The sequence below is a fragment of the Panthera pardus genome, unplaced genomic scaffold, assembly GCF_024362965.1.
Source record: "Panthera pardus isolate Hobbes unplaced genomic scaffold, ASM2436296v1 HiC_scaffold_21, whole genome shotgun sequence".
Lineage (NCBI taxonomy): Eukaryota > Metazoa > Chordata > Mammalia > Carnivora > Felidae > Panthera > Panthera pardus.
The window spans coordinates 2744523-2878478 of NW_026526777.1; the positions used below are offsets into that span (position 1 = coordinate 2744523).

The window sequence follows — 133956 nt, forward strand, 5'->3', positions numbered from 1 at the left end:
GCCAAACTAGGGGGTCAGTTACCGACGGGCCCGCGCTGGGTGTGCAGGGCTGCTGGGTGATGGGGCGCCAGGACCTGGTCTGAAGGAGAGACAGGAATAACACGGGCCGACCGCACCCGGGCTGTAACATCCGTGGTCTGGTCCAGCCTCGCCCACTATGTGCCCCCGTGGCCTGCAGGGACAGCGAGGCGGGAAGGCCAAGGCCATGCTAGATCCCGCCCAGCACGGGGTACCGAGACCGGGTCCAGATCCTGCATAGACAGCAGCCCCACTAAGCAGACACCCTGCCCTGCTTCTGCGTGGGAGGTCTACTCCCCACTCAACAGCCTGCTCCTTGCCCTGCCCTCATGGCACCTGCCCGCTGAGCTGGCCGTCTCCCAGCATGCACTTGGGAGTATACCTTCAACTGGGTAGATTTCAGCAACATTTGGAGGAAACCCACAGAAACACACTAATTTTTCTTGGATATTGATGATTGAAGCCTGATTCATATTCCTTCACCCACTGAAAATAGTTTATACCAAACATTCAGATAAACCACCTGCAGAGCAAATAAATGCCTAAAAAAAAAAAACAAAACCCATAAGCTTTCTAAATACCTGTCTGTTTCCTAATACTTTGTAAAAGACATTCCATTTAATTTTATATTTAAATTATCTGTTAATTAATCACCTATTTTAAAGAAGGTACTTAAGGGGCACCTGGGTGGCTCAGTCAGTTAAATGTCCGACTTCGGCTCAGGTCATGATCTCACGGTTTGTGAGTTCGAGCCCATGTCAGGCTCTGTGCTGACAGCTCGGAGCCGGGAGCCTGCCTTGGATCTTGTGTCTCCCTCTCTCTCTGCCCCTCCCCTGCGCCTGCTCTGTCTCTCTCTCAAGAATAAATAAACATTAAAAAAAAATTGATGATAAAAAGAAGCTACTTAAAAGTATCATCTTCCCCAGACACATGATCAGTGGGTGTTGGGATGGGCTACAGATTTGTATTTTTAATAATCCCGTGATCAGGGGTTGGCAGAATATAGCCATTGGTCAGATCTAGCACCTGTCTGCTTTTATAAATAAAGTTTTATTGGAACACAGCCACATCGCTTCATTTACGTGTTGTACTTGGCTGCTTTCTCCCCATAGTGGCCAAGATGTGCAGTTGGGACAGCGACCATATGGTGAGTGACTCCTAACAGATTTACTGTGAGTTTGCCTGCCCTTTCCCGGATGACCCTGCAGACACTGTGGATCCAGGTAACTGTGTGGGTTACTATGGGGATTAAAGAGGCTAATGGAAAGCCCTTGGAGCTGTGCCTGCAAACGTATACCTGGTCGATAAATAAATGCTATTTTTTTTTCTTTTCATCGGCTCAGGGAGTAAATTACACTGATAAGTTTCCTAATTATTCTATCCTTGTATTCCTATAATAAATTCATGATCGTGATCGATGGTGTGATTTTATTTGCTAATATTTAATTTAGGAATCTTAAGTTCTCTGTGTATAACCGACTTTAATCCATGGATTAACGTGTGTTTGTCTTGGTTTGGTTTTTGGATTCTCCTTGTCTCATATCAGCATTAGAGCTGAGCTATACTTCTGTGACCTGGAACCTCTCTGCCTGTTTCTAAGCTGGAACGCTGTATATAGCACGGGATTTTTAACGGGCTTTTTATTTTCTTTGGCCATTTGCTAGTGTGCGCCCCTGCAACCGTGTGCCCTTCACGCCTTTTATGAGGACGGATCTTGGCAACCTTTCTAATCTCTTCTAAGTCGGTGGGTATAACCAGGTTTCCTCCTTCGTCTTAACAGAATTTTGACCAGTTCACTTGCCTAGAAAGGCATTATGTCACTTACATTTAAAATCTTTTAATGTGTAGTCACATATCGTGTTTCCTCATAAATTTTAATGTTTCTTGTCTGTATTTATGCCTTGATCTTCATTCCTAATGACAGTTAGGTATAACTTCAACTTTGTGGTCAGACATCAGTATTCTGCTTTGGGTTGGTCTTTTAAGAAAATCAACTTTTGATTTTGCTCATTAAATCTCCTTCGCTATTGTCTTCTGTGCTAGGACTCAGTCTGCCCACAGCTAGCATACAACTTGGCCTTCGAAGACTTAAGCAGGTGCGGGTTATTTTCTCCTGTAACAGGAAGTCAGGCGATGGCAGGTGCTGGTGTCGGGCCAGCTGCTCAGCACGTCCCCGGGCACCCAGGCTCGCCCATCTTTCTGCTTCCCCATCCTTGGCGCGGGGGCTTTGTCCTCCGGCTTGTTGACTCACGGTCCCAGACAGCTGTTGCTGCAGACACAGCGCCACGGGGAATGTGGCAAACCAGAAGGATGAAGGCCACAGTCTCTTTTGTCCTGAGTTCTGCCCTTCCAGGAATAAAGACCTTCCTCCTACCCGGCCGCTCCCCCTGCTTTCACGGTCAGCACCAAGGCAGCTGTTAGAAGGTCCGGGAAGCTCTCTGGGTTGTGCAGCTGGTGAGCGAGGACAGTGAGGGCCCTGTGGCTGCGTGTGGAGGGAGACACTACCCCCCCCGCCCCCCTGCCCCAGGCCGGCCAGTGGCCGTCAGTGTCCGTGGTGCCCTTTGCTCTGCTCTTCCTGCCGTGTCACCAGAGCGAAAGAATCCACTGCGGTGAGAGTATGCTTGCTGATTCACGCTTGGATCTCCCAGGGTGTTGTGGTTTGGATTTTTTGTTTAGCCTGAGAACATTCTCACATTTCCGGGCCCTGCTGTTGGGCGCACAGGAATTTAAAGAATCTCTGGTCGGCTTGCTTAATGCTTTTCCATCTTACAGATCGTTTGGTCTGCAGTGACCCCTGTGACACCTGTGTTGATTTTGTTGACGTTTCCCTTCTGTACGGTTTTCCATTTCTTTCTTTTCAATCCTCCTGTGTCATTAGGCAATACGAGGAGCCTCACCTGGCTGCATGTTCGGAATCGGGGTCTTGGGTTTTTACGAGGGGGTGTCATGCACCCCGACTTCTTCCATGAATGGACCTACTCCCGGCAGTTAACGTTCTTTATTGACCACCCTCTGGATTTTTTTCTTGCCTTTTGTTGGATTGAGAGAGTTTCCTTTGGTCCAAAGATCTCTAGTATTTGGAATTTGTACCACCTCGTATTTGTTTTTTTTTTCTGAATGGACACGAAACGGACGTTTTTACTTCAACATTTAAGGTTAACCGGTATTTCTTTTTCTGAACAGAACTTTAACGTGTTTCCCTCCGTATTCTCGACTCCTGCGGTGTTTCTCGTATACGTGAGGATAGATATAATTATTCTCTTATGTATCATCGTCATGTGTAGATGTAATTATAGAATTACCATACACATCAGGATTACTGAAATAACCAGACAAAACTGAGCTCGGAAGGGCCTCGGCCACGTGCGCCTGGGCTGGGAGTCAGAGCCCCTTGGCCCTGGTGGTAGGATCCTTCTCCAGGCCTGTAGTTGGGAACCTCCCGCGGCTGCCTCACTTGGTGATGGTGTTGATGACCTTGTGTGTCCTCCAGTGCTGAATCGCAGCTTCTCCTTGGTCCCCTCCTACCCCAGAGCCCATCCCCCAAACCCAGATTGTCATCCACTCATTATCCAGCCGGGCAGGCTGGTGCGACGTCAGCCTGGAGTGAGGGACTCCAATGGCCACAGAGAACGGGACAGACGGGACAGGGATCTGGTTGAGCCAGGGTCTCCTCGGGGAGCTGAGCAGAGAGGGCTCTGGGGCCAGCCTGCAGTTCCGGGAATCTAAGCCTGAGCCTGCTTCTGAGCCAGCTGACGGGCCACGACGTCACCTGTAGTGTCAGCAACCCCGTCAACGAGGAGGATGCACCTGACCCTGCCTAGCATCTGTCCGTGGAGGGGTGAGGGGGTCCGGGGTCCTCCGGGAAGGGCCGGCAGAGAGGGGACGTGCATGCCTGCGGGGGACTCGGGGAATGTTCGAGGCAGAGGAGCAGTGTTAAGGTGCTCTCTGGGGAGCGATCCAGAGGCACGTGCGTGTCCACACCCTCGTTCCTGTCTGCACACCCGCCGGTCCAGAACCTGGACGGCACCTGGAGACCGCCGTGACCTCCAGGACCTGCCCGTGGGGCTGGCACGTGGGCGCCCCCTTCCCAGCATCCGGGAGCCTGGGAGGCTGACCTATCGGCAGAATCCAGGCAGGGGAGGGGAGAACTTGAGGAGGAAAGACTGAGGACCCTGGGGGCACCCCGCCCCAGCCCTGGAAATGCCGGTCCCCGGAACCAGGATGGTGTGGATAGTCACAGCCCGTTCACTCTGATAAATGTCCATTTGTTTTGCCCCGTGTGCTAGACGTGACCTTCCTGAGGATGGTTACCACATCTGAAGTCGTAAACCACAGTTCAACCCTCCTCTGAGCCGCGTGAGCACCTGTGGTCACTGCAGGCAGTTACCCCGTTTTCCCTTCAGCTTCAGGTGTCCCCTTGGCTCTGTAGAAAGGGACTGTGTATGCAGTGCAGGGTAGGTAAGGGGGGAGGCTTACAAAAGAGCCCAGGTCCTGATCTCATGAAATACCAAATCCCCTACTTCACCTATACCCCCCCGAGCTAGTACAAGGGTGTAAAGAAGGAGGTTAATAATCAGTGTGTCTGTCCTGCCCCAGAGGTGTCCTCCCGAGCTCTGCCTGCTCCCTGGGGCTCTCCTCCGAGCCGTCTCCTCCTTGCCCTTTCCCGGCTCAGCCACCCAGCCTTCGGCCCCTACACACGCACTGAGCGCTCCCTGTGCCCCGTGGGGAGGGAGGCCTCGCCTCCCTCCCCTGTCCAGGGACCGCCCAGGACAGTGGGGGGCATCACCACAGCCTGGCTGTGAGACTCTGGGCAGAGTGACTTAATTTCCGGGGCCTTCTCTGCGTGTAATTACGTCCACTTCCTCGGGTCGTCTCTAAGGTGTCCGCAGAGCACGGGGCACACACGTCCTAGGGGGCACGTCCCCAGGCGAGGAGGGGAACGTCCCTAAACATAGAGCTGCACGCCCGCTGCTGAAGTTCAGGCAAATACAAAGTGCCCGGTTCAAGTACGAAGGAGAGACAGATCTGAGCGGTCGACGCGGGACCCGGGGAGGCGTCCCAGAGACGGGGACACTTGAGTTGGGCCTTGGAGCATGAGCGGGTTTGTTGTGCCAGGAAGGGAACGAGGCCCCGCACAGCGAGCCCAGGGCCCTGAAGCCAGCCGGCCCCGCGCCCTCCCCCCTCTCCCTCCCAGCCGGTGTCGCCCTGAAGTCTGACGGCAGGAAAGAGGGGCGAGATGAGCGGCAGGAGCCTGTCAGGGCTGCGGCAAGGATGTGCACTTGGGATACCTTCTCCACCCGACCCCAGCCTGGGACCCCGGTTCTCCTTGAGCAGAGGGCTTCGGGGGGACGTCCTTCCCACGGTTCTGAGGGTGAGCCCGGCAGGGGATGTGCATCTGGGTGAGGAAGTGAGGCAGGTGCAGTCGGGGAAGGTAGGCACTAGGGAGAGCCCGAGGGGAGCTCTGGGGAGGGCAGAGGGTGGGGGGGCCCCGGGAGGGACGTACCGACCTCTCCTGTGGGTCGTGGGGTAGGAGGCGGGATCCAGCGGTGCTGACGGTCAGGGCTGTGTGCCCAGAAAGGAAGGGTGCTGGATGGCGGGGATTACAGCTCATGGAGCGTGGCTGCCCTGTCCTGGGGCTGAGGGGGGGTCCCCCCGATCCCACACGCCCTCACTGCCCCCGTGCTGTGTGCAGGCGGGCCCACTCTGTGCCACAACGCTGTTCCCCAGGCCCTTTCCGCAGACCACCCTGCTCTCCGACTGGTGGCACCAACAGCCAGCACCCTCCCCGTGGAGATCAGCCTCCTGAGACACCCTAAGGTGGGTCCGGGGGAATCAAGCCAGGTCAACCGATTTGTGGTCAGAGGCCATGAGCGACGGCAAAGCCAGGGTACCCTGCTCCTGGTCAGGCTCTGGTCCCATCCTTGCTTTGAACGGTGCGGTTGTCATGTCTGGACCTGAGAGCAAAGGCTGGAAACCACCCGGCTCGTATGCACACAATCCCATCAGGGCCTTGGCCCCACCAAGGAGGAGGGATGTGGAGGCTGGAGAGGGAGGGGGACGACTCCGCGAGGTGTGTGACTGCCCAAGGGCACACGACTTGGCAGGGGAAGGGGTGGGAGAGAGCCCAGGTCTCCCTGGAGGCGCTCACCGCCCACAGGCCCCAACTCAAGCCCTCGGGGGAGGCAGGAGTGTGACTGGGTGTTCGGCAGGACCTGTCATCCACAGAAGAACTGAAGCAAGTAGGAGTCAGGGGCTCTAGCAGGTTCTGGAGGCAGGGCAGACCCAGGGCTCTGAGGGGCCTCAAGAAAGCCCCATCCACTCCTCCCCCTTCCCATGGTTCCTTCCCTCCTACCTGCCTGAGATCCTGCCATTAACGCCTCCTTTTTGGGTAAAGGCGTTGTTGTCCCCCCTGTGAGCCGCCCCTGGGAGAGCATCTCAGGTGCTGCGCCCCCACTTGATGTGGTGGCCGATGGTCTGATGACCCAGGAAGGCCTGGAGATGGGAGTGACCCGGGAAGGGCAGGGCACCTTTCCGGGAGCATGGGTCTCTACCGGAGTCACATCAGAGACCCCCCGGGGGCTCGCTGGTGCCCCTCCCAGAACTTGTCTCAGTGGGTCTAGGGCAGACCTGAGACCTTGCAATTCTAACATGTTCCCCAGTGACGGCCCCATCCTTCGAGAACCATGAACTAAAATCGAGCAGCGAGGAAGTAGCCCCGCTGTCCAGACTCCCAGGGGCAGCCAGTGGCCGCGACCTCTGACTGCACGGAAGGGCGGCAGGTCTGGATCATTGACCCACAAGACGTCGGGACCTTGGAAGTCCCCTGGTCCAGTCCCAGCAGATCATGGTGGGGAAAGTGGGCTCCAGAAGGGACACTAAGAAGGACTTAGGCAGAAAAGCACGGCGGCACCAGGCGGGACGGGGTCTCCTTGCCCCCAGTTGAGTGCGCCGTGCACTGTCCCCAGCTGTCTCAGCACCTGCCTCGCTGTGACTTTCCAACTCAGCCCCTCTGAGTCATGTCCCCCTCTGACCTGGGCCACACAGGCCTCGAAGCAGTTCCTCAAGACCCAAATCCCCATACCCACCCTGGAGAAGCACAGGAGGGGAAGAGGGGAGAAACAAAGAACAAAGAGGGCGACCTCTGACCCCGATGCCCAGCCCTGCCCCCTCAGTGTCTGCCCTCGGGGAGCTCCCAGCCTGTGGAGAATGTCTTCCCTCCCGGGATGCAAGCACAGTAGAGATGGGGTGGCCTGAAGGAGCAGCATCGCGAGGGGTGGGCGTGAGGCTCTCGTGCCCACTTCTCCATCAGCCTTCGAAAAAACTGCTTCCTGGGGTTCAGTTGCCTCTTTCCCAAAGTGCAGATTACAGGAAGAAGGCGTAACATTTATCTGATGCTTGGCAGTTTTTCAGAGCACTTTTGCGATGAGAGCAGCTAAGGCGAGTTACAAACTTGTTCAACTAATACTTCTTGTTTAATCTTAAAAAAATTTTTTTTAATGTTTATTTTTGAGAGAGAGAAAGAGAGACAGACAGACACAGCATGAGTGGAGGAGGGGCAGAAAGCAAGGGAGACACAGAACCTGAAGCAGGATCTAGGCTCCGAGCTGTCTGCCCAGAGCCCCACGCGGGGCTTGAACCCATGAACGGCAAGACGATGACCTGGGCCGAAGGCGGGCACTCAACCGACTGAGCCCCCAGGCGCCCCTGTCCCACTAATACCTACCGAGGGTCTACTGCGTTCCCAGCATTGTTCTGATCTGGGACACCGAGGTCGACAAAACAACAAGAACCTTGGCCTCAGAGAAGACACATTCTAGGTTGGGGGAGGGGAGAACAGGGCGCACTCCGGGAAATACTCTGGAAGTACTTCCGGCAGGAAGGGGACGGGTGTGATTTTCACCAAGGCAGTCAGGGAAGGAGACCCCAAGAGACGTGAGAGAGTGAGCAAAGCGAGGGGTGCTGGGGGCGAGGAGAGGGGTAGCATCTAGGTAGAGGGCAGAGCCTGTGCAAAGATCGTGCGGTGTTCAAGAGGGGCCCGCACTGAGCTGTGCTGTGGGGTTCCCAGGAACTGCCTGGTCGAGGACAAGAAGCACGGGAAGAGGGGTAGCTTGATGACCTCCGTGCCTGATTCTTTGGAGTTGACCGAGAGCGCCCCTAAACTCTGCTTGAACCGCGGAATGACGTGGAGGAGGGCGGCTGCCATCCCCTTAGCCCTGATCGCACCCCCACCGTCTACACTGTCTACGGGAAGAGCCAAGAGCCCCAGGAGGGCGCCTAGGTTACGAAGACATGGGGCGGTGAGGGGCCTTGGCAAGATCTGCCTCATCCTGCACTCCACCCCGAGCCCCCGAAGCCCCTCCTTAGGTAGAACTAGGACAAGACCCCGCGTCTTTCCGACGCACCCCCAGGGACGGCAAAGCAATACGGTGTGTCCCTGGGCTCCTCACCAGGGTTTTCTCACTTCACAGGTTGTATGAGAAGCGAATTCTTCGGCAGGCAGTCCGCTTGCTGACCTCTGAGCCACTCACCCCCGTGAGGGAGCACCTGTCGTCAGGCAGGACCTGCCGAGGCACGTCTGGGAACAGTGATGCTTTCCCGGAATCGGGAGGGCCTCGGAGGGGGGACCGTCAGGATGTCACTGCGCAGCCTGGACGGGAGGAGGGGTGGCCCTGGATGATGGAAAATCAAGAGCTGCAGAGATAAGGCTCAGGGTCAGCAGAGGGAGGCAGGGAAAGGAAAGGAAACAGGGGGGTTTGACCTCCTTCACCCGCCAGGCTTCGCTGTAAACAGAGGAAATATCGCATCTCAAGATCCATCAAAATTTGAGTAATTTATCAATTCTTTTATGTTTATGACCTAATGTAGGTAAACGGCAAGAAAGTCAAAGGCATGTCTTGTTGAAATTATATTACATAATTTTGGCCGCTATTGCAAATAGGACCTTGTTCCTGTTGTGTCTTCTAATTAGTTTCAAGATAATACATACAGGGGCGCCCAGGGGGGCTCAGTCGGTTATGCGTCGACTCTTGGTTCCAGCTCAGGTCAAGATCTCGAGGTTCGTGGGTTCGAGCCCCGTGTCGGGCTCTGCACCAACAGCGTGAAGCCTGCTTGGGATCCTCTGTCTCCCCCTGTCTCCGCCCCTTCCCCCACTTGCTGTCCCTCAACATAAATAAATAAACGTTACAAAAATAATACGAACATAACACATATTGTCACATCGCGGAATTTCTCTACTGTTTGTAACAGTTTTTCATTTGATCCCTTTGTATTTCTGGGTGAATAACCATAGTGTCAACAAATGATGATAATTTTTCTTCCTTCTTTCCAATTTTTATGCCCCGCTCCTCTCCTGTGTCACACTGTGGGGGCAAATAGCTCCCAGACAGTGTCATCCTAGCGATTCTGGAGGGCGGTCTCGTTTGGCTCCTCAGTGTGGGTGCTTCTAGGGTTTCCCTGTTTTTTTTTTAATGTTTATTTATTTTTGAGACAGAGAGAGACAGAGCATGATTGGGGGAGGGTCAGAGAGAGGGAGACACAGAATCTGAAACAGGCTCCAGGCTCCGAGCTGTCAGCACAGAGCCCGACGCGGGGCTCGAACTCACGGACCGCGAGATCACAACCTGAGCCGAAGTCGGACGCTTAACCGACTGAGCCACCCAGGCGCCCCTAGGGTTTCCCTGTTAAACGTAATGTTTACGGTTAAGGCATAGAAGGCATTTTAAAAGTACGTTCTTATTGCCATTTTAAGAGTTTTACCACGAATAGCATGTTAAAGTTTATTCTTTCCCTTTTATCATCTGCGGTGAGATCATCTGGTCTTCCCCCGGTTTCCTCTATGAATAACAAACACATTAATAGATTTCCTCATATTGAACCAGTCCTGTGTTATCGGAATCAACCCCAGTGGATGTATTATTCTCTTAATGTGCTATTGTTTGATAACAGTTTTATTTGGGACTTCTGAATCCTTATTCGTAAATAAAATTCTCCTGTATGTTTTTAACGTTTACTTGTTTATTTTGAGAGAAAGAGAGAGCACACAACGTGTGTGTGCAGGGAAGGGGCAGAGAGAGAGGGAGAGAGAATCCTAAGCAGGCTCTGTACTGTCATTGCAGAGCCCGATGGGGGCGGGGAGGGGGGTGCTCCATCCCACAAACCGTGAGATCATGACCTGAGCTGAAATCAAGAGTCTGATCCTTAACCGACCAAGCCACTCAGGCACCCCAAGATTTAAATTATTTGATTATAAGCTACTTAGAGATACATAAACATACAACTACGTAAAAATGGCTTGTGCTTATGGCTTTTATACCATGAGCCACGAAACATGCATAAAGTAAACAAGAACGAGGCAACAAGACAGCAAGGAATGGTTATTCAAGCCTACGATTTTAACCTAACGTGATGGCTGTTTTCGTTTGGCTAAAACGAAATCATTAGTGTGAGGATCGTGGGGGAAAATGTAGCTTCCCAGCCGGGTCTAGATTTAAGGTTGAAAACTTTCTAACGAACCATGGTAGTTCATCTAGGTTTGTTGCAGAAGGCTTGACTGATTCATTTACCAGTTCAAGCCGGTCAGTCTCCACCTTGACCGAAACTCTGCCAGCTGGCAGCTGATAAATGCGCAAGATCGTTGTACACACTTGGAAAACAAATCGACATGGTTGCTGAGAGCGCCACTCTGGACGCGCCTATCTACTTACTACTGGAATCGTAGAGCAAGAAAGTTCTTCGCTGAGGATTTGCTACCCTGGGGGGCATCGATTATCCTTGTGCTCGTGAACTTTTGTGAGCTGTGGCCACAAAGACAGAGTCCCATACCGCCGCCTGTAAGCCAAATCTGCCCCCGCCAGCCACAGACCGGGGACTTCTGGGTTTGGCACACTCGGTGGGGAGGGGAGGTGTGGGCAGAAGTGGGCCAGGGTGCCGGGCACCAGCTCAGTGGGTGACCAGGACCCCAAAATGATCGAATCCATCTTTTTCCAGAAACTTCTTCCTTTCATCGATGTATAAAGCTTAAAGCAATTCATATTGGATGGAAGAGTTTAAAGCTTTTGAAGATTTCTGTTGTGTCCGTTGACAGGTTTCCATGACTTCTTCCTAAGAGCACCTTCGGCAACGTTCAGTTTCTCTGCCCCGCTCCCTGCCAGGAGAAAGAGACATCGGTGCCCGAGGCGGCCTGGGTTGGTGTTCCCTGACCTGGGGGACGGATGGGGACGCCGAGGGCAGGGAGGACATCTGGAGCCCGAGCCCTGAGTCTGCTCCCCAGCGTTCTCACAGCCTCTTAATCCATCAACTCAAATTGTCATAGTCTTTATCAGTAATGACAGAAATGGATATCTTGTAAGTTTAGCAAATGCAGTAAGTTTTCCGCTCAGGGATTTGCTCATCTAAGAAACGGATTCTTCGGTCAAGTGTCTTTCAGCAAACAGGTTCTAGATGGATTGACCTGTGGGCAGGTTGATGTGAACTTTACCGCTTATGGGCAGGAAATGTGGCTTTGGGGCCAAGCTGCCCGTGTGAAACCCGCGTGCACCTCCCGGCAGTCTGGAAGCAAGCCCTGGGCTTCCGCGGACCTCAGTCCCCTCGGCCATAAAAGCGGAGTCATCAGAGGCCTTTCCTCGCGGCCTTGTGGCAAGAGTCATCGTGTTAACACCCTCGCGGCGCTCAGGGAGCGCTGGCCTCGCACGGGCCCAGTAGGTGCCACCATTGGCACTCTGCCCGGCCCCATCCGGTGGCCCTTTCCCTGCCTGTCTCCTCTAGGTGAACCGCGCACATGGCGGTCCCCTTCAGGACCACGCTCCGCTCCCTGCCCTCATCGTGTTCTCTTGTAAGACGCTTTCACCCTGACGTGAACACGGCCCTGGAAATGCTTTTCCTCTAAGGTACAGGATCTGGCACGTGCACACATTACTGTCCCGACTCTCGTCGGGGGAAAGCACGAAATCTAAACATTCTGACAGCACCTGCCAGCCCCTGAGACTGCAAATCCAGTTTGAGATTTACCCTTCCAGGGGCAACAGACCCAGACAGGAACATGCCACATGGCTGGCCCAGCCTGATGCGGAGGAGGGAGAAGGGTCATGTGGGGCCTCGTGGGCAGGGACACCCTGCCCAGTGGAGACCGTTTCTCTGTGGCTTTCACAGACCGCAGAGCTGGAGCAGAAAGTCCTCTCACCGCTGCTGGGTGCTCCCACTCGCCTCGGACCCCACGGGCAGCGGGCAGACGCCCGTCAAACACAAGCCATCCTGTCTGGTTCCCTGACCCCTGTGCCAAGGGCTCAGCGTCCAGAAGGCAACGTCCTGAGAAATCCAAATACACGTTTGCGAAGGAAAACAGCAACACACAAAGATAGGAAAGCAGAAAAAGGAAGAAAAAGAAAAACCCTAACCAGAGACCTCCACACATATTTGGTCTTCCCAAATGCAGGAAAGACGTAAGCGTTTGCAAAAGACCCGAGCAAGTCAGAGATGAAAGGTGGACTCAGACATCAGAGTGTGATGGGGGAGGGGCAGGGCTAAGAAGATAATCAGGGAGGAAAGGGATTCTTCTGCAGAATTTAAAAATGCAAAGAACAGGGGCGCCTGGGTTGAGATTCTGACTCTTGATTTCGGCTCAGATCATGATCCCAGGGTCGTGGGATCGAACCCATGTTGGGCTTTGTGCTGAGCATGGAGACTGCTTATGATTCTCTCTCTTTCCCTCTGCCCCTCTCCCCTGTTCGTGCTCTCTCTCTCTTTCTCTCTCTGTCAAAAAAACCCACAACAAACCCTTAAAAAATGCAAAAGAACAGAATCAACACTACAGGAAACCAAATAGTGACATGCGGACAGGGTGAGCAGAAGAGAAAAGTTAGAAGAACAGCGTGAAATCACAGTAGAGACCGAACATAGAAAACTCGGTCCCCGGAGAAGGGATAGAAGGAACGTCCCCAAACCATTGTTCTTGCTAACAGAGCCCCCCTCGGCTCAGCGGTCAAGGACAGATGGCTGTGCCCCTGTCACCACGGTGGGCAGGTGACCCTATTCTGGCCAGTGGTGCGTAAGAGGAGGTCACATGGGGTTTCTGAGGATGACCTCCATCCCGATAAGAGGAAGGAGGGGAGAGGGGTCCCTGCTGTCGTGGCTCCCCGGCTCCTGCCCCTGAACCTCTGTGTGAGAAGGGGGAGGCTGGAAACCGACGGAGTCACCCCCCAGCAGAGGTCAGGAGATGGCCGAGGCTGACCCGGAGCCCCGGTGTCGCCGAGCGCTGATCCCAACCCAGTGCAGTTTACCTCTCAGCCTAGAAATTACCAGGGAGCCGCGAGGGTGTCACAGCCGCGGGAAGGGGCAGGTGCTCACGGGCCGAGTGACGGGGGCTGACTGTGGAGCCGTTGGCCCGTTTGTTTCTACTTGCCAGTGACAGGGGGCAAAGGAGTGGCTGGAGATTTGGTTGCACGTGGGGGTTGGGACGAGGTTTTGGGTTTCTTGTTCAAGATGTTCATAAACCGTGTAAACGCATGCGTCTCCTGTCCTTCCCCAGAACCTTAAAACTACAGTAAGTCTATTTTAAGGGTATAAATCACAGCAGCAGAGAGAGACGGGGAGACACCTGACCAGCAGACCAGAGATGCCTGGAGTCTCAGAGAGAAGGAAGAGGGCTGCCTGGGTCGGCAGAGCCCGACCCCCGACCGGTTACACGAGGACCTCTGGGGTAGTGCCCAGGGAACGATTAATGACCCCTCGCGGTGCACCCATTACGAAGCCAGGGCCGAGAGCACCCTCCTGGAATACACACGCAGCACAGCTTGGAGCCGTCCACCCGGAGGAACCAGCAGGGACTCTGGGCTCAGGCCAGCGAGGAACAGGAGGGCTTCTCGGGGGACACAGGGGCAGGGCCGGGAGGTCTGTGCATGGAAGGGCCCGGGCCCCCTGCCCGCTCCAGGCACGGAGTGTGATGGAGCCTGGAAGCCAAGAAAGCAACGCTTTTCTAAAAACCTCCCAAATGCCCTGCAGAGAACTCCAGCAGCCTCCCGGCTGTGGCACTCAGGGCTTCCCCAGCCGAGAGCCGCCTCCCTGCCTGCACCCTAGGGTGCAGCCTGAGGACTCACAGGGCTGCCTGGCTCCTTTTTACATAAGAGGAAAACCAGGGGTCACCACACACGTGAGAAAGGCAGGCAAATGAGGATCCAAGGATGCTTTGCAACCGCCGGCCAGTGGCCCCAGGGGGTGCATCAGGGTGTTAAATCCCTGCAGCCCAGCGGGGTCCCATTCCATGAGGTCTCAGCCCGAAAACTCCAGAAACAGCCTGGGAAGCGTTATCTAGAGACACAGAAGGAACCACGAGACAACCGAAACCAGAAACAAGACATGTGGTTGCCTCTGGGAAGATGGATTGGGGCCAGCAGGACCCTGAGGGGTGTAAGTACGCGTTTGCTGTCCCGTGCATGGTGTGGGGCACTGTATGTCTACGCTCTCGTATAGTGGCTACGTTTGATCACACACATGCTAGAAAGAAATCCGACCGGCCTGAATGTGCACCTGACTCACTTGGCCACCTTCTTCAAAAGCAGATCCGGTTCGGGACTTCTGGAAGCCTGGGATCACAGGACGTAGGACAGAGTAATGCGGGGACAGTAGAGTCACTGGCAAGGGCAGGGTGTGGGGACGGAAGGCAAGGACGCCCTATCCAGTGGAGGGAGGCTGACCTTTGGGGACCCTGGGCAGGAGGGCAGCCCCAGCCTGGGGCCTCAGTGTGAGGGTCTGCAGGACCACCGATGCTGGTAATTGTGAGATGCTAGAAAATACATGTGTCGTCTCTGCCCTGGGTTCCCTTGGAATTTCCTGGGTGAGAGGAGTGTCTTTTGTCCTAAGAAGTGGCTCTGGGAGGGCTCCTGGGTGGGGGCTGGTCACATCAGAAAGACAGAGCCCTGATGAGAAGCTGCTAATCTGTTTCTCCAGAGAGGGGAGAGGGGCTGGAAATGGACTCAATGATCCATCGTGCCTGCGTTGAGGAAGTCTCCATACAATCCCAGAGGTATGGGGTTCTAGAACTGCCAGGTGGGTGAATAGTCGGAGGAGTGGGGGGAGGGGCTGCCTGGACAGGGCATTGAGGCCCTGCACCCCTTCCCCCTCACCTCACCTCACACATCTCTTCTGGTACCCTGTATCGTTGCCTTGAGTAAGCTGGTGAACAGTAATTATTTTCTCAGTCTTGTGAGCTGTTCTAGCAAATTAATTGAACCCAAGGAAGGAGTCACGGGAACTTCTAATTTATAAGTGATCAGTCAGAAACACCGGAAACACCTTAGATGTTTGCTGGCCTCTGGAGTGGGGGGCGGTCTGGTGGGAGCGAGCCCTTGCTGACAAGGGAGCATAAGGCAAGTTGAGGGCCAAACACAATCTAGCCCCCTCCTTATAGGTATCCATACCACCTGCCCCCCCCACCCCAAGTGGGATGTGTGACATTCCTCAGGGTCTCCTAGTCACCCGAAGACAAAGGAAAGGACAGAAAATAAACCGCTAACTGGTAGAGATCACAGTCCTGCAGGAAGTGAGTCTCTATCACTTTGCAAATGTCTTCGTAAATTACAAGAAAAAGGCAATCCCATCAATGGCTTAATCTCCAGAAACCTACAGACTCAGTTTCCTGGAGCCCCAACATCACCCTCCCCTGCACAGTGATGTGGGAACAAAGGCAGAAAGAAATGGCAGGTGAGATTAAATTTCCTTCTGACCTGCAGCCCATCGACAAATACTTGTGGCAAATGCAGAGCCTAACATTTCTCCAGGAAGCCCCTACTGTCCTAATGTTAATGCCTCACTAGAGGGAAAACAACCTTAGCCTGACCACAGCCTGACCACTCTTATGACCACGGCGTCCTAAGAGTCCTCTTTAGCAGATGAAAGTCCTTCTGGAGGCTTCCCTTTGGCCTTTTCCTCCCCCAGCTCCATAGTACGTAACTACCCAGTCCTCACAACCCCGGTGCAGCCCTTCCTACCCATAGGTCCTGTCCCTGTGCTTTACTCAAATCACCTTAAAAAAATTTTTTTTTTACATTTATTTACTTTTGAGAGACGGAGAGAGACAGAGCACAAGTGGGGGAGGGGCAGAGAGAGAAGGAGACACAGAACTCGAAGCAGGCTCCAGGCTCCGAGCTGTCAGCACAGGGCCTGATGAGGGGCTCGAACTCACAACCTGTGATATCATGACCTGAGCTGAAGTCGGACGCTCAACCGACAGAGTCACCCAGGTGCCCCAATAAAATCCCTTTTTGCACCAAAGATGTCTCAAGAATTCTTTGTTGGCCCTCAGCTCCGACCGCCCCCCCCCCCCGCCCCATTTCCCAAACCTCATCATTACCCTGTGGGATCTGACACTCTGTCCATGTAGGTAGTGTCATAACTGAACTGAACTATAGGACAGACACCCGGGGTCACAGCACAGTGCTTGGTGCGGGAGAGACACCTGTCCCCCCACGCCTGGTGTCAGAGTGCTGTGAGTGGGGCAGCAGGGAGGTGAGGGCTAGGCAGAGACACATGGTGAGAGAGAGAGAGAGAGAGAGAGAGAGAGAGAGAGAGAAACATGCCTGCCCAGTCATGCAGAGCAGTCGAGCTGAGAAGCAGTAGTTAGTGAGGAAGTGACTCAAGGCTACAACCACCCATCACTCACAAATGCCACAGGATGTCCTGCTCAGGGCACACCCAGGGCCTGTATCCCACACAGGTTCCGGGGGCTGGAACCACACTGAAGCCACTTGGGTGGCCTCTGTCCTGCAGCTCTGGGCTCCCTCTGCCTCCTCCTGTGGTCCCAGTGATGAGGGAGCGTAAGGCCAGCTGAGACCCGTAAAACCCCTTGCTAACCCTCCTTCCCTCCTTGGGTGGGATGCGGGTGACATTCCTCAGGCACTCCCCACTGCCCAAGAACAAAGGAGAAGGGAAAAACAATGGCTAACGATAGAGATCACAGTCCTGCGGGACAGGAGTCTCCATCAGTTTGCTACTGTTTTAAATATTTACAAGAAGGCCTTTTTTTTTTTTTTTTTCATTTCGTTGTCTGATTGCTGAGTCTGGGACTTCCAACAGTAGGTTAAACAACAGTGGTGAGAGTGGACATCTCTGTTGTGTTCCTGATCTCAGGGGGAATGCTCTCGGTTTTCCCCATTGAGGATGATATTAGCTGTGAGCTTTTCACGTATGGCTTTTATGATGTTTAAGTATATTCCTTCCATCCTGACTGTCTTGAAGGTTTTTCTTCAGAAAGGATGCTGAATTTTGTCAAATGCTTTTTCTGCATCCATTGACAGGATCGTATGGTTCTTATCTTTTCTTTTACTAATGTGACGTATCACATCGATTGATTTGCGAGTGTTGAACCAGCCCTGCAGCCCAGGAATGAATCCCACGTGATCATGGCAAATAATTCTTTTTATATGCTATTGAATTTGATTTGCTAGTATCTTGTTGAGAATTTTTGCATCCATGTTCATCAGGGATATTGGCCCGTAATTCTCCTTTTTCGTGGGGACTCTGTCTGGTTTGGGAATCAAGGTAATGTTGGCTTCCTAGAATGAGTCTGGAAGTTTTCCTTCCATTTCTATTTTTTTGGAACAGCTTGAGAAGGATAGGTATTGACTATGCTTTAGATATCTGGTAGAATTCCCCAGGGAAGCCATCTGGCCCAGGATGTTTATTTGTTGGGAGATTTTTGATAACTGATTCCATTTCTTCACTAGTTATGGGTCTGTTCAAAATTTCTATTTCTTCCCGTTTGGGTTTTGATAGTGTGTGGGTGTCTAGGAATTTGTCCGTTTCTTCCAGTTTGTGGCATATAATTTTTCATAGTATTCTCTGATAACTGTATTTCTGAGGGATCGGTTGTGACAAACCCATTTTCATTTGCGATTTTATCTATTTGGGTCCTCCCTTTTCTTTTTGAGAAGCCTGGCTAGAGGTTTATCAATTTTGTTTATTTTTTCAAAAAACCAGCTCTTAGTTTCATTGATCTGTTCCACTGTTTTTTGTTTTTTGTTTGTTTGTTTTTTGCACTGTTGGTGGGAATGCAAATTGGTGCAGCCGTTCTGGAAACCAGTGTGGAGGTTCCTCAAAAAATTAAAAATAGAACTACCCTACGACCCAGCAATAGGAATTTATCCTGCTAGGAATTTACCCAAGGGATACAGGAGTGCTGATGCATAGGGGCACTCGTACCCCAATGTTTATAGCAGCGCTTTCAACAATAGCCAAATTATGGAAAGAGCCCAAATGTCCATCAACCGACGAATGGATAAAGAAGATGTGGTTTATATATACAACGGGATAATACTTGGCAATGAGAAAGAATGAACTCTGGCCATTTGCAGCAACGTGGATGGAACTGGAGGGTATTATGCTGAGTGAAATAAGTCAGCCAGAAAAAGACAGATACCATATGTTTTCACCCCTATGTGGATCTTGAGAAACTTAACAGAAGACCATGGGGGAGGGGAAAGGGAAAAAAATACTAGTGTGTGTAACACTGTATATTAGCCAATTTGACAATAAATTATATATAAAAAAAATAAGGTCGGTTTTGTCTGATGTAAAAAAAATTATAAAGTTTTCTACGCTCTTTAAGAAAAAAAAATATTGACAAGAAAAAAGGCAATCTCCAGAAATCTATAGACTCCATTTCCTGGAGCCCTAACAGCACCCGCCCCTCCGCAGTGCTGTGGGGAACAAAGGCAGGAAGAAAACGTAGATAAAATTAAATTTATAACCTGCAGCCCGTTGATAAATACTTGAGGCAAATACAGAGTAGAACATTTCTCCAGGAACCCTACTGTCCTAAGGTTAATGTCTTACCAGAGGGAAAACAACCTTAGCTTGACAACAGCAGGACTCTGGTATCTTATATGAGTCCTCTTTAGCTCAGCAAAGTCCTTCCGGAGGGGCGCCTGGGTGGCTCAGTCCGTTAAGCGTCCGACTTCGGCTCAGGTCATGATCTCGCTGGCCCTGAGGTCGAGCCCTGCGTGGGGGTCTGTACTGACAGCTCGGAGCCTGGAGCTGCTTTGGACACAGATGTCTCCCTCCTCCACGCATGCTCTGTCTCTTTCTCTCAAAACTAAATAAAACATTAAAGGTTAAAAAAGAAAAAGTCCTTCTGGAAACCTCCCCCTCCCTTTTTATTCACCTCCTCCAACACCTAAGTATATAATTAATCACTCCTCAGGACCCCAGTGCAGCTCCTTCTGCCCGGGCTCCTGGGCCTCTCGTCTTTCTAGCCCCAAGTCCCTCCAGACCTTGAGAAGCCACAGTGGGGGAGAGGGGAGGCCAGGCCTGCCCCAGGCCAGCCTCTCTCTTTCCTCACACCCCCAGCCAGAGGAAACAGGCCTGTGGCTGCAAGTCAGAAGCCTCTGAGGTCCACAGAGGCCCTTTGCCGACCACAGCCGCCCCCCTGCACAGCCTGCGTCACAAACGGGCCACAAACGGGCCGCAAACGGGCCACGAACGGGCCAGCGCCTCCAGGGCGGCCCAGACCCGCAAGGTTGCTGACCTCAGAAGCCCAGGCTGGTCTCCCCACAGGGCCCGGGGACCCTGAGAGACGGTGAGCTGGAGGAGCCCCGGGGAAACTGCTCTCCTTCCCCTCGGGGCTTGAAGGCCATTCTCCCAGGGCAGCTTCACGGCCACTTTCCTCCTTGCTCTCAACCACCCATCAGCCATTCCGGCGACATCTCCTCACAACCCAGAGAAGCCCACCGGTGCCCGCTCCCCATGCAGGAGACCCACACGGGACACCAGCCCTTCCTGCCCTGCTTCCTTTGTCACAGGATTCTGGTGGGTCTGGGCTGGGCGGGTTCTCGGCATCTCTCTTCGCGGGGCGGGGAAGGACAGACCATGACACCCCTTCAGGCCTCTGCCCACCCCAGGGGCGCAGGCCCCATCGCAGGGTCCCTCAGGGAGAGGGTGGGCTCTACGGATCCCCGTGGATCTTTGAGCCCCCTCCATGGGGACACACAGGGGACAAGAGACCCAGAAGGAGAGTTAACTGGGAAATAGCTCCCCACTCGGAGGGGTCCATCCCAGTCCCTTACACCCGAGAGGGACCCCCCGCAGCCCCGTTGCCCACCTGCCCCCACCCCCTGGGCTAAGCCCGTCCCTCCCACTCGGGTTGAATATCTGCTCACCCCTCCAGAAGCAGCTCAAATGACCCCAGCAGCCTGCCCCAGTTCTCTTGCCTTCCCCCTTCTGGGGGAATCCCCAGGTTGGTGGCAGGAGATTATGATCCTGAGCCCGAACACACGCCCTGGGCAACATGGCTTCTGTGGTGACCCGTGGGCTTCGGGCTGGAAACCCTCCTGGACGTGCTGTGGCCACAGTCAGCTGCTGGGAGAGCGGCTTTAGGACCAGACCCAGTGAGAATCTCATTCCCTGCGTGTCCCGGGACAAATGGCTCCACGGACCTAAGCCAGTGAGCTCTCAACACGGAGGGATTTGGAGACGCTCCAGGGGTCACTGGGTTAATCACCGGGACTGTGTGGGGCCAGTGAGGTCACCAATGCTCCAGAAAGCCTCCAATTGTATCCAGAATGCCCGTCTCCAGGAGAAACCTCCTGCGTCCGCAATGTGTTGGCTTTACTCCTGAGCAGATTCCCAGCAGCTCCCCGTCCAGACTCTACATTTTCCCTTTTTCCCACCCTGTACTTCCCTCTGCCTCCACTTTCCAGGTTCATGGTCCTTGCCTCGGTTTCTTTGAAGAAATGTCCCAAGAGCCTCCGTATTCTTCTGCCTCCGAAAGTCAGATTAAACCTGTCCCGCGTGCTTGTGTGAAATGACCGGCTGAACCTGCAGCAGCCCCGTCCTGTCCGGGAGGGTCCTGGTGAAGAATCGGGCTGGGACCCAGAGCGGGGCTCCCCTGGGAGAACCTGGTCCTGTTCCTGGAAGGGATCCTGAGCAAGCCTCCCGGGAGGGGAGCCGTGTGGACCGCAGACACAGCTGTGTCCCTGGGGACCCGGGGGAAGGGGCCCGGGCTCGCTGGGGGAACGGGTGGTAGGAGGAGGCTGGGAAGCAGGTCAGTTCCACAGATGGAGCAGACAGAGTGGGGACGTCCGGCCTCCTGGGGAGCCCGGCCCTCGTCATGTTAAGGGGGGCGGGGCACAGGCCTCGAGCATCCCCTGTGTGCAGGGCCCTGTGCAGGGGGCTCCGCGCCTTCTCCAGGACCCCCTGTGGCTCCGCGGTTCTCTCCTCCCCACCTGCTCTACAGAGGTGCGGGCACCCGCACCAGGACGCGCGGGAAGAAGGTTGGGATCCGAGTGGGAGGGGCCGCAGATGACAGACCACAGGCTCTGTGACCCGCCTTGTGTGCACCCCCAGAACAGGCCAACTCGGCCATCCCGTTCCTGCTGCCTACGGAGGTGGTCCAACTGGAGACAGGAGGCAAGGGCTCACGTCTGGGGACGGGGACTTTGGGATTCGTGAGGACACAGGGAGACTCCTGGGGGCCGGGGCGTCCCTGTCCTGACCCCTGCTGCTTATGTGGAGTGTTTCTTTAACTCATTCACCTATAGGTTTATGCTGTGATCTCTCTGTATTATTCCCACAACTGGGAAGGTCTTTTTTAATTTAATTTAATTTAATTTAATTTAATTTAATTTAATTTTTTTATTCTTTTTTTTTTTTTTTAAAGGGAGGGTCTTTAACAGAGAACACTGTGGACAACTTTTGAGCATAAATTGTTCCCAATATTTTTGGTTTTTCTGCCTTGGGTTTTATTCACAGATGTGAGTGACGAGGAACATGCTGGGAACAATTCACACTTCTCCCTACTCACCGCCCTTGTGTGTCTAGAACACCAGTAACTTGGAACATGAGCCCAGGTTTCTGAGCTGCTTGTATTTTCTCTTTTCAGATTTTCTACACTCATTCCTGAACACGATCCCTTGGAAAATCCTGTCATATGTGGGCTGGTGACTCGTCTACATTGTGTGAAGAGAGGGTCCCTGAGGGAGAAACTACCAAGGACTCAGGGGGGCCTGGGGGAACCGGAGAGGCTTCCGGAGCCTGTGAGGACCTGCTGTCCCTGCGGACGAGGAGCCGTGCGCGTCCTTCCGTTTGGGGCCACTCATCCTGCTCCACAGCAGCGGCTCCTGTGTTGCCAGGGACCCAGAGCCAGCCCCGCCCTCCCCCCCCCTCCCCGCACCCCCCCCCCCCCCCCCCCCCGGCATGGGCAGGAGCAGGTGCACTATTGTGTGCCCGACTCCACAGTGATCACTTTTCTTCCATTTAATGTTTCAACCTGTCCCAAGCAGGCAGGTGCTCTCCCATGACCTGGGCCCTCCCGCAGTTCCCTGCAGAGGAAAACTTAAACTGGAGTCAATCTGGAAGGAGCCCCCCTTCCCAGAGATTCAATGCCTGGAAGGCTCCGGTTTGGGAGAAGAGGCAGGTTATTCAGACGCCCAGGTACCAGAAGCTCCTCTCCTGCCCCTACCTCAGCTCAGTTTTGAGAACGGGACGATCAGAGGGCTCCGAACTGGGGTGCGGAGGGCAGTTGGCCGCTTTACGAGGTCACTCGCCGCCAGGCCGTGGCCTCTCGTGCCACAGCAGCGGGAGGAGCAGGGCATTTCTGCTGGTGTGCTGGCTGTAGGGTCCCCGTGTACCCTGTTTCTGCCTCCTGGAGCCGCAGACCAAGACCCTGGGCTGGGCCTGTGCCTGTGGTTGCTGAGAAGGACCAGAGGGGAAAACTGGGCCCGAGGGCACCTGGCGGCCCCTTCCCCACCCGGACCCTGGGACACAATACCAAAAGAACCCACAAACGCGCCACTAAAGGTCCCAGAGGCCAGAGTTCAGGGCTGTCAAGCAGCTGGAAGTTTGGAGGAAAAATCAGAAAGCGTGAGAATCTAGAGGGACTGAGACCCCAAACCAGAAAGCAATGTGCCAACCCCCTGCCTGGCAGCTAAAGAGTTCCCACAAGAGGGAGATCCTGGGGACCCGGTGAAAAGAACAGCACAGCAGAGGGACCTCTTACGGACAGATGGAGCCACGCAAACTGGAGCTTTTTTTAATTTTTTTTTTTTTTGGTAATGTTTATTCATTTTTGAGAGACAGAGACAGAGAATGAGTAGGGGAGGAGCAGAGAGAGGGAGACATAGCATTGGAAGCAGGCTCCAGGCTCTGAGCTGTCAGCACAGAGCGGGGCTTGAACCCACGAACCGTGAGATCATGACCTGAGCCAAAGTCGGACACTTAACCGACTGAGCCACCCAGGCATCCTGTCTCTCATAATTTTAAATGCACATGGACTGTATGAGTCAGAAAATCTCACTCTTGGTTGTTGACTCCAAAGTCCCATTCCCAAAGAAATGAAAACCAAAGCTGAGGCCAGCGGAGACGAGATAGGGGTCCAGGGAGGGAAATTTCCCCCACCCGGGGCCGCTCTTGCAAGACCCCGAGAGCGAGTGCCTCCTTAAAGCTTGCACCTGATGCTTTCCCTGCCTCACCCTGGTCCCAGCCCTGAGCAAACGTGGCCGCACGAAGACACGCGTGTTCGTGGCATCGGTGTGTGTAACAGCCCAAATCGGGAAACAGCTCGAGTGTATCTGTTGGTGGGTGGGCAATCACGCTCTGGTGCATCCACACAGGGCAGCGTTATTCAGCACCAGGGAGACGCCAGCCACGAACAAGCATGGAAACGTGGGGGGCTCTCCGAGGCACGATGCTAAGCGGAAGGCGTCAGACACAAGAGATCACAGACCGCATGACTCCATTTACATAAATTTCTAGAAAAGACAAAATTACAGAGTCCAAAAGCAGATCGGGCGTTGGTTGCCCGAATCCAGGGGGATCCAGAGGGAGGGGGACGGATTGAAAAAAGGGTTAGCGATGGAAATATGCCCCCCCTGCATGGTGATGGTGGCTCCCTCACTGGGTACCTCTGAACAAATGCGTGCATTACGCATCCTTCAAGGCAAACAGGATTTGCTGGGGCCCTGAGACAGGCTTTCAGGCCCCGAGGCTCACGGACAATCTCGACCACGGGGGGAACTGATCCAGACGCCAGACAAGGGTTTGTCCAGCCCTCTGCGTCTCACCTTCCCAGGACCGGGTGAGGGGTAGCATGCGCTGGGAGAGTGAAACACACGTTAAAGAAACAGACGCACCCGTCCTTACTCACAAACAGCAAATGCTTCCGAACCAAAGCAGAGGATTCCAGGGGCCAGTGGAGCCCGGGAACCACCGAGGGAAGGGCGTGGAAAGGCGCAGAAGTGGGGGGAGCAGGGTTTGTGCTTCATCAGCTATTTTTTTTATTGATGTGTAAGGTACGTAGAGTGGAAGTTACCAATTTTAAGTGTACAAGATTTTCTCGTGTTTCCCGGGGGGGGGGGGGGGGAGAAACGTAACTTTCCTACAACTCTGTCTTAGATTCATTTAGGTTTTTTACTTCTTGGGTTGCCGTGGGGACAGTTTGATCTGCCACGTGCCTCAAGATATGAGTAGGCACGCCTGGGGGGGCTCAGTCAGTTAGGCGTCCGACTCCTGATTTCAGCTCAGGTCATGATCTCGCGGTTCGTGAGTTCGAGCCCTGAGTGGGGCTCTGCACTGACAGAGTGGAGCCTGCTTGGGATTCTCTCTCCTTCTCTCTGCCCCTCCCCCACCCGCACGTGCTGTCTGTCTGTGTCTCTCTCTTTGTCAAAATAAATAAAATTTTAAAAACCTTAAAAAAAGATATTTTGAGTAAAACTGTGCCTCCCCTTTCGGTTTGGATCCTCCTTTCAGAACCATGTGGTTGGGCCGGATGTTGATGTCTGCGGCTACTCAGTTACTGCGACAGGTGGGTTTAGACACGGGAGGCCATGGGCTGCGAGCTTAGTCTGTGGATTTGCTCTGAACTTGCTAGGAGAACTTGCACCTGAGGCGAGCGGCCTGGGCTTATGACGTGGTTCCATTGCATGGTGACAGGAATGCCCTTTTGATTTGTGTGTGTGTGTGTGTGTGTGCGCGTGTGTTCATTTTTGCACGGCCCTTGTGTAGCCAGCACCATTGGCATCATTATCTCTAGGAGCAGAGCCTGGAGAAAACAGCACGCTGGCAAATGTTGCTTTTTTGCAAACCCTTCTGGGAGAAACTGTTGGGTGAGATAAAGAGCTTCGCAGAAGTTACAAAGTTTCTTTCTTTCTTCCTTCCTTCCTTCCTTCCTTCCTTCCTTCCTTCCTTCCTTTCCTTCCTTCCTTCCTTCCTTCCTTCCTTCTTTCTTTCTTTCTTTCTTTCTTTCTTTCTTTCTTTCTTTCTTTCTTTCTTTCTATTTTACTGGAAAAAACCACAGCAGACTGTCTAGGCTGCCACAGGGCTAAGAGTTACGTTCACTTGGAATCAAGAAACTCCCCACACTTGAGACGCTCGTTGGTGTCTGGGCAGAGCACCCCCTCCCCGCCCCCGCCCCAGCACGGTGGCAAGAGTGTGGAAGTCACAAGGTGCTGTTTGGAACTGCCCAGCGTCACGCGTCTTGTGCGCACTAGCACCGTATGAAGGCAGTGGGAGCTCAGGCGAGCTGGGGAGGGACGCTCCTCACCTCCTACTTTAATTTTCAGAGGCTACGGGGTGGGTGGCGCCCACGCGGATCGCCAGCTCTCCGGTTGTCGTCCAGCATTCTACAGTCTTCTGCTAAGGCCCCTTTCAGACTCTGCACCGTGAGGTCCAGAGCTGAGGCTGCAGAGCTGAGCTGAGCCGAGCTGGGAGGGGAACCCACATTCTTGGCCTCGCAGGCAACACCAGCGGCATCGTCTCCTGGCTCTGGGGTCAGTGGTCTTCGATGCAAACGCCGGCAGAGGCGGCTGTGGTGAGGGCCCTGGGGCTGCGAGGGGCTGTTTGGCTCCTGGCCATCTGGGCCCCGGCCACACCTCGAGGAGGCGCAGGAAGGATGGAGGGGACCTGGCAGTTCCTTCTTGCCGAGGTCCCCGAGATGTCTTTGGCTGCCGAGTATGAGGAAGGTATTAATAATAACTGGAATGGCCAGTATTTATATAACTCAAAGGTCATCAGCATTGTAATGAACCAGTCCTGCAAAGGGGTGTGTAAAATGGGGTAGGAGTGGATTGCATTAGTGAGGTTATAGTCCTCCATTTATTGGGTCATCAAGAGAATGGGTTGATGACTTAAACTGAGTCATCTTCTATTTTTAATTTTTATATTAAACCGTTGGAAAATTTTTTATGTTTTATTTATTCTTGAGAGAGAGAGAGAGAGACAGACTGTGAGAAGGGGAGGGGCAGAGAGAGAGAGAGAGAGACAGAATCTGAAGCAGGCTCCAGGCTCCGAGCTGTCAGCACAGAACCCGACGTGGGGCTCGAACTCACCAACTGTGAGACCGTGACTTGAGCCGAAGTCGGACGCTCAACCGACTGAGCCACCCAGGTGCCCCTAAAATGGGTCAGGTTGAACCTAAAAAATGACTCAATGTATGGCTGATCATGTTGATAGTGAATGGCCTCAAGTAACCAGTGGACCAAGAAACGTGACTGCTCACTAGTCCCATGAAATTCCAAGTCCCCGATTTAGGTCCAGCTGGCATAACATCAGCCACGGCATTGAATCAGCTTTACCTTGCATTTTATTGCTGTGTGTCTGATTTTATGCTTCAAATTTTTGTGGTTATTCGAGAAGCAGAAGGCGTAGGGGTTTCGTACTTGCCCACATTTGGGTCGTGTGGTAATCAAATTGCAAATCAACGCTGAGTTCAAAGTGGGCACTGGGAGTTTTTTTTGTTTTTTGTTTTTTTTTAACGTTTATTTATTTTTGAGACAGAGAGAAACAAAGCATGAACGGGGGAGGGTCAGAGAGAGGGAGACACAGAATCTGAAACAGGCTCCATGGGGCTCTGAGCTGTCAGCCCAGAGCCCGACGCGGGGCTCGAACTCACGGACCGCGAGATCATGACCTGGGCCGAAGTCGCCGCTTAACCGACTGAGCCACCCAGGCGCCCCGGGCACCGGGAGTTTGAAGAGGATCCTGGCGGGAAGGCCTGTGCTTGTGGTGTCAGCGACACCCGGTGGCGCGAGGCGGAACTGCAGCCCCGCTGACCGGTCCCTCCTGGATACGCTCCCCTTTCTAGGGAAGGAGTCTTGACACGGGGTGACCAGCCGTCCCTCGTCTCTGCTGTCCCGTCTGTGTGCACTGCGGCTCTCCGGCCACTGGAAGCAACTATATGGAGAGAAGTGGGCGTCATGTGCCTTTTAGAGGAAGTTTCCAGTTAGGCGTTTCCAAGAACCACGGTGGTCCCACGATGCACGCGGCGTGGCTGGAGTCGCGCCGGACCGATGTTTTGGGGAATCAACGCCCTGCCAGCAGAAGGGCTTAACCAGCATCTGAGCAGACGCTCACGGCGCCCGTCCAGCAGGGGCGGGGACGGGCCCAGGCTCCCGGCTCCCATCGGAAGCTGACCCTCTGGGGAACGGGGCTGGAGGTCTCCTGCCCGGCGGCCAAGTGCATGACGTCAGGGCGTGAGAGCGCCGCGCTAACGTGTCTGGAAGCGGCCCTGACGCTCTGGGGACCTTTTTACAATGAGACGTTGAGCCCGGGCGCCGGCACTCTGACCAAATAGGGCAAAGAAACTGACGTGCCTCTGTGTCAACGAAACTCTGGCCCGTCACCACGGTGCCACCTTTCCACCATCATGGTTGACAAAACACGTGTTCACCGAGGGGCGTGGGCTCCTGAGCCCTGCTCGCCTCTTGCCCCCAGCTGGAAGAAAGCCGCGCGGGTCTGCTCCGGACCCGGCTGCCTCACGTGGGACACAAGGGCAAGTCTGTCACCTTGTGCCCGGTTGTCGCCCAGAGACCGGGCAGAGGCCAGCGCTCCCACCTTCCCCAGCGGCTCTCTTTCCGGGTGCTTCTGGGCTTTGATGGTGAGTGCTTGCTGCCCTCCTTCCCTTCCAACGCCGGCACGCTCCCTTGCTGAGAGCTCCCGGAAGGACTGGAAAAGCCCCTCGTGGAGGACTGTCGTCCCTGTGGGCCGAGGCCACCGGCTGCTGTCCCTGCAGACGCCCATAAGCGCCATTCTGCCCCGTCAGGCAGCTTTCCGCCTGTCCAGAGCTCTGCCGAGGGCCCTTCCGCCCTCTCATGTAGCTGGCCAGACGGGAGCCACGGTCTGGTTGTGGGCGACAGACTGTGCCAGGGGCTCTGTTACCCAGAGCCAGACTTGGTTTGAAACACTCAGTTTCGACTGTTGTGTATTTGCTTGGTGTGTATTTTTCTCAAGCTTCGTCTCCTTCATTTCGCGCTTGTGGGGAGGAAAAATCTTGCTCTGAAGCCAGGTGCTTATCGTCACCAGCCCTTCGAGAAAACACTGTTGGCGACGAAGCCTGCCTCACTCACTGGCCACACAGCCGCCACGCGTCCTGCTGTGTGTTGGTCCCTTGAGCCTTGCACCTGTCGTGTTTCCGTGTCCCTGCGAGGGTGCCTGTGCAATCCGTCCCCACCACACGGGGTCACTGGCTGTCAAGGGCCGCATGTAAAGCACAGAACTGTTCTTTTCCTTCTGAAGCTGGTGACCTCGTGAATGTGGCCCAGGCCCAGTGGGACCGACAGTCTCAGGAGTGTCTGCGGGTCTGACCAGCCTCCCTGTGAGCTATCTCGGCCCCTCCTTCCCTCCCACGGGGCCCCCGGCCCAACTTGCCCTCCTTTCTCTGAAGGCGGCTTTCACCAGCCACTTAAATGTGGGTTTCCTCCTCCCTTGTCCCTGACTTTGGACTTAGCTCCCTTGTGCTTGGATATTCCTGAGCCTCTTTCAGGGTTTTACTGGTTTTTCATCTGGGGACAGAGACGAGGGGCACAAAATAGGCAAGTTACACAATTCAAGAACTCCTGGGGCGCCTGGGTGGCTCCATCGGTTAAGCGTCCAACTCTTGATTTCAGCCCAGGTCATGATCTCACGGTTCGTGGGTTCGAGCCCCGTGTCAGGCTCTGTGCTGACGGTGTGGAGCCTGCTTGGGAGTCTCTCTCTCTCTCTCTCTCTCTCTCTCTCTCTGCCCCTCCCCTGCTCATGCTCTCTCTCTCTCTCAAAATAAATAAAAATAGTAAAAATAAATTAAAAAAAATAAAATGCTTAAGAAAATTCAAGAACTCCTATAGATGTGACCTGAGGCTTACCAGCAGCTGAGAGTTTTTGTGAAAACCACACAGGCAGTGGCTCTGGGGGAGCTTCCAGGGGGACGGAGGGGAGACCGGGTGGGGAGATGGTGGCCAAAACCTCCGCGTGTCCTTCTCCACTGTTGGTGGGAGCTGGGATCAGTCAGGTCTTGTTTAGGTATGAAACAGGAAGTTTCCGCAATAGGAAGCCTATGTTAGGTTTAGTTTAAAAAAAAAATTTTTTTTTAACGTTTATTTATGTTTGAGAGAGATAGAGACAGAGCGTGGGGGTGGGGGAGGGGCAGAGAGAGAGGGAGACACAGAATCGGAAGCAGGCTCCAGGCTCCGAGCTGTCAGCACAGAGCCCCACGCGGGGCTCGAACTCGCGAGCTGTGAGATCATGACCTGAGCCGAAGTCGGACGCTCAGCCCACTGAGCCACCCACGCGCCCCTAGGTTTAGGTTTTAATAAAAAAAATTCAGAAATCCCTAAAATTTTTGTTTTGCTGGAAGAGAGCAGCGGAATCACTCCTCTGGCACGATGATCCTTCCAGCAAGTCCCCCAGCACCAGGCACTGGGGCCGTTTGACGAGCAAGCTGCCGAATCATTTGTGCAGACCTCCTTCGTTTTCCAAATCAGCTCTAACTTTTACCCTAATTGGCTTCTTATGACATCACAAACTTATGTAAACATCTCACCCTTTACACTATTGGAACACCAAGGTTTTAATGTGTATGATTCTGTAAAAACAAAGGAAGCGTCCTTGCATCAGGGGGGTGGTCTTCTCTTTCTGTGGGTCGTTAGGAGTTTGAGGCGGGAACAAGACGAAAACCAAAATCAAAACCAAAGCGCAAACAAACCAAAGATTTTTCCTTTTTCTTTAAGTCTCGATAGCAGGGACTTTCCTGGTGACGAGTGGTCTTGGCCGCCTGGGGCCGCTGGGTTAGCCAGGTTCTCCAGGGGAACAGAGCCAACGGTCCAGGCAGACCCACCGCCAGAGGGGAAGAGTCGCGTTATGAGGGTTGGCTCGCCATAGGCCGAGGCCGGGGAGTCCCCGTCGGCGGGACTGGGGGTGGGAGAAGGCGGGCGCCCCACTCGAGGACGGGTGGATGTGCCCTCCGTCCCCCCGTTTCTTCTTCTGGTGGGGCCTCAACCGATTGGCTGGTGCCCCCGGCGGTGGCGAGGGTGATTTTCGCTCCGTCTACGGATGCAAGTGCTGTCTTCTTCTGGGGACGCCCTCGCAGACGCACGTGGGAATAAGGCTGTGCCAGTTCTCCGGGCCTCGCTCAGCTCAGTCAAGTGGACGCATAAAGCTAACCATCACGGCCGCCATCGGGCCGGGGGGCTTAAACCGCACGCACCCCGTGGGTTCGGGGGCTCTGGGCTCATCTCCTAAGTGGCTGGTGGAGGCTCGGGGGCCTTCGCCCGGGCCTCCCCGAGTGGCCCATCCCTCGCCCACGCCATTTCTCCACAACCACTTTCTTCACGTTGACCACAGACGACAGACCAGACCAGAAGAAATGTGGACAAACCGAGTGTCCCGGGGGGCGAGTCTGGGCACCGGATCCCACCGTCCTGCCTCCGTCACAGACACCCCAGCCCGGGACCGAAGCTGCCCAGCAGTGCCGTCGTTTGTCACTGCGGTGACGCATGCGGGGGCCGGCCAGCACGTGCACACAGGCCCAGCCTGGACAGAAAGAGCTTGAGAGCTCCCGGGTCGTCCTGAGGCAGGAGACCACACGGTCCTCCCCGCGGGCCCGTCCCCTCAGCAGGGCTGAGCCCCCCGGGGCGGGACAGGCCCTCGTCACAGGGTGTCGGCCGCAGTGGCCTGGTGGCCCCGCGCCCGCCCCGTCCAGTCCCTCCTTGGGTTTCCGAGAGGCCTCTCTGGGCCCGTGCGGTCGGAACGTGACCGGGCTTTGGCTGAGCCTTTGTCGTTGTGTGTGTGTCCTTGAGCCGGAAGAGGAGGGAGACCGACTTTCGTCACCTCCAGGGCCGTTTGTCATTTTATTTTATTTTATTTTATTTTATTTTTATTTTATTTTTTTTTTAATTTTTGAGACAGAGAGAGACAGAGCATGAGCAGGGGAGGGGCAGAGAGAGAGGGAGACACAGAATCTGAAGCAGGCTCCAGGCTCTGAGCTGTCAGCACAGAGCCCGACATGGGGCTCGAACTCACGGACCGTGAGATCATGACCTGAGCTGAAGTTGGACGCTCAACCGACTGAGCCACCCAGTTGCCCCCGTTTGTCATTTTAATTTTTTTTTTTTAACGTTTATTTATTTTTGAGACAGAGAGAGACAGAGCATGAACGGGGGAGGGTCAGAGAGAGGGAGACACAGAATCTGAAACAGGCTCCAGGCTCTGAGCAGTCAGCCCAGAGCCCGACGCGGGGCTCGAACTCACAGACCGCGAGATCGTGACCTGAGCCGAAGTCGGCCGCTTAACCGACTGAGCCACCCAGGCGTCCCCGTTTGTCATTTTAATTAAGGTGACAGGTGCACTGGCATCATCGCGCCCCCCCCCCCCCCCTTAAATGTGATCACAGGCGATGGTGCTGTAGCTGCTGCTTGAGGAGCCCTTCCACGCGCCCGGCCCGCTGCGAACACCAGTCCTGCATCGCTCCCAGACTGCTCCGGGAGACCCCGCACCACCTGCCCGTTCCCTGGCCACCTTCCCAGTGGTCTGGGAGTCTCGGCAAGTATACACAATCACGGAACCCCCCCCCCTCGCGGTCAGGAGAGAACATTCCACCCCTGCCACGAGCTCCCCCGTGCCCACCTTGGGGAGCCCTCCCCCCACCCCGCCAACGCCGGCAGCCGCCGACCTGTCCGCTGCCCCTTGCGAGGACATCGCGAAGACGGGGGCGTGCCGCCTCCAGGGTGTGGAAGTGGCCTCTTTCGCTCGCTGGGACGCGTCCCGGGTTCAGGCCCCTGGTCACGCCCGCCGGGAGTCTGGTCCGTTCAGGGCTGCGTGGGATTTCGCCGTGTGCCGTTTGCTCCTTCCATTTTTACCGCATCAGGGATCTTTGTTTGCGTTGTTTCCAGTTTTTGGTGACTGTAATCAAAACTGCTAAAACCATCCGTGTGCCGGTTTGGGGTGCAAATGGTGGTTTTCGTTTCCCTCGGGCAAGTACACAGGGGGCCGGACGGCTGGCTGGTGCAGTAAGTGTGGGTTTAACTTTATGGGAAACGGCCAAACCGAGAAAACTTTTTTTTTTTTTTTTGTTTTTACAATTTGTACATCTTCGTGCTCACCGCAACCATTTGGGGCAGGTGCTCTCGTTGTCCCGCTCTCCAGGCGAGGGCACTAGCACCCCCCCCCGGGTCAGGCGGCCTGCCCAGGGCGCACGCCGGCCCTGCGGCAGATCTGGGGAGCTTGGCCTCAGCCCTCCGGCCCGATGCCATCGCGTCTCGCTCACTGGCGTCTGTCGCTCTCACGCTGCTGCCTTCCCCCGCCTTCCCTCCTCACGCGGGCTGGCCCGGCCCCGCCCTCCTCGGGCCCCTTGTCCGTCAGCGTGCCCACCAGCCGAGCCCCGGTGGGTCCTCTCTCTTGATCTTTCCTTGGCCTTGATCTTTCCTGCTGCCGGGGGCCGCGAACCCGGGAGCCGCAGGCGCGCCGGGCACCGACGCGAGGCCCTCCTCGCTTTTGTCAGTCAGAGCCCCCAGAGAATGCATCTGGAGAAGTCACTCCTTCGCTTCTGTTTCTCTGGAAAATGACCAGATAGCCCCCAAATCACGGAAGTCCGTTCCCGAAGCGCTGAGCACATCCACTCCTACGCCTCCTCCCGGATCACCCTGCTCTCGCGTTAGAAAGGACGCCGAGTGCTCGTTTCGGCAGCACATCCAAAAAAAGGACACCGGGTCATCTTCCACCGTTTTCTCTGGAGCATCTTTGTGGCAGTTCAGCAGCTGCTTCCTTGTAAACGATGAAGCAATAAAGGCAAACGAAACCGCGAGCACGGGCGCCTCACTGCCTGCTCCCGAGAACACCTGCTCCGTGTGTACATAAACACTGTCCCCACCTGTAATCCAGTCAAGCAGCTGTCGCCACTTTTCCTGTTTTGCGGATGAGGTAGCCAGAGCCCGGGGAGGCCAGATGGGGAGCGGTAGGACCTTCGGACTCCAGGTCGATCGTGCTTCACAAATGCCTCTGTCCACACGGGACGGGTGACCCGTGAAGCCTGCCGGGGACGTTGGCCAGGTAGCGAAGAGTGTGGGCACTTCTGGCTCCAACTGACCGATGCGTGGCCTCGGGCAAGTGGGGTACTCTCAGCCTCAGTTTCCCTGTCTGTAAAAGGGACGCTGACGGGTACTTGTTGCACGGACTTCCTGGGAGGGTCGCGTGATTGATGCAGAACGCCTCACGCGCTACCCGATGCTCATGAATAATAAATAGTAGCTGCTTTTGTGAGTTAGGTCTCTGTCGGGCGGGCAGTACTAACCAGCGGGGCTGAGAGGACGGGAGCGACCACGAGGCTGGCTAGCTGAAATAGAAGAGGTTAACTCAGGAGACGGGGTGCAGGTCAGCGCACTGTCACAGAGGAAGACGGACCTCGGGGAGGCACAGAAAGCACACAGAAAGAGAAAGCAGCTGTGACCCGGGAGCGGTCGACATTCTCTTAACCCGAAACGTGAGGGAGGCCAGGCAGGCACCCGTCCTGTTCGAGGAGACCCCCCCCCAAATGAGGATTCGTTGTTCTGAGCTGACTGAGGAAAACCCCCAAAGGTCTAGTGGAGGCAAGAGGCCACCGTTATGATCGGGGTGGTGGTTTTCGTGTGTCAATTTGACCCGGCCACAGGGTGCCCGGATATTTGGACGTTGTTCTGGGCGTGTCTGTGAGGGTGTTTCTGGAAGAGGTTAACATCTGGATCGGCTGGAGTGAAGCAGATTGTTCTCCTGAGTGTGGGTGGGCCTCGTCCAATCAGGCGAAGGCCCGGCTGGGACAAAGAGAGCTGAACCTCCTCCGAGTGAGAGGACAACTTCTCTTGCCTGACCAGCTCCGAGTGCGGGCATCAGGCTCCTTCCTGCCTCGGACTCCGACTGAAATGTCGGCTCCTCTGGGCTCTCGAACCCGCTGGCCTTTGGCCTAAAACCTTACCAGCTCTGAGTGCTCGGTTTGCCAACTGCCAATCTCGGGACTCGTCAGCCCCCATAGCCCCACGAGCCGGTTCCTGACAGCAAATGAACACCTATGTCTCTGCATCTCCCTCTGGTTCTGTTTCTCTGGAGAAACAACTAGGAAAGCTGAGGCGAGAGAGCCCAGCGGGCCGGCCGGCCGCCTGCTCTCCGGGCTGGAACCTGCGGCAGCCCGCCCCAGGGACAGCCTCCGCCTCCAGAGAAGACCCGGGGATCCGACTGGGCGGGGGGAAGGAGGAAGGGAACAGATCCCCGTGCTCAGGCCGTGCACAGGGCCCCGGTAAAGATCTATCATCACCCGCTAACTGGGGAAGCCTGAGGGGTGCTCGGGGAAAATTCCAGCGTTTCCCTAGCTTCTTGTTGGGCCCATCGTGCTCACCCTTGAAGCCCGCAGCCGGTCAGGGGTGAGGTGGGCAGAAGGAGTATCCGTGCCGACCCCACCACTGCAGGGTGCTCCCCCAGACCCGACGTTCGACCTCTGTGCGGCCTCCTCCCGGGAGCTCCCCGGCAGTGGGGTTTTGTCCCTCGACACTCCAGCTCCAAAGCGGGTCAGAAGGGCAAACATGTCAGAGGCCACTCCAGGTCCCTCGGCACCCGAAGCTGAGAGCCCCTCTCTGCCCCGCTCCCCTCCGCAAGTCACTTCGTCTGAATTCCCTGCCACGCGAGCCCCAGACCCCGCCAGGGCACTGCCACCCCCCCCCCCCGCCCCTCCACGCGAGCCCTGCCCCTCCAATGCCCGTGGCAGGTGCTCCGATGGTGGGAGCCAACTGTTCCACCAGGAAAGCCTCAGGGAGGAGCGACGGGGAAGGGAAATGTTTTCACTGCAAAATCCCCGCCCGCCTCCTCCAGGTCTTGCCGGGCTCCCTCCCGAGCCCCTGGTGGCGGGAGGGGGGCCGGCCCGGGCGGCGCCCCTCAACCGACACCCGGGGTCCGACACGCTCCGGGCTCCACCCTCAATGTCTTAGTTAAAAAAATGAAATCTCAGAAAAGTTAACAGAATGATACAACCGATGCCGTAGGCCCTTCTCTGCATTCACCAGTTGTGGGTTTTGCCACGTTTGTGCTCTCTCTGTACACACACACGCACACACAAATGCACCCTAAGACAAACACACTCGAACACAGACGCTAACGTGCACGTGAAAAAATGTTTACTGAATCACTTCAAGGTATTTCAGGTATTTTCAAATATTCTTAAAGTAATGCCAGGTTATTGACTCAACAGTATCAGTAATATATATTTCATATTCAGTTTTCCCTAACTGCCTCCGAAGTTTCTCCTGTGGCTTTTTCTTGACCCAGAACCCGGTCGAGGTTCCCACCTGTCGGGCCTCCTCCGTCCCCCCGATGCTCTGAGGTGCCTCTGTCGGAATGTGCAGGTCTCCTCACGGGGATCAGGGTGAGTCTCCCGACAGGAGCTCTGCGCAGGTGAGACGGGTTCCTGCACCCACACCGGAGGGCTCACGGGAAGGGGATGTGAGCCCACTGGCAGGGGTGTGGGCCCGCATGCAGGGGAGAAGCTCTCGTGCTGTCAGGGGCTGACCTTAATGTCCCAGGCAGGTGGGGGGCAGGAAATGCAGCCCCATGGTGTGGAGGGAGGTCCACAGCCAGCTGCGCCCGTCCCCACTTGGTAGAGTGCCACGGTAGCCCCACCAGACGGAAGAGCGCTGAAGAAAGGAGCTGCAGGGGAGCAGGTGTCCGCGGTGGGGGGGGGGGGCAGCTGTCCAGGGTGAGCAGGTGTCTATGGCGGAGGTCTCTACAGGTGACGGGTGTCCACAGGAAGGGGGCAGGTGGCCTCCTCGAAGTCCCGGAGCAGGCTCCACTAGGAGCGGCTGGCGTGTGCACGGGAGTGGGACCCAGAACAGGGACCGTGGCCGAAGTCCGCTAAGGAAGCCAGGGGACGGGATGGCCCCGGGGGGAGCAACGTGTCACCAGACAGAAAGCCCGTGAGGTGCACGGACTTTCACTTGCAAAACGGCAGCGTCCCACAGTCCTGTGCTCCGGTCACACCGAGGGCAGAGGCCAGGGGACGGGGCCTGGACCCGTTCAAGTCACCCCATGCCGATGTCCTTGCCCCCAGGATGGCTTGGGACGCAGGGCGTGTGTGTGGACTCAGCTTTGAGGAGCCACGGAGGCCGAGGGTCATGCCACCTTCACCTGGGAGTAGATGACAGACGAGCCCGGGGGGTCGGAAGGCCGGTGGCTGGCGGCCTGGCCGTGGGAGGGCAGGTGGGTCCGGAGGAGCCCTAACACGGAGTCCGGGTTCGCTGAGGGAGGAAGAGCACCGGTCAGCCGGCAAAGGAGGCCCGGAGCTCCCCGCGCCCCAGCCCCCGTGTCCCTGTGTCCCCGTCCCACCCTGGCGCCTCTCCCCACCCACGCGGCAGCCGCCCTGTACCGCCGGGGCCCTCTCCTGAGCCCTTCGCCTCTGGCCGGCCCGGCCCCTCCTCGGCCTCACTTCCCACTCTGCTCCCCACGCCGCTCCCTGGGTCCCCGCGAGCAGGAACCTCCCTCTAATCTTGCGAGTGCTTTGAGCGCAGGCCCCTGACCGAGCGGGGCGCTGTGCCCCTCTGTGGCCTCGGACGGGTGGCCGCCGCTTCTGCCCTGGTGGTCTCGTCCACGGGGTGGGAGCGGTAACGTCACCCACCTCCAGGGTCACTGTGACCTCACGTGAGCTCACGTGTGTGTGCGTGCACCTTCCAGCGTCTGTCACGTGTCGCGTGTCTGCTGCGTGCCAGGTACGGTGCAGACGCACACGTGTGCACGCTTATGGCGTATTCACGTTTAGCACTTAAAACTACTTGGCACACAGGGACTTTGGAACACGTGTGGATGGGACGTCAGACGTTATCGTTACTTGCACACGGTCTTAAGCTGGAACGGAATAGGGCAGTCTGCAAGCAGGCTCTGTCCTCGTGGCTCGGTGTGGCCCTCCAGGCTTCCTGGAGCCACACCGAGGAGCAGAGCTCAGTCGGGAGCTGGGACTCCGGAGACAGACCGTTCAGTGATGTGCTTGCTTTGCGACTTCGGGCCAGTCGTTTCAGGTCCTCTGCCTTAGTTCCCTCGTTTCCAAGATTGAGGGAAGACAGTACTCGCCTCAAAGGGGGTTGTGAGCGGGTGTGAGTCCCTGTGTTACAGGTGCGCCATTGAACCAAGAATGGGCACAAACACGGTTCATCTGACTTTATACAAGAGGATCGGAAGACCAGAGAGGGAAGCAGAACGGCTAGAGTCACACAGCACTCTTTACGGAGCGCAGCTGGGAGCGGGTTGTCTCCCTGACGCCGGAGGGGTTGGGCTGGGACCGGTCCTGGCAGACCACTCACGAGCGGGCAACGACACAGCCAGACCACCAGCGGTCAGTCACCCTCAAAGCTGCTGTAATGGTATTTCCGCATCTGCTCTCTCACCCCTATGAGACAGTGTGGGGTGCAGAATAATGCCCCCAAGATGTCCATGTCCTGATTCCCGGAACCTGTGAGTGTGACCTTACAAAAAGGGACTCTGCAGATGTGATTAAGATTAAGGATCGGGCCGCCTGGGGGGCTCCGCCGGTTAAGCGTCAGACCTCAGCTCAGGTCGTGATCTCGAGGTTCATGAGTTCGAGTCCCGCGTCAGGCTCTGTGCTGACAGCTCGGAGCCTGGAGCCTGCTTGGGATTCTGTGTCTCTCTCTCTCTCTGCCCCTTCCCTGCTCATGTTCTCTCTCTCCCTCTCTCTCTCTCCCTCTCTCTCTCAAAATAAATAAACATTAAAAAAAAAAAAGATTAAGGGGAAATGATTCTGAATTAATCCAGGTGGGATTTTGAGAACTTTAAATCAGAGAACGTTTCCCAGCTGCACCCAGAGGGAGACCTGACTTGGGACAAAAGGGCAGAGATGTAGCACTTTGAAGACCGAGGAGGGGGTGTCCTTGAGAAGCAGGAAAGGGTAAGGAAATACTTTCTCCCCCGGGGCCTCCAGAAAGGAGCGCGGCCCAGGGAGACGCCGGTCTGACTTCTCCTCCCCCCCACCCCCCACCCCTCCGGAGCTCCTGGCCATTTGCCACGACGGCAATAGAAATCGGACAGAGGCAGGACAGGGACAGTAGCCCTGTGTCCCGTGACAGCTGCGAGTGCAGAAGCCCTGATGGCATAGCCCGTCCTCAGGCCATCCCGCGGCGTCTGTGATGAACGGCAGAGCGGCACCGCACGGTGGGCCCGGGGACCCCAGCAGGGCAGGCGGGCGCCAGTGAGGGTGACCCTGCGTGAGGGCGGCTCCGCGCCCGGTCTGCCCCAGACCTGCCCGCAGGACGGAGGCGGGGCCGCGCGCGGCCAGCGCTGTCAGAGCCCAGGGTCCCCAGGTCTTACCTGCAGGTCTGCTCCCCTGCGGAATCCTCTGGACTTCCGAGCACACAACTTCTCCTCCTTTCGGATTTACTGGAAAGAGATTGCAGTTTGAGAGACTGCCAGGCTCCTGCCTCTGGTCTGAGTTATTTCCTCCTCCCCCAGCTGGAGTTCGCTCTCTGCAGGGACACGTGTCCCCCGGGCGTCCGCACGGCCCCCCCACCCCACCCCGTCCTCTGCTGCCCCACCCCTGCCGGACCAGCCCCGGCTCGCTGCCCAAACAGGGGCACCTCGCTCCTCACCATTGCTGTATACTGGCTGTAGTTCCAGCCAGACTGGTGCATTGTGGTAGATGGGCTCTCGGACGTCGGAGTCTGAAGGGCTCCTGTGGGACAGAAACGGCCGTGTCTCCCAGGAGCCCTGATGAAGGAGCCAACGTAATAATCGAGCCCCGTTGGCAGGTCTTTGGGCAAGGTGGCTGCCAAGCCCGGAGACACAGACGACCGCGTCCCGGGTGGTTTGCTGCTGTGAACGAGTACGTTACAAATCGCAACATGTTCCCGGACGTGGTGGGCACGTGACACTACCGGGCACTGTGCTGATGCTTGTAACAGTGTCAGGGCGATCTATTATCATCCTTCTCTTATAGACGGAGACAATGGTGGTTCCGAGAGAGAAAGTGACTTGCTCAAGACCGCGTAACTAGACAGGGCGAACTAGAACCTGGCTCCAAAGCCTCCCCTCTCAGACAGATCCGCATCTCAGAGGAATCAGTCATGATGAGCACTCAGGAACTCCCCATGGTCAGGATGCTGCCGCCATGGGCTCGCCCGGAGAGGGTCTTGAGCTGCGGCGTGCCTCCCGAGGTCAGCCGCCGGGATCCAAGATGGGAAACCTTCTTCACCGGCTCCGCGTCTGGCTGGCGGACCGCCTCTCTGGACGGCCAAGTCGCGTGACTCCATCTCCTCGGCTGTCCCCACGGCAGGTGTGGGTTAGGTTGCTCACATTCAGAGATTTCCAGGCCGGCTGAGCTAAGATTAGCTTCGGGCACGGATGGATCCAGTGTTTACAGCGGTCACGCAGACAGCCAAGGCAACCATGGTGCAGGGTGCAAGTTAATAAATGAAAAGGAACTGGCCCTTGACGCAAGGAGGCCCAGGTAGCTAAGGCAGCAGTGAATTGCTACCTGGGAATTGCCTTGACCTACGCCAAGGGAGACCACAGTGTGCAGGCGGCACAACCTGTCTGCGTCCTTAGCGGTCACCAGACCCAGGTCAACTTTCATCCCCTGCGGGCATCTCCCTGAGCACACGAGATCATAGCCCCGGTCTTACCTGGAGGGGTCAGAGGTCGGCCTTCCTCCTGCAAAGGAAAGCAGAGCATTTGGAGCCACGGGAGGAGGGGGCCTTGCCCGGGAGCACGGCCGCAGGGAGGGGCAGGCTCCACGAGGCGAACCCTTCTCTGCTAAGCCCGAGGGAGGCGGCAGATGGCATGAAAATTCCTGAGCCTGGCTTCCAGAGGGGCCGAGTTGCAATGTGAAAGGGGGCTCCGTAAAGAGCAACGCTCGACGGCTGCAGGGGGGAAGCAGACCTGATGGGTGTGACAACACTGCCCGTTGAGACACTCAGCAAGTCACGAGGCCCCACTGGGTTTCTGTCCCCACTCCCATTTCTCGGTCTTCCTTCTCTTCCTCCCAATCCTTGGGGACCTCGTAAGGGTGGAGAGGGAAGTGCACGCAAGGGTATGGTGCTGGATAAACTCCTCTCCTCTGGGCATCTTCCACGCACTAGGGCTATTTGAGGAACTCTGTGTTTGTGAAGAGGAATTCCGGGGGACCAGGAGGGGAAGGGGGGACCGGGATGGTGGTGGGGGCAGCGGCTGAGAGCTCAGCACGAGCCTGAGGGGACAGGACGGGGAGGGCAGGGGCTCCCGCAGAGGTGACCCACCTGCTTTCCTTGGGAGCCGGCAATACAACAGCAGGGCCACGACCCCAAAGCCCAGGGTGCTGAACAGCCCCCCGGTGACGCCCGTAGCAATGGGGCCACTTCTGCTCCCAGTCAGCCCTGGAGAGGAGAGCCCACACATGAGCTGGAGGGAGAGGCTTGTAGCCTTGACCTGCCCTGACTCCTGGAGATGGTGCCCGGGCCTGGAGGAGGAGGGGAAGAATCTGGGGACCCAGGACTCCCGAGGCAGCAGCACAGGAGACGGCTCTTCTCTTTGAGAGGAAGCTCCTGTCTGCGGCTGGGGCAAGGGTGGGGGGCCAGGGTGGACAGAGCCCATCAGTGAGCGCTAAAGTCAACGATCCTCTCGGGCCTCCTGCTCCCACTCAGGTACCAGCACTCCAGAAACACTTCAGAAAATGACAAGTTAGAGAACTCCCAGCTTTGCGCACCTGCCCCTGAGAACGTCCTGGTCAAACATCAGCAGGGGTACCAGAACATCCTTGGAGGAGGTATTCTGTCCACATCTGTGGCCTGGGAACAGGAAACTTACCTGACATGCTGAGTGGCACCGCCTCGCTGCGCCGGGCCCCCAGGCCGTTGTCGGCCTCGCAAGAGTAGTTTCCAGAATGTTCTGCGGTCAGAGACAGGTTGAGGGACGCTCCTCCTCCAGAGGGGGCCGAGCTGTTCCCCAGGGGGACGTCCTCGTGATAAAACCGGTACAGGATGGGGGGAGAGCCCCTCTGGGCCTCGCAGTGAAGCTCCACCATGTCTCCCACCTTGGCCTGGGCCCCGGGCGCCCTGAGGGTGAGGGTGGGGTGCGATGCTGGGACTGAGGGAGACAAAAGCCAACAGAAGTTCCTACTTCTAGTGTATCCATAAAGGAGCAGTAATTATAAACAAATGGCAGAAGTCAGATCTTCATCTTGGAAAACAGGCTGAAACTCAGACGGCAGACAAAGCTAACGACCTTAATCTACAAATGCACAAAATACCCAATAGAAAAGTGTGAAAGGGTATGAATCACTAAAAACTTGAAATAGCCAATGAACAATTGTTTTCGTTACTAATTAAAGACGTACAAATGAAAACACCCATCAGATGGGCAAAACTTAAAAGGACAGACGATACTGATAGAGTTATGGAGAAACAGGTGCCTTGAGATGCTCTAGGCGGGAACGCAAATTTGAGACACTTTCTTGCACGGCGATTTGGCCACACCTGCCAAGTTCAAAACGCATCAACTTTGACCCAAAAATCTACCTCTAAGACTGCTGCCTTTAGGAATACTGACATCAGATGTGCAAAGGTCTTTGTGCAAGGATTTCTATGCTAGAATTTTTATAATAGCTAAAAACTAGAGGTAGCCTGGTTGGCTGACTAAAGAAACACAAGAGATAGCCAAGATCTATTTTTTAAACTAAAGCCAAGATGTATGTTTTAAGTGAAAAACGCAAGTTGCATCATTAGGTATAATCTGATGCTGTGAAAAATTTTATACTTTTATATTTATAACACATTTGAATACTTCTAGAAAAATGCCCATGAAACTATTAACAGTACTTATATCTTGGAAGTACACGGACATAAAAGTGTGTGGCTGCAGGTGGAGACCTTCACTTTTTATGTTCTCCCTGCTGTACCGTCGGTTTTCTTACGAAGATTTATGCATCCCTTCAGAATAACGAATTGTTAACAACTCGAAAGTTGTGCTGAAACACGGCCACGAAGGATGAAGGAATGCCACGGTGGAGACCAGGGCAGGCCCACGGAAGCCCGGCTTTCCCATCGCTAGCTGTGTGCAGACTGCCTGCTTCCCACCTCTTGAGTCTCATCTGGCTCTCCTGCGAATTGGGGATAACGGCGGTTTATCTCCAAGATGAAATGGGATCTCGCACGCCAACTACTAAGCACAGGGCCAGGCACATGCAAGGGCTCGGTGAGGATGATGATGATGACAGTGACGAGGACAATGATGGCGGTGGTGGTGAGAAATCTCTCCCTTTCCCGCAGTTCTCTGTGATCGGTACCCCTGTCGCAGAGCTAAGACATGACTCACGGAGTCCAGGCAAGGAGTCCCTCAGGTGTGATGGCAGCAGCAGAAATAGCCTGCATCGTGTGAAGGAATCATAGAAACAAAGGCACGAAGGTGAGCAGAACGTCAGGAATACTGAGTGTGGCGGGCACGGTGCGCGGTCCGCTGTGTTGTGAAGAGAGAGGGAGTGGCATTTAGCTCACGTTACACGCCTGCATGGTGGATCTGAGAGGTAAGTGTGTAAGAGTCTCTGGAGTTTCTCCTTTTGAACAGCTCCTTCCAGGAAACTTCGAGTCCAAAATACTCCACAGTCACTGTGCACCAAAATCATAGAATTTTAGGGCTGGGGATGACCACAATGGCCATCTAGTCTGATTTTCCCACTTTATGGGTGTGGATATCGAGGTCAACGTACGGGGAAATATGCTCGGCCAAGGTCATGCGGCTAGTTGCCTCCAGAGCTGAGACCAGAACGCTCACCCCTATGGCCCTTAGCATACTTGTGCTACCCTCCCCCGGGTCCCCCCGAACAGGAGGTCGGAGGTTCGGTCTGTAGGGCTGTCACAACCGGTTCAGAGCTCACAAGAAGCCGTTTCCCTTTGGATTCAACAATGAATGGCAAGTGGTCAGAGGGCAGCATGGAGAACGGAGGAATTTGGTGGAGGGTGGCTCGTGGCATCCATGCTGTCCTGTTCTAACCTCTCTGTGCTGCTCTCCCGCGGCCCCACTGCTTTAAGATTCACTTTGTAAAAAAAAAAACAAAAAACGTGGACTGGTTGTGTCTCCTAAAAGGCCACGCACAGAGCTAATGTTAATATGGAGTTTTTAATATGGAAGTCTCAGGCGTATTTATATTCCTGGTAATAAAGAAGTATAAGAATAGGGGCACCTGGGTGGCTCAGTCGGTTAACCGTCCGACTTCGGGTCAGGTCATGATCTCGCAGTCCGTGAGTTCGAGCCCCGCGTCGGGCTCTGTGCTGACAGCTCAGAGCCTGGAGCCTGTTTCCGATTCTGTGTCTCCCTCTCTCTGACCCTCCCCCGTTCATGCTCTGTCCCTCTCTGTCTCAAAAATAAACGTTAAAAAAAAAAAAAAAAAAGAAGCGTAAGAGTAAAGGCTTGGGGGGGGTGGGTCAGGAGAGAAAAACCCGGACAAGGAACAGCCAAACCTGTTTCTGGAGCAGAGAGACCCATAGTCTCCCTTTGTAATCTTAACCACAGATCAGAATATAGTCTACGGTGTAAAAACCCTTTGCATTTTTAGTGAGGAGTTTCGATGCCACTGAGGAAGACCGCTTGGGCTGGGTGGCCACGAAGGTCCAGGTTCTTGTAGGGGAAACCACAGGGAGGATCCTGGATGCGCAGAGGGAGGCTGTGGCGGCAGGAAGTAGTGGGGGCCCGAGCCGTCCCGGCAGCCGGGGGGAGGACCTCAGCTCCCCTCCGGTGGCCGGTCCTTGCCTGTGCTGCTGGTGGGGCAGGACGAACTCACCGATGACGCTGAGTGACACCACCTCACTGCGCTGAGCTCCCAGGCCATTGCTGGCCTCGCAGGAGTAGTTTCCAGAATGTTCTGTAGTCAGAGACAGGTAGAAAGACGTTCCTCCCCCAGAGGGGGCCGAGCTGCTCCTCAAGGGGACGTCCTCGCGATAAAACTGGTACAGGATGGGGGGAGAGCCCCTCTGGGCCTCACAGCGAAGCTCCACCACGTCCCCCTCCACGGCCTGGGCCCTGGGCGTCCTGACGGTGAGGACGGGGCGGGACGCTGGGACTGAGGGAGGAAAAACAGTTAACCATCAGTTCATGCTGTTTGAACATCTCCCTCCACAGGAAAGACATTTCAAACCAGAACCTGTTTTCCTCGGTCTTTAGTGACCTTGTGACATTATCAAAGCCCAGTGATGATTTCCTCAGGTCTGCGGACACAGTAAGATCCATGTGGTGCCGTATACAGCTCAGAGCACTGGGATACACAGTCTCCAGTGTGTTTGGGGGCCTGAAGGCAAAGGTTACAGGGACTGCCGAGAAGTCAGGAGACAGTTGGGGGAAAGGAGGGACAGGAGACCCGTGACTCACACAGCCAGGGACGTCACGGAGCCTGGGCCGCGTCGGAAACGAGGTCCACAGAGAATGGGTACTGATCACCTTATTAGCTCATTTCATAGTCATTCACTCGTCCAAAATTAATGGAGCACTGAGTAAGTCCCAGGAAGTGCGCCATGTGCTAGGGATTCAAGAACGAGAAAGACCCCGTCCCAGCCCTCCCGAAGCCTCAATCCAGGGGACGGGATAGGCAGCGATCACGTGAACGGCAGGTGCAGAACAAACACAGCGATGACTGATGCAAAGTGGAGACTAATGTGCTGTGAAATGTGTCATCCCAGGGACCTGGTCTCGCAGGGGCTGGTCAGGGAACGCTTCCTCACAGGGACATCTGAAATCAACCAGGTGAAGAGGAAAATGCAGAGCGTGCCCGGCAGGCAGACAGCATGTGCAAAGGCCCTGAGTTGGAAGAAGGCTAGAGCCCTGGAATTACTGTAACAAGGTGGCAGCAGCAGTGAGAGGCGGTCTGAGGGGTGGCATGAGTAGGAGAGGGAGGCTGGGCTCGAGGAGCCTCGGGGAGGACACTGACCCCCCTTCACACAGCCGCAGGAAGTCGCTAAGTGTATCTGTACAGGGCTGTGAGGTAATCCGATTGGTCCTGACTCATCATGCTAAATAAATGTCCGGGGAAAGGTCCTAGAGAGAGGGAGACGCTGGGAGAGGAGGAGGAGGACAGAAAGGGCTAATCGGTGTGCAAATGTCGGGAATGCGAGAAAGACAGAATCCAGGGATCAGGTGGAGACTCACGGAGAGCAGAGGCCTCTCCTCTGGGCCTTAGGCAGAGGACGGAGGGGTCACCGTGTGGGCACCAAGACAAGCGATATGGTGGTGGAGTCGGGGGCCAGCGTCCGGGAGGGAGCAGACAGGTCGGTGAACTGGAGCTCTGCTGGGGTCTGAGGACAGTGGTGGCCAGAGGGGTTGAAGCAGCAAGCAGGGCAGGTTGTTGGAGTGGCGCGTGTATAGGGGGGTGCAGGCTGGCGTGGAGCAGGTGACGAGGCGTGGTGTCCAGTCGCCAGCAGCTACACATCAGAGCCATGGCCTGATGGCAGGATGGAGGGCAGAGCTGTGGGTGAGATGCTGCCCTGCGGGGAAAGGGGCATCTCGGGGAGGCCAGCCCGCGACGGGGCCAGGTGCACACACTGGGACACGGTGGTCCAGCCCCAGGCAATAGGGGCGGGGACAAAGTCGGGAGAAGCTCTGGCAAGTCTCGTAGCCAGAGCTCCGGGAGGGGGCCGGAGGAGCCAGAGAGAAGTTCAAGGGCCAGTGAGACAGTGAGGCGGCCTTTGTCCTGATGGACAGACAGAGGAAACCCCACCCCAGCCTCTTCTGGGCTGAGACGCGCCCACGTCAAGTGTCCTTTCCTGCCCATCATTGCGGACCAGGATGAGGTCTGTGGTCTGAAAGCCTTTACTTCTACGTGAGGGCGTTCTTGGTCACAGCGGCTGCAGGATGGCTTCTGGGGAACACACAGCAAGGGGAAGGTGCAGGTTCCTGGAAATGGAGAGTCCAGACCTCCCAGATGGAGGCTGTGCGGGCAGGGCCTGCTGTGATGTCATAGCAAACGGCCCCGTGGCACCTCCGGCCTGGGCCGCCGGGAAAGTTGGGGGTACGGTCGGCCCCTGGTTGTGCTGTCGTTAGAAGACTCAACTCACCTGTGACGTTGAGTGACACTGTCTCACTGCGCCGGGCCCCCAGGCCATTATCAGCCTCACAGGCATATTTTCCAGAATGTTCTGCGGACAGGGGGAGTTTGAAGGATGCTCCTTCTCTGTTGTGGACCCTGCTGCTCCCCAGGGCGTTGTCCTCGTGATAAAACCGGTACAGGATGGGGGGAGAGCCCCTCTGGGCCTCACAGCGAAGCTCCACCACGTCCCCCTCCACGGCCTGGGCCCTGGGCGTCCTGACGGTGAGGACGGGGCGGGACGCTGGGACTGAGGGAGGAAAAACAGTTAACCATCAGTTCATGCTGTTTGAACATCTCCCTCCACAGGAAAGACGTTTCAAACCAGAGCCTGTTTTCCTCGGTCTTTAGTGACCTTGTGACATTATCAAAGCCCAGTGATGATTTCCTCAGGTCTGAGGACACAATAAGGTCCATGTGGTGCTGTATCCAGTTCAGAGAACTGGGATACACAGTCTCCAGTGTGTTTGGGGGCCTGAAGGCAAAGGTTACAGGGACTGCCGAGAAGTCAGGAGACAGTTGGGGGAAAGGAGGGACAGGAGACCCGTGACTCACACAGCCAGGGACGTCACGGAGCCTGGGCCACGTCGGAAACGAGGTCCACAGAGAATGGGTACTGATCACCTTATTAGCTCATTTCATAGTCCAAAATTAATGGAGCACTGAGTAAGTCCCAGGAAGTGCACCATGTGCTAGGGATTCAAGAACGAGAAAGACCCCGTCCCAGCCCTCCCGAAGCCTCAATCCAAGGGATGGGATAGGCAGCGATCACGTGAACAGCAGGTGCAGAACGAACACAGCGATGACTGATACAAAGTGGAGACTAATGTGCTGTGAAATGTGTCATCCCAGGGACCCGGTCTCGCAGGGGCTGGTCAGGGAACGCTTCCTCACAGGGACATCTGAAATCAACCAGGTGAAGAGGAAAATGCAGAGCGTGCCCGGCAGGCAGACAGCATGTGCAAAGGCCCTGAGTTGGAAGAAGGCTAGAGCCCTGGAATTACTGTAACAAGGTGGCAGCAGCAGTGAGAGGCGGTCTGAGGGGTGGCATGAGTAGGAGAGGGAGGCTGGGCTCGAGGAGCCTCGGGGAGGACACTGACCCCCCTTCACACAGCCGCAGGAAGTCGCTAAGTGTATCTGTACAGGGCTGTGAGGTAATCCGATTGGTCCTGACTCATCATGCTAAATAAATGTCCGGGGAAAGGTCCTAGAGAGAGGGAGACGCTGGGAGAGGAGGAGGAGGACAGAAAGGGCTAATCGGTGTGCAAATGTCGGGAATGCGAGAAAGACAGAATCCAGGGATCAGGTGGAGACTCACGGAGAGCAGAGGCCTCTCCTCTGGGCCTTAGGCAGAGGACGGAGGGGTCACCGTGTGGGCACCAAGACAAGCGATATGGCGGTGGAGTCGGGGGCCAGCGTCCGGGAGGGAGCAGACAGGTCGGTGAACTGGGGCTCTGCTGGGGTCTGAGGACAGTGGTGGCCAGAGGGGTTGAAGCAGCAAGCGGGGCAGGTTGTTGGAGTGGCGCGTGTATAGGGGGGTGCAGGCTGGCGTGGAGCAGGTGACGAGGCGTGGTGTCCAGTCGCCAGCAGCTACACATCAGAGCCATGGCCTGATGGCAGGATGGAGGGCAGAGCTGTGGGTGAGATGCTGCCCTGCGGGGAAAGGGGCATCTCGGGGAGGCCAGCCCGCGACGGGGCCAGGTGCACACACTGGGACATGGTGGTCCAGCCCCAGGCAATAGGGGCGGGGACAAAGTCGGGAGAAGCTCTGGCAAGTCTCGTAGCCAGAGCTCCGGGAGGGGGCCGGAGGAGCCAGAGAGAAGTTCAAGGGCCAGTGAGACAGTGAGGCGGCCTTTGTCCTGATGGACAGACAGAGGAAACCCCACCCCAGCCTCTTCTGGGCTGAGACGCGCCCACGTCAAGTGTCCTTTCCTGCCCATCATTGCGGACCAGGATGAGGTCTGTGGTCTGAAAGCCTTTACTTCTACGTGAGGGCGTTCTTGGTCACAGTGGCTGCAGGATGGCTTCTGGGGAACACACAGCAAGGGGAAGGTGCAGGTTCCTGGAAATGGAGAGTCCAGACCTCCCAGATGGAGGCTGTGCGGGCAGGGCCTGCTGTGATGTCATAGCAAACGGCCCCGTGGCACCTCCGGCCTGGGCTGCCGGGAAAGTTGGGGGCACGGTCGGCCCCTGGTTGTGCTGTCGTTAGAAGACTCAACTCACCTGTGACGTTGAGTGACACTGTCTCACTGCGCCGGGCCCCCAGGCCATTATCAGCCTCACAGGCATATTTTCCAGAATGTTCTGCGGACAGGGGGAGTTTGAAGGACGCTCCTCCTCTGTTGTGGACCCTGCTGCTCCCCAGGGCGTTGTCCTCGTGATAAAACCGGTACAGGATGGGGGGAGAGCCCCTCTGGGCCTCACAGCGAAGCTCCACCACGTCCCCCTCCACGGCCTGGGCCCTGGGCGTCCTGACGGTGAGGACGGGGCGGGACGCTGGGACTGAGGGAGGAAAAACAGTTAACCATCAGTTCATGCTGTTTGAACATCTCTCTCCACAGGAAAGACGTTTCAAACCAGAAACTGTTTTCCTCGGTCTTTAGTGACCTTGTGACATTATCAAAGCCCAGTGATGATTTCCTCAGGTCTGAGGACACAATAAGGTCCATGTGGTGCTGTATCCAGTTCAGAGCACTGGGATACACAGCCTCCAGTGTGTTTGGGGGCCTGAAGGCAAAGGTTACAGGGACTGCCGAGAAGTCAGGAGACAGTTGGGGGAAAGGAGGGACAGGAGACCCGTGACTCACACAGCCAGGGACGTCACGGAGCCTGGGCCGCGTCGGAAACGAGGCCCAAGTTGGAAGACTCAACTCACCTTTGACGTCGAGTGACACTGTCTCACTGCGCCAGGCCCCCAGGCCATTGTCGGCCTCACAGGCATATTTTCCAGAATGTTCTGCGGACAGGGGGAGTTTGAAAGACGCTCCTCCTCTGTTGTAGACCCAGCTGCTCCCCAGGGCGTTGTCCTCGTGATAAAACCGGTACAGGATGGGGGGAGAGCCCTTCCAGGCCCCACAGTAAAGCTCCACCACGTCCCCCTCCACGGCCTGGGATCTGGGCCTCCTGATGGTGAGGATGGGGCGGGACACTGGGACTGAGGGAAGAAACGTAAGTTAGCTGACATCCGTATCTTGTCACATTTCTTGTATTTTCATTTTTCAGACATGACCTCTGCGCTGTATTGATGACGTTTTCTAGATCTTTCCCTGTACCAGAACACTCATGCATATCAACACATCAATAGACACATAAAAGCATACAGGCACGCACATGCACAGGACCACAATATACGCACTGGTCTATGGCCTGCTCTTTCCTTCAGGAACGCGGCACGAGCATCTTTCCACGTCATTGCTTAAAGATCTACCTCATTTGCTTTTAGAGATCCAACTTACTGTGGTACGATTCACACGCCACAAAATGCAACTCTGACATCTACAATTTGCTAACTTGGGATAAACATTGCCCGATTACGTTAATAACCGCAAAGCATTCCAGTGCATGGATTCACCACGGTACACTAAAGCAGTTCCCCACGAGCAGGTGTTTATGTCCCAGCTCTCCTACGATGTCACGTCCCACAGTCCTGCATACACGTCATGGTACATTTGCACGTGAGCTTCTGAGCATGAGTTCTTAGAAGCGGACTTTCTCGGGTGAGGAATATGAACATTTCAAGTAACCATATATTATGCTAGATTGTTCTTCAAAAACTTTGGACCCTTTTCCCTTTGCATTAACGGAGGTAAGAGCTCCTGCTCCCACACTGTCATGAGTGATAGTCACAGAAATGCAGAGGCTCATTTTTATTATTTGTCTCTTCCTAATCCTAAATTCTACAGTTATTCTTTTAATGATTATGTATTTTTGAGAGAGAGAGAGAGAGAGAGAGAGAGAGTGAGCGCGCAGGGGAGGGGCAGAGAGAGAGGGAGACATAGAATCGGAAGCTGGCTCCAGGCTCTGAGCTGTTGGCACAGAGCCCGATGGGGGGCTTGAACTCACAAGCCGTGAGATCATGACCTGAGCCGAAGTCAGATGCTCAACTGACTGAGCCACCTAGGCGCCTCTACAGTTATTCTATCTGAACAACTCCCCCGTGTATCCTATGTGACTCTTCTACTTGTTGATTTTTCATGGGCTGCTGGTGAACTATAATCCATGAATGAGAAGTTACTGCCTGCAAAGTATTCAGATATTGCTTACAAAATGGAAAATTTGACAGCTGTGATTAATTTTTCAAAATGTATCAAGTCAATTCTTTTTTCTGCTCCCCTATGAAAAAACAGTAGTCACCATGAGAAAATTCTTGTTCTTTTATTTCTTTTTCCCCATCTGGCCAACTAGCTTTTCTTTGTTACATATATTTTTTTACACCTTTGGCACTCTCTGTGACCATAACTCTCACAGTTGATTAGGCTTGTTTTCATATCTGATTCAGTGGTTTTCAACCCTATGTGTACAATATTCTTAACTAAGGTTGTGTTAAAAAAAAAAAAGAGAGAGATTCTGAGACCACATCTGAGAGATTCTGAATGTAATGGGTCCAGAGAGATGATTAGTAATGAGCCTGTTTTCAGAGCTCCCAGACTCTAGCCTGCAGCCAAGGCGGGGCTCCTTTTGAGCCCTTTGTATCGATTCATATTTTGGCTGGCTGGATTTTGTCATCATATAACTTGTTCGAGAAGGTTTAATGGATACTAAGTTCCCTGGGTCCCTGCACGTTTGACCATGTCTTTTGGATTTGGTATAAAATTCTCCATTCTTTTTCCTCCTTTGAAAGTGCAAATCTGCGGAGAAAGAGGATCTCTTTTGCATCGTTGGTGGGAATGCAAGCTGGTGCAGCCACTCTGGAAAACAGTATGGAGGGTCCTCAAAAAACTAAAAATCGAACTACCCTACGACCCAGCAATTGCACTACTAGGCATTTATCCAAGCGATACAGGTGTGCTGTTTCGAAGGGACACACACACCCCTGCTGTTTATAGCAGCACTATCGACAACAGCCAAAGGATGGAGAGAACCCAAATGTCCATTGACGGATGAATGGATAAAGGAGATGTGGAGTATTACTCGGCAATCAAAAAGAATGAAATCTTGCCATTTGCAACGACGTGAATGGAACTGGGGGTATTATGCTAAGTGAAATTAGTCAGTCAGAGAAAGACAAAAATCTTCTGACTTCATTCATATGAGGACTTTAAGAGACAAAACAGAGGAACATAAGGGAAGGGAAACAAAAATAATATAAAAACAGGGAGGGGGACAAAACAGAATATGGAGAACAAACAGAGGGTTCCTGGAGGGGCTGTGGGAAGGGGGATGGGATAAATGGGTAAGGGGCACTAAGGAATCTACTGAAATCATTGTTGCACTACATGCTAACTAATTTGGATGTAAATTAAAAAAAGAAAGAAAGAAAGAAAGAAAGAAAAGAAAAGAAAGAGCGAGCAAATCTGGACATGACTTCTCTCTCCCAGCATTGGTTTCTGTGCAAAGTCTAAGACCAATCTAATAATCTTTCTTTCTGAGATGACCAATTTCATTTATTTTTGCCGTGATAACATGTGCACGCACACCCACACACAACGCATGTGCATACACACACATGCACGTGCACACAACAAACATGTGCACACACATGAACACACGTGTGCATATATAACCTCGAAATTCAGTAACCTTATTAGAGTATTTTTTTTTAAATTTTTTTTAACGTTTATTTTTGAGACAGAGAGAGACGGAGCATGAACGGGGGAGGGGCAGAGAGAGAGGGAGACACAGAATCGGAAGCAGGCTCCGGGCTCTGAGCCATCAGCCCAGAGCCCAACGCGGGGCTCGAACTCACGGGACCGCGAGATCATGACCTGAGCTGACGCTTAACCGACTGAGCCACCCAGGTGCCCCGAGTATGTTTTTTTTAAATTTTAAATGTTTATTTATTTTTAAGACACACACACACACACACACACACACACACACACATAGTGGGGAGGGGCAGAGAGAGGGAGACACAGAATCCGAAACAGGCTCCAGGCTCCGAGCTGTCAGCACAGAGCCCAACGCAGGGCTTGAACTCATGAACCATGAGATCATGACCTGAGCCGAAGTCAGACGCTCAACCGACTGAGCCACCCAGGCCTTTCGATCTACGTATTCAATTTTCTTCACTTTGGGAAAATTTTTTATTACATCTTGGACTTTTGTTTTTTCTCTTCAGTTTGGTTTCCTCTCTTAGGGACATTCCACATGGGGGTCTTCATTGGTCTCCATATTTCAAACATTTTGTTGCTTTCGTTTCTCTTTTTCTACTTTGCATTCTGTCATGTTTTCTCAAACCAATTCTCCCTTTGATTAACGGTTTTCAGAAGGATACATCCTGTTCTTAAGGCTTCAAACTTGGATTTCATTTCTAAGAGAGCTTTGTGGGGGTTTTTTGGCTTTTCTTCTGAGCTCTGCTAATTTATAAAATGTCTTCTGTTTTCCTATCATGTCTTCTTTAACCTGTTTGTTCCTTTTTGCAGTTTTTTTTTTTTTCTGGAGTCCGTATTTTCTTTAATTGTATTGAGAATAGTTAGAAGAATTTGTGGGTTTTTTTTGTTTCCTATGCCAATTCTTTTTAAAAGTATTATGAATTACGTGTCCCTTCTTCCCCTTTTACAGTTTCAAATGCATCAATGCAAAACTCCCATATTCTGCTTCTTTTTGCTTATAACTAATCCTTCAATGGATGGAGGTATATTCAGAGTCTTGTATCTGCTTGAGAATGCTGTGTGTGTGTGTGTGTGTGTGTGTGTGTGTGTGTGTGTGTGTGTGCGCGCGCGCGCGCGTCTGTGTGTGTTTCGTTGACCCAGGGCTGGTGATCGATGCCAAATGGGTATATCTTATCAGAACACGTTCCCGCAAACTCTCTTTGTCGTTTCTTTGGGGCACAGTCCCTCAAAAAAGTACATAGTTTTGTCAGAGTATCTGCCTGGCTCACAGTGAAGCTTCCCAGCTCACAGACAGTTGTCTGCGAATCTAGGGCTCATGAACTTCTGCCCATGTGCAGGAGTGGATGCAAAGATCAGTGTTCTCTTCCTCATCTTGCCTCAAAGGCTTTTTGTTCATTGTTTTATGAATGCCGACTGAGGACCTGCACTGTGCCAGGTGCCAAGTAGGCACAGGTATGTGGCGGAGACCCAGAGTGACAAGGCTCTGTTCTTATGAAGCTTACAATGTGGTTTTGAGGGAGGCAGGCAAGAAACAGGAGATAAAGAAGTTTGAGGCATTGCTAAATTTGAGAAGAAAATAAAACGTGGTAACGGGATGGACGGCGCCTTAGGGCTGGGGCCTTTCCTAGGTAGGTTACATTCCGGCTTTGGAGCCTGGGTCTCACGACACTTAAATTTCTTAACTAATCTCTTGACCCCACAATTTACGTTGGGAGAATGTCTGCCTTTGGTCATTCGTGATTTCTGTGAGCTGAGACAGAGGTTGTCCAGGAGCAAGAGAGCCTTCAGATCTGTCTGTTCAAAGATAAGACAACTCCACCCGGACTCACGTGTTCCTAAGACCAGCACGTTGCCAGTTTACACACTCACCAGCTGCTGCCTCTAGCCGCAATCATGCTCTGACTCCTGCCCACTCCCATGGCCCTGGCGGTGCCTCCCCTCGCGCCGCCGGGAGCGACGGTGAAGCCGTCGGGTGGCGCTCTCCCCTGGGGGGCCGGGCAAATGGGCCCAGCTCGGCAGCACGCCCCGCTCTGCCCCCGCTGTCTTCTCTGGGGCTCGGAGGGATGCTAATCACCGTCTTGCCTAACTTCCAGCATACGGTGGAAACAGTAAGACAAAGGCAGTTTACACGTTTTGCCCGAATTACGAACCACGTTTTCATAGCCAGAGCCAGAATTCAGATTTTCTGACTCATACTTAGATCGGACGACCCAAGTGTTTTCAAGTATGCTGGCTCTTTCTAGGAAACCCCAGAGTCCCTGCCGTGCACACGGGTCCCTAAAACAAGTATTTTCTGAACCGTAGTTCGTGCTGTGCTGTGTCGTCTCCACGCTTTTGTTGGGCTGGAGGTGGGCAGTGCAAGGCCTGCGGCCCCCGGGGCCTGGCTGCCCGCCCGGTCCTACTGCTGCCTTGGCTGGAGCCATCCGGCCCTGGAGGCCAGGCAGAGGCTGAGATACACGGCAAGGAGTCGCAGCCAGAAGCCGAGAAGTTGATGCCGGCATGGCAGAGGTCACGAGGTGGAGAGAAGGGAGGGCGCTTAGGAGCAGCAGGGGTGACGGTGGGGACACAGGAAAATAGCTGGTGGCCTGCGAGCAGAGTGAGCTTTGAGCTCGTCACAGGCCAGTATCACCTGCTCTGGAGAAATAAGTGATTTTCTGAGAGATCTCCCAGCTCTTCCTTGTGCCTGCAAGTGTTGTCTTGTTTTTCTCGCTCCCTGGACGTACACGAAACAACCCTCCCCTCTGGGGACACCCGGTCTCAGTTTCCTCATGACGTAGAATGGTCTGGTGAACCCTGCTCATGGTTTTTCCATCATCCTTCTATTTCTCATAAAAACAGATAAACCAACAGGGGCGCCTGGGTGGCTCAGAGGGTTGAGCGTCTGACTTCGGCTCAGGTCATGATCTCACGGTTACGTGGGTTCGGGCCCTGCCTCGGGGTCTGTGCTGACAGCTTGGGGCCTGGAGCCTGCATCCGATTCCGTGTCTCCTTGTCTCTGCCCCTCCCCCACTCACCCTCTGTCCCTCTCTCTCTCAAAAATAAATAACATTAAAAAAATTAAAAACAAAAAAACGGCCAAACCCACAAACAACTGGGCTTTCACTCCCGAAGAAGCAAAGATCCAAGTATAAACAGAAGCAACTTCACTCCAAACGTGATGCCACCTATTTGGGTGGTTACATGGGTCACCATGAGCTGTATGCCTCTGATTTGTGCGCTTTTCTGAACGTATGGCATATTTCAACAACAACTTAAAAAATGGAATACGATAAAATGAAACTTATTTTCACGGATTCAGGCAAAAGATCACGGAAACTCCAGAAAACCCTTCCTCCTTCCCTCGTCGACCCTGCCGTGAGTGCTTCAACGGCTTGGGAACTCTGGACCAGTTGAGGGCTTGCCGGCTACTTGGCTGCGTGACCCTGCTCGCAGCCAAGTGCACGCTTGAGTGTTAGTGCTTCTGGGCACTGGGTTAAGAAAGAGTCTCCCAGGGACGGGATCTACAGAACATGTGAAAACCTCGGAGGGAGTGCATTCCTCTGGTAAAAGCTGAGGAGTCCCTTGAGCTATCCAGGGGTCAGGCTGAGCCAGGGCTGGGAGGGCCAAGGCCCACAGCTGGCTGCCAGGGGCGCCACGTTGGGGAGGTGCAGACTTCTGAAAGGAAAGAACCCTGTGAGAGGCAAGGACTGAGTCAGCGCCCCCGGGGTTCAGCCACAAAACGCCGCATGCAAAAGCAGAAGACACAAAGGAGAAGGGAGTCTGGGTGTGACGGCTGCCTCGCCACTTGTCGCATCGGGCCTCAGTTTCCTCTTCTGTAACACAGTGGCAAAACAGAGATGAGTGGCTGACAAGAATGCAGGGCTTACCTTTGACAGAGAGGCTCTTGGCCTCACTGCGCTGGGGCCCGAAGCCATTGTCAGCGGTACAGAAGTAGTTCCCAGAGTCCTGCACCGTCACAGTGACACGGAGGGACACTCCTCCTGCAGACAGGACCGACCTGCTCCCCAGGCTGATATTCTCGTGATAAAACTTGTACAGGATGCGAGGCGAACCTCTCTCAGCTTTACAGGTAAGCGTCACTGTATATCCTTCAGGAACCGAGGCCCCATGGGGGCTGAGGGTGAGGACAGGACGAGACACAGGGACTGAGGGAAAGAATCTTCAGTCAGCAGGTGCTGGGCCTCCTCCCTGCACATTTCCGGTGCTGGCCGGGCTTCAGCCCCTGCCTTCCACGCGCCCCCTTCTCCCCACCTGCCCCCCTTGAGGTGACCCCACTCCTGTTTTCCGGTGTAAATGACACTCTTGTGGAGGAAGTCCCTTCTTTTACCCCTCCCTCTTCCTTCCTGTGGCCCTGGAAGAGCTGCCCCCACCTGCCCACCCCAGACGAAGCCTCCTCCTTCTCCACCTGCCTCTGTCCCACATACAGGTTCTCTGGCTCCACCGGCTTCTTCCAAACCCCATGTAGACGTATTTAATCCTCTCCACATTAGAAAATCAGCAAAGCGCGGGGCGCTCTGGTGACTCGGTTGGTTAAGCGCCCAACTCTTTGTTTCGGCTCAGGTCACGATCTCATGGTTCATGGGTTCGAGGCCCATGCTGGGCTCCGTGCTGATGAAGCCTGCTTGGGATCCTCTCTCTCTGCCTCTCCCCGGCTTGCTCTCAAAATAAATAGATAAACTTTAAAAAATCAACCACAGAAAACCTTCCGCATCTCTGTGTCCTCTTCCCCGTCACCCCTTTCTCCTGTGGACGGATTTCTGAGCGAAGGGGCCTACATTTCCTGTCTCCATTTCTTTGCCTCACACTCCTGTTTTTGTCTGTGAAAACCTGCTTTTTTTTGCCTTATCGCCACCAATCTATAACGTTGATCTTCCGCCTTTGCGATTATAATGAGGCTATAGCGCTGTCACATCTGCATCTGCTGTACGGGTGTCTGTCGTGTATAATTTGTAAACACATGCATGCAGGCACTAATTATCAAACAAGCCAATGGGGCAGGTGCTATTACTGCCCCTATCTTACAGAAGAGGAAACTGAAGCCCAAAGCAGTCAACCGCGCAGCTGGTAAGCGAGGCAGCGGTCACACCCAGACTCCCTTTTCTCCTCTGCGTCTCCTGCTTTTGCATGCAGCGCTTTGTGGCTGAACCCAAGGGAGGTGACTCAGTTCTTGTCTCTCATCAGCTGGCAGCTCTGCTTTGTCTGAAGTGGCCACATCTTCTGCTTCAAATACGTTCTTCCCTTGGTTTCTGCGGTTTCTGGGTCACGGCGCCTCCTCCCACGAGCCACGGTGCTCAGGGCCCTTCCCCTTCGGCGGGGCTGGCCTGAGGTCCTGTCTGGCCTCTCTTCTGGAGCCCCTGCTCTGCTCCTGGTGGCTCCCAGGGTGGGCTCTTCTCTTTTCTGCCATCCATTCGTCACCCCGGTGGCCCGAGTGATCTCTCCGGTGTGAGTCCCGATCGCGGAGTCCGGGGCTCCCTTTGGAATAAGGCCCAAGCCCTGAGCATGGGTCTGAGGCCTCCTGCCGCCCGTCCTCCGCCCCTCGGCCCTTCCACGCTCGCTGCACTCTGCACCGCCAGCCTCCCGCCGGGTCCTGGACGGGTCCCTCGTTTCCGCTGCGGGTCCTTCGGGGCCTGCCTCCGCCCGGGTCCCAGGCTCTCTCCCAGCCCTCAGCTCCCCCGTGAGCTCTCCTCGAGTCCTGTCCCGGGCAGTGCAGATCGGGGCGCCCCCCTGCCCCCACGGCCCGCAGGTACTCGTGGGCCTCGGCCCGGGGCTGGCTGGGGTGCCGGTCCACACCCGCCGGTCGCCCCCAGAACCGTGCGCAAGGCCGGGCCCGGCTCGCCTCAGGCTTCTGCAGACGGCTCGCACCCCCGGCGCAGCGCTAGCCGAGCGCATGCGCCGTCACGTAGGCACTTCCGCCGCGGCGGGCGCTTGCGGTGACGTCACTGCCCGATGTCCTCGGGCCTCTGGGTGTTCGCAGCGCGGAGCCCCTGCTCTCCTGGTCTGATGCCTCCGTCGGGGCTCCCTGGCCCAGTTCCGTACGACCTTCTGCGCAGGAGCTGCGGGAGCGGCTGCAATCTGGCTCGTCGCCAGCCTGGTTGTGTGTTTTCTCCAGAAGCGGAAACTGAGGCTGCGCGGGTCCTGCGCCGGGACCGGACTGCGCATGAGTACATCCCCGCCCCCAAAGGTGCGCCCGGAACTCGTTCTGCGTCGACGGTACAACGCAGAGACTCGAGGCTCCGCAGAAACCGGGTAGGTTCGTAACTTTTTCGACACTCGCCTTTGTCACCTTGGGGGCCTTAAGGCGGGGGGGGGGGGTCATCCGTGCCCCCCAGACTCGCTCTCCCCTGCACTCCTGCTCCCCGGCGCCCGCGGAGGAAACGCTGATCGCGCCGCGCGGGCTGAGTACCTTTGGTGGCTCTGTACCCCGCTGGGATCCATACGTGACGTTCGAGAGCCAAGTGATCAAGGTGTGTGGTGATCAATAATTGACGTCACCTCTGGGCCCCGGGGACTGATTCTGCAGTTACTGAGAGCACGTGCGAGGATGGGGCCTCGCAGGACGAGGGGTGGGCACGAGAAAGCACCGGGCTCCTCGGGTGGGGCCGGGAGGGGGGCTGCGGTGCGGACGTCCCGGGCTCTGATGGAGCCTGCACTGTGCCAGCGACCAGGCGCAGAAGGGCAGGCAGCTGTCCCCGGGAACATCGGTGGGCCTTGGAGGCGGGAGCGCACCCCCGGAGGGCTGGGGGAAGGAGGCTGAGGATGGAGGGCCGCAAGCCCAGGACTTACCAGTCACGGTGAGGTACACGGGCAGGCTGCGTTGGGCACCCAGGCCGTTGTCCGCGGTGCAGTAGTAGTTTCCAGAATGCTCTGCCCTCAGAGACATGACGGACTTCATGCTCTGAGTGGGCTCCATCTTCTGGATGACGACTTCTTCGCGAAGGAACTGGTACAAGATTGGGAAGGAGCCACTCTCGGCTTTACAGGTAAGCGTCACTGTATATCCTTCAGGAACCGAGGCCCCATGGGGGCTGAGGGTGAGGACAGGACGAGACACAGGGACTGAGGGAAAGAATCTTCAGTCAGCGGGTGCTGGGCCTGCTCTCTGCACGTTTCCGGTGCTGGCCGGGCTTCAGCCCCTGCCTTCCACGCACCCCCTTCTCCCCATCCGCCCCCCTTGAGGTGACCCCACTCCCGTTTTCCAGGGTAGATGATGCTCTGGTGGAAGAAGTCCCTTCTTTTACCCCTCCCTGTTCCTTCCTTCTGCCTGTGACCATGGAAGAGCTGCCCCCACCTGCCCAAGCCCTGGGGTCTTCCGCTCAGTCCCTGTTCTCCGCTTCTCCACTCGCTGGGGCTGGGCTCAGTGCACCACCCTTCATCCTTTCCCTTCCAGATTCACACACTGTTCCAGGACCCCCTCCTCTATCCCCGCACTCTCCCCGCATCCATCCTGACCCCCTCTGTTTCCCTTGGAGAGAACAGGGTCAGGGAGAGGATGGGAGGCCTGTGTGTTTCCAGACGCCAGGACTGGGGTCTGCCTGCTGAGTACTGGCCCAGTGCTGAATGAAGAGTCTCCTTAGGCCGGGCTGGGTTAGGCAGCCATGACTTCCCTAAGGGCCTTGAGTGCCCTCGTCAAGGAGTGGTGGTTTCGGGGGTCCTCCTCACCCCCGACTACATCTCTGGAGTGGCTGCGATGTTATTACCCATCTCTGTATCCTACGAGGATGTGTGTGTTGGTTATTGTCAAAAATTAACTGCTAATTGGGAAAAGATACTTCTGCATCCCTGGGAGAAAGAGAGATGGAGACAAACAGGGAGGGAGGGAGAGAGAACGAGGGAGGGAGGGAAGAGACGCTGTGGACACATTGAAGGGCGTGGTGGTCCTGGGCTGGACAGAGCACGAGGCCCACGATAGACAGAGAGAGACTCTTGTTCAGAGATGTGGGAGACAGCAGAGACATCAGGACGTCACTGGCTGCACCGTGTTCCTCCAAAATGCCTGTGTGGAAGCCCTAACCCCAGAGGTGGCTGTATTTGGAGACGGGGTCTTTGAGGAAGTAATTCAAGTTAAAGGAGGCTATAGGTGGGGCCCTAATCAGGTCAGATCGGGGCTCTGTTAGGACTCGGTGAGAAGCCCAGTTAGGACTCGGCGAGAAGCTGGCCAGCTGCAGGATGGAAAGAGCTCTCTTGAGACACCAACATACTGCTCCTTGATCTTGGACTCGTAGTCCCCAGGGCTGTGAGAGAATGCACTTCTGCGTGCAGGCCATGCAGCCTGAGCAGACCCACGCAGGTGACTTGGGGAGGAGGCAGGAAGCGGGTAAGGCAAGAGATTGGTTGGGAGGCAGTACAAGGCCCGAAGAAGCCAGAGGGGCTGGGCTCCAGTTGACCAGCAGGACAATCAAGCACTGATGTGCCGCTCTGCCTGGCTCCTGCCCCATCCCCAGGTCCTGGTGGATCAGAACCCACTGACACTCACTCTGCACGCGTAGCTGAGATTTCTGGCTCTGTTTGCAGACGCCGGAAGACCCTCTCTGGGCCTCGCACCAGTAATACGGCGAGTTTCTGCTCCTCGTGGTGAGGGTCGAGATTTTCAGAAAGCTTTCCAAGCCCGACTGCAGCACGTGGCCGTCTTTGAAGAAGCGGAACCAGAGTTTGACGTCTGACCTCAGCGGAGGGAGCTGGGTCTTGCAGGTCAGGGTCACTGACTTCCCAGAGACGCTCGGTGAGAGGCTGGCTGTCAGCACGGGACGTGGAAACAGCTCTAGAGAAGGATCACAGCGGTCCCCAGAGCAGTGAGGCCCGGAACTGCTCTGGAGAGAAACACAGCCCGTCTGCAGCAGCCGCGGAAGGTGCACGGCAGGCAGGGGGGAGGCCGCTTTCCATTCGCAACCCCCTTCAGCTCAAAGCACTCCTGCGCTTCCTCCGAATCTTGCAGGAGTGAGCCCTGAGGTGCGGGGGTATCCCAGCCCACCCTTCTCACCCTCTGCTGCCTCAGGGAGCGTCCTTTCAGCAAGCCCGTCTCGCAGATAACGAAGGCTTTACCTCGGACTTTGATGTTGATCGTGTTGGAAAAGTAGGAACAGCAGCCATTCTTAAATCCGGAACAGTGATAGTCTCCGTTATCTCTGAGACTTGCTTGCTCGATGCGGAGCTCGGAACTTTCATCAGAGACGCTCAGGACCTCGCCCTGCCTGTGCAGTGTCATGGTATCCAGAGTGATTTCTGCATTTGCTCGGCATCTCAGAACCACAGAGTCGCCTTCAAACACGAAGGGGGGAGCCTGCAGGATCAGGTTCTCTGCAAGACAACGCGAGCCTGGTCACTCGGTGCCTTCTCTTGATTAGTGTCCCCAACGGATTTTCTAGGATTGGGATGGGGGAAAAGGACGCATAAAATAACTACAATCCGCTTTTGTTCTGATTTTAGAGTGAACACGTGTCCTGAGAAGACTCGGAAAGCAGAAATGCAAGTACAGATCCCTTCCCGCCTCGCGGCCCAGATGTGGACGTGCACGTGTCGGGTGCCCTTTTCCGTGGGCACGTACGTGAGAGTCTGCCGTGCTCTCTTTGTGAAACTGCAGCAATGTTTGTGTATTTGACAACCTACTCTGCTATGAACCCTTCTCTAGGCCGTCAGTCTCGCTACGGAACCTGGCTGCTAACGGCTGCAAAGTTTCCCTTCAGTGCAATGCCATGTAATTTACTTAATGAGCTTGCTTTTCTTGACCGTTCAGCGTCCTTCAGTTTGGGGGGAGTATGTCTATGATTCCAGTAGGCAAATTCTTTTTTTTTTTTTTTTTAATATTTATTTTTGAAGCAGAGAGAGACAGAGTGTGAGCGGGGGAGGACCAGAGAGAGAGGGAGACGCAGAATCCGAAGCAGGCTCCAGGCTCCCAGCTGTCAGCACAGAGCCCGACGCGGGGCTCGAACCCACGAACCGTAAGATCATGACCTGAACTGAAGTCGGCGGCTTAACTGCCTGAGCCACCCAGGTGCCCCTCCAGTAGGTAAATTCTTAAGAGGGGAATTGCCAGCTCAGAGAGGATAAGCATCTTATTTTCTCCTTGTTACCATACTGCTTCCTTGTTCATGAAATCAGAGAACATCATAACCTGCTTCGAATTCAAACAGGTGGCTTTATTTATTATTCTTTCTGGGGTGCCTGGGTGGCTCAGTCAGTTAAGCATCAGACTCCCGATCTCACTCAGGTCATGATCTCACGGTTGGTGAGATCGAGCCCTGTGTTGGGCTCTGTGCTGGCAGGGCAGAGCCTGCTTGGGATTCTCTCTCTTTTTCTTTTTAATTCAGAAGGAAATTACACCAAAATAAATCAGAATCTCTTTACATAAAAAAACAAAAACCAAAAACAGGTGGCTTTAGGACACAGGGAAAAAGAGAAATGTTTCTTCTTTTTTTCTTGTTGTCTGTATACATTATACCCTTGCACAACATGGGGGTAGGGCACCGACCCCCCCGTGCAGTGGAAAATCTGAGTATTATGCATTTTGTGACATTAACATGTATTTTGCGTGTTCTCTGTATCATAGACCGTATTGTTGTAAGGAAGTAAACTGGAGGGAAATGTTATTAAGAAAGTCATCAGGAAGAGAAAATACATTTACAGTCCTGTCCTGTAGAAAGTCTGCTGGGAAGGGGACCCATGCATTTCAACCCCGTGGCATTCATGGGTCAGCTGTACCTCTGTCTGCCTATCCATCTGAAAAATCCTCATGCTGCTTATTATTCAAAATAAATTTTATAAGTTTGAAACTACACGTGTGGGGTGCCTGGGTGGCTCAGTCAGCTGAGCGTCCAACTTCAGCCCAGGTTGTGATCTCACAGTTTGTGAGTTCAGGCCCCGCGTCGGGCTCTGTGCCGACAGCTCAGAGCCCGGATCCTGCTTCGGATTCTGTGTCTCCCTCTCTCTCTGCCCCTCCCCTGCTCTCACTCTGTCTCGCTTTCAAAAATAAAAAATAAAACATTAAAAAAATTAAAAAAACCAAAACTATACGTAGATTCAGAAACCATTCAAATAATTTGCTTCTCCAGTTTTCTTTGACCTGAGCAACAAATCTCGGGGTCTCATCTGTATAGGTTATTATCCCGTAAATATAGGCAGCTTCTGGGTAACTGTGTGGTTTCTAAAGAAACTGTGGTTTCTTTGTGTTCTTTCCTTTTTTTCTCACCTGAAGAAAAGGTCAAGCTCACATGGTCACTTGGGAGCGAGTCCTGGGTCTGGCATCTGTACTGTCCAGAGTCACGGACCTCCAGGGTGTTTCTTGGGGTTTCGCGTAGCATTCTACCCTCGCGGTACCAAAGGAACCGTTTTATTTTCTCTGGAGCGTGGAAGTGCAATACGTGACAAGTCAGGGTCACTGTCTCTCCTCTGAAGGCGACGGTCCATGGAGGATGGAGGGAAATCACGGGTTTGGACGCAGCTTCTGAGGAAGAGAGAGACAGAGCCTGAGATGGGGACGCCTGTGGTCCCCGCCGCGGCCGTCTGCGTGGGACGGACCCGAGGACCAGGCTTGGGGGGATCCCCAGGAAAGCCCCCCGGGAGGGTCAGTGGTTGCTCATGGCTGTTTGTGGACTGGAGCCCCCAGGGGATGGCAACGAGAGAAATGATTTCACGCCGACAGTATAAGCAGCGGGGTTCGTCGCCGAATGTCAGTGGGATCAATGGCCAGTTGGCTTTTTACGGGCGCTAGAGAAGGCCGCCCCTGCCCTCCTGCTTCATCACGTCCACCGACTCATGGGGACCTCCCAGGGAGCTGTGCACGTCACAGGTGTGCACTTTCTCTCACGGGATAAATCCTATTTTCCGAAGGCTTTGGCACTGAGTAAAGCTTGAGAGATTAACTTGTCTAGCACCTTCGTGTTACAGATGATGTTTCAGATGCCCCGAGACTCTTGTCACAGCTGATTGTGGCAGAGCAAGGAACAGACAGGTCGTTTGCTGGAATCCAGAAGTGAGCCAGACAAGGATGAAATCCCGGGGCAGCTGATTTCGGGCAAGGAGAGAGGTTGTATTGCCGTTCGCGAATCCTCAAATATCCAGGACATTCTCTGACCCAGGGGAATGGTGGTGGGAGTCAGAACTAAGAAAATGTGTGACACAGATAATATGTCTTCTCCCCCAATTCCTATTTTGGGTGCATTTCTTCTTTTTGAGGGCCTGGTTGCTGGATGTTCTTCTGGAGGAGGAACATTTCCTGCAGGATTTTACTTCTAAACGTGTAGAGAACATAGTACTCCTGCTCGTGTCTTCACGGTGCGATGCTTACAGAGACGTTTTTCGAGCTTGCTGATGGGAGAAAACCTTATCCCAAGCCCTGCACGTTTGCCGTGGAGTTGAGGACGTCCTGCATGGTCAAGTGGGTTCCATCTGCGGTAGGGTTAAGTTCAGGGTCTACCAGAGGCCAAGAGCCGCTTGTGCATTTCTTAGTTCTTCCAGGGAGAGGCCGGGGGGGGGGGGGGGCGTGTGGCTGTCCTGGCCCTTGGGTGATGCCAGTAGAGCACGTGACACTTTCACATCCCTTCTGGTCTCGGCAAGAACAGGAGCTATTGGACACCCTCAGACAGACATTACAAGCACCTCGTGTTTTTTAGGGAGACATTCTTATCCAGGGACACCCAAAGAGCAAAAGAGACGAGAACTCACCAGATTTTCCACGGACAGGAGCTGCAAAATAAATAAATTAGCCAGAGATGAGCACAGAGCAAGGATTCTTCGGTTCTTGAAAAGTCATGGCTGTTGTTTTCTGTTCATTTTATTATTTCTTTCAATAGAAATTCATTAAAAAAACTTAACAGACACTTGTCAAATGTCTCCTTCTCCTTGGACTTCTAAGATGAATAAAAAAAAAACGGTACCTGCTGGCAAGGAGTTGACGGCTGGGGGAGCAGAAGCGTGAAGCAAAATAACGTAGTGCGGAATGGAAGTTCAGTAGTAGAAACACACACGGGCGTCTTGAGGGCGGAAGGGCCAGCGGGGTCAGTGGGTGTGTGTGTGTGTGTGTGTGTGTGTGTGGTGAGGGGGATGGGCTGTGACACGTACCTGAAAGAGTGATCCTTGAGAAAACTGAATGAAAACAGGAGTCAGCCAGGCAAGGGTGTCTGTACCTGGCAAGACATGGCGGAGAAGGTAAGAAAGGCAGCAAGGGCACAGAAGTGGAGAAGTAGCACTGGTGTTGAGGGGGGCTGAGACGGAGTTCTGGAAGGAGGGGAGTGAGGAGGAGTCGGGTCGGAGAGGCATGCAGGGCTCACGTCATGGCTGGTAAGTAGCTGTGGTTTTCTTCTAAAAGCTGCAGTGTTACCATCATCAACAGGGAGCCATGGAAAGGCTTCAAGTAGGAGAACGGTAGGGTTAGCATTTGTAACTTCGATGGAGCATTATGACGGTGGGTAGACGTCCGAGAGACCGGACGTGAAGCAGAGAGGCTGATGAGAAGGCAGGGGCGAGAGATGATGTTTACTTTTCTTCAGAGTGTTTATCCCAGATTATTTGCTTGTTTACTTTCCCACCTCTAGAATAGACGTTCTGCAAGAGCAGGGGCTTCTTAGGTTTGTTATATGCCCCCCTGGATCTACAACAGTGCCTGGCATTTAAGAGACATTGCGTAAATATTGAGTGTGTATTTATTAAGTAATGAATTAAGTAACTAAGTGAATAGAGGTAGGAGGTACAGGTTTGAGAAATGGGTAACAGGAAGACAGAGGAGGCAAAGTTGGCAAGTTTGTAAACTGCCTAGACACTCCAGATGAGGGACCGTTCATTTATTCAACAAATTAAAAAAAATTTTTTTTAATGTGTATTTCATTTCTGAGACAGAGACAGAGCTTGAGTGGGGGAGGGGCAGAGAGAGAGGGAGACACAGAATCGGAAGCAGGCTCCAGGCTCCGAGCCGTCAGCACAGAGCCCGACGCGGGGCTCAAACTCACAAACCTGAGCCGAAGTCGGTCGCTCAACCGACTGAGCCACCCAGGCGCCCCTATTCAGCAAATTTTAAGATGCCGACTATGTGCCAGGGCCTGGATAGGACAGTGAGCAAGCGGTACTGTCTGTCTCACATGAGGCTGGCAGGGAGAAGTAATCCAGACCTATGAACTTTAGAGAGAACAGCGGATTATTTCCCATTGCCCAAGTATCTTGGTCACTGTGGATTTCGTATTGTTTTAAATGTGGCTAAAATTTTCCCGAGTATATTCTACGTGGTAGATGTTTACCTGTAGTGTTTTAGGTGATCTTGTCAACATCTCCGTGAAGTACGTTCTAGGATCATCCCTGTTTTACAGGCTGTAAACTGGTTTAAGTAGCCAGTAGGCAGCAGAATGGAGTTTGGGGCCATTTATCTGAACACGGGCTATTTGGCCCCAAAGCATGTGCTCCAGGCCATTACCCTAACGTGTCCCTCTGTGTTGGCACAACGTTGGGATGTCCTTCTATTTCTGGAGTGTTTGGTGCAGCTTTTTCCTGCCACTGGGCCCCACTGCACGTCTGCCTCCTCTAGCTCCTGCTCTCTGTCTGTCTCCTGAAGGCATTACCAGCTCCTGGGCATGCAGTGTGGTATTTGCTTGCACCACTGTCAGTGACTTTGGACATTTATTTAACTGGGCTCTTGTTAGGTGGATGTTTCTTGTACACTGGGTTTGCTGGAGGCCTACTTATTTATTTATTTACTTACTTATTGTGTATTTATTTTGAGAGAGCACAAGCAGGAGAAGGGCAGAGAGAGAGGGAGAGAGAAAATCCCAAGCAGGCTCCGTGCTGTCAGCACAGAGCCTGATACAGGGCTTGAACTCCTGAACTGTGAGGTCATGACCTGAGCCGAAATCGAGAGTCGGATGCTTAACCGACTGAGCCCCCCCAGGTGCCCCTGGAGGCCCTTTTAGATCATGAGCTTTCTGAGCACAGAAATGCTGCCTCCCATGCTTTCCCATCATTCTCAGCACCCCGTACAGGGCTGTGCATACGTGTCACTAAAAATTTTTGTGAAATACATGAATAAATATTTTATTCTAAGGTTTTCAATGTTGGTAAAAACAACCCCCTTTGTGTGTGTGAACTGATAGAGACTGAAACACACCCGCAGATGCAGTTAGTGCCGTGTACTAGAAAAATGACATGAGGGGCGCCTGGGTGGCTCAGTCGGTTGGGTGTCTGACTTCGGCTCAGGTCATGATCTCACGGTCCGTGAGTTCGAGCCCCGCGTCGGGCTCTGTGCTGACAGCTCAGAGCCTGGAGCCTGCTTCGGATTCTGTGTCTCCCTCTCTCTCTGACCCTCTCCCATTCATGCTCTGTCTCTGTCTCAAAAATAAATAAACATTAAAAAAAATTAAAAAAAAAATGACACGAGTGAGATGATGGAATAGGAGTTCTCCAACCTGTGTCTCCCACAGAAGCAAATGTTTGGCAGCCATCCATAGATAAAAGCGGGGAAGCTTTGGGACCTGGGCAGGAGATTGCACAATCCCATTGGAGCCCAAGACCAAGGAAGACCACTTTGAAAAGGCGGGCACATGCCCTGGTAGAAGACTCACTGACTATGAGCCCACCTGCAGACCTAGAGCTGCCTCGTCTTTCTGGGGACTCAAATCTGGTCTCATTTGTTCATGGTCTTGCATCTAGATCCTATTGCCGAGAGACTCGAGAGGAACCATCCCCTTCTTCGCCCCAGCATCATGGCCCGCTGAGCTCAGACCCAACTGTTGTTGCCAAAGTAGTCCTGTGACCCCAGCTCCAGTGCCATTCTGCTGCAGTCTAGAGGCAGTCTTGGCCATCTAGGAATCAGCCTAACTCAGTGGGAGAGTACTCAAGGACCCAGCAGAAATGAGATCCGTTCATACCCCTGGCAATGGAACCGCCAACTGCAGACCCAGCAACAGCCGTGAGATCCAGCTCCAGCTCTGTTCAACCATATCTTGGAGGCAGCCTTATAACCCCAGGGAAGCCGCAGAAGGTATTTACCTTCCAAAACCAGTCTGTGAAGGTATCAGCTCTTCTAAATAGAGACACCAATGCAGAGTTGCACTGATCATGAAAAGTCAGGCAAATATGACAACATCAGTGGAAACGAATAAAGCTCCGGCAACTGACCCTAAAGAAAAGGAGATTCATGAACTATTTGACACAGAACTCAAAATAATAGTCTTAAGGAAGCTCGGTGAGCTATAAGAGGACACAACTAAATGAAATCAGGAAAACGATACACAAACCAAATGAGAAGTTTAACAAATAGAAAACATGAAAAAGAATCAAACAGGAATCTTGGCACTAAAGAATACAATGACCAAACTGAAAAATTCAGTAGTGGCAACAGCATAATTGGTCACTTAGGAGAAAGAATGAGCAAATTTGAAGACAGGCCTGTTTGAAATTACCCAGTTAGAAGAAAAAGAAAAAATGAAAAAGTGAACAAAGCTTCGGTGACTTCTGGGAAAACAATAAGTGAATCAATGTACCTATTACTGAAGTCCCAGAAGGAGCAGAGAACAAGAACAGAAAGATTATTTAAAGAAATAACGACCAAGAACTTCCCAAATCTGGGGAGGGAAATCTGTATCTAGGTTCATGGTTCCCAAATAACCCCTAACAGGCTGAACATCAAAAGGTCTAAACTGAGGCACGTTATACTCAAATTCTCAAAAGTCAAAGACAAGGAGAATTTTGAAATCAGTAAGAGAAAAACAATGCATCAAAGAGTCTCATACAAAGAACCCCCCTGTAAGATTTATAGTGGATTTCTTTAGCAATATCATAGGCCAGGGTAGAGTGGGGTCATATATTCGAAACACTGAAGAAAAAAAAAAAAACCACTGCCAGTCGAAATACTATACCCAACAAAATGAAGGAGAGATAAAGACTTTCCAAGACAGGGGCTCCTGGGTGGCTCAGCTGGTTAATCATCTGACTTCTGCTCAGGTGATGATCTTGCAGTTTGTGAGTTTGAGCCCTGCGTTGGGCTCTACACTGACAACTCAGAGCCTACTTGGGATTCTCTGTCTCCCTTTCTCTCTCTGCCCCTCCCCCATTCATGCTCTTTCTCTCAAAAATAAATAACATTAAAAAAAAACTTTCTGAGACGAAAGCTGGGGGGAATTCACCACCACTAGACCTGCCTTATAAGAAAAGCAAAAGAGTTCCTCAAGGGCACTAAAGCAAGGACACTAATTAGGAACATAAAAACACACACTCCCTGGTGAAGGTAAATGTATAGTCCAATTCAGAATCCTCTAAATATGGTACCTTAGTGCATTCAGTCTGCTATGACAAAAAATACCATCGTGGGTGGCTTATAAACAAGAGAAATGTATTTCTCACAGTTCTGCAGGCTGGAAAGTCCAGTATTAAGGCACCAGCAGATTCATCTCTGGTGAGGGCCTGCTTTGTCATAGATAGCCATCTTCTCATGTAACGCGGCAGAAGGGTGAGAGAGCTCTCTATGGTCTCTTTTATAAGGGTACTAGTCTCATTGCCTTGCAGAGCCCTAAAGACTTAATCACCTCTCAAGACCTCACCATCTCCTAAAACTACCACCTGACAGGTCAGAATTTTAACGTATGAATATTTGGGGATGCATATATTCAGACGATAGCATACTGTGTGGTGATATATAATCACTTTTAACTGTACCATAAATTAAAAAAGACAAAAGTATTACAAATGACGATAGCTACAATCATTTGTTAATGTATGCAGAATATAAAAACAAGGAGATTGTGACATTAATAACTAAATGTGGGGAGGGAGAAGAAAAAGTGTAGAGTTTTTATATGTGATAGAAATAAATTTCTTAGCTTAATTGACTGTTATGTTTAATATAAGCCTCACAAAGAAAAAAATCACAAGGAAATCACAAAGAGAAAAAAAACTATAGTAGATAACACAAAAGATAAAAAGAGAAGTTAAAGCATACCAAAAAAATCATCAAATCACAAAGGAAGATAGTAGGAGAAGGAAGAAAAAAAAGGAACTACAAAATAGTGGGAAAACAATGAACAAAATGGCAATAGTAAGTCCTTACCCATCAATAACTGCCTTTAATGTAAAAGGATTAAATTTTCCAATAAAAAACGTGGGATATCTGAATGAATAAAAAAATCCAACTGTATGCTGCCTACAAGAGATTCATTTTACATTTAAGGGCACACATGGGCTCAAAGTAAAAGGATGGAAAATATATTCCATGCAAATGGTAACTGAAAGAGACCAGGAGCAACTCTACTTGTATCAGACAAAACAGATTTTAAGTCAAAAATTGTAACAAGAGACAAAGAAAGTCACTATACAGGGGTAAAGTGGAATTAGGAGGATATGCAACCATAAATGTACATGCACCCCATATGAAAGCACCTAAATATAGAAGACAAATAAGAGAACTGAAATAAGGAATAGTGATAATACAATAGTAGTAAGGGCCTTAATACCCCATTTTCAACAGTGCGTAGATCATTCAGACAGGAAATCAATAAGGAAATGGCAGGCTTGTACAAGATTCTAAACCGGAGAGTTTGCATATCTAACATGTACACCTGATGGATGTATACAGAACATTCTATCCTACAGTAGCAGAACACACATTCTTCTCAGGTGGTCATGAAACATTCTCCAGCACAGATTATGTATTAGGTTATAAAACAAGTCTCAGATTTGAGAGGATTGAGTTTTCTGACCACAATGGTATGAAACTAGCAATCGTTCACAGGATGAGACTGGAAAATTCACAAATAACGGAAGCGAAGCAACACACTCTTGAACAATCAATGGGTCGAAGAAAAAATCTAAAGGGAAATCAGAAATTATCTTGAGTGAAATAAAAATGGAAACACATTGTAAAACCTATGGGATATAGCAAAGCAATTCTGAGAAAGAAGTTAATAGTCATAAATTCCTACTTCAAGAAAAAGACAAAGCTCTCAAATAAAAAAAAAACCCCTAAAATAAAAAAACCCCTAACTTTATACCTTGAGAAGCCCAAAGTTGGCAGAAGAAAGGAAATAATAAAATTAGAGAAGAAATAAATAGAAGATAGAAAATAGAAAAGAAAACAAAACTAAGAGCTATGTTTTCAAAAGATAAAGTAAATTGACAAACCTTTAGGTAGACTAAGAAAAAGGGAAGACTCAAAATCAGAAGTGAGAGGAGGCATTGCAACTGATAGCACAGAAATATTTAAAAAAAGACTCCTATGAACAGTATATCCCAACAAATTGAATAACTTAGAAGAAATCAATAAAGTTCTAGAAACATGCAATCTACCAAGACTGGATGGATCTTGAAGAGATAGAAAATCTGAACAGACCGATAACAAGTAAGGATATTTAATTGTTAATCAACCCCTCGCCCCCCAACAAAGAAGTCAGATGACTTCACTGGTGAGTTCTACTAAACACTTAAAGAATTAACTCCAAACCATTTCAAAGGCCTCCAAAAAAATGAAGAGGAGAGAACATACTTGCAAACACACTTTGTGAGGTCAGCCAAATAAGCATTCTACAGGAAAACAAAATTACAGGCCAATACCTCTGATATACATAGATTTAAAACAATCCTAAAATGGAATGCTAGCAAACAGAAGGAACATGTGAGATTTGCCCCTGGGATGACCCAATGTGTGCAATGCAATAAAGGTGATACACTATGTTAACAGAATGGATGATAAAAATCATCAGATCATCTAGGGGCGCCTGGGTGGCTCAGTCGGTTAAACATCTGACTTCTGATCAGGTCATGATCTCACCTGAGCAGATGAGGTTCCTGAGTTCAAGCACCGTGTTGGGCTCTGTGCTGACAGCTCGGAGCCTGGAACCCGCGTCGATTCTATGTCTCCCTCTCTCTCTGCCCCTCCCCCATGCCTGCTCTGTCTGTCTCAGTCTCTCAAAAATAAATGTTAAAAAATTTTTTTGAAAATCATAGGATCATCTCAATAGATGTATAAAAAGCATTTCACAAAATTCAACACGTTTTCATGATTAAAAAAAAAAACTCAACAAATTATGTCTAGAAGGAAAGGATCTCAACGTAGTAAAAGCCATAAGAGATGAACCTATAACTAACATCACAGTTAATGGTGAAAAGCTAAAAGCTTTTCCTTTCAGTTCAGGAAAAAGGCAAGAACGCCCACTCTTGCCACTTACATTTGTTATAGTCCTGGAAGTCCTAGCCAGAATCATTAGGCAAGAAAAAGAAATAAAAGATGTCCAAACCAGAAAGGAAGAAGTAAAACGGTCTCTGTTTGCAGATGGTTATCTTATATATAGAAAACCCTCAGGACTCCACGAAAATACTGTTAGAACTGATAAGCAATTCAGTACAGTGGCAAGACACACAGTCAATGTACAGAAAAAAGTTACATTTCCGTATACTAGCAACAAACTATTTGAAAAAACAGGAAAACAACCCCACTTCCATTAGCATCAACAAGCATAGAATATTTAGGACTAAATTTAACCAAGGAATCGAAGAATCTCTATACTGAAAACTATAACACATTGAAAGAAATGAAAGAAAACACAAATAAATGTAAAGACATCCTGTGTTTACGGCTTGGGACAATTAATATGTTAAAACGCCACATTATCGAAGCGATCTACAGATCTGATGCAATCCCTCTCAAAATTCCAATGGCATTTTTCACAGAAATAGAAGAAAGGACCCTAAAATTCGTGTGAAGCCACAAAAGATACTGAGAGTCAATGCAATACTGAACAAAAACAAAACTCGAGACCTACTCCTTGACTTAAAACATATTACAAAGATATAGTCATCCCAACTGGCACAAAAGCGGACATATACAGCAATGGAACAGAATCGAGGACCCAGAAAAAAATGCACACATTTACAGCTGACTGACCTTCAACAAAAGTGCTAAGAACACACAATGGGGAAAGAATAGTCTCTTTTGTATACTGTGCTGTTTTTATTTGTACAAAAATAACTCAAAGTATATTAATGACTTACGTGTAAGACCCCAAACTGTGAAGCTGCCAGAAGAAAACATAGGTAGGAAGCTTCTTGACATTGGTCTGGGACACAATTTTTTAGATATGACCCCCAAAGCACTTGGGAACAGAACCAGAATAGACAAATGGGGTTGCATCTAAGTAAAAAGCTTTTGTACAGCAAAGGAAACCATCAACTGCATGAAGAGGTAACCTATGGAATGGGAGAAAGTATTTGTAAGTCATGATTCTGATAAGGAGTTACTATCTACAATGTATAAGGAACTCTAACAAATCAACAAGAAAACAAATAGCCTCACTGAAAAACAGGTAAAGACCTGAACAGATATTCTCAATAGAAGACATACAAATGGCCAGTAAGTACATGAAAAGATGCTCAACATCACTCAGTCATCAGGGAAATGCAAATCAAAACCACAATGAGATATCACATCACACCTGTCAGAGTGGTTATTATCATGAAGACAAAAGATAACAAGCATTGGTTAGGAAGTGGAGAAAAGAAAACCCTTGTGCAGTGTTGGTGAGAATGCACTTAGTATAGCCATTATGCAAAACAGTATGGAAATTCCTTAAACAATTAAAAATAAAACTATCATACGATCCAGCAATCCCATTTCTGGATCTATATCCAAAGGAAATGATACCAGTACCTTTAAAAAAAATCTCTTTCCTTAAGTTTATTTTGAGAGAGAAAGAGAGAGTGGGGGAGGGGCAGAGAGAGAGAGGGTGCTTCACCTACGGAGCCACCCAGGTGGCCCGGAAATGTTACCAGTATCTTGAAGAGACACCTGCGTTCATTCCCACGTTCACTGCCACATTCTTTGCAATAGCCAGGATATGGAAACATTCTAAGTTTCCATACCAAGGAGTATGGAAGTCCACCAACCAAGGAATGGATAAAGGAAATATGACATATATGTATATATATGATGGAGTATTACGCAGCCTCAAAAAAGAAGGAAATCTTGCCATTGTAACAGCATGGATGAATCTGGAGGACACAACGCTAAGTGACACAAGCCAGACCCAGAAAGATGGATGCTGTGTGACCTCACTTTCACGTGGAGTCCAAAAAAGTTGGAACTCACAGAAGCAGAGAATAAAATGGTATTTCCCAGCTGGTGGGGGAGCCAGGGAGGTGTGGATCCAAGGAAATGAACTTTCACTTACGAGATAAATCAATCCTGGAGACCTAATGCACACCACGGGGCCCATAGTTAATAAGAACAGACACTCGAAATTGGCAGGGAGAGTAGATCCTGACAGTGAGTTCTTACCACACACGCGCACAAAAGGTGAAGTGAAAAGATAGAAATGTTAATTAGCTCAGTTGTGGTGATTATTTTAACAATAGATGTATGTCAAAACATCATCTTTTGCATCTTAAACATGTACAGTTTTTATTTGCCAGTTATACTTCAGTCAGCCCCGGGGGAAAGAATGTTATGTGCCCCAGGCTTTCCCCGAGCCTCACTGCCTTCCCTCTGGAGACCTGCTGTCCCCCTCCCCCTGTGATCTTTATCTGCCCATCACTGCCGGGGTTTGCCATGGTGTAGGGGAAGGAGACATCGTTGTGTTAGAAACCGTGCCCTTCCGTGCCCAGGACCAGGATCTGGGCTGGTCATACAAGCAATAGATGATCTCCTTTGCAGAGAAACAAGGAAGGTCTCCTCTGAATCAGGCAATGGGAACAAGCAAACAATACATTTTCTGGACTTCATGAAGTAAGATTTATCGCAGAAAAACAACGAATAGATCCTTCACCGTGTGGTCACCGGGTTTCCTTCTCTGTAAGGGTGAAGGTTTATCCCAGCTCCCTCCACTGCTTCAGACTCAAGGGAGAAACCCCTGAGCTGGATGGGGAGTCCCGAGAACAGTCTCCCCTCGCAGGAGAGAACGTCTGAGCCCCATGAAAGGGCCGGCCCCGGGGTGGAGAGAGAGGCTGTCCCCGTCCCACCTTGGTCCCGCGTTGGGCACTTGTACTCACCCAGGACCAGCACTGACACCCACAGAAGCATGAAGGCCCGGCCTGCCCCGGGATGAGGCCAGACGAGGGCTTTTCTCAGGAGTAACAGGGCTGGTTTTGATTCTTGAGAAGCACAGCTCCACAGCAGCCCCGAGGAGCTCATCTGAGAAAGTTCTTTTTCGAAGAGCAGGTCGTGCTAGTGAATTAGAAAGAAGGAAGTGGCACTACCCTTCTTTAACTGAGAATCAGAATGTCCTGCCCTATGACCAGGGTGAGAAAATAAATTCTAGGCTTAAAAAAACACACACGGCTCCGTGACCCCACATCTCTAAGGCTGGGAAATTACCTTAAGGGAAGTATGTGCAGATTGTCTAAGAGAATGTTTACAGCGGTGTCGTTCATAACTGCCCAGAACACTGAAAGCACGTGAAAGGTCATGAATACGGGACCGTGGATGAAGATTCTGTACATGTCTGCGGCGAGATGCAGTGCAACCGTTACGAAGGAGATCAGCCCACATGGAGAGGCATGCAGCACCCTGGTGAGTGGGAAGAGAGAGCCGAGGAGTGGGTTGGTACTCGTAATATCGTCCCAGCGGGGTAGATGTGACAAATAGAACACGTGTGTGCAAGCTGATACAAATACGCTGTTTTTTTTTTTTCCTGGAAAGTATACCTAAGATAGTAGTTGTGTTGGTAAGAACTGTGGATGGAAAGGAAATACTTCATTTTATGGCTTTCTTTACTCTTTTTGTTTATTTTTTTAAAATGTTTGTTTATTTTGAGAGAGAGCGTGAGCCAATGGGGGAGGGGCAGAGAGAGAGGAGCGAGAGGATCCCAAGCAGGCTCTGCTCTGTCAGCACGGAGCCCAACGTGGGGCTCGTTCCCACCAACTGTGACACCATGACCTGAGTCGAAATCAAGAGTCAGGTGCCACCCAGGCGTCCCTATATTGTTTGAGTCGTAAACAACCACTATGTTAATAATTAGTGACAAATACTATGTTGGTGCATTGCTTTGATAACTTGCAAAAGTCAAGCTTCCATCCTGGCATACTGGTCAACGAAGATCCCTAGGACATTAGTAGCATGAGGAATGCCACTTTCTTCGTTTCAAGTAGCGTTTCTCACCTTTTTTCTCCCCCTGGGCCCGCACCTCGGTCCTCCTGAGGGGACGTTTAATTTCACGCAGACAAATGCATATCCCGTTGCATACGTGATGCCCCCCCTGACCTGCGGCGCTGGGAGACAGGAGAAGCATCATAAGGGTAAATAGAGTTTAACCCATGGCAGCCCAGCAGGACCTCAACGCGAGCCAGGAGGCTTCCCATGCTTTTGGACACAAAGAGCGCCGCTGTGTATATTCTTGGACGGGTCTCCCAGTGCACGCGTGCACACACATTTCTACTGGGTACACCCCGAGGAGTGGAGTCTGCGGCTCCTGAGGCTTGCGTATATTTTGAGAAGGCACCGCTAAATTGCCTTCCAGGGTGGTTGTGCTTAATGCACACCCCGTCAACCTGTGTGTGTGAGTTCTCGTCCCTCTAAAATCCTTGCCGATACTGGTATTATACACAGTCTTGTAAATTTTAGCCCTTCTCCTGGGATGATCTCAGTGTGGTTTCAATTGTTGTGTCCCTGGTGAATTTTGCAACTGAGCATGTTTCATATTTAATTGGCAATTTAGATATTCTTTTTAATGTGAAATCTCTTTTCCAGTCTTTCTCCCTTTTTCTAGTTTTTCAGTCTTTCTCATTCTGTGTTGTGGGGCTTTTAAAGCTGGATATGGATCCTTTTTCCAGGTAATGTGTTGCGAATGTCTTTCCCTGTCTCTGTCACGCTTCGATAGAGCCTTTGACAAATCCCTGCTGTAACTCTGGTGGTCCATTTAGCAGTCTCTTCCTTTACGGTCAGAGCTTTATCTGTCCCTTCCAGGAAATGTTGTCTACTCCAAGCTCTTGAAACTATTCTCCCAAGTTATTTTCTAGAAACTTTATTTCTTTTACTTTTACTTTGTATCCATAGTATCATTGGAATTGACGTCTATGTATAAGCAAGGGTTCATATTCACTTACAGATGGCCGCTTTGCCTGGGTGTCAAATTTATTGAAAATCCGAGCTTTCCACAGCACCATGCAATTTCACCTCCTTGTAAAACAAACAGCCATGCGGGTCTGCTTCTGGAAACTCTGTTCTCGTCCAGTTGTCTGTTTATTCTCATGCCAGAACCACAGTGTCGTAATTGTTGCCTTTTTTTTTTAACTTGAGAGAGAGAGAGAGAGAGAGAGAGAGACAGAGAGACAGAGATACAGAGCAAGAGCATGTGGGTGTGTGAGAGCGTGGGAGTGGGGGAAAGGGCAGAGGGAGAGAGAGAATCTCAAGCAGGCTCCTCGCTCAGTGCAGAGCCCAACGTGGGGCTTGGTCCCACAGCCCTGGAATCATGACCTGAGCCAAAACCAGGAGTCAGTAACTTTCTTGTAGAAGTTACATTTTTTTGTTAGGCTTATTCCTAAATAGTTGATATGTATTTTTCGTGTTATTGTAAGTGATATCATTAAAAGCTTTCTCTAAGTATTTATTGTCAGTATATAGCTACAGCTTTTTTTTTTTCTGATTTTCCGTCAATTACTAAGAGAATTATGTTAAAGTTTCCCTCTATAATTGTGAATTTGTCTATTTCTTCTTTAATTTCTTGTCTTTTTTTTGTTTTATAATTTGAAGTTGTTTTATGGGTGCATATACATTTAAAATTACTTATGTATTTATGTAATTATATAATTTATGTTTACGTATGTTATTTATAATTTATATATATTTATAAATTTATATAATTATAATTATTTCTTTCTGGTAGTTTGACTCACCGCTCTTAAATGTCTCTATATGTTTCTAACCTGAGAACCCATTGGCGGGGGCCCATCTACCTTTGGACCTGATTTAGATGATTGAATCTGACTCTGATAACCCTATCCTGTGATTGGATGAGTCTTTGGGGGTCTCTGGAGGCGGTGAGCTTATTTTTCTTGTAAGAAGGATGTAAATATTTGTGGCTAGAGTGCGGACTGCCTCCTAAGAAGCAGTTCTTGTACATGTATGTACCTCACCCTCTTCCCATCAGAAGTTCCTTCCTTATATATCCTTCACACTTGAATCTAGCCACCCAGTAGAACGTGGCAGACGTAAAGCTGAGCACATTTTGGGTCTGGCCCTTCGGAGACGTGGCAGGGTCTGTTTTTCTCTTGGAGCCCTGAACCACCGAGGATGAAGTCTGACTGCCCTACTGGACAGTCCCATCAAGGGGAGCTGCTGCAGCCTCCCAGACCAGGCCCCAGACATGTGGATTAGGCCATCTGTTTTTAAGAAAAATTTTTTATCATGTTTATTTATTTTGAGAGAAAGAGACAGAGTGTGAGTGGGGGAGGGGCAGAGAGAGAGGGAGACACAGAACCCGAAGCAGGCTCCAGGCTCCGAGCTGTCAGCACAGAGCCCGACGTGGGGCTCGAACCCACGAACCTCAAGATCGTGACCTGAGCCGAAGTCAGACGCTCAACCGACTGAGCCACTCAGGCACCCCAGGAATACTCTTTGAGTCATCAAGTAATAATTCATTTATCCCTAATACTTCCTTTGTCTTCAAGTTTATTTTTGTGATTAGATCAAGCTTGTTAATCATGTCATTCAAATCTGCATACTTACTAATTTTAGTCTGCCTCAGCTTCTGCGTTTTGTGCATGTATAATTTTACCTTATTCTTTCCAATTCTTACGTTTTATTTCTCTTGGCCATTATTCAGAGAGTGCAGGCACAAAGTCGTGAAGCCCGTGTCATCTTCCCCCTTTGGGGTTTCTTGGTGACCGAATGTCTGCTCCTGACTCATATTGGATGTGTAACTTGGGTTAAAAATGAACTTTTATGGTACGGCGTAGGGAATATAGTTAATGATGTTACAAAAATCTAGCTATGAAACTGTCTTGAACTGATGTTTTTTTATAAGAGTGTTCTTTAGCGATGGTCTAAATTTCTACCATGATACCTTATCTGTTCAGACTTTCTTCCCTAACTCAGGACAGTTTTTATTTTTAGTTATTTTCCCTGGTTTTTATTTGCTAGTATTTATTTATTTTTAATCTCAAAATAACCAGCTCTTGAGTTTAATTACAGTTCTTTTTTTTTGTTTTGTAATTTATAAATTTTTACTTTTCCTAGATTTTTTGTTTTCTTCAAATTATTAAATGAAATGTTTAATTTTTTTCCTCTTTAGCCATATGAATATTCATGGCTCTGGATTTTTGTGTGTGTGTGCTTTAGCCATAATTTGTAAGTTCTGATACAGTCTTTTCATTATAACGTGTTCTAGGTAGTTTACAATTTCAGTTTTGATTTTGTCTTTGAAACAAGAATTTTTAGAGTTTTCAAATATCTAGACGGTAGATTTTTCTTTTTCTCTTTTCGCTATTATTAATGACGTTTTGTTCCTCATTTCACTGTAATCCAAAAATATGGTGTGTGTATATCCTACTTTCTGGAATTTATTGAGATTTTCTGTGACCTAATATGGTCGTTGTTGTTGTTAGTTGTTAAGTATTCCATGGGGCTTTGAGAAGAATGTATATTCTTTATCTTCAGGACAGAAAGTTCTACATATATTTAGTATAACCAGCTGGTTAAATATGTTAAGTAGATCTTCAGTGTTCTCATGTAATACTTTTGGTTGATTTATAAATTGTAAAATTATGTGATTTGATATATGGAAAGTTGTGGTCAATCTTATGTTTTTCATCATTATATACTGCCCTTCTTTTGGTCCAATTAGATACTTTTTTTTTTTTTTTTTTTGGCTTGAATTAGATTTGTCTGAAATTAATGTCAGGATTCCTGTCCCTATTTGTCTGGTATGCTTTTTTATTTTCTATTTTTTTTAATGTTTTATTTATTTTTGACAGAGAGAGAGGGAGAGGGAGAGGGAGAGAGAGTGGGGGGGAGGGGCAGAGAGAGAGGGAGAGAGGGAGAATCCGAAGCAGGCTCCAGGTTCTGAGCTGTCAGCACAGAGCCCGACCTGGGGCTCGAACTCATGGACTGTGAGATCATGACCTGAGCTGAAGTCGGACACTCCACCAATGGAGCCACCCAGGCACCCCTGTCCGGTATGCTTTTTAGCATCAATTCACTTTAGCTTTTAGGTCACTTTGTTTTAGAACGATTTCTCACATATAATATATGCAAAAACCTATTGGGTTTCATTTTTAGATCCCAAATGTATCTATTGCTTTTGTAACATTTATTTATCACCTATGCATTCATATGACAACTATGTTGGTCTTAATCCTGTCACTTAATTTTGTGTTACCAAACTTTCTCTTCTAATTGCTTTATTTTCTTTCGATCCCTCGTCGGTATTTTCTTTTACGGTTGTATTACATTGCTTATACTTCAAAGAGTCTATAGTGTCTTTTCAGTTCTCTTAGTGGCTAGCTTTGCAACTCTAGTGTTCTTAATGCTCTTTTTCTTGATTAGACTCCATTTATGTTCTGATAAAAAAGAAAGAGATCAGCTCACTTTTACCTCTTGCCATGTTTTCTTCCCTTTCACCTCCTGATGAGTAATAATAGAACCTCCACATTCTCTAAAGTTAGAACATTTATGCCGAGTCCTACAACCATAGTTCTTACACTTGTGGAACGTTGGTGCTGTGTTTACGTGGGCTCGAGACCCCCTCCGACTCTGGTTCTTACTTTGTCTTCAGGGCTCCACGGTGCCACCGTCACCGAGCTCTTGCACGTTAGAAAGAGTTTGTCTTGTCTTTATTCTGAAGACAACTGGGTCTAAAATTCTTGGGCTAAACGTGCCTCTCTTGCAGCACCAGCCGTCGTCGTGGGGCGTGGGGCGCGGCTGTGGCTGCGCTCCCCGTGACTCACCCTTGACCTCTGAAGTGGCGTAACTTCATCAGAATGTGTCGGATGCTCCCTTCCATTACGTCCACCTCCATTTATTCTGTTGGCTTCGCTCAGTGTGCCACGAATGGCTGCGTGGGCTCTTCTGCCTAGCACTCATACCAGCTGTTTTCCCAGAATAACTTTAGCCTTTTGATTCTTTCCTATTTTAGTTTGCGGAGTTTTCTCGCATCTACCTTCAGCACTCGGTGTGTCGTAGCAGTTTCTAATCTTTCCTGTGTCCTAACGTAGCTCGTTTTCCTCTTCCCTTTCCAAACGTTGTTAATTTACCTCCAGTCTTGTTTCTTTGATTTTTCACTCCTAATAAGTCTATTACATTAAAAAAAAGAGAGCTTTTAAACAAACTCCTCTGATATCACGGAGAACACAGTATCTGATTCCCCCCCCTTCGACTCAGAGGTCTGGCTTTTCTTCCACCGTGCGTGCCCTTTCCCCAAATTGCTCTCGTACAGACGGTGAGCCCCGCGCCAGTGACATTGTAACGCGGCTTATCTCTGCACGGGGCTCAGGCTCCCCGAGCTGAAGAACAGGGCGTGAAGGGATCGGGGATGTGAGTCGGGCCGCGGACGGCTTGCGCTGAGCCATGTTGCCGCAGGGCGTTTTTCTGTCCGTCTCCGCCACGGCCTCTGTCTTGGGGCAAAGAGGAGGTCTTCCTGTATGTCACGGGATTTCTGCAAGACGGGTCAGCAGGATTCCGTCCAGCGGACAGCGTTTGCACCGGCAGAGTCGCCCGCTGTCTCCTCCTGTGTCCCGGGCTGCTTCATCCGGTCCTACCGTCCCAGGCCTGGAGGGCCTCCGGAGGGAGGGGGGTCCGGGGGGCTTCTGCAGCCCCCATGCTCCCCAAACCTGGCCTTCAGAGCAAGGGGTTAGTGACTTCCTGAAGCTTTGGACCTTGCCGCCAGCTTTTGGAGAAGCTGCAGCTCTTCCCAGAGGCGTGTGTAGGAGCTTGTGTTCACTGTCGCCTTCTTTCTTCCCCTGCTTTGGTTTCACATTTGAGTTTCACTGTGGTTAAGAGCCGTCCTTCACCGTTTGGCACTTGGCATTGTGGCTTTTCAAAAGTTTCATCAAAGGTGGAGCTTTTTCGTTCTCTTTGTCATCTGTGGCTGGTCCCAGAGAGTGAAGCGTGGTCGATGCGCTTTTGTTCTGAACTGAACGAGATCCCATATGTTGGACGCTTTACCGTACGTCGCACCAGGTACTCTGTGTACATCAGCTGGTTTAATCTTTGCGTCGACTCTGACGCGCGTGGATCGGTGAATAACGCAGGCAAAGTTTATCAGGCAGGCAGTTTGATCCTGATTTTCTAGGTGAGGAAAACTGAGGCTCAAAGACATTAAGTGCCTTAATTTCAGGTGCCTTGTGAGGCCAGAGACTCAGAGCAGCCAGGACTAGAACCCACATCTGTCTGAGCATGAGCCTGACAACTTCAGTGAAGAGATTCACCAGCCGCTGACATGGGAGCAGGCAGCCGGGTCCGACACTGCTAAAGCCAGACATGGTCAAATGACCCTCAAGAGCAATTAAGGGCCTGTTCTGGGTCCCTGATGGCAGGAAATGGAAACCCGGTGTTCTGCAGTTTATAAATAAGCACTGTGCTATTTATATGTGTATATGTACCACTGCCCTGCTTACAGGCAGATCAAAGCCAGAGGTTTGTGGAGGGCAAGAGAAGCAGGTGTCCTGGGAAGGGGGGTTAAGCACGCTTGTCTTGTGGTCCTTCAGGGCTCTGTCAGTCCCTCTGGGAAAGGGGTGGAATCTCCAGGGTGCTCCGTGGAGGCAGCCACGAGAAAAGGTGGGCAAAAATCTGCACAAAAGGAGGATTTAATTGCTCGTTTCAAAAAAGTGTTTTCAATGTTTACTTTAGTTTTGAGAGACACAGAGAGGCAGAGCGTGAGCAGGGGAGGGGCAGAGAGAGAGGGAGAGGGAGACACAGAATCGGAAGCAGGCTCCAGGCTCCGAGCTGTCAGCACAGAGCCCGACGCGGGGCTCGAACCTATAAGCTGTGAGATCGTGACCTGAGCTGAAGTCTGACGCTTAACCCACTGAGTCACCCTGGCGCCCCAGGAGGATTTAATTTCTTAAATGGTACATCTGGTCGTCTTGCTGAGGGAACACCTGACAGGCCATGTTTTGTGAGGACGGCGGAGGGGGGGAGGGTGGTGACGGGCACAGGCTCTGTCACTTACCAGCTGCAGGACCTTGAACAAATTATTAAACCTGAGACCAGGGTTCTTCGTCTTTAAAAACAGAGGCAACGACGCCCATCTCACTGCGTCGGCAAAGTTTCAAGGCCCAGACCTGCTGGCACCTGCTGCCCCTCGAGCTCCCTCCCCTGCAGCACTTCCACCAAATTGCCTTCACTTGTGGTAACGAATGCTTATTAAACATTGCCGAGCGAATACATGCGTGTTGAATAACTGCTTGGGCGTATAATTTTCGGTGATGAAATTCACTTGTTCTTATCACCACAATCGAAGTTTTAAAAATTTCCATCGCCCCAAATAGAAACTCGTCGCCCATTTGCACTTTCCACTCCCTCCCACAAGCCCAGGACACAGATTACTCAGTTACTTTCTTCCTCCGGAGTCTCGTCTGTTCCGACCACGGGCGCCTACTCGGCGTGGACTTACACGCTACGCGCTCTTCTGTGGCTGGCTCACTGCGCTTTGTGTGAGGTCCTGGGGCTCAGCCCCGTGACAGCGGGGGTCGGTATTCTGTGGATGGATGTTCTGTGGTTTCGATCTTGGCTTGGGTACCAGGGTTTATTAAGAATCTGCTGGAGTATTTCAGTTTCCTTGAGGGTGCTGCCCACTCCAGCCTGAGTTTGATGAACATGCACGATAGCCAGAGACGGCGAGGGGAGAACCTGTTGGGCGTCTGCCATCCGACTTTCCGGGCTTTGGAAGCAAACCACCCATGCCTTTGGGTCAACTTTGCGCACTTTCGAGCTTCATCCTCTCAACTCTGGTTGTCGGCCTGCGAGGAGGCTGCCATGTGGGAGGCAGGGGGTTGCCTGAGTTGGGCAGACGTGGAGCCAAATCCCAGCTCTGCCAGTTACCATCTGGGTGACTTTGGGCAAGTGGCAAGGTGTGAGCCCTGGCTTCCTCAGGTATAAAGCAGGTGTTACGTCTCCTTGCGGCCCAGTTGTCAGGACTGGAGAAGATGTTTCCAAAGTCTATGCTGCCAGCACAGAGGGCAGAGAGGTCATGAGCCCGTCACCCTGACCTCTGACCCCGGGCCTTCTTTCCGCTCACGCAGTCACTGCGCCCACAGGCCACTGTCGGCCCCGGGCATCCGGGGGCAATTGCCCTCTCACCCCAGGACTAACATACTTATGAATGCAACAGTGGTTCAAATCATTAACGAAGGACTTAGAACAAGAGGGGCGCCTGGGTGGCTCAGTGGGTTCAGGTCATGATCTCACAGTTCGTGAGTTCAGGCCCCACGTCGGGCTCGGTGCTGATGGTGCTGAGCCTGCTTGGGATTCTCTCTTCGTCCCTCCCTCTCTGCCCCTTCTTGTGCACGCTCTCTCTCTGTCTCTCTCTCAAAACAAAAAAACAAACAAACAAACAAACAAACAAACTCAGAACAAGAGAGCTAGAACTTGCTTGGGGCCTGTTTGATCCTAGAAGGTCAGTTCTCAGTCGGTGATGGCCTCTGAGCAGTGCCCCTTGACATGAAGCCTCAGGCTGCCCCTGGCCTCATGAGGATGCTCGGCCCTGCACTCGGGAAGGCCCTGAACTTGGCTGAATGCTCTGTTGCCATCCTGAAGGTCCTGATAATTTTATCTCCGGACTTGTGTTCTGAAGTCTCATGGGGCCGTGAAGTCAGCGCCAGGGCAGGAGAAAGGTCTGCGGTAGGCGTGCCCGCCTTCCTCTCTGCGCATCCACACCGCGAATGCCGGTGAGCACAGGACTCCGGGCGGGCCCGCAGGCATGGGGGTTCAGCGGGACTCAAAGTGAGTGAAAAGCAAGCATGTTACGTCGATGACTGACAGCCCCGAGAAGCCGCACTTTCCATGAACCAGAACTTGCTTGAACGTAGGAAGAGGGCGGGTGTGTCCTGAGTGAGTAGCCTGAACAGCCAAGGAAACGCACCATGCTCCTCCCGACGGCGCCTCCCCAAGTTAGCTGACGGCCTAGGCTAGGGCAGCAAGAAGGGAAGAGGAAGGCGGGGCAGTGTGCAGCCCGCTCCTTTCCAGACCCTCCTTTCCAGCTTCCCAGAGGCAGGCTGTGTCGGCGGGAGGTGCACGTATGAAGGGAAACATACGTCCCTGCCTCGAACGCTGCTCTCCTGTCTGAGGTCCTGGGCAGCCCCTGGCCCTCGGCGAAGGGGGGCCCCTGTGCAGGTGAGCTCACTTCCTTTTGTAATGAAAACTCTCATTTTTTGCACCAGAAATGAACAGAAGCCAACTGGCTCAAGGCCTTCCCCTTCCCCTCCAGCTCATGTAAATTTTTGAGGTGTTATTTTTCCGTGCCTCTGGGAAGTCCAAAGACCCAACATGCTTTTGCATAAACATAAATGATATATTTATCTTGGGGTTCCTCTTTCTGAAACTCTTGAAGTGACATTTGGCTGGGGGCTGTTTTACCCTTTTATCTTGAGTTCACGCTCAGCCTTAACAGATTTTATTAAATGTAATGAACAAGAAACCGGGATGGAGCTGACGTGAGCCGAAGGCGATGACGTGCACAGTAGGGTCGTCCGATGTACAGCGGGATGGGGCACAGAGACTATCTAGGTAAACTTTCTAACTTGGCTCAAGTGTGAAAGCAAAGAATTGTCAAAAGAGCTCACAATTAAGAAAAAAAAAAAGTTTAGGCCCAGGGGAGAGAAAGCCAATGTGAATCTCAAAGTTTCCAGAAGTCTTTGGGGGGCAGCAAACATGGAAAGTTACATCCTGGCACGTGAATCGGGACACTGAGGGGAACGGGTGGGACCGTGTGTGCGTGGCAGCCCGCGTCCATCCAAGGTACCGTCGCCCCTGGTTCCCCTGGTTACAGTGGCCGCTTGATTTTGGAGCTCTTCCGGCAGCCGCAGCCGCGGAGGCCCCGGGATCTCGAGTCAGCTGTGGGGGCGGGGGCTGCTCTCTTGCAGGGCCGGGGGGGGGGGGGGGGAGTTGCTCCTGGAGGCTCAGCCCTAGAGGCTCGCTCTCCAGCCTTCCCCTCCGCGTCCGACATTAAATCCCTTTCTTCATAAAGCAGCCGCGGGGGATTCTGCCGTGGCCGCGGAACCCTGACTGGTGGAGCGGTCGGCACAGAAACTGGGGTGGCGGTGGCTTGCTCCGGTCACTCCAGCCAGGATGCTCGTTTGTTTCCAGTGATGCAGACACGGCTCGCTCATCTCTCCCGGTCCCGTGACCCGAGGTCCTGGTCAGTCACGGGATTCCGATCACCATCCTGGCCTTGCTTCCTGCCGTAGGAGCCGCGTCTTCGTGGGTCTCCACCGCCCTGAACCCGCCGTGATCAGGGAGCCCGCTTCGGAAGCAGGGTCATCACCTGGGTCCAGGGCCCATTTCTAGTATGCTTTTCAAAGAGGCTTGGACTTTTTTTTTCAAAAAAAATTTTTAATGTTTTTATTTATTTTTGAGACAGAGAGAGACAGAGCATGAGCAGGGGAGGGGCAGAGAGAGACGCAGACACAGAATCCGAAGCAGGCTCCAGGCTCCGAGCTGTCCGCACAGAGCCCGACGCGGGGCTCGAACCCACAGACCACGAGATCATGACCTGAGCTGAAGTCGGACGTCTAACCGACTGAGCCACCCAGGCACCTCTACAATTTTTTTAAATGTTTTATTTTACAGAGAGAGAGAGGGAGAGCATGAGTGGGGGAGGGGCAGAGAGAGACGGAAACACAGAATCCCAAGCAGGCTGCGGGCTCTGAGCCGTCAGCACAGACCCCGACGTGGAGCTCGAACTCACAGACCGCGAGATCATGACCTGAGCAGAAGTCGGACGTCTAACCGACTGAGCCACCCAGGCGCCCCAAGAAGCTTGGACTTTTATCACATGCCCTCTTACCCGAAGAGGAGGACGCAGGCAGGGTGTGTGTGTGAGTGGGTCAGACGTGATGAAGCCACTTCTAACACCTCGTCTGTACAAATCCTGAATCTTCCCACTAGGTTACACCAAGGGATTGCCGGGACCCCAACTTCACTGATCCCGGGCCGCTGCGGAGTAACAGAGAAGTCCTGATCCTCCGAGAGAGCGACTAACGAGGACCGCCGTGCATTGGCTTGTGCAGGCGCGTTGAGCCCAGACCCTGTCAAGTGCCCCAATATCCATGAGCTCAGCCCCAGACGAAGTTACCGTCTTTCTCCCTGGTCTCCTGTCCTCAGCAATATCCAGGTTTTGGCTGTTATAAGCCCTCCTCTGGCCTTTGCACTGTAATGGCCCCCGTGACATGTGGAGATAGTCCTTCCCAAGACAGACTGGTTGCTGCTCCCATTCTATTAAGAGAGAAGCCAACACCTGACAGGCCACTGGATGTGGGCAACATAGATCACGTTTGGCTGCCCTGCTCTGACTCAGTAACCAAATAGCCCACACAGCTGCTCTCCTTGGGTGGGCTCCCCAAGCAAGCAAGACGTCTTCGGCTTGTTTAGGCTGTAACGCAATCAGTTCGTCCTTGGATTTTATGACCCCGTGGACTCAAAGGGTCCAGAAGCGCTGTGGGTGATCACGATGTTGTGCGAAGCCCGTGGCAAGCCCGGACGGGGGACTAGCAGTCAGTGACCCCAGGGTTTCGAAGCCAACCTGTGCCCTTCACCAGTAACTGCTGTTTCTTTTGAGAAAACTCGTGGGAGGCACTGGAAACCGGGCCAGCACTGGACGCCTGAACGTGGTACCGCAGAGACCCGAGCCGGAGGTTGTCCGACCCGCTGACCAAGAGCTCCTGTGCGTCCAGGACCATTGCGTCACCCAGTGGACGCGGTTTCCGGGAGGTCGGGCACCTGAAGGCGCCTGCAGCTGTGAAAGACGGTGACTGGCTTGTCATAACATAAAAAATTAAATGTTTTATTTTACAGAGAGAGAGAGGGAGAGCATGAGTGGGGGAGGGGCAGAGAGAGACGGAAACACAGAATTTCTCTCAGCAGCTCTGCTGCTGTCCCACCCTGCTCTCGGCCAGCAGCTACGGCCCGGTGCCAAGTTCCCTGTGACGGGCTGACAAGGGAGGAGAACGGGAGAGTCGTGGCTGACGTATGCCCGCATCAGCTGCGGGGGATACCGCAGCCCCACTCGGGGGGCCCTTGAAGGGCAGCAAGGAGCCCCGCCAGGGCCGGAGCTTCTAGCAACACAGCCACCGGCTCACGGGCCTGCAGGAGGAGTATCCAGTCTCGGAAAAGTGCAGGACGTGTGTATGCGTCATTTGGATTATGGATTCAGGTTTTTTGCATGTTTGTATCTTTTGTTATGGATGGAGTGTTTATAAAAACAAAGTGAGCTGTAGTTAGAATACTCAGGTTTTGATTTTGTAATTTTTAATTTTCTTTTTTGTTTGGGGAGGAAGAAAAGTTTTTAGCATAAATGTTTTACATAATTTGTACCAAAAAAAAAAAAAAAAAGGGGACGGCCTGACACTGGAAACATTACTATGTTTTTAAAACAAAATTAAAAAAAAAAACCCACAAAGACACAAGCTTTTTTTTTTTTTTTTAACGTTTTATTTTATTTTTGAGACAGAGAGAGACAGAGCATGAGCGGGGGAGGGTCAGAGAGAGAGGGAGACACAGAATCTGAAACAGGCTCCAGGCCCTGAGCTGTCAGCACAGAGCCCGACGCGGGGCTCGAACTCACGGACCGCGAGATCGTGACCTGAGCCGAAGTCGGCTGCTTAACCGACTGAGCCACCCAGGCGCCCCGAACAATATATTCTTTAAAGAATGTTTCATTTCAGTTTGTACCACCAAGGTCCATTTAATTTAGTGTTAGAGACAGAGAAAAAAGAGGACTTCTCATATGCTTATTAAAAACAGAATTTTAATCCCAATTAAATCCATTCTTTTAAGTCCATTTCATCCTGTATAATTTTTTTTTTTTATAGTGATGACTCTGTGTTAAACAGATGACTTTCATAAGCCGTCTGTTTCTGGAATGAGTCCTGGGAGTTCTCACTTGTCCCTGGATACGACATAAAGAGGTTTGTTCCCTGGGACAATGTCAGCTTCCCCATGAAGTCTGCATCCTTAAGTACAGTCACTGTAATACGAAGGGTCAAGAGCCCCCTTTAGTCATTTACTATGGTTCTTTTGATGTTTCTTCAGAAGATTCAAGATCCAGTTATCGCACGTGGCCAAGGCCTTCAGGCAAGTGTAAGGAAATAAGAAACCGCCTGTTGACAGGGCTCAGCAAGGTGGGATGAGTCTGGTAAACTGACTACAACCAACCCCAGTTGACCCTTAAGCAGGGTTACTACACCAGTCTGCTTAGACCTACACATTTTCCAGGAAATACAGGGTAGGACTGGCAATGTATTTTCTCTTCTTTATTATTTTCTTTTTTTTTAAATTGTTTTTAAACATTTATTTATTTTCAAGAGACAGAGAGACACAATGCGAGGAGGGAAGTGCAGAGAGAGAGGGAGACAGAATCCGAAGCAGGCTCCAGGCTCCGAGCTGTCAGCACAGAGCCCGACAGGGGGCTCGAACCCACCAACAGTGAGATCATGACCTGAGCCGAAGTCGGACGCTTAACCGACTGAGCCACCCAGGCGCCCCAACGCAAGCTTTTTAAAAAAATTTTTTTAATGTTTATTTTTAAGAGAGAGACAGAGACGGAGTGTAGGTGGGGGAGGGATAGAGAGAGAAGGAGACACAGAATCCGAAGCAGGCTCCAGGCTCCGAGCTGTCAGCACAGAGCCCGACACCGGGCTCGAACCCACGAACTGCGAGACCACAACCTGAGCCAAAGTCAGACGCTCAACCGACTGAGCCACCCAGGTGCCCCAAACACAAGCTTTTAAGCTGGACTAAACTGGAGAAACTTCTGACATCAGCTCTGCCCCTGTACTGTGTACCAGAGTATGAATGATGCTTCTCTGACCCCAGCGTTTTGGATAAAAAGTATTTAGTAAGCACCTACTCTGTGCCAAGCACAGTTCTAAGTGCCTGGGGTCTGTCAGTGAGCAAAAGAGACAGAGGGTGTTGTCCAATGAAACACACTTTCTCGAGGGCTGACGTACAGGAAGCGTAATAGTTAAGTTTTGTAGCGTGTTTCACAGTGACACGCTAAGGGGAGAAGAGACGAAGGAGATGGGCTGCTGGAGATCGGGGTGAGAGTTTCCAAAATACACGCGTTTCAGGGTGGGTCTCAAGGCCTTGACGGCCATCTGGGGGGAAGGGCTCCCCCTGCAGGCTTTAGGGGGGCTACAGTGTCTGTAGCTGAGTGATGAGGAGAGAGGCGGGAGGTCACGGAAGGGAGGTCGGGGGGAGCGCCGTGGGCAAGCCAGGGCCCTGTGTCTGCTGATGGCAGAGGGGACTTCACTGCGAGTTTGAGAACACAGCCCGACTGCGGCGCCAGGAATGGGTGGTGTGGGGGAAAGACGCCAGCAGGGACCACAAACCCACCGCTGTGATGGGCGAGGGGGGCCCTCGCCACGGCGGAGGTGCTGGTGGTCACCGAAAGAGACCGTGTCCGGGTGTGGATATTTTAGTGCTTTATTGTGGAAGATTCAAAACCTACAAAGCAGAGGCTAGCGTGAGCCCCTTCCGCCCACAGTGTACCTGTCACCAGGCTTCAGAAATGGTGCACACGGCTGGCCCCCTTTCATCCACCTGCCCCGCTCTACTGGATGGTTTCAAACAAGGCTGTGGCACTTAATCTACGAATATGCCACTATGAGTTCTTAAAGATGAATAGTCTATTTGTAAAATAAAACATAAGTATGGGGCGCCTGGGGGGCTCAGTGGGTTGAGCGTCCGACTTCGGCTCAGGTCATGATCTCGTGGTTTGGGGGTTTGAGCCCCGCGTCAGGCTTTGTGCTGACAGCTCGGAACCTGGATCCCGCTTTGGATTCTGAGTCTCCTTCTCTCTCTGCCCCTCCCCCACTTGTGCTCTGTCTCTCTCAAAAATAAATAAATGTAAAAAAAATAAAAACATAACTATAACACTATCACTTATACCGAAAACAGACAATAATTTCTTAACAGTAGTGTACAAATTTCCTAAGTAGTATTTTTCCTAACTTGGTTTGAGGCGGGATCCAAACAAGGTCTCTTTGGTTGATGTATGTCAAGTCTCACTTAGCTTATAGGTTTTCTCCCTCTTTCCTTTCCTTTTTCCCTCCCCTCCTCCCCCATCTCCCTCCCTCCCCTCTCCTCTCCTCCCCTCCCCTTCCCTCCCCTCCCTCCCCTTCCCTTCCTTCCTCTCCCCTCCCCTCCCCTTCCCTCCCTTCCCTCCCCTTCCATCCCCTCCTCTTCCCTCCCTTCCCCTTCTCTTCCATTTTTCTCTCCCCTCCCCTTCCCTCCCCTCCCCTTCTCTTCTTTTTTTCTCTCTCCTCTCCTCCCCTTCTCTTCCTTTTTTCTCTCTCCTCCCCTCCACTTCTCTTCCTTTTTTCTCTCCCCTCCCCCCTTCCCTTCCTTCTTCTTGTCATTTGCTTGTTGAAGAAACTGGGTCACTTGTCCTGTAGATTTTTCCACGGCATGGATTTTATTGATTGCTGTAGCCCCTCATATTTCCTGTCAGCTGGTTGTTGGGTCTAGAAACTTGATTGGATTCAATTTTGATATCTTGGGCATGAGTACTTTGTAGGTGACATTGAATACTTCCATCAGGAGGCACAGAGTGTTAGGCTGTCTGGTTTTTGATGCTAACCTAATCAGTGGGTGTTCCATGAAATTTGCCATCAAAAGAGTGGTTTCCTGTGCCTTTCATTCCTTCTTCATTTATTGGAAGAATTACTTATTCTCATATCAACTATTCAGTAACTAAGGACACGCCTCCTGCAGGAAAGACAGCCCAGTACCCTTGGGTGGGAAATTGTGTTTGGAAAGCACAGCCTGTGGGAGGGATGCTCACTGCTGTTGGGTTGCTAATTATTTCTAGGCCTTTTCAGTGGACAGACCTAGGAAATAAATATCTTTTTAAAAAAGAGCTTGATATCAACTTCTGCGGATATTTCCAATTAGGGTTTGTAGGGTTATTAATTTTGTTTTTGTATTTTTTTCTCTAGTGTGGAAAATCTTTGTCTTAAATAACATTAACATAATTACATTTTGCTTTTGGAAGCTCAGCCTAGAGCCTGCTTCTTAATACCCCAATTAATTAACACCCTATTTAAATTCTTTTCTCTGCAAACTAGTGGTGTGGATTCTTTTGTCTACAGCGCAATCCTGACTGTAAGCAGTGTAGGCAGGAGAGGTGGCCCTGGGCTTGGTGTGGGAAGGACCTGGGGACTGCGCATAGTTAAGCCAACCGATGCAGATGACCCCAAGTGGGACAGTTGTTGGGGACGCATTGAGCAGAGACCTGAGTCACTCAGGCATGCCTTTGTGCAAATCCCAAATCACCAACACCTGTGCTTCTGTTTTTCAACAGGAGTGCTTCTCCACCCTTCTTCCTTTTCCCTAAATGGGACCGTGGGGAGCACATGACATTAGGCTCCGAGCAGGGGTCCAGGGTCTTCTCTTACCCGTGATCCTGGTCACCTGAGCAAGTCTTTCGGCAGCTGCCCCATCACCAGTTCAGAGAAGGTGAATCAGGAGTCGTGGATGTGAAAGCACGTGGGCAGTTGGGACCAGCTGGTCACTCCCGGGACCCTGAGGACTACACTGAGCTGGGGCTTCGGGGCAGGGATGAGTCACGCAGGTGGGACATTCTCGTAACTGTCCGTGGCATCTTCATGCTGAGACCTGACCTTTCCGGCAGAGTCCCCTTGGAGCTGTGTCTTCACCGAGGAGTAGACAACTGCGGCATGCTGGGGTGGAAAGAAGAGGAAGGAGATTCGGGAACAGGGAGAGAGGATGGGGCTGTGGGAAGTGGTGGGAGAGAAAACAGGCAGGGACGGACACTCACCTTGTCCTCTAGGGACGCTCCGGAGGCACTGGCTGTGGAGGGAAAGGCACTCACTGAACTACGGGCGTCCCGACCCGCTCAACCCAGGCTACGAGCTTTCCCCCCAGAGGCTGGGAGCCACTGAACCCTTTGCACAGGTGCTTCTGCTCCCCCCCCACCCCAACCCCCAATGTGCCCCACAGCACAGGTGGTTTTCCGTCTTACCGTTTCGTAGCCCAGCCCTCTGCAAGCTGTCTGTAATCTCCATTGATCTGTAAGGTCCTTCCTCACGACCACGCCAAGGAACCTTGCTCCCTGCCTTTACCACGTGTCAACACAGAATTTCTCTCTGCTTTAATCTTTGCCTCTCTTAGCTAACAGCACCTCCTCCTGACTCCAACCTCAGAGTACCCCCCTGACTGCTCGGCGGGTTCCCATGAGAGCGCTTCACATGCGTGCCCGCGGGAAAACCCTCTGTCACGTTAACGGGTTCTCGTCCTTAGCTTTATCTCCACGGTTCTCCAGAAAGGGAGCTGCAGTGAGAGGGAGGTTTAGCTGATGGGATTTGCCAGATCCTACGTGTTGGGAATTAAGAGTCTCAGAGAACTGGATGGAAGCATCATAGCCACATAGTGAGGTATGGAGACAGAGCCTAAAAAAAAAAATGCTTCTGGGACAATTGAGGCTTCTCTTTATCACTGTGTTCTTACCATCGACCTTTCAGGGTTACAGATCTTCTTAACGATGTGATAGAACCTAGGTTCTCTCTTCCCAGAATTATAGTCATACGTGTCGAACTATGTGTACAATTTTAGGGGTTTCATGCAAACCTCAGGGAACTGGGGAAGAAGTCTTGCTACAGATCATTAGTAAATAAAGTGCCTGAGATAGAAGTTGTCCACCAACACAGTGCTCAGCTTCAGTGGTGTTCTGACAAATCCGTTAAAGAGTGTGAACAACAGTACATGATCAAGGTAATTCTAGAAGCTGCATTCAATTAACCCAAACAACTTGGAGGCAGTTCTGATTCTGCCATTCAAAGGGTCCTGACTCATGGGGGTGGCTGAGAAAGCCAAGTGACGGACAAGGCAGGTGGTCAGTGTTGGCCAAGGACGGTGATAGGCTCTATAAGCAGGAGATCTTGCAGCAAGACAGAAGACTTGGTCTTTGGTTCGTCTTTTGCTGGATTTGTGATCTTGGGAAGGCCCTAATGCCATTGGTAAAACAACTGCAAGATTAGACTACAGGGGAGATTTCTACCACAAAGATATAGGGGATTTTAATTTGCAAGTGAGCTGCTGTATTTGGAAAAGCCACCTATGAAATGGGGGAAAATATGTGCTCGCTATATATCTGATAAGGGGTTAATATCCAAACTATATAAGGAACACAGAGAACTCAATAGCCAGAATCCTGCCACTACTGCCTCAACTAAAAACGGGCAAAAGACCTGAATATACATTTCTCCAAAGACAGATGGCCAGCAGATGCTGGAAAGGTACTATGCAACATCACTGATCATTAGAGACATACAAATCAAAGCCACCATGAGATGTCACCTCACACCTGTTAGAATGGCTGTCATTACAAGGGCAAGAGCTAACAAGTGTTGGGGAGGAACAGGAGAAGAGGTAGCCCTTGTGCCCTGTTGGTGGAGCTGTAAGTTGGTGCAGCCACCGTGGAAGACGATATGGAGGGTCCTCAAAAAATTACAAATAGAACTACCGTATGATCCAACAATCGCATTTCTGGGTATGCACCCAAAGGAATTAAAAATCAGGATCCTGAAGGGATAGCTACACCCCATGTTTGCTGCAGCATTATTCACGGTAGTCAAGGCATGGGAACCACCTAAGTGTCCCCGAACAGATGAATAGGTAAAGAATATGTCACACACACACACACACACACACACACTGGAATACAATTCGTCCGTAACAAAGAAGGAAATCCTGACATTTTGACACCATGGGTGGACCTGGAAGTTGCTGTGCTAAGTAAACGAAGCCAGACACAGAAAAAAAAATCCTGCACGTGCTCACTTTATGTGCAGAATCTGAACTAGTCCAGCTCATAGAAACAGACGGTAGGACAGTGGTACCCAGGGGCTGTGGGAGGGGGAACAGAAGGAATGGTCAAAGGGTACAGGGTTTAAGTTACATAGGACGAGTGAGTTCTGTGGATCCACTAGGGAGCACTGTGCCTGTAGCTGGCGATAGTGTATCGCATACTTACGATCTGTGTTAAGTGTCCTAACCACACACACACATAATAATCATGATGATGATAGTAATGATCATTATAAAAAATAAGAATGGGTGGAATAAAATTTTACGAGATACTACCCATGCTTGTGGCCTTGAGGGTGGTGATGGCTTCGCTGGCATAGACTTATCCTCAAATCGTCCAGTTGTATACGTTAAATATGTACAGCTTTTTCCACATCAAAAAAAGTAGTAGTGAACTACTTATAATATGCTAGAATATGGATGAGTTGCAAAACATTATGTTATGGGAAAGAGGCCAGACAAAGAGACTACACTGCATATGATTTCATTTACATGAAATTATAGAAAAGCAAAACTCCAGGGACAGAAAGTGGGCCATTGGTGGCTGGGGCAGAGCTGGAAAAGTTATCTGCAAAGCGACAGGAGGGGACTTCCCAGGATGTTGGGAGTGTTCTATGTCCTGATGGTGGTGGTGGGTCTGGGACTGGATACACTTGTTAAAATTAATTGACTATATGTCACCTATCCTTAGGTGTCCCCATGGACGGATGTGTCCAGCTTGGGCAGAAGACAGGAGTGCAGCCATGGAGCCCCAGCCCAGTAAGGCCCACGGCTCCCAAAGGACTCCAACGGTGGGAAGCTGGATGCGAGCAGGTGGGGATGAGGCCATTGAAGGGTCACAAAAACTGCTGGATTAGGGACGGCCGCTGTACCAAGGAGCGGCAGGAAGGAGTGTCAGGCAGGAAGTCAGAAGACAGCACTCACTCGCCTCTCAAGGAACGGCCTTCTTCTGCACCTGTTGCCAGACAGGTGGACGCCAGCTCCCAAGCACCAGCCGGGCGAGTCCTTTCCCACCCAGGTCCCCAGCACCCTCCAGGATGCTGAAGGGAGACCAGCCACAGAAACAGAGAGGCCAGCTCCACCTTGCCCTCTCACCGCCACCAGCTCCCGTTCTGAAGTTTGCCTGAACTAGCGGAGGGCTAAGTTTTGATGAACATCTTGAACTGGATATTCTAGCTGCTGACTTGAGACTGTGACATACCGTGTCCACCTGCTGTCTGTTACCTACGAGAATGGAGAGTGTACTGAAAAGCCTTTGCTGCCAAAATGTTCACCCTGAGCGTGTGGGAAGATCTCCCGCAGAGCAAAGTTTCAAGAAACAGTGGGGAAACACATTTTTGTAATTAAGTCCTCAGTCTCGCTTGTTCCGTATATTGGCTACATGGGGCTGTTTATATGAACGAACCGAACATATGTGTCTATATTTATATACGTTATGTGAACGTGTATCTACACACGTTCTCACCACATAGCAGGTGGCTTGTAAACCTCATTACTTAAATACTTAATTCATTACTTCATGGAAATTTTCAGACATCCGCCTTCACGGTCACAATATCGATCAGAAGGATCTGATCGTCAGGAGATACACGAAGCATCTTTTGGAGTCTGTCTTCTCTCTTTGGAATCTAAGCCCCGCCTACAGGGATTTCCACCTGCCTTGTCTGCCGATCGACTACGTGTACTCACTGCGGCGCCTAGCACGTAGGGGGTACTCAGTAAACACATGTTGAATGAAGGAGTATAGTTTGCAACCAGAATCTTCCCCAGTGACTTACCTTCCCCTTCTTGCCCCGGTCGAATAGTCTGGATCTCAGAATATACCAAGTGTCCCTCTCCGAGACTCCCTGGAAAGGAGAAATGGCACTTTCAAGGCTGCTGCCATCAGTGGTTATGTGCTACACAGGTTTCTTCCTAAGCTTCCTCCCCACCTTCTTGGACACAGAATGAAGCAGTGATTTCTTGGGGCGTCTGGGTTTGGGATGCCATAAGGACACCAGGGCTTTCTCCAGGCATCCAGTACATTATCTTTCCCGGGCTCAGGCGGGAGCAGCTTCCCTACGGGGACTCCTTACCATTGCCGTACAAATGCTGGAGCTCCACTGGGCTGTCTTTCTGTCCCTGGCACCTGCCATGGGGGGCCTGTCCTGGGCCTGTGGCGGGAGGGCTCCTGTGACACATGGAAACGCATGATCATCCCTGGAACATCATAAGATGCACAGAAGCAGGATGGCCAGAGAAGAAGGGGCATGGGGGACATCGGCGGACAGCGGGGGACAGGGACCCAGAGAGGAAGGGGCGTGGTGGGGCGGGGAAGAGGAGAGGGGAATCAGCAGATGGCAGGGGACCAGAGACCAGGAATGGTTTAACTGGACCTTCAGTAGGTCCATATAGAGCCGGACTGTTCTTTTGAAAGAAACCCTAGGACCACAGTATGGGCAGACTTTTGGGGACAAGGCTGGCCAGTGTCTGACATCATTGTAACAACCATCCCATAGACGGAACGGTCACACTCAATTGGTTACAAAAGCCTCGCCTCATCACCAGGAGGTGTTGACTAAGTGTCTTCACACGGTCTTACCCGGACAATTCCAGAAGGAATTAGACACAGTCTGTGCTCCCAGTCACTGGCTATAACCCAAGACTGAGACGCGTAGGTAGAAGAACCAGATTTTCCAAACCAAAGTTAAAGACACAAGGTCTGATGAGTACACGTGCACATGTGAGACTTCCCTGAAAGCTGGGACAGTTGTGCACATTTACAGCAACACGCTGCCTGACCAGAGTCTTGTCTGCTCCAGAAATACTCTGTGCCCACCTAGAAAACCTAAAATCTTTGGTATTACCCATTTGAGTGAGTGGATACATTTCAAATAAATGGATCTAAATACATGCAAAATCCATAATACGAACTATTAGAAGGTTCTAGAAGTTGTGATTTTGCTCATTTCAGGGGATGTGAAAACGTGGGCACCTAGCCACACGGGCAGAAAGACACCACGTGAGCTAATTTTGTAAAACCACAGTCCTGCATAGTCTATTCTTGGAAGACCGGAAGCCTGAGGCCTCACCTGGTTGTGTTTCCTGGAGAACCATCTCCTGCAAAACAAAGCAAAGGCACATTTGTGTCAGCAGAGGGCGCTCCTTCCCAAAAACTTCATGAAGGGAAACTGGCTTAGAGAGGCCATCAGAAAAAGTCCATTGAGACCATGCACCCGGTCCTGGATTTTTAGGAAAATGATCTGGAAAAGGACTGAACAACGCGCGTAGCTTGCTGGGGGTAGGGCTCTACGTTCCTGGGCCGAATATGCAATCGTCTGAGACTTGACGAGGGTTCAAGGCAGAGATGATACACCTCAAGGAATACTGCCGGGGACCAAACGGTCTCTCTTGCAGAGCAGTGAGGGGATGTCACGGAGCATCCGTGCTCATGCCCAGAGGAGTCTCGGGCTCCGACTCAGGCCTGCTAAGGAGGCTCGTGGTCCAGATCCAGACTGGCCCATGCAGCCACATGCATGGTGCTGAGAACAACGTGGTGGGTTGAACCGAGCTGATTAGATCAAGAGACCGAGATGGAGGGCGGTTGTACTAGAGCTGAAATAGCCTCTGGGCCCGTCTTCCACACTAGGCTCTCTCGCATCCCAACTGTCCTGATGGGACTAAAGCAGAAGCCTCTGGAAGTGTGTGGCTCTCCCCCGGGGAGGGGGAGGAGGGGAGGAGGGCGGGCTGGCCCGTGGAGAGCCCAGCCCTCGGAGCACAGGACGGCAGCTTCAGGCTTTGACACGGGGAAGTCTCCAAGGAGGAAGCAGGATAGAGATTAGCCAGCCTCCCTTCTCACGGCCCTTTGGTGTCTCTTGAACGCCCATTTGTGGGGGGTTCAGATGGGCTGCGGTGTATAGCTGACTGACCATTTGAGCCAAAAAACTGCCCGGGGAAACTGTCCGTATTAAGTTTTTGGAACTTGACATTAAGAAGTTTACTTCCTTCCTACCTTTCACTCGAGACTTAGAGAACCCGGCCAGCTGCAGGCAACTCTCAACCACAGCACCTGTTCACACCTCAGGCGGAGGGTGTATGTCTGTGGGTGTTGAGTGTGGTGAGGGGGGAGACTGGTGGGTGCTCCAGGGAGCGGGGTGCTCGGCAGGGACCGGGCTTGGCCTCTAGCAGCGGGTAAGAGAGAACACAAACCTGACTTCCTCTGGTGCCGGCGGTAAATCAGCAGCCCTGCAGCCAGGACAAGAACGCTGAGCAGTCCCCCAGTGGCTCCCGCAGCAATGAGGCCCATTCTGTTCCCTGGAGTGCCTGAGGGGGGAGAGCCTGCATGAGCCCCGGGGAGAGAGGGCCAGGACATCCTGGAACTTTCCTCAGCCCGGCTGGGGTCCTGAGCCCTGGAGTGGGAGAGGAACCTAGCTGACCAGGGCTAGGCCCGGGCCGGTGCACAGGGGAGGCAGCCTGAGTGGCGGGACGGGACCCTGCGCTCCAGTAGGAGGCTCCAGGCTGAGGGTCTGGGGGGCCAGGGCAGAGGGGAGAGCGCAGCCAGCTCCCTCTGCTCACCCACAGACACCAGCTCCAGATTAGCGTTTGAGGGGACCCTCTCTCTGGATAGTCCGTATTCTTGTACTCTGGCCTCTTGGGAATTGGCCCCGGCCACCCGGGAAGATGCCACATGAGGCTGGTTCGGCAGCCCGCTGAGAAAGAGAGCACATATCACTGCTGACGGGCACTCGGGGAACCAGCAGCAGCTCGGACATGGCTCGCCATTAAAACCACGCTGGGACCCCAGAGGGAAACAGCACTGCCTCGCTCCTCCTAGAAGCGCTGAAGGGGAGGAGAGAAGCCGAAGGAAGCAATAACTCAGTTGTCAGGGGTTTCTGACTTTTCCATTGGATCCATTCTCCTCATTCAAGAGATTTCATGTGGCTGATGCATTCATTCACTCAGTCACTCATTCATTCATTCGGTAGCCATTTATTGAGTCCTGCCATGTGCCAGGCCTTGAGGACAGAACAGTGAACAGGACTGCGAGGTCCCTGCCCTCATGGAACTTACAGTCCAGGGAGGGGAGGCAGACAATAAACAAATACATTTATAACATGTCTGGTGATGGTAAGGGCTAAAAAGCAAACCCAGACTAGAGGGGCAAAGAGTTGGTGGGGGTGGAAATGTTTGCATGCAGATTCTTGGTCCTGACAGAAACCAGATTCAGACTTCGGATGCCACAGGATTACACAGAGAACATTCGTGTACCAGAACCACAGCAACGTTAATTATGATTCCCACCTAACTACATGGCACTCTGTGTCTGTGGTTCCTGCCACAAGGTAGGCACTCAGCACCCAGGGCCACCGGCCATTGGTGGCATTTCTGTCTCTATGCTTTCCCTTCCTGACAAAATCAACACACCTGTGAATGATTCTGCCTGCAAACGGTGTTCGTGGGGAGTTGCCGCCGCCCGCCCCCCCCCCCCCCACACACACACCATGACAGCTAAACCAGAGGAGTGGAATGCCAGGGAGAAATCCAGGGACACAGCAGCTTGGCTGTGTGTCCTAGAGTGAGTCTTTCCCCATTGCCCACCTGGGCGTCCACCTGTGTCAAATCAGAATCAGCCACGCCTAGGGTACCTAGGGTTCCAGATTTAACGAGCAGAGAGCAAGTCTTTCCCCTCCCTGATAACCCCATTTCCTAGAAGAAATGGCTCCTCTGGGGAAAGGAGTTGAAATATGTTTTAGTTTGAAAGGCACAGAACAGTTGCGCTCCATCACCTCCAACAGTCTAGAAGAAATGGGCTAATTCCTAAAAACATACAACCTGTCAGGACTGATTCATGAGGACCGGACAGACCAGTAATGAGTGAGGAGATTGAGTCAATAATAAAACCCACCCAATGAAGAAAGCCCAGGGCCAGATGGTGTCACCGGTGAATTCTACCAAGCATTTAAAGAAGAATTTTAACTCCAATCCATTCAAAGTCTTTCCCCAAACCGAAGAAGAGTGAGCACTTCCAAACTATTTTATGAGGCCGACATCACCCTGACACCAAAGTCAGATAAGGACGCCAGGAGAAAAGTACAGAGCGATATCCCTGATGCATATAGATGCAAAGATTTCCAAAGAAGGTATCTAACTGGTCAACAGGTACATGAAAAGGGGCTCAGCATCCCTCATCAACAGGGAAATGCAAATCAAAACCACAAGGAGATACCGACTCACGCCTGTCAGAATGGCTATGATCAGAAAGACAAGAAGTAGCAAGTGTCGGCGAGGATGTGGAGAAAACCCACATGCGCTGTTCGTGGGAATGCGAGTTGGTGCAGCCACTGTGGAGAACAGTATGGAGGTTCCTTAAAAAGTTAAAAACAGAACTACTATGTGATCCAGCAATCTCACTTACGGCTATGCATTTGAAGACAATGAAATTACTATCTGGAGGAGACACCTGTCTCCCCGTGTTCTTGACAGCATTATTTATAGTAGCCAGGACAGGACAATACCTCAGCGTCTATTAACAAACAATTGGACAAAGAAAATATGGTATATGTCATTATTATATATATATATATGATGTATATTCCATCACATACATTATATATAATATTCCATCGCATATATAATATATAATGTTCCATCATATACATTATATACATAATATTCCATCATATATAATGTATATGATATTCCATCATATATTATATATATAATATTCCATCATATATATAATATTCAATCATATATTATATATAATATTCCATCATACATATAATATTCCACTATATGTATTATAATATTCCATCAAATATAATATATATAATATTCCATCATATATAATGTATATGATATTCCATCATATATTATATATAAAATATTCCATCATATATATATTCCATCATATATTATATATATAATATTCCATCATATATATATATTCCACCATATATATTACATATACTATTCCACCATATATATTATATATAATATTCCATCACATATAATATATAGAATATGCCATCATATATATTCTATACATAATATTCCGTCATATATAATGTATATGGCATTGCATCATATATTATATATATAATATTCCATCATATATACTATTTCACCGTATATATTATATATAGTATTCCATCATATATACGATGCACTATTAGCCATAAAAAAGATACCCTGCCATTAGCAGCAACATGGATGAGACTTGAGAGTACTATGTTAAGTGAAATAAGTCAGACAGAGAGACAAATACTGTAAGAGCTCACTTAGATGTGGAATCTAGAAACGCCAAAGTCGTAGAACAGCTGGGGTGGCCAGGGGCTTTGGGGGGAGAGCAAGATGGCGGATGTTAGTCAAAGGGCACAACCTTCCCGTCATGGGAGGAGCCAGTGCGGGGGTGTGTAACGCACAGCGTGGTCGCTACAGTTAGGGACCCTGCGCCGCACACGTGATAGCTGCCGAGAGCAGGTGGTGGAGTGTTAACCCACCCGTTGCGGCAGTCGTCCCACATGATAGAGCACGTCATCACGTTGTATATATCATCATATATGTACCACCAATTATGCCAATTCTGTCTCAATACAGGTGGGAGAAGAGAGAGGGAGGTGTAGACTCCACAACTGGATCGGTGGGTTAAGATCCTGGCTCCTCCGGCCGTGTGGCCACAGACAATGATTTCATCTCCCTGTGCCTCAGTTTCCTTTTCCGCTGTTGTTGGTGTATTGTTGACATACGTGAAGCGCTCTGAACGCTGCCCGATGTGGCGGGTGGCGTCCAGGCAAGTGTTAGGTCTCGTCTGGCACCCTCACGCTATGCCCCAGGCCCTTGGGAACCTCGTGCTACCTTCCGATCCGTTCAGGGGACGTCCCCCCAAGTTAGGTCCGCTCCCACACAGCACCACCCCGGCCACCTTCAGCCCATTCCACAGACTGCATTGTGTCTCCCCCAAGATTCACATACTGAAGAAGCCTGGAGTCCCAGCGTGACGGTTTTGGGGATGGAGCCTTTGGGGGGGGGTCATCAGGTTTAGGTGAGGTCGGGGGGGCCCCATGATGGGATTAGTGTCCTTACAAGAAGAGACACCCGAGACACCCCCGCCCCCGTCACCCCTCTCTGCCATGTGAGGACACAGGTGTTCCAGGAAGGCCGCTGTCTGCAAGGGGGGGAGAGGGCCCTCCTGGAACCCGACCACGCAGGCGTCCTGATCTCAGACTTCCGGCCTCCGGGCCGGTGAGAAATGCATTCCTGCGGGGGAAACCACAGGAGCGCAGACTGCCAGACGTTCTCTGCTGCCGGAAGCTCTCCTGTTTCTGCGCACAGAGATTTTGCAATAAGGCCCACGAATTTAAAAGATTTTGTGAGAAATCCCCTCTCTGTCATTGGCCAGCCGAACCCTCGACGTCTGCTTACTCCGTGAGAGCACGTTCCCCTAGCGGAGGATGACACCCGTTAGAGTCGTGCACGCCAGTGCGACGGCACGCGTGGGCAAGGACACAGGTCCCTTGTACTGACTTTAACCTCCGGAAGCAAGAGGAACGTGTTCACACTCAGCTCTGAGTTTCCAGCAGACTCTCTCCTGCCCGCTTCAGGGAGTGTCGCCTTTGGGCTCCCCGAGGACACCTGTTTCGGTACAAGAGCCCTTCCCCCAGAGGCCGCCCTCCCGCTTGCAGAGCCTTTCTGGGGTTCAGGGCCGGCGCATCATCTTCCTGGGGGGCGCCCCTCGGCGGCTTCCGGCTGTGCTAGCCTCTTCTCCCTCTAGAAATGCCACGAGCGTGACACCGGGCTCAGTCTCTGCCCATTTGTGCCGGGACCACACCCACTCACAGCGTTCGCTGAGAAATTTCCAGAGTGAGAGGCGGACGCTCCCGTGGCAACTGTGTGTGGGAAGACCTGACCGGGGAGGGCCCCCGTGATCACAGGACTCGCCCCGAGGGAGCTGAAGGGAAACTGCACGGCAGCCGGGTGGCCCCCACAGCAGCCCCCTGTCCCACAGCCCCTGAGCCACCTGCTCGGGGACGCGGCTGTGTCAGGGCCGACCGCTCTCAGCCCGTTCAGTGTGGCTGACGGTGGGGACTTCCTCGGAGGACTTCTGACCTTGCCCTCTGCCTCTCGCAGCTACGTGATTGTGTGCAGGTGTGAGCTTTGTGACCTTACACGAATTGCCACACCTTTCTGAACCTCAGAGTTCTTTTCGGTAGAATGGAGACACCAGGGACATCTTCACCTTCCGGGATAGTTGCTGCGGTCAGTATAACCATGTGTGTAACATTCATTCACTCAGTAGGTGTTTGTCGAATGCCTACTGTGGGCCAAGCCCTGGTCCTGGCACCTGGGATACAAGAGTGGTCAGAATACAGACCTGCCTTCGGGAGGCTAGTATGGGAGCGGTGGGAGGGACAGAGAGACACGGCACGGCCGGTGGGGGTAAGCGCTTTGAGGAACGACACGGGGGCCCTGGGGAGGAAGGGCCAGGGTGGTCTGGGCACGTCTCACTGGAAAGGTCTCACTGGGGGAGGTGAGGGGTGAGTATGAGGCTGTCACAAAGAGCAGTGCAAAGGCCCTGAGGCAGGAATACGACTGGACGGCTTGAGGAAGAGACAGGGGGCCGCGGTGGCCGGAGTGGAGGAAGTGAGGGGAGGGAGGAGGGAGAGCAGGTCCTGCAGAGCCGCGGGACCTGGTGGACGATGGCCGTCACCCTGAAGGAGACGGGAAGCCCGCGGACGGGGCCTTGTACGGAAGAGCAACGTGAGGTTCAGGCTCCTTGGGATGCTGCGCAGGGAAGGGGCTGTGGAGAGCAAACGCGGACGCAGAAGGCCGGTGGGGGCGTTGCCGCAATAACGCAGGGAGGGAACACTGGCGACTCAGGGGGCAGGGGAGGCTCCGGGAATGGCTCAGGTCCCGGCCTATCCTGAAAAGCCAGCTGGATGAGACGCGCAGGTGGCCTAGACGCGCAAGACGGAACAAAAGGCAGGCCTGAGTTTCGGCCTCGGCAAGGAGGAGGGTGGGGCTCGATGTCCCGGGCGACGCGGCAAAGCAGGAGCAGTTGGTTCGGGGGCCAAACCAAAACTTGGGATGAACTCAGTTTGGAGACGCGGACGAGCCCTTCCTGTGGGACATCTGGACTGAGCGCCGGACGCGTGAGAGGTCTCGGCTGTAGGGGGTGTGGGAGTCGTGGGTAAATAAAAGTCCGAGGTGCATTTAAAGTCACGAGACAGGGTGGGGGGCGCCCGGGTGGCTCAGTCGGTTGGGCGTCCGACTTCGGCTCAGGTCACGATCTCGCGGTCCGTGGGTTCGAGCCCCGCGTCGGGCTCAGAGCCTGGAGCCTGCTTCCGATTCTGTGTCTCCCTCTCTCTGACCCTCCCCCGTTCATGCTCTGTCTCTCTCTGTCTCAAAAATAAACGTTAAAAAAAATTTTTTTTTAAATAAAAAAAAGATAAATAAATGTAAAAAAAAAAATTTAAAGTCACGAGACAGGGTGAGACAGTGCAGACGGTGGGCACGGAGGGGGGACCGAGGACAGAGGCCCGGAGAGATGGGAGGACCCGGTGAGGGAAGCCTAGACCCCGTGTCTGGCCACGGGCAGGGGACAAAGTGAGCCGCGTCTGGCGAGTCCAGGAGGAATGTGGTCCCGGAAGGAAGGCGGGGCCAGCTGTGTCGAGAGCTGGTGACCGGCCGAGTGACACGGAGACAGAATTGCCGTTGACCCCAGCAATGTGGAGGCCCGTCCACCCTCGTCAGCGCGAGTCGGGTGCCGGAGAAAGCCCGGTGCCGACGGGGTTGGGAACTCTGTGTGGGAGTCCTGCAGGTACGAGCAGGCAGCCTGCTGCCCTCCCAAGGAAAGGATGGTGCCCTCGGGTGGCAGGGGCACAACCAAGCTCGGTGGTGCCAACAGGGCTGCGTGGGAGCCTGGCCGCTGTGGCTTCTTGGGGACAGAGGGAGAGACACAGGGGCCCAACGGTGGGGCCCAACGGAAGGCCCGTCCCCTGAGCGCACGTGACCGGGCCTGCGTCCCCTCCCCGTGCCTGTCGGCCTCCTGCCCTGCAGTCTGGGCCCTGAGACCGTCAGGCCTGCAGGATGTCTGGTCCTGTGGGGCCGCAGGAGGCCGCGATGGGCCCCGATGCCTCCCTGAGAGACGCGTGTCCTTGACACGGACGACCCTGCGATGCCGTTAACGAGCTGACGCGGCTCTTTGACATCGGCACGCGACGGGTCAGAGGGCGGGCACGTGCGGTCGTCTCCGGGGCGAGAAACGGCTCCTGCCGGCCATGCCCCACGTGCCCTCTCAACGTTCCCACGAAGAAACTGTATCGCGGTGGGAGATGGCAAAGTGGAACCAGAGGAGGCAGAATCAGCAGCCGTGTTGGCCACGCCCACCCCCAACCTGAGGAAGCCACGGTAAGTAAGGCCGCTGGAGAGGACGGCTCACCTGTGACAGTGACGTTCAGGACCGCGCTGCAGACGAGGCCGTGGCCGTTGTCGGCCGTGCAGAAGTAGCCCCCCGCGTGGCTCCCGCCGACCGCAGGGATCTCCAGCTGCGCCCTCCGGGAACGCCGGCGTTTCGTCCCCAGACTCTCCCCCGTGTCCTCCCGGTGCCAGGAGAACGTGGTGTCCCCTGTGCCTTCGGCCGCGGAGCAGATGAGGACCAGAGGCTCCCCCGCAAGTGCCCGGCCCTCCGGGGGCTGGGTCTCCAGGAGCACTCCGGACACCGGGACCCCTGCGTGGACACGAGACAGCGGGTGAGGGCCTGGGGGCAGGGGGGAGCTGGCGTGTCGGACGGGGTCACTCTCTACGTGACTTTAAGATAAGATCTACTCGTCAGCGTGGGGCCCTTGGGTGGCTCAGTCGGTTAAGCGTGCGACTTCAGCTCAGGTCATGGTCTCGAGGTTCGTGAGTTCGAGCCCCGTGTCAGGCTCCGTGCTGACGGCTCGGAGCCTGGAGCCTGCTGCAGATTCTGTGTCTCCCTCTCTCTCTGCCCCTCCCCCGCTCGTGCTCTGCCTCTCTCTCTCGCAAAAATAAATAAACATTAAAAAAAAAAGATACGTTCGCCAGCAGGTGCTGGAGTTGTAGCACATAGACTGTGCAGTGGGGACCGAGACCCTCACTAACCGTCCTGTCTCCATCCTGAGACATGAAGTCCCAGGAGAGACAAAGCAGCGTTTGAGTTTTGTCTGAGGTCCTGGCGGCCGCCTGAATCGTCTGCAGTGACAGGTGACCGTGACCTGTGTGCAGTGACAGGCGGTGGCTGGCACTGGGCTGGACCACACCTGCCTCTGGGAGCCCTGCTCAGGTGCCTAAGACGAGATGGTGATTGTATTGATCTCTGCAGGTGTGTGCGTCCCGCTCGTGGGCGGGCGCTCCCGCCCTGGGTGGCTGTTGGTTGGGAAGAGGCTACGCCTAGCCCCTCCGTAGTTCGCCCCCAGATCTGGCCTTCTAGAAGGTGCCGGCTCAGTAAAGAGCAGGGCGCCTCGTCGTCTGGCTCGCGTTCGTCTTCCCGAACCCTTGCATCGAAGTCGGCCGCTAGCCTTCCGAGGCGCTACGGTTCCCAAGGAAGGCTGAGTTTTTAGAAAAATGGTGGTGGTTCTTTGATCACCGTACCTCGCTTCTCAGGGCCAGCCGCCCCCATCGGGAGGCGGTCCCCACCTGCACAGCGCGAAGGCAGCAGTTTGTGGGGGTGGGGGAAGCCCCCACCCACCCCCCACCCCGCCGGCGGCTCTCCCACGCTCACCCTGCACGTGGACGTGCACCGGGAGGCTGAGCTTGTGCACGCCCTGGGCCGCAGCAGCCCCGCACGTGTATGACCCCGCGTCTTGTCTCCAGATGGCTGCGATCCGCAGTTCCGGGGCCCGGCTCCAGTCCGACAGCACGACCCAGCGGTCCCTGAAGAAGCTGAAACGAAGCACAGTGTCCAGCCGCTCTGGAGGCAGCTGAGTTTCGCAGCTCAGGTTCACAGAACTGCCCTCTGTGGGCTGGGAGGGGGTGACTTTCAGCTTCGGGTGTGGAAACAGTTCTAGAGAGAAGAGGGAAACCAAGGTGTCAGAGGGCGGCCCTGGGGGCCCTGGGGCAGGCGGGCTTGGCTGCTGGGTCCTGGGGAACTTCAGACACAAGGCAGGACACGGGCGGACCCCGCCTTCCCCTCTTTCCGCCCCAGCTCGAGTGCAGGGGCCCCGCGGCTCTGCCTGCCGGGGGACACGCGTCCCTTGTTACCCAGCGTTGGGACGGCAATGGGTGGGTGCCCTGTCACACACTGAGCAAGTCGGTAATCTGCATGAAATGCAAGGTTTACCTTGAATTTGAACAGACTTGGTATTTGACTTCCATGGGTGCATTTTGTCCGCACGCCCAGTGCAGTGGTAGAAGCCACTGTTGTTTGAACTTGCTCGTGGTATCGAAAGGTCGTGGCTCTGATTGGAGGCGGAGATGACTTTTCTGTTCCAAATGTACTTCACAGAGGTCAGTGTCTCTCGACTCCTTGTCTGGCACCTCAGGACCAGTGTGTCACCTTCAAACACGCCATGTGGAGCCTGGAGCACGAGCCAGCCTGGAAGCCACGCAGAGACAGGGGCTTGGTGCTGAGGACGCCCCCTCCGCTGGGTGCAGCTCGGGTCGCAAGGCTTGGCTGTGTTTTTCCTGTCTCTCTTGCAGGATTCGTCTCCTGCCCTGGGCCCACTCCTTCCCTCCCGAGTCTGTATGACCTGCTTCAGCGGCAAGTCGTAAATGAACCCCAAACACACCACCTTGACACCCCCCCCCCCCCGCCACTCGGGGGCAGAACCACAGCATGAGGATTCTAACGTGACCGTGAGCCGCACAGTGACTTTGCCGAACGCGGTTATAGATCACCCCCGACCGGCTCACCCGGGCCCCAAGTGGGAGTCACTGGGGGTCGGGGGGGGGGGGATTCCGGGGAAGAGACTAGAAACTGTCACCGTGCACTGGGGTTTGCTCTGTGGCAGGCTTGTCAAACACAAACCCCCGGGGGCGAGGGACGGGGAGCGGGGTCCCTGGCGGACATTCTCCCGCTCTTTAGACGCACGTGACAGGTCAGTTCTGTCCCCAGTAAGGTGACTCAGGGACTGACTGCCTGTCCCCCAGCGCGGTCCCCATGCGGTGGTCCAGACCATTGTCTGTGAAGTGGGCAAAGCAGGACCGGGAGAGAGTGGGAGCCCCCTGAAGCAGGACAGTGGGAGGAGAGAAGGGACGGGTGTCAGGAAGGGGGAGGGGGAGGGACACAGGCCTGACGGGGAAACTCCCCTCCTCCGAACTCATCTGTGTCCCTGTCTTGTCTCTTGCAAGAGGCTGGCCGGCCCTGAGGGCACGGGCTAAAACAGCCTCAGTTTGCAATCCCCTAAACGAATTCCTTAATTCCTCCCCGTAAAGGCACAGGGATGTCTGCCGAGTGGTGTTAGACAATGACACTCTAACGTCTGTCTCGACAGTCCTTTGAAAAACACCTACAGACAATGAGGAGCCCTGGGAAATGACGGTGTTGGAGGTCAAGGGTTAGAGCTGAGCGAAGGCCCCCAGGTCTGCCCACCCCAGGGGGCGAGGATACGCGAAACGACTTATAAAGGTCTAAGTAATTCACCTGTTTGCTCACCTGAAGAAAAGATCATGTTCACTTGGTCACTTGGGAGCGAGTCCTGGGTCTGGCATCTGTACTGTCCAGAGTCACGGACCTCCAGGGTGTTGCCTGGGGTTTCGCGTAGCATTCTCCTCCCAAGGTACCAAAGGAACCGTTTTATTTTCTCTGGAGCGTGGAAGTGCAATACGTGACAAGTCAGGGTCACTGTCTCTCCTCTGAAGGCGACGGTCCATGGAGGATGGAGGGAAATCACGGGTTTGGACGCAGCTTCTGAGGAAGAGAGAGACAGAGCCTGAGATGGGGATGCCTGTGGTCCCCACCGCGGCCGTCTGTGTGGGACGGACCCGAGGACCAGGCTTGGGGGGATCCCCAGGAAAGCCCCCGTCGGGAGGAACACGGTTTGCCTAGGCTCGGCTTTCCTGGCTGCGTTCACCTTTGCCAGGGGTGCGGTGGCCGCTCTGTGGTCTGTAGGGGCAGGCTGGCCTTCCAGGGGACGACCCCAGCCGGCCCCCGCTCTCCGTGGAAGGGCAGCCATGCGGCCTGGGCCCTCGGTCGGTCCCTCCTGACTCCCTCCTGTTACAGCCGTCTGTCTAAGAGGAGCCTTTGTGTGGCGTGGCCGCGTGGTGGGGTGGGGGCTGTCGACGGGGGCTTGGGGGGGGGGCAAGTGTAGGAATTTTGGGGTTGATTATGCAATTATGGAGAAGTTGTATTTTTACCGAAACACGAAGTAGGTGTGGGATAGTGATGCTCAGACAGAGGCACACAGAGCGTGAGTGCCAGGAGCCAGAAGCTTCTCACTCCCCAGACTCAAGGAGCTGCTTCTTGACAGTGGAATATGGGCCTTGCATGAAATCAGGCCCTAAGATCTTTGGAACCCCGACGGACAGACAGGAGCTGGAGCGTGTGCAGTAAGAGTTGAATTCTCCCCGTTGAAAATCAGGGAAAAGACTTCTCTCTGCCTTCCTTTTCTTTAAGAATTTCTTTCTAGCGTACGTGAATCTTTGCACACTTGCCAGTCTCACCACTGGGGAATGTCCCGCTCAGGAAGGAGCCATCGCCTTTTGGAATGTGGACAGCTAGGGGACGTCTCCCTGCTCCAACACGCACGGCAGCCCCAGCCCCAGACTATGCAGACGTTCTTTCCTGGCGTGGCTAAGAGCCAGTTACCCCGCACAGTGGTCTTCCCAGGTACTGAGATAGAGCTCGGATGAACTGTGTGGGACAGAAGGCACCATCAGGGCCTTGTGCCTGACACGTGACTATTTGGCCGTGGGACCTGTGTGCCGTGGGAGGAGGGGCTGCTCAGCTGAGTCAGGAGTCGAGATTCCCTGGTGCCCTGGTGACCTCTTAGCGGATGGCCTGAGATGCCCGTCGCACCCTGGTTTGACTTGTCTTCAACAACAAGTGTTTTCTTTCTCTGCTACCTCTGTGGAGAAGATTTCTGGATTGGGAGAAAATTTTGCTTTTAATTACATTTCCCCAGCAACAAACTGCCACGGAGGCACGTCCCTCTCTAGGTGTTTATTTTCTGAGTTTTGTACCTTTGAGATTGGGAGGGCTGGTCACTGAAGTGGACCCAGAATACGCCACCGTGGCCTGAAAAATTATGTTGAGCTGAGGGCATTTCAGAGTAGGTTTCATATATGTTTTTTATTCTGAACACCCTTACCTGCCTCCCAGAAGGACTCTGATATATATCGCCTCCTAGGAGTAACCAGGAGCAGTGGACTCTTACCAGCAAAGACTAAACAGACGTCACGAAACTACGCTAATGTGCCGTCTGCTCTCCAAAGGGCCAGGGTGTCTTTCCTGAAAGCCCTTCGTTTTCCAAGAAGTGTCCTCCTCCCTGGCCCCTTTCCCTGCTCAGACGGTATCTGAGCCCCAAGTCCCAACCGCCTCCCGGGCTCGCAGTTTCTGTGCGCCCTGGTAAGAAGGGAATACAAATCTTTCTCCTGCGAATCTGTCTTTTGTCTGTTTAATTGGCAGTCCCCAGTGAGACACTTAAGGGGAAAGAGATGTTTTTCTTCCCTGAGATGCTACTCACCATTGGAAACCTCCACCCACACTCCCTTCCCCTTCGTGGTCTGCTGCCTGGGCCAGCAGTTTGTTGGGCTAACCTCTCGGTGTTACCGAGGAAATACGATTGCAAAGTGACCTCTCGCATTCTGCCTGAGATGCAGGAATTCATGACTTTGAGGACAGTTACCAGCCAGTACTGGGTTGGGAGATGTCAGGGGAATAGAGCCAGGAGAGGACCCCCCCACCCCCTGCCCCCAGTGGGGGGCGCTGGGAGTGGTCTTGCCTCTATGGTGAAGGAGCCAAGCTTCCTGGGGGGTTGGGGGGTGGGGAGAGCTCTCATGCGGTTTTGGTTACCTCCCTCCTCCCCCAACTTCCTGTCGTGCTGCCTGAAGCTGGGGCCCCTACCACGTTTAAAAAATCAATATGAGACTCCAGCTTTGTTCTGCAGAATTGCCTGTGGTAATCTAAGTTCAGTGAAGTAGAAAATAAGCCAGATTATTTCCATGTGCAATATTCCATTTTTCAAAACCAAAATCTCAATCACGGGGGCATGCAATTTATCATAAAATCTTAAAGTGGAATCACCGTAGACGTGCTTTTTCGTTAATGCCTTTACGTTCACATGAGGACTGTCCACATTTAAGGACGGCTGCAGACTTTAAACATTCTTACCTTTGTCTGCAAGAATACCCAAATAGATCTTTTAGTTACACCCGAATGTAAAGGGGATGCTCTCCCTGTGTTGGGGGCAAAATTACAGAGTAATGGGAATGCTTGTTTTAGATGAAAAAGCTGATGTTCTGTTTGGTGATGCAAACATTCTTGTGTCTCCACAGACTTTTTCTGTCTCTCTTTAGAGGATCGTACAGGCTATTCCATGTTTGCAGTGACCATGGATAGAAACCCCTACTGTCCGTGTTCCTGGGAAGCATCTGGGATGGAAGAGAGGGGGGACTGGGCGGCGGGTCTTGTACCCGAGAGAAGGGAAACCTTCCGCTGGCATGTGCAGCTTGTTTCTCACTGGTCCGCGGACGCTGTCCCCTGCTGTGTGCTCAGAGAAGACGCACCTCGTCGGGGTCTCGTGAGGTTTGGACTGAGTCAGTGAGCTTAACCACATCTAGTGGCTGATCTGAGATACTTGGTGTATTTTCTTCTCCATCGTAGAGCATTTAGCGAAGTCTGGCCAAGTGACAATCTCTTCCCAGTTAGGCAGGGTTTTGTGGGAGATGGTCCGTGTCCCCTGACCGAGGGGGACGGCCACAGACCCAGGAACTGCAGGGGACAGTGTACATGAGGGGGCCGTGGGTCCTGCTGGCTGGGGCCGGATGACAGCAACCAGCCCCCCAGGATGAACTCAGTGGTTCTGAAGGGATTTTTGGACAGCTCCCCCAAAGCCTGGTCTTCCTGCGGACCAGCAGGGCGGGGGCTCAGAGGCGACACGATCTGAGCCGTTACCAGGAAAACATCTACACAGCCTGCTGGACTTTGGGGTGGAGAGCTTGCTCATGGTAGGGGTGGTGCTGTGTTGGGCCAGGAAAGGTGAAGAGGCAGAGAGGTTTGCATCCTGGGTGCCCCTCACCGAGGTCCCAGCCTACCTCTTGCCTTCCCTCCCAGGCTTCTGTGCACCTGTCAGGGCGGCCAGCACCCCACATCAGGTGCGGGCACGCCCCTCCTTGACCTCTGTGACATGCGCCCCAGCCCTCCCCCTCCATTCATCTGACGCAATGGCAGGTATGACCTGAGAGCATGACTCTCCGGCTCATGGGGTCAGAGTCATAGGACAGGGTGACGTTGCCCTGCCTGTGTCCTCAGGATGGGGATGCGGGGACCAGGTCTCCCCTTAAGAGCACTCCAGATGGAGGCCGGTCACTAGAATATCTAGAAACGGAAAAGAGGAAAGAAAGAGGGGGCCTACTTACCAAGCTGTCCGCAGACTGGAGCTGTAAAGAGAGGTGAGGGTGAAGGTCAACGCGAGGCCAGAGCTGAGCCCTCCCACCCAGAGAGCCCCCTGCCGGGGCCCCGCTCCAACGAGGGCGGGAGAGGCGTGCCCAGCCCCACCACCCGGAGGAGTCAGGGGACACGGTGGCGGCCAGAGCGCAGGAGGAAGAAGGCCTGGACTTCAGCGGTGCGATGCTGGGCGAGCTACGGAAGCCCGAGCCTCCCCTTCCTCATCGGCCACACGGGGACCACAAAGGTGACCTCGTGGTCTTGTTTCAGTGGGTGAAATTAGTAAGTCTTCCATTACTGGCTGCTGTCACTGTCCTTTAAACGTGAGCCTGGCGGGGCGCCCGGGTGGCGGAGCCTCCAGCTTCGGCACAGGTCATGATCTCAGGGTTTGTGGGTTCGAGCCCCGCGTGGGGCTCTGTGCTGACTGTGCAGAACCCGCTTCAGATCCCCCGTCTCCCTCTCTCTCTGCCTCTCCCCTGCTCCTGCTCTCTATCCAAAATAAACAAACCTTTAAAAAAATACATAAACAGGAGCCTCGTGTGGCTGCTGCTCAGACCTGGCTTCACCATCTCCTTGCCTGGGGGCTCTTCCCTTCAGTATCAAGAAAAGGCAGGTCACACCCTGAGGAAACCCACCTCCTCCTTGAAGCCTTCTCGGATGCCTCTGGGCTGCAGGGTCCTCACTCTGCTCTAGGCTCTAGTGAGCCATCACAGCTCGCTGAGACTGGAAATCCGATATGCGGTGCGGCTAACAGCACGGTTCCTGCGAGTGTGGCTTTGACCCCTGACGGCCGCTGTATGGAGCTTAAGGGCGAGAGACCGTCTCTGTGCCTTGGCTCCCATATCGGCAAGGTGGGATTTATCGTAGTTCCAGCTCACGGACTGCTAGGAGCTTGGAGTAGGCTCACACATGGGGTATTGTTAGAAAAGTATCTGGCGTGGTCGGGGCTCAGCAATTAATTATCAATTGCCATCAGCGAGAATTAACGACTGTCACCACACATTCTCTCAGGAGTCATCGTGGAATATTTTTGTGGTCTGTTTTCAAGCCAAATGCTTTTGCATTTGTACTTTGAGTTCCTCACCAGAGTGCCGGCTCTTGGGGACAGAGACCGTGTCCTCTGTGTCCTGTGTTCTCCCCCGTGCCCACGATACCCCCTCGTTCACTGTTTACCAAGTTCCCGTGAGGTGCCAGCCTCACTGATAACTCTGCCCCTAGTTAGGGTCTGGAGAAGCAGCTAGGAACAAGAAATGAGCTTAATAAATATTTAGTGTACAAGTGACCGACTGGTCATTTGTATTAGCTTGTGCTGCTGGGACATTAATGCCTCACTTGGACCAATATTGAAAAATAGTACAGAGGTGGAGTGAGTGGGGGGAGAATCCAAGGAAAATCATCTTATTTCCTGTCTTGCAAATATCAGAGCAGGGCATGACTGTAAGATTCAGAGAAGGAAATAACTGTCTCAGTAGAAACTCATTTCTTTCTTTCTTTTTATTAATTTTTTTAAATGTTTGTTTATTTTTGAGAGAGAGAGAGAGCCCACGAGCAAGGGAGGGGCAGAGAGAGAGGGAGACACAGAATCCGAAGCAGGCTCCAGGCTCTGAGCTGTCAGCACAGAGCCCGACACGGGGCTCAAACCCACGAACCGCGAGATCATGACCGGAGCCAAAGCCGGAGGCTTAACCGACTGAGCCATCCAGGCCCCCCGGCAGAAACTAATTTCTATGTTGGCTCACATTTAGGACATGTTCCCTTCGCACGGATTTAGGGCTTCTGTGATCAGGGAGATAACTGAATCTAACCGTGGATATTTTACGTGGTGAAATAGGCCCACGTCGGGAGTAGGAGGAAATTTTTCGTAGGCATTTAAAAGCAAGCAATGAACACACTTTTGGAAATCATTCCCCAACCCCCACCCCCCATACCGTTCGATCAACACCTCACCTCTCGTTCATTTCCTACTATTTTGAAATAGGAGTGGAACCCATTTGTTCAGCAGCCCAGAGGGGATGGGGGGCTTTTGCTCGCGGAGAGGTTCGGGTTCCCCCGAGAGCAGAGGCTTCTGCTCGCCCACTTACCCAGGACCAGCAGAGATGCCCACAGGAGCATCGGCGCGTGCTCTGGGATGCTCTGGGACGGACGGACGGGCCGGTCCCGGCGCTGGGCAGTGAGTAGAGCAAGGTGCCTCTGAGTGTGGCCGGCTGTGATAGCGAAGTGAAAAGAGGAAGTACAGGAATGTTTCTTAAAATACCAGCAGCACGTTGCCCAGGGCCAGAGACTCTCAGTGACGACAGTCACTGTCTAGCAGAATAAGTAGTGCTCACACTTCGTGGTGTCAACGGCGCCACAAAGCTTTCGTCGTCTTAGTCTCAGAAGCTTCCAGCCGCTGCCTTCCAGGGAACCTGCGACACGTGCTCTCTCTGCTGCCAGAGGCCAGGCAAGACTGCAGACCTGCTGTGAATCACATAATCCAGGGACGTCCTCGAATCGGTCCGGAGCAGGAGAGGTTCTCCTTCGAGGCCGAAATGCGCTTCTCTGACCTCAGGGGCCTCCGCCGGACCACCTCCGGCCGAGCATCCACATGTGACGAAGCATCCGAATCACAAGACAGCTCGCGCTCCGTCCGACACATATGAAAATAGCCTGACTCATTTTCTCAGAGGAAGCTACAGACTTTGATCTGATTAGCAGGTGGACGGCAGACTCAGTTATAGCCCCATCTCGCTCTTCCTGGAGAATGCACTGCCAAACTTTCCGTTGAGGGTCCTGGAAGCTGGAGTTTGTTTACAGGAATGTCCTGACAAATGCACACGGATTCTCTAGCTGTAACTTACGCGGGGGGCCGGGTGCTGGGAGTCCAGGGGTAAGCAAGAGTCAGTATGCTTTCATGGGAAGGGGGCAGGCAGAAGAGCCAACAAAGGGCTCAGTACAGAGTGAAAAGCGCTGTGAGGGTCCAGAAGGAGGGAAATCTAACCCAGGGCTGGGGAACCAGGAGAGGATTCTCAGGGGAAGTAACAGCCAAGTTGAGGTGTCTTTCCAGGACTGAGCAGTGAGAATGGACCAAGGTGGATGGCACTCACCATCACCATCATCTTCATCCCCAAGACATCTGTGACTCGGTGACCCTTGATCCTCCCGTGAGTGGCAGATAGCAGACAGAGGACAAAGTATGAGTGATCCACATTGCTGTAGCACAACATTCCATGTGCCTACAACAGCTCCTTTCTCTAACTTGGGCTTGTACTGAACATCACTCGTGCTCCGGGCAATGTCCGTGACCTTGGAAGATGAATAAGATGAATAAAAGACACTTCTTTTAATGTTTTTACTTATTTTTGAGACAGAGGGAGGCAGAGCATGAGCAGGGGAGGGGCAGAGAGAGAGAGGGAGACACAGAATCGGAAGCAGGCTCCAGGCTCTGAGCTGTCGGCACAGAGCCCGACGCAGGGCTTGAACTCACGAACCGCGAGATCATGACCTGAGCCGAAGTCAGACGCTCCACCGACAGAGCCACCCAGGCACCCCTAAAGACACTTCTTTTAAAGACATAAAATGTTGTAAGAGCCATGGCAGCCATAGACATAAGGCACCGTGGGGACATACGGGATGTCAAGGTGGCATTCAGTCCTTCGTCACCTTAGCCCCCTGATCTTGTGCCCCGTCTCAGTTGCCTTCATTTGTCTCAGGAAGGCTGAGACGAGAAGAACCTGGATTCGAATCCTGGCTCTGTTTCTTATTTGGTCAGGTGCTGAGTTCGCCTCCTCAGGCCTCAGTCTCGGCATTGCTACAAAGGGGGTGAAAATAACGTCCGCTTTGGGGGATGTTGATATTGATGCACGTGGGATGCAGTAATGATGTAGAGCTTGTGAGTCAGTGCCGGTCACGGTGCAAACGCTCAATGTCACTGTTGTCACTTTAGGACCATGAACTGGAAAGCACTTCATGATCGATACGGTATTCGAGCAACAAAGAGTAGTTTACATAAGTGGAGAACTCAATTCTTATCGACTGACTAAGAGCTGAGGGGCGGTTGAATCCCTATCTTCTTGTTCCCTTGTCTCTGGCATCAGTTCTGTCAAATGAGTGAATTTCAATGAGCAAATTAAATTTTACATTCGTGCTATAAGATGTGCAAATGCATGAGTCAGGTTTATAACCACTGTCTGAAAGTTTAAGGAGTTTTGGAGCGCCTGGGTAACTCAAGGCAGTTAAGCGTCTAACCTCGGCTCAGGTCATGATCTCGCGGTCCGTGAGTTCGAGCCCGCGTCAGGCTCTGTGCTGACAGCTCAGAGCCTGGAGCCTGCTTCGGATTCCGTGTCTCCCTCTTTCTCTGCCCCTCCCCCAATTGTGCTCTCTCTCTCTCTCTCTCAAAAATAAATAAACATTAAAAGGTGAAAAAATAATAAATCTTTCGTTTATTTGTGTGTGTGTTTGTGTGTGTGTGCTCATTCATTCATTTGTTTCTATCACCATGGATTCAAATATGTTTATTGTGGACTTTGGGTAATAATCCAGTGCTACCTGATTTATTTCATTGCCCCAAATGTTGCAGCTTTGGCCATTGGGGGCCCTTTCAGATTAGCCCCTATGACCTTTTGACGTGCCCTCGTTTCTTTTGTTCTATTTTGTTTTGAACACTTCTGGACTTTCTGGCACTCTGGCTCTACAAGATAGTCTATGCTCGTCTGGAATGTCATTCCTCAAGGATCCCTGGCCCTTTTCAGAAGCAAATGGCACTTAGAAACCAAGATCTGGGTGCTGGGTGTGTTCTTCACCCCTGGGGGAACATTATGCCCTTTTAAGTAAGAGACAGGGAGTCTGTCATCTTGAGAGTACTTTATGGGAGGGAAAATACTGGCAGATAAATGTGCTGTTCTCGTTATGAATAGCCTCTGCTCCCAAACCAGCAGCCATGGGTTCTGCATCACTGTTCGGAGGCTGCTGTGCTAGTGATGGAGGAGTAAGTCCTTAGAGCATCAGCTTTGACCATCAGAGAAAAGGCAGTGAGTGTGTCGGCCCCCCTTCTTTGGAGGCTAGAGCTGTCTGGAAGTCTCCCGCTCCCCCTACATGCGGATAGGGGTGGCTCTAATCTCCAACGGTAAAGACACTCGTCTTCGGTGTTGGAAAATTTTCCAAGACGGCTGCTAGTTCTAAGTCAAGACTCCTCCGTGTTCGTGAACACACAGATCTTTTTTTTTTTTAATTTTTTTTAACGTTGATTTATTTTTGAGACAGAGAGAGACGGAGCATGAACGGGGGAGGGCCAGAGAGAGAGGGAGACACAGAATCGGAAACAGGTTCCAGGCTCTGAGCCATCAGTACAGAGCCCGACGCAGGGCTTGAACTCACAAACTGCGAGATCGTGACCTGAGCTGAAGTCGGACGCTTAACCGCCTGAGCCACCCAGGGGCCCCGTGAACACACAGATCTTTTTGCTCGAAAACTGGGCCAAATTAGAACAGAATCGCAGCTCCTTAGTGCACCCTATTCCAGACTCGCACCCACACTGATGTGGGAGAGCGTGCGGAACAGACTCTGGATCTGTAGCCTGAGGCCCAGCTGTGGGTTTGCTCCGTCACTTGCACAGGTCAAGGCAGATCCACTTTGCTACTCTGAGATTTTTTTTTTTTAAACAAAACCCTATTTTTTCCCTACGTTAAAGTTTTTTTTTTTTTAATTTTCAAATTTTATATATTTAAAAAATCTATTTAAGTTCAAATTCATTAACATACGTAGTATCGGCTTCAGGAGTAGAACCTGGTGATTGATCACTTTCATGTAACACCCAGTGCTCATCGGAACAAGTGCCCTCCTGAATGCCCATCCCCCACCTAGCCCATCCCCCCACCCCCACCCCTCCAGCAACCCTCGGTTTGTTCTCTGTCTATCCTACATTTTTTTTTTAAAACTTTTAGAAAAATGGCGAGAGCAAGACAATAAATATCTGTGTGTTCTTCACCTAGATTCGGCAATTGTTCACATTTTGTCACATTTGCTTATCTTTTTCGGAGGGATGGCCAAGGTGGCACTGTTTGCAGGCTGTGGAAGAAGGCTGCACACGGGGGGCTCGCCCACATGTATTGTGCTGCAACATGGAGCTGGGGGCGGGGGACAAGGAGGACGCTGCGGGCTTGGGGCCAGCGGCCAGGAGCTTACTTTCCTTACGTTGTCACGTTCTGCAGGGAATCCAAAGGATCCAAGAATTTTATGTTTGAACCTAAACTAGCGGGTCATAATACAGCTTGATTTGTCACTGATTTCGTTTATAGGTAGCACGGGGGTCAGAATGAGTGGCCCCAAGATGTGCCACTTTGGCATGCAGATTTTTTCGAACTGAAAACAGTCAAAGCCCTAAAGACTCCGAAAGAAACTCTGATACCCTCCCCTCCTAAGAATTTAGACGGAGGACCTGCCCCAAGAAGAGAAGCATTACCATCTAGAACCGTAGAATATTACGAACTAGCCTGGCAGAAGCAGCTGAGCGAAGCCTGTGTTAGAATTCCTCCCTTCGTCCCATGGCTGCTGGCGGCCCCCAGACATTTGTTTATCCGACATTGACTTTTCCATCTTCCTGTTCATGGTTTTCCTTCCCTCTGAAGCCCAGCTCTTAGTTCACCTTAGTTCAGAATGACGTAAATACCTCATTTTGGCCAACGTCTTTGGGATCTCCTTTATGTGGATTCCCCGTATGGATGTCCTGAAAGTGTATTTCCTCTCATTAATCTGTCTCATGTCATTTCAATTCTTAGACCAGTCAGAAGAATCTTGAAGGGCGGATAAGAATTTTTCCTCTCCAACAGCAGAAACCATTTTTTTTTTTTTTTTTTTTTACTATTTCACCTCCATTGACTAAAACATTTTGAAAAAAAAATCAGCAAAATAAAAATTGTTTTAAACTGTAACTTTTAGTCCAATTTTGTGATTTCCCAAACCAAATTCACTGGAGATCAATATGTTAGAGAATTTAAAATTTAGATACATATGTTGTACGTCTGAACCTAGTGTAACATTGAGTGTCAACTCTACTCGAATGAATGAATGAATAAAATAAAAATCAAAACTTAGATACTATAGGGGCCGAGGGCAGGCTGTTCCAAGGTAGGCCACTCTAGCATAAAGGTTATTCTGAGCAGAAGGCAATCAAGACCCTACAGGCTCAAGAGAAACTTTCCTCCCTTAACCACACAGAAGACTCTAAACTGGGGTCTTTCCCAGAATAAGGGTTATGAGCACAGATAAATTCGATCTGAGTGGCCCATCTGTATGGCAGGGCAAACATCTAATTACCAAACATCTGTTCTCCTTGTCGTCCTGTGAACTACTTGCCTCCCCTCGGAAGTCCCAGACCCCTGCCCCCTTCTCCTTAGTTCAGGGTGACATACTGACCTCATTTTGCCCGACTGTCTTCGGAATTTCCATGTCTGCGTGGATTCCCCGTATAAACGCTATTAGATTTGATTTTCCCCTGTGAATCTGTTTCATGTCAATTGGACTCTTCGTCCGGCAGAAGGACCTTGAAGGGGACAAGAATCCTTGCTCCCTGATAGCACCAAAGTAAAATCACCCATCCACTGGCAAACAACATTAAACTGCATTTGGCTTCCAAATTTCATCTGTGACTACCCGTTTTTAGCTGGTACTGCACATCACCAAGACTTCAACAGAGGGAAGGATTTGGAGAGGCATGATTTAAAAAAATGACACTGGAGGGGCGCCTGGGGGGCTCATTTGGTTAAGCGTCTGACTTTGGCTCAGGTCATGATCTTGCTGTTCATGAGTTCGAGCCCCGCATCACTTCAGATCCTTTTAAACATTAAAAACATTGCACTGAGGGTGCTCTCTACCTTATGGGAATGGGGCAAGTTTACATTTTACTGATTTACTCTGGTTTAATTGCTTCTCATAGATTGGTGCCCCTGGCATCTGTTTTATTCTGACTCAGCCTATTTTAAGCAGTGTGAAATCAAAGGCTGTGGGGCCGGCATTTTACAAGTGTGGTGTCAGCACTGACCAATGTCGGAACAGATCTGCGTTCTGTTGGCTATGTTTGCCTAGGCTGTACCCAACTTTTCAGGACTTACAGCAGATTGCAAAAATGGCCACAAATTCTTCCCTTCCCTGCATGAATGATCTTATAATGTGACTTTGCCGCTCCTCTCACGAAGAGGGAATCTGCTTCTGTACGTCTTTAATGTGGTCTTGCCTTGTGACTTGTTTTGGCCAATAGAAGGGGCAGCTGTGCAAGTTGCACATGTTTATCTCAGGAGGCTTTGTAGGATCGGTCTTCACAATAGCTGCCATGGGACCGAGCCCGGACCAGTTTGCTGAGGATAAAAGACCATGGGAGAGGACCCCACGATCCCAGCCACCCCAAGTCAGGCCATCACAAACCAGACAGCCCAAAGCCATCCTTCTGCTGACGTCAGAGAATCCAGACAAATCAGCCCAGCACTGCCCAGGCGATAAGAACTGTCTAACTGAATCTGGCCCATGCCGCCCAAGTGCAAAATCCCAAGATAAATACAAGTTCCAGGGTGGTTCGTTATATAGGATTAGTATCTTACATAGGATTAGTATCTGATAGGACTTAGTACACTGTAGGTGCCGTGACCAAAGTCCCATCTTAATTTTAATGATGTTGAAATGAATACAGTTATTCCAAGTGGTGTTATTTATACTTATAATCTTACAAGTTGCCATAGAAAAATGCCATGAATTAATTCAAATTTTCGTATGCTTAGCCTTTCAGTTCCAACCATATGTTCAACTTCCTGAGCATCAGCCTCAGCTTGATTCTCTTCAGGAAACGTAATATTTTTTGCCCTCAGGAGACATTCTTCTATAGATTTTCCCTCTATGAAGGTGTTTGTGTTTGGGAAACTTCTTGGTTTTTATTAAACACATAGCTGCCTTCTCTAGTGGCCAATATTGAATTGAAGAACACGAAAAAGAAGCCCTGTTTCAAGTTTAGTTGTGTTTTTTAGTTCATTCCGTTCTTCAGCACAAGCCTGCCATCATTCTTACTATAACTAATTTCATAATAGTATCTTTATTTGTATTTCATTGACAAAAGGCACACTTTATTTGCATATTTATTTATGACTATTTTTTTTTTTTACTTTCAGAAAGAAATGATCTCTTTTTTTCTTGAAACTCTGAGCTCTCATTCTCTCTTTTGTTTCCCCACTTTTGGTAGAGACATGGGTAAAAAGCCACTCTTCTCTTAAATCTACTGTAAGTAAAATAATCGGATATTTGAAAGAATAAATGGCAGCTGTCACCCAGCTTCAGATTCAGGGAGACGACAGACACTGGTAGAGACTGTGGTCTATTGGATTGTACACCCTGCATTTGAAAGCAGCCGGATATTCAATGACGGTATCCTTACCAAGCCTGAAGATCTGTTGTTAGCTGATTTTCCAATTTTTTAAGAGAAGCCCCAAATACAGATTGTTGTGTGAAATCTCCTGACCGCCTAACTGCAACTAATTTAAACAATAAATGCCAGGTGGGTCAACAACACGAACCAGAGGAATATGTGTGCAGTGAGATTTTATATATCCCCCCTCCCCAGGGTCAACACATAGTATGGAGCACAGTGGCCTAAACACAGACCAGGTAAGCCAATGAACGGATGGATGACAGAACAGTATTCTTCAAAAGGGCACGAAATAGGAAAGGGCCACCCTGTCACTGTCCTGCCCTAGGCTCTGTATCAGCATGTGGTGGAGTAAGTCGGGAGGAAAACAGAAGACGGAAGTGGCAGGAGGCCAATGAGGGAAGCCTTCTGAAGGAGACTTGGTCTGAAGAAGAAAGAAGAGCAGAAGCCCCTTCTCCTGGGGCATCCTCATCCTCAGCATGGCAAGCCACTTGTGTCTTTGACAGAGAAGCTCTTTCTCTACAGAGCCCAATTGTTCTGAACTCCTTCTGTCCTGATCCCCCCTGCATCTTCTCTCAACTGTGGAATGGGTCATGGCTGGGGGAAAAAATGTTACACGAAAGAGATAAAGAGCCATAAACCATCTATTTTCCAAGGCAGAGCTCTGCTTGAGGGGGGAAGGACAGGGTCCAAGGGCTCCGTCTCGTCTCCCTTCCCATCTATCTGGTGACTTCGGAATGCGGGGCTCTTGCCCGTCCCCGAAGACACCTCTCAGGTTCAGGTAGTTGGAGGATTCCCTAAGCGGGTCTCCTTGTCCAATTCTTGGCAATTGGATTGAGTTCCTACCTTGAAGAACTCAAAAATTAAAAAAAAAATTTTTCTCACCATATGTGTTGAGCAAGAGCTGGGTTGGGGTCATTGTTCGTCTGTGGAACTTAACAAAGGTATAAATTAAGAAAGAAACAAGAAGAAATTGATTCTCCTGTATTAGAGTAAGTCACCCCAGTACGTGTATTGGTTTTATAAAAATCACAAAACATTTCTAATTAAAAAAATCTCCCATTTCGGACTAGAAAGTAGAAAGTCAAGAAAATATTTGAACTGGTTAATGAAATAAATCTGTAATTGGAACATATAGAATCTAGAACTTCTGAGACTCAAGTTCTTTTAGTGTCCAAGTTTTCCAGGCAGGAAAGGAATGGATTGCGTGTGGCCGTGTGCTCGTAGAGGGTGGGGGGGGGGGGGGGCAGGGTGCTGGGGCAGGCCGTTGGCGAATAATCTCACTTACCTGCAGGGCTGGGACCAGCCCGACCTTGGCAATTTCATGCAAATGTCCGGGGGTAGAGGTGAGAATACACAAGTACCACTCACTGACTTGGAGAAGCTTGGTGCCCTGAAACTGATGTCAGAGTTGTGGTAATGAGGGTTCCCATGAGGTTAAGATGAAGAAACTTTAGAAAGTAGAAGTTTAAAGAATCATATCTGCAAGGGCGTTCTCTGGAATTTAAGAGGGGAAGTTAGGCTGTGGGCCAATTGGTCAGATTCTCAGTTACTGTCTTCAGCAGATTCTTGTTTACTTATTTATGAGATATCTTGGGTACCACACACCCTTCCCATTGGCACTAGATCTCCCTTTAGATGGACCCACCTGATGTACATGCTTGGTGGGGAGTGGTGCAGCCTCTTTTTTTTTTTTTTTAATTTTTATTTATTTTTGAGACAGAGAGAGACAGAGCATGAACAGGGGAGGAGCAGAGAGAGAGAGGGAGACACAGAATCCGAAGCAGGCTCCAGGCTCTGAGCTGTCAGCACAGAGCCCGACACGGGGCTCGAACTCACGGACCATGAGATCGTGACCTGAGCCGAAGTCGGACGCTTAACCGACTGAGCCACCCAGGCGCCCCTGCAGCCTCTGTTTTAAAAGCGCCAGGAAGGAGACTCTTCATCCCCCATTCCTGAGCTGCCGTGGGGTGGGCATGTGACCTGGGCTCAGCCAGTAAGACTTTTACCCCAGGACTTTGCTGGTGGCTGTGGGGCCAGGAGCGTGGATGGGCAGCGTACGGGGCACTTTTGTGTAGCAGGACACTTGCCGTGGCTCCTGATGTTTGGGACTCTGGCCCCCATTTGTTCCTACCCATCTTCTGAGTCTCATTCTCCCATTTTCCAAGCCCCTGATATACTTCCAGGAAAGCACCTCCTTTTTGAGATGAGAGCCAGGGTCAGTATCTGTTGCCAGAACCAAGAGTCCTGACTGAAATTCTCTCTGAAGACTGGATGGGTGTAGATGAAGGCACTCGGGGCCCCGTGTGTGTGGCTGGGTTTGCACACCCAGTATGGAGAATGTAGCAGCAGCAACATGGGTAGGACTCACTGGAGACTTCCTGATGAGTTGGTGTTGGGATGTCTAAGAGGGACGGTACTTCCTGTAATGAAAATGGTAACAATGATCCAGTATTAAATTTGCCATTGATTATTTGCCTTCTTTGAGACAGGCATTTCTTAGAAGGTCTCGTTCAGTCCTCCAACGGCCCTGCTAGATGGGGCGACTGCTCCCATTTGCAGGTACGATGCTTGTGGCCCATTGAGTGTGCAGGGCGGTCGGCACTCCCGCCCAGGTCTTGTCCTTTGCTTTTTGTGCCGACACACCGGTCTTCCTTTCCCTCTGCACAGACAACGTGATACTCCATATGGAAAACCCAAAAGATTCCACCAAAAAAACTGCTAGAACTGGTCCACAAATTCAGCAGAGTCGCAGGATGTAAAATGAAGGCACGGAAATCAATTGAATTTCTATACACCAATAATGAAGCAGCAGAAGGAGGAATCGAGGAATCGATCTCATTTACAATCGCACAAAACCCATAAAATACTTAGGAGTAAACATAACCAAAGAGGTGAAAAATCCATATGCCAAAAACTACAGAAAGCTTATGAAAGAAATTGAAGAAGACACAAGAAAGTGGACATCTGTCTTTCAAAAACAGAGTGGGGAAGAGTCTGTCCCCAAATACACCCCATGAACTGCTGCTGCTTTTGTTGAGTCTCTGCAGTCATCTCTCCCAACCACGTGTCAACCACATATTCTCACACCGTCATCTCGTGTTTGGATCTTTCCAGGTTTGTAACCTCCTCGTAGGTGCCTGTCAGGCTCGCCAGCTCCAAAACACAGAGGCTATGCTGCTGGGTGGAGTCCGGATGCTCTTGTCCCAAACACATCTACTTTTTTGTTGTTCTAGATTGTTCTTTGTGCCTTGTATCCATCAGGGTTCTCCAGAGAAAAGAGGTTTGCTATGAGGGACTGTGTCATGCAATTATGGAAGCATAACCCATACTGTGGGTTTCTCTATACAGAGAAGTCTCACAATCTGCCATCTGCAAATTGGACGTCCGAGAACCACGGGAGCCAACGATGTGAGTCCTGATCCGAGAACCACAGGAGCCAACGGTGTGAGTCCTGGTCCAAGTCCAAGACCCAAGAACCAGCAGTGAGGATGTACCCCCTCAAGCCCCTTCTTCACCTTCTTGTTCTGTTCTGTCCTCCGCAGAGTGGGCGGAGCCTGCCCACACCAGTGAGGGTGGCCTTCTTTACCCGACCTACTGATTCAGATGCAACGTCTCCAGACACACCTGGAATCAATATTTCCTGGGCGTCCCAAGCCCGGTCATATTGACACATAAAATTCACCATCACGTCTCGATTTCACCCACGTACTTTGTCAGGACTTCCTTCCTTCTTTTATTTAGTTTTTTTCCCCCATCTTGTCTGTCTGTGACATTTTTATTATTTCTGTAGCTGCCAGGAGTTGATGGGCCACGGCATTCCTCTTTCTTAGGATTTATTCTCCCCACTCCCCCTTTTAATTCTATGTCTTGTCTACTTTGCCTAAACAAGTTTCTGGGAACATTCCAAGGATTTTCATTTTGCTTGTAATCCAGGAGGCTGTAGTGGCCTATGGTAGGAAGTGGGGACCGAGGTGAGGGGTGGGAAGAGAGACAGTCTGTGGTATTTGGGGGACCAGGGACTCTGCAATATCTGGCATAAAAGAAAGAGGCAGGTGTCTGCTTTTAGGAAGAGTTGCGGTGAACTGTCCTATAAAGACGGATTCCCATTTGTGTCAATTATTTTTTGTGTTTCTTGATATGAAAGCCTTATTTCATAACTGTGGGAAATTTCTAGAACTCGGGATTGAATGGATGCTTGTGGGCAGCTCCTACTCAGCCGGGTCCCCTCAGCCTGTGTCCCCTCTATGTGTTGGCTGTCCTGGCTTCACCTCAGGGTGCAGAAGGGCTGGTCCTGAGTGACGGGATGAATAAAGGAAGGGCTGGTCGGCTTGGCAAGCCCTGGTCCCTGAGGGTTTGGGTCTGGGTCATGAGCAGGTCATGGACTGGATGGTCTCAGAGCCTTCTTGGAGCCACCGGCCACCTCGTCAGCTTCCTAGTGACTATTTCTCCTTTTCCTTGAAGCAGCGGCTGAAGACTCCAGGAGGGAAGCACCTGGGCGTCCCAGCTGGCACCTGAGCCAAGGCCAGACACGCCTGCAGGGCACGTCTCACTTTCTGTGCCTCCGCCGAGGCTGCCCTCTCTTCACCGTGGAACAGACCACGGAGGGGTCCTGAGGAGGAAGGCCGTCCTGGAGAGCAAGGAAGGTGATGTTTGTTGAGGGCCCACTGTGTCAGGTGCACTGGACCACACTTCGGTTGGAGACCAAGTCCCTGGAAGAGAAGAGCCGGGAATGTGGGACCTCCTTCCGAGGTGTCCCTAGGGGAGGCCATGGCTGTGAGAGAATCAGGAGCCGTGAAAACCACAGGCCTCTCACAGCCCAGTCCCACAGCTTCCACCTGTCCCCCAAGACAGGACAGAGGCACGACAGCACCAGCTCTGGAGGAAACTGTCACAGAGACCCACACTCTCTCCCTTGCAGTCAATGCCAAGGCTGCAGCTGCCACCGCCGGGAGGGCTCTGTGTGCCCTGCAGCCACCTCCCCTCGGCTCTGGCGAAGACAGGGGTGCCGCCCCAAAGCCCGCCCACACCCTCCTGTCCTTGGTGGATGCTCCAGAAATGGGCACCAGCCACGTCCAGACACGCCGGAGCGTCTGAAAGGACAAGCTTAGACAGGAGCCTGCGGCCAAGGACAGGGCGCTGGCTGCATACCCACTTTGACACCCCAAGTGAGTCTAGGCAGGACCTGGGCTGTCAAAGGCATCCTACAAGCCTCACCTCACAGAGGTGAGCCCCTTCCTAACAGCGGCACTCTCCCTGGCTCTACACGGGCTCCTGGTCTTTGGCTGGAAGGTTCCTGAAAGCACAGAGACGTGGGTCAGTCCCCAGGACAGTGAATGGAGGCGGGAGGGGCAGGTGGAGAAAGGTCGGCAAGGGGCTAAAAGTAGACAGTGTCGGGGGACCGAGTACTGAGAGAGACACAGCGTCCTCAAGGCGGGGAGCCTGCTGCCTGATCCACTGTGCATGGGCAGTTCAGGTGGGGTCTGTCAGGAGTCACCCCCGAGGCCTGGCATGACCAAGACTAATCTAAGCTGGAGAGGTCCAGGTCAAGTTCAGAGAAAAATAATCACCCAGTTGGAGACTTTCCCCAAGAGCATTGTTCATTGTCATTTCCTTCAAAAATATAGATAGTGTGAGTATCTTTCTATCATATGGGGCTCGTGTCCCAGAAAAGATGCTTAACTTTCAATAACACATGGTCTAACCAAGATAAACGAAACTTTGACTCTAAACAAAGCTTGGCATTCTCTGATACGCTCGAAACTGTGTTATCACCTCTAAAAGTACAGGTGTATATCGCTGTTGACCAAAGGGGTTCAGAAGAAGATTCACACTGAGTGAGAGGGAGTCTTGCACGCAAACGTCCAACGTGAAAAAAAGAGGATGCAGTTATGTGCATACGTATCGATTATTATCAACACGGGATTTTAGTTTACATTTCCTGCAGTGTTTCTCTTTCGTATCCTGAAATAGTCATAAAATAGTGTCTTAAGTCTACGGCATCTTTGTATTGATTCTGGAGCCCGACTTCTGGGTTCAAAGCTAGGCTTTATCACTTACTAGCTGCGTGACCTTGACTAACTTACTTACCCTGTCTGTACCTAATGTCCTCATACACAAACAATACTGAGTACAATCAGCTGACATATGTCCAGCAGCTAGAACAGTAAGGGCCACACGGTAAGTGCTGTGTTCAAGATTAGCTCTTATGATCATTAAGAATTACAAGGTTTCATCATTATTTCTAAAAGGGAGACGGGGGGTGCCTGGGTGTCTCCGTCGGTTGAGCGTCTGACTTCGGCTCAGGTCATGATCTCGTGGCTTGTGAGTTTGAGCCCCGCATCGGGCTCGGTGCTGACGGCTCAGAGCCTGGAGCCTGCTTCTGCTTCTGTGTCTCCCTCTCTCTCTGCCCCGACCCACCCTCATTCTGTCTCTGTGTCTCTCAAAAATAAATAAACATTAAAAATAAATAAATAAATAAATAATAAAAGTGGAGACGGGAGGACAGTCAGTGAGACTTCTCAGAGACGGTGACACTGGGCTGGAATATGAAGACGTAGGAGTTAGACAGGGATGGAGGGAAGAGGTGACAGAAGGGGTCCCTCTAGGAGGTACAGCATGTGCTCAGTGCCAGAGAAGGCAAGGGATATAGAACACGGCATGTTCGTGTTCCAATTCCCACATTGGAGACCTTCCCAAGTGCTCTGTTTTGACTGTTCAGTCAAGACAATCCCAGCATCCTTAGCACACGGTGCATGCATAGTAAATGTGGGATAAATGAACCAGCCCAACACGGGGACTAGACCCAGAGGCTCAGCTGGGGGCACTGGTCCAGCTCCCGTCGGGCACAGCGGAGCGTTAGCGTCAGCCGTGGGCGAGCTGTGTCTCTGGGACGGATTGCACGAAAGGGGTCCACTCATTTCAAGTACCTCGGGAGATGGTCTGGCGGGCTCCTCGCCCAGGAGTGTGCTGTCGGGACGGGCACCCACACATCACCGGACCGCTGGCCGACGCGCTTCTTGGCCGGAGGTGCGCCAGCCTGTCCCGTTGTGTCTCTCACTCCTGGCCCGGCGCCCGGCAGACGGTTGGCGCTTCATGCGTGTTAGCGGGAAGAATGAAAAATGTTCGAGAGGCCTGTCCTCCCGAGGACGGCCAGCGGGTGCCTGGAGAACTGAGTGATGTGGCTACTGGCTGATTAACCCGAGAGAGTCACTTAGCTTCTGGGGGCCTCAGGGTACTCTTTACGAGTAGCATGGGGTGCAACAGGGCACGAGCTCTGGGGCCACGCTTCCCCAGCCAGCTGCTGGCTGGGTCGCTTTAGGGAAGTTGCTCAACGTCCCTGTGCTTTGGTTTCTGTATCTATGAAATGGGGAAAACATCAAGAACACCTCCCAAACGGAGGTTGGATTTGTTTAGTGCATGCCGAGTGACGGTGACAGGATCTGGCCAATGGCAAGTGCTCAGTGTTTGCCATTGTTTTTTTTTTTCAATTTTTTTTTTTTTTTTTTTTTTTTTATTTATTTATTTTTGGGACAGAGAGAGACAGAGCATGAACAGGGGAGGGGCAGAGAGAGAGGGAGACACAGAATCGGAAACAGGCTCCAGGCTCCGAGCCATCAGCCCAGAGCCTGACGCGGGGCTCGAACTCACGGACCGCGAGATCGTGACCTGGCTGAACTCGGACGCTTAACCGACTGCGCCACCCAGGTGCCCCAAGTGTTTGCCATTGTTATTGCTAGTTTTGCGAATTCTCCCAAACTAGCCCAGGGGCTGTGCATCTCAGTTACCCAGGGGACTTAACGGTAGGTGAGGGAACAGAGCGGCCAGGACCCCAAGCAGCATCCCCATCACTGCAGCCAGAGTGTGGCTCTTGTCCTCTTGTGAGGAGGCTCTGGGGGCTGGGGCCCGGGTGGGAGCCCCCAGAGGGGCAGGGAGGGTCCCCAGGGGTCTTGCCCTGGTTTGGAGAGGTTGTGTGGACATTCGCTCGTCTGTCCCGTGGCTGGTGCACAGCGTGTTCCTTTCAGGACAGCCCCGGGGAGAAAGACCACTGCCGGATGCCCTGTGTGCACAGGCTCCTGTCCCCACGTCAGCACAAGTCACGGAGAAAACCCAGCGTCAAGCCAACCACAGCCCGATGCTCCTTCTCAGAGGCTGGCACCTCGGGTCTGTCTTCCGGAAGGAGAGCCCAGGCTCAATTAGCCCACCTACAGCACTGAGGGCGCCGCCTTGCTGCGCCGGACCCCCAGGCCGTTGTCGGCCTCGCAGAAGTAGTTTCCAGAATGTTCTGCGGTCAGAGAGAGGTTGAGGGACGCTCCTCCTCCAGAGGGGGCCGAGCTGTTCCCCAGGGGGACGTCCTTGTGATAAAACCAGGACAGGAAGGGGGAAGAGCCCCTCTGGGCCCCACAGCAAAGCTCCACCCTCCCCCACATCCCACATCCCCTTCCAAGGCCTGGGCCCCGGGTGCCCTGAAGGTGAGGACGGGGCGGGACTCTGGGACTGGGGGACCCAGGGTCTGGCGGAGGGGACCCCGGTGCTGGGCAGAACCCCGCAGCCGCCCCAACACCCGAGCTCACTGACCGCACGTGGATTGGCCTCCCGGCAGGCCTGTCCAGGGACACTTACTGCCACGGCAAGTTTCCACGCCTGTGCTGCCCAGTGTGGTGGCCCTGGCCACACGTGGCTTTTGGGTGCAGAAATGTGGCAAGTGTGAATGAAAGAGCGAGCTTGTACATTTTGATTCAGTTAGGGGTGGCCAGCCCAGGTGACTCATTGCTGTGGGGACCCGCCCGGTCACTGACCCTCTCCCTTCTTTCTCTGCCATAACAAGCCGTTGAGCCCGCTAAAGCAGCTGTTCGTTCTGCAAACTCTGCCTTTGTTGGGAAGGGTGAGCTCTTTGTAGCTGTGGTCCCCACGGGCACCTTGAAATGTCCTCACGACCCAGGGTTCCTGAACCCCGTTTGAGAAGCTCTGGCTGACGTGCCGTGGTGACGGTTGAGGTGACGGTTGAGGTGACGTTCAGGGCCCTCCCGGGCAAGCTGTGCAGGAGTGACTCCGGAAGGCTCCGGAAGGCGGGGAGCTCCCCTCTGCTCCCCGGGAACGCTGACAGCTCCTCCCCAGCCTCTGCCACTGGCAGCCTGCACGGCCTCTAGAGTGTCCCCACGGGCACAGGAGAGTAGACGTAAGAGAAGGGTGGCGGCCATGCTGAAGTCCTGTGATGCTCGGTCTCTGGGTCACCGTTCCAGTCCCGACACCCCCGCAGACATGAGAGGGGTTCAGGATGGCATCAGGACCTCTCTGGGACAGACTCCTGTTCCCACCTGATGGGAAAGAGGGAGCTGAGGTCCCAGTGATGTCCCCACTCTACCCTCCCCTTGCCGGCCCTGTTGTCCCTTTCCACCAAACTCACTCCACACGTGGCTTTGGGATCTCTGGCTCTGTTTCCAGACACAAGCAGCCAAGGGCTCTCCTGCTACTGCTCCCCCCTCCACCCCACAGCCCTGCTTCACACACGCACTCACACAAACATACATGGGGGGGGGGTTAGGACCGACGACACTTCCTACCAAATTCTTGCAGAAAACCGTAAAACAGTGTAGGGCCTCCGTGGACCATAACGCTCCGTGCGGAATGATTCAGACGCAGGGCAGCCAGCTGAGCAGGTGTGAACCGGCTTCTTGAATTTGATGGCGGCTTTTCTCGAAGACAGGTGGCTCCTCTCCTGTCATTGCCACGTCTGACGTTACCACTGTCCCTTCTGGTTCTGCTGATGGTGGCAGGCCGTGGTCAGGGCGGGGGGAAGGGGGAAGAGCTGGGAAGGCCTTGTCTGTGCAATCTTGCTCAAATTTCAAATACGGCAACCATCACAAGCCTGATCACCACCCGTGTCGTCATCCTCAGAGGTAGAGTGAGCACCCGCTCAGCCACGTACGGGGCCCAGTGTCCCGCTCTGGCCCCACAGAGTCCCTATTACGTCAGATGATATTATGGCCCCCATTTCGGGACATCCTCCGGGCTAATCACCACCGCTTGCGCCCCTCTGTCACTCAAGAAGATGTGCGACGCCTGGCGGGTTTCTTTGGACTCTGGAGGCAACATCGTCCTCGTTGAAGTGCGTCTGTCTTCCCCAATCGTCGAGAAGCCCACGAGGCCGTCAGGTTTGAGCAAAGCCCAGGGCAACAGAAGTTGCCGCAAAAGCACCGATTGCCACAGAAGCTGCTCAGCCACTTGACACATGGGAAACAGCAGATCTCACGTCCCCCGACGCGACAAGCAGGGGCACCGCGTGGGCCTCCGAGGAGCCAGGACAAGAGAGTTAGGGCATGGGCTCCTCGGATTCTGCAGCAAACTATATTCCCTTTGGAGGAAAGGCACCCAGTTTGCCGCTGGGTCTTACTAGAATGTAATGCTCGGGGAGGGGCCATCGAGGGACAAGGCGATCCGGACTTCTCATCATGAGCAGAGTCTCCCGTGACCACAAGGCTGAGCGCGCACAGCACGGGCCCCTCTGCAGGGGGAGGTCATATAGACCAAAACCCTGGGCTCAGGGCTCATCTGGCACGTGTTACACGAGCAGGTTGCCAGACCTCTGCTGCCTTTCCTCTCCTCCCGCGGCCCAACCTATGGCCTCGTGTAGAACTCCGTGTCAGCGGTGAGCTGAGGAAGAAACGCGGGGGGCTGGTTTCGCAGGTGTTCGTGCACGTGGTGTTCGCATCAGGGGCAGGAGGCCTGCTGTACACGATGAGGCGGCCAGGACCCTTCCAGGAAGCAGGTGACACAGGAGACCCTTCCGGGGGTCAGCGTTTCCGGGTGTCTCATGTGTCACCTTCTCCGTCAGTCTGATTCGAACCCAAGTGAATTCCGGAGACTCCATCCGACGGCCGAGGTTCCCTGCACTCGCCCCCCCTGGGCCGGGAGGGAGCCCGAGGCCGCAGCACCAACACACGGCCCGCAGCAGCCTGTCCCCCTCCGCGGAGCCTGCGAAGAAGGGCTGAGGTCTCACAAATGGATGGTTACACAAACAGGAGA

The 133956-nt window shown here is 52.3% G+C and overlaps 2 protein-coding genes, 2 long non-coding RNA genes and 1 other non-coding gene across 8 annotated transcripts; 2 read left to right on the forward strand and 3 right to left on the reverse strand.

Moving 5' to 3' along the window:
- Positions 1-35364: 35364 nt before the first annotated feature.
- On the reverse strand, positions 35365-75258 carry FCRL5 (Fc receptor like 5). 4 transcript variants are annotated; one of them, XM_019438549.2, is made up of 16 exons: positions 75022-75258; positions 63257-63511; positions 61114-61368; positions 60548-60832; positions 58858-59130; positions 55941-56219; positions 49179-49457; positions 48527-48805; positions 46275-46553; positions 44012-44290; positions 41044-41322; positions 40497-40613; positions 39885-39912; positions 38853-38935; positions 38575-38643; positions 35365-36497 (listed from the first exon to the last, which is right to left on the reverse strand). In XM_019438549.2, the coding sequence occupies exons 1-16, from the start codon at positions 75161-75163 to the stop codon at positions 36373-36375; spliced, it is 3306 nt and encodes a 1101-aa protein (XP_019294094.2). In that variant the 5' UTR covers positions 75164-75258; the 3' UTR covers positions 35365-36372. The 4 variants fall into 4 exon arrangements, with proteins under 4 accessions (XP_019294094.2, XP_053764830.1, XP_019294099.2 ...); XM_053908855.1 differs by lacking the exon at positions 55941-56219 and having other exon boundaries at positions 75022-75256; XM_019438554.2 differs by lacking the exon at positions 75022-75258 and having other exon boundaries at positions 61114-61432; positions 63257-63365.
- On the forward strand, positions 58249-62916 carry LOC109260398 (uncharacterized). Its single transcript, XR_002076987.2, has 4 exons — positions 58249-58538; positions 58949-59054; positions 61498-62009; positions 62618-62916. It is a non-coding gene; the product is annotated as an uncharacterized LOC109260398 (long non-coding RNA).
- A 3224-nt stretch (positions 75259-78482) lies between the features above and the next one.
- Positions 78483-78567, reverse strand: TRNAR-UCG (transfer RNA arginine (anticodon UCG)). Its single transcript has one exon. It is a non-coding gene; the product is annotated as a tRNA-Arg (tRNA).
- Positions 78568-91572: 13005 nt separating this feature from the next.
- Positions 91573-110149, reverse strand: FCRL4 (Fc receptor like 4). Its single transcript, XM_019438557.2, has 10 exons — positions 109599-110149; positions 108285-108539; positions 107727-108008; positions 106428-106715; positions 99197-99310; positions 98080-98107; positions 97084-97178; positions 96787-96855; positions 92961-92992; positions 91573-92862 (listed from the first exon to the last, which is right to left on the reverse strand). The coding sequence occupies exons 1-10, from the start codon at positions 110116-110118 to the stop codon at positions 92746-92748; spliced, it is 1800 nt and encodes a 599-aa protein (XP_019294102.2). The 5' UTR covers positions 110119-110149; the 3' UTR covers positions 91573-92745.
- On the forward strand, positions 106637-108290 carry LOC128778807 (uncharacterized). The gene is made up of 2 exons (XR_008424519.1): positions 106637-106737; positions 107819-108290. It is a non-coding gene; the product is annotated as an uncharacterized LOC128778807 (long non-coding RNA).
- Positions 110150-133956: the final 23807 nt, after the last annotated feature.

Excerpts from the sequence above, each read along its gene's own strand:
- FCRL5 (XM_019438549.2), bottom strand. The coding sequence starts at position 75,163 with ATGAGCTCCTCGGGGCTGCTGTGGAGCTGTGCTTCTCAAGAATCAAAA. Across the intron at positions 61,369-63,256 it reads GAGCTTGACCTTTTCTTCAG|AGAACCTGATCCTGCAGGCT; the intron begins GTGAGAAAAAAA and ends GTTGTCTTGCAG. Across the intron at positions 56,220-58,857 it reads CGTGTACCTCACCGTGACTG|TCCCTGTGTCTCGTCCTGTC; the intron begins GTAAGTCCTGGG and ends TCTTTCCCTCAG.
- FCRL4 (XM_019438557.2), bottom strand. The coding sequence starts at position 110,118 with ATGGCTGCCCTTCCACGGAGAGCGGGGGCCGGCTGGGGTCGTCCCCTG. Across the intron at positions 99,311-106,427 it reads CCTGAACGTCACTGTCACAG|GCACTCCAGGGAACAGAATG; the intron begins GTGAGCCGTCCT and ends CTCCCCCCTCAG. Across the intron at positions 92,993-96,786 it reads ACCGGGGCAAGAAGGGGAAG|CCAGTGCCTCCGGAGCGTCC; the intron begins GTAAGTCACTGG and ends TTCCCTCCACAG.